Below are 144,179 nucleotides of genomic sequence, written 5' to 3'. Positions count from 1 at the left end.
GTGATCAAAGCATATGGTTTTATACAGACTTTTGGAGAAGCCTGTATTTACAAGAAAGTGAGTGGGAGCTCTGTAGCATTTCTAATATTATATGAGGATGACATATTGTTGATTGGAAACGATATAAAATTTCTGGATAGCATAAAAGGATACTTGAATAAGAGTTTTTCAATGAAAGACCTCAGAAAAGCTGCTTATATATTGGGCATCAAGATCTATAGAGATAGATCAAGACGCTTAATTGGAATTTCACAAAGCACATACCTTGATAAAGTTTTGAAGACGTTCAAAATGGATCAAGCAAAGAAAGGGTTCTTGCCTGTGTTACAAGGTGTGAAGTTGAGTAAGACTCAATGCAAGACCACTGCAGAAGATAGAGAGAAAAATGAAAAATGTTCCCTATGATTCAGCCATTGGCTCTATCATGTACGCAATGATGTGTACCAGACCTGATGTGTGCCTTGCTATTAGTTTAGCAGGGAGGTACCAAAGTAATCCAGGAGTGGATCACTGGACAACAATCAAGAGCATCCTGAAATACCTGAAAAGGACTAAGGCTATGTTTCTCGTTTATGGAGGTGACAAAGAGCTCGTCATAAATGGTTATGTCAATGCAGGCTTTGACACTGATATGAATGATTCTAAATCACAAACCGGATACGTGTTTATATTGAACGGTGGAGCTGCTAGTTGGAGTAGTTCTAAACAAAGCCTCGTGGCGGGATCAGATAACCCACAAGTATAGGGGATCGCAATAGTTTTCGATAAGTAAGAGTGTAGAACCCAACGAGGAGCTAAAGGCAGAACAAATATTCCCTCAAGTTCTATCGACCACCGATACAACTCTATGCACGCTTGATGTTCGCTTTACCTAGAACAAGTATGAAACTAGAAGTACTTTGTAGGTGTTCTTGGATAGGTTTGCAAGATAATAAAGAGAGCGTAAATAAAAAGTAGGGGATGTTTAGATAAATACACAACTAAGTTAGTTTTAGTAGAGAGCTTGTTGTTACGAGAAAGTTATTTGTCCCTAGGCAATCGATAACTAGACCAGTAATCATTATTGCAATTTTATATGAAGGAGAGGCATAAGCTAACATACTTTCTCTACTTGGATCATATGCACTTATGATTGGAACTCTAGCAAGCATCTGCAACTACTAAAGATCATTAAGGTAAAACCCAACCATAGCATTAAAGCATCAAGTCCTCTTTATCCCATACGCAACAACTCCCTTACTCGGGTTTGTGTTTCAGTCACTCACGCAACCCACTATAAGCGAATCATGAACGTATTGCAACACCCTACAGCGGTGATCCCTCACGATTGCGCGACACGGAGAGCACCATAGGACAGCACCAATAACAAAATATGCAACTCAAACCAATGACGATCATCAAATAGCCCATAGGACAAAATGGATCTACTCAAACATCATAGGATAACCATACATCATTGGGAAATAATATATAGCATTGAGCACCATGTTTAAGTAGATATTACAGCGGGTAAGAGAGAGGTTACACCGCTGCATAGAGGGGGAAGAGTTGGTGATGATGGCGGTGAAGATTGCAGTGATGATGATGGCCCCCGGTGGCACTCCGGTGCCACCGGAAGCGAGGGGGAGAGAGCCCCCCTCCTTGTTCTTCTTCCTTGACCTCCTCCCTAGATGGGAGAAGGGTTTCCCCTCTGGTCCATGGTCTCCATGGCATGGGAGGGGCGAGAGCCCCTCCGAGATTGGATATGTCTCTCTATCTCTCTCTGTCTCTATGTTCCCAGATTCTTCCCTTTCACCGTTTCTTATATTCCCGGAGATCTGTAACTCTGATTGGGCTGAAATTTTAACATGATCTCTATCCGGATATTAGCTTTCTTGCGTCGAAAGAAGGGCATCAACTGCCTTACGAGTGGCCCACGAGGGTCAGGGGCGCGCCCCCCTGCCTCGTGGCCACCTCGGGCACCGTCTTGCGTGGATTTTTCTTCCCAAAAATCATATATACTCCAAAAAAAATCGTCGTCAATTTTTATCCCGTTTGGACTCCGTTTGATATGGATATTCTGTGAAACAAAAAACATGCAACAAACAGGAACTGGCACTGGGCACTGGATCAATATGTTAGTCCCAAAAATAGTATAAAAAGTTGCCAAAAGTATATGAAAGTTGTAGAATATTGGCATGGAACAATCAAAAATTATAGATACGACGGAGACGTATCAGCATTGCCAAGCTTAATTCCTGTTCATCCTCAAGTAGGTAAACGATAAAAAAAAGATAATTTTTGATGTGCAATGCTACCTAGCATAATCTTGATCATGTAATCTAATCATGGCATGAATATTAAGATACGAGTGATTCAAAGCAATAGTCTATCATTTGACATAAAAACAATAATACTTCAAGCCTACTAATAAAGCAAGCATGTCTTTTCAAAATAACATGGCCAAAGAAAGTTATCCCTACAAAATCATATAGTCTGGCTATGCTCCATCTTCACCACACAAAATATTCACATCATGGACAACCCCGATGACAAGCCAAGCAATTGTTTCATACTTTTGACGTTCTCAAAGCTTTTCAACTTTCACGCAATACATGAGCGTGAGCCATGGGCATAGCACTATAGGTGGAATAGAATATGATGGTGGAGAAGACAAAAAGGAGAAGATAGTCTCACATCAACTAGGCGTATCAACGGGCTATGGAGATGCCCATCAATAGATATCAATGTGAGTGAGCAGGGATTGCCATGCAACGGATGCACTAGAGCTATAAGTGTATGAAAGCTCCAACTGAAACTAAGTGGGTGTGCATGCAACTTGCTTGCTCATGAAGACCTTGGGCATTTGAGGAATCCCATCATCGGAATATACAAGCCAAGTTCTATAACGAAAATTCCCACTAGTTTATGAAAGTGATAACTCAAGAGACTCTCTATATGAAGAACATGGTGCTACTTTGAAGCACAAGTGTGGAAAAAGGATAGTAGCACTGCCCCTTCTCTCTGTTTCTCTCATTTTTTTGTTTTTTTTGTTTTTTTGGTGGGCTTCTTTGGCCTCTTTTTTTATTTGGGCTTCTTTGGCCTCTTTTATTTTTTTGTAAAGTCCGGAGTATCATCCCGACTTATGGGGGAATCATAGTCTCCATCATCCTTTCCTCAGTGGGGCAATGCTCTAATAATGATGATCATCACACTTTTATTTAATTACAACTCAATATTACAACTCAATGTCTAGAAAAAAGTATGACTCTATATGGATGCCTCCGGCGGTGTACCGGGATGTGCAATGATCTAGTGTAACAATGACATCAAAAAACGAACAATCCATGAAAACATCATGCTAGCTATCTTACGATCATGCAAAGCAATATGACAATGAATGCTCAAGTCATGTATATGATGATGATGGAAGTTGCATGGCAATATATCTCGGAATGGCTATGTAAATGCCATGATAAGTAGGTATGGTGGCTGTTTTGCAGAAGGTATATGGTGGGTTTATGGTACCAGCGAAAGTTGCGCGGTACTAGAGAGGCTAGCAATGGTGGAAGGGTGAGAGTGCGTATAATCCATGGACTCAACATTAGTTATAAAGAACTCACATACTTATTGCAAAAGTTTATTAGCCCTCGAAGCAAAGTATTACTACGCATGCCCCTAGGGGGATAGATTGGTAGGAAAAGACCATCGCTCGTCCCCGACTGCCACTCATAAGGAAGACAATCAATAAATAAATCATGCTCCGACTTCATCACATAACGGTTCACCATACGTGCATGCTACGGGAATCACAAACCTCAACACAAGTATTTCTACTAGTCCACAACTACCCACTAGCATGACTCTAATATCACCATCTTTATATCGCAAAACTATTGCAAGAAATCAAACATATCATATTCAGTGATCTACAAGTTTTATGTAGAATTTTATGACTAACCATGTGAATGACCAATTCATGTCATCTCCCTAAATAGATATAAGTGAAGCAAGAGAGTTTAATTCTTTCTACAAAAGATATGCCCATGCTCTAACAAATCTAATTGAAGCAAAAGAGCATTCTACAAATGGCGGTTTCTATGTAAAGAGAAACACGCAATCCAAACTTCAAATGATATAAGTGAAGCACATGAAGCATTCTATAAAACCATACTCAAAAGATATAAGTGAAGTGCATAGAGAATTCTATAAATCAACCAAGGACTATCTCATACCAGCATGGTGCATAAAATAAAAATGAAAACTAATGCAAAAAGACGCTCCAAGATTGCACATATCGCATGAACGAAACGAATCCGAGAACATACCGATACTTGTTGAAGAAAGAGGGGATGCCTTCCGGGGAATCCCCAAGCTTAGACGCTTGAGTCTCCTTGAATATTTACTTGGGGTGCCTCGGGCATCCCCAATATTGAGCTCTTGCCTCTCTTCCTTCTTCTCACATCGAGACCTTCTCGATCATCGAACACTTCATCCACACAAAACTTCAACAGAAAACTCGGTAAGATCACTTAGTATAATAAATAAAATCACTACTCTAAGTACTGTTGCAAACCAATTCATATTTTTTTTGCATTGTCTACTGTAATATAACTTTTTCATGGCTTAATACACTGATATGAATCGATAGTTTCATCAAAACAAGCAAATTATGCATCAAAAACAGAATCTGTCTAAAATAGAATAGTTTGTAATAATCTGAACATTCACCATACTTCTGATACTTGAAAAATTCTACCAAAATTAGGAAAAATAAAAAATTTGTATATGAAGCAGTGCAAAAATAATCATAACCATTTGACGTTCCAGCAAAAAACGTAAAATTGCGCACTTTATCCAAAGTTTCTGTTCTGCACCGTACAAACCATCAAGCAAATGTAAACATCCTAAAGGCAAACCTTGGCACATTATTTTTATAATACAATGGAATTGTACAAGGGGATGATTATTTTTATTGAAAAGTTTCTGTAATCAAGATTCACAAAGTATCCATGAGCATGAACAAAGTTCAAGGAGCTCTCCCACTTCAACAATGCTTGTCTTTCTCACTTTCACTTTCCTTTTTGAAAAAGTTTTGGGTTCCCCTCATTATTTTTGTTGTTTTTAAACTATATAAAAGCACTCAACAGAAATAAATGACTCTCTAAAACGTCCGGATTGTCTCCTTGGCAGCGCTTTCTTTAAAGCCATTAAGCTAGGCATATAGTGCTCAAGTAATGAATCCACCCGGATCCCAAGGTATATCAAAGCCAATTTTAATTAACAATGATTTGTAATTTAGTAGTGAGCACAAAGTAACATATATCATGCAACAACAAAGTCTAACTCTCATCCTATGCATCGGCATGTCATAAAAGAACAATTGATGCACACAAAGTAAAGGCCAATGCATAGTATAAACAGTTTCTTGCAATTTTATCGTGTGGGAAACGTAGAGAGGTGGAGATATAGTTCCTCTCTCATAATAATTGCAAGTAGGAGCAGCAAGCACATGCATATTATATTCATCAAAATCATCATGTGCAACGGTAAAAGGCAACCCATCGATATAATCATTAATAAGGGCAAACTTCTCCGATATAGTGTAGTCGGGAGAATTCAAAAAGATAATAGGACTATCATGTGTGGGTGCAATAGCAACAATTTCATGTTTAACATAAGGAACTATAGCAAGTTCATCTCCATAAGCATAATTCATATTGGCCTCTTGGCCACAAGCATAGCAAGCATCATCAAAAAGGGATATTTCAAGAGAATCGACGGGATCATAACAGTCATCATAGCAGTCATCCTTCGGTAAGCACGAAGGGAAATTAAACAATGTATGAGTTGAAGAGTTACTCTCATTAGGAGGTGGGCACGGGTAGCTAATCCGCTCTTCCTCCTTTTGTTCTTCGCTCTCCTCATCATCTTTTTCATCTAATGAGCTCACAGTTTCATCAATTTCTTCTTCCATAGACTCCTGCAAAATGTTAATCTCTTCTTGGACAGCGGAGGAGACCTCGATATATGGTTTAACATAGGCATTAGAAGCATAATTCTCATAACAATATTCAAATATGGCAAGATTTTCATATTTGTAAAGAGTTGCATCATACTTTTCAATCAAAGAAGTAATTTCGTAAGCACCCTTAAAAGCAACAAATTCTTCAATTTTTTGAACATCATAGTAATTATAAACACCCTTAGCATACGAAGATATGATTCCATTATCACTAAACTCACATTGATAGGGAAGGTGTTTCTTAGGGTTTTCAAAACAACAAGTAATATCATATATTTCGCATAAATTCCATGCATAGCATTGCAAACGATGAATTTGACCCAGTAATATTTTCTCCGTTTCAGATATTCGGTGTCGCACATAACAAGCATGCTCATCTAAAGATTTTCACTCAACTAAGCTAGTTGGGGTTTCAGCACAAGCACATAGGGATCGAAGATGATCCAAGTAATAAGCTTCAGCAGTGTGATAGATTTTGAGTGGTTCTTCAACCATTGGTTTAGTAGGTACAACTATTTTTTTGCTATTTTGCGTTTCCTACCCATAAATAAAGATAGAAAACAACTAAGAACAACAGATAAAAATTACATAGTGATAAAGCAAACAAGCACACACGAGAATATTCACCCCACGCTATTGCTCCCCGGCAACGGCGCTAGAAAAAAGGTCTTGATAACCCACAAGTATAGGGGATCGCAACAGTTTTCGATAAGTAAGAGTGTCGAACCCAACGAGGAGCTAAAGGCAGAACAAATATTCCCTGAAGTTCTATCAACCACCGATACAACTCTACGCACGCTTGATGTTCGCTTTACCTAGAACAAGTATGAAACTAGAAGTACTTTGTAGGTGTTGTTGGATAGGTTTGCAAGATAATAAAGAGAGCGTAAATAAAAAGTAGGGGCTGTTTAGATAAAGACACAACTAAGTTAGTTTTAGTAGAGAGCTTGTTGTTACGGGAAAGTTATTTGTCCCTAGGCAATCGATAACTAGACCGGTAATCATTATTGCAATTTTATATGCGGGAGAGGCATAAGCTAACATACTTTCTCTACTGGATCATATGCATTTATGATTGGAACTCTAGCAAGCATCCGCAACTACTAAAGATCATTAAGGTAAAACCCAACCATAGCATTAAAGCATCAAGTCCTCCTTATCCCATAAGCAACAACCCCCTTACTCGGGTTTGTGTTTCAGTCACTCATGCAACCCACTATAAGCGATTCATGAACATATTGCAACACCCTACAGCGGGGATCCCTCACACTTGCGCGACACGGAGAGCACCATAGGACAACACCAATAATAAAATATGCAACTCAAACCAATCACGATCATCAAATAGCCCATAGGACAAAATGGATCTACTCAAACATCATAGGATAGCCATACATCCTTGGGAAATAATATATAGAGTTGAGCACCATGTTTAAGTAGAGATTACAGCGGGTAAGAGAGAGGTTACACCGCTGCATAGAGGGGGGAAGAGTTGGTGATGACGGCGGTGAAGATTGCGGTGATGATGATGGCCCCCGGTGGCACTCCGGTGCCACCGGAAGCGAGGAGGAGAGAGCCCCCCTCCTTCTTCTTATTCCTAGACCTCCTCCCTAGATGGGAGAAGGGTTTCCCCTCTAGTCCATGGCCTCCATGGCATGGGAGGGGCGAGAGCCCCTCCGAGATTGGATCTGTCTCTCTGTCTCTCTCTGTTTCTGTGTTCCCAGATTCTTCCCTTTCACCGTTTCTTATATTCCCGGAGATCCGTAACTCCGATTGGGCTGAAATTTTAACACGATCTCTATCCGTATATTAGCTTTCTTGTGGCGAAAGAAGGGCATCAACCGCCTTATGGGTGGCCCACGAGGGCCAGGGGCGCGCCCAGGGGGGCAGGCGCACCCCCCTGCCTCGTGGCCACCTCGGGCACCGTCTCACGTGGATTTTTCTTCCCAAAAATCATATATATTCCAAAAAAATCTCCATCAGTTTTTATCCCGTGTGGACTCCGTTTGATATGGATATTCTGCGAAACAAAAAACATGCAACAAACAGGAACTGGCACTGGGCACTAGGCACTGGATCAATATGTTAGTCCCAAAAATAGTATAAAAAGTTTCCAAAAGTATATGAAAGTTGTAGAATATTGGCATTGAACAATCAAAAATTATAGATACGACGGAGACGTATCAGGATCTACGTGTGAAGCGGAGTACATAGCTGCTTCGGAAGCAGCAAATGAAGGAGTTCATATCCGATCTAGGTGTCATACCTAGTGCATTGGGTCCAATGAAAATCTTTTGTGACAATACTGGTGCAATTGCCTTGGCAAAGGAATCCATATTTCACAAGAGAACCAAGCACATCAAGAGATGCTTCAACTCCATCCGGGATCAAGTCCAGATGGGAGAGATAGAGATTTGCAAGATACATACGGATCTGAATGTGGCAGACCCGTTGACTAAGCCTCTTCCACGAGCAAAACATGATCAGCACTAAGACTCCATGGGTGTTAGAATCATTACTGTGTAATCTAGATTATTGACTCTAGTGCAAGTGGGAGACTGAAGGAAATATGCCCTAGAAGCAATAATAAAGTTATTATTTATTTCCTCATATCATGATAAGTGTTTATTATTCATGCTAGAATTGTATTAACCGGAAACATAATACATATGTGAATACATAGACAAACATAGTGTCACTAGTATGCCTCTACTTGACTAACTCGTTGATCAATGATGGTTGAGTTTCCTAGCCATGGACATGAGTTGTCATTTCATTAATGGGATCACATCATTAGGAGAATGATGTGATTGACATGACCCATTTCGTTAGCTTAGCACTTGATCGTTTAGTTTACTACTATTGCTTTCTTCATGACTTATACATGTTCCTATGACTATGAGATTATGCAACTCCCGATTACCGGAGGAACACTTTGTGTGCTACCAAACGTCACAACGTAATTGGGTGATTATAAAGGTGCTCTATAGGTGTCTGTAATGGTGTTCGTTGAGTTGGCATGGATCGAGAATAGGATTTGTCACTCTGATTGTCGGAGAGGTATCTCTGGCCCCTCTCAGTAATGCACATCACTATAAGCCTTGCAAGCACTGTGACTAATGAGTTAGTTACGGGATGATGCATTACGGAACGAGTAAAGAGGCTTGCCGGTAACGAAATTGCACTAGGTATTGAGATACCAACGATCGAACCTCGGGCAAGTAACATACCGATGACAAAGGGAACAATGTATGTTGTTATGCGGTTTGATCGATAAAGATCTTCATAGAATATGTAGGAACCAATATGAGCATCCAGGTTACGCTATTTGTTATTGATCGGAGACGTGTCTTGGTCATGTCAACATCGGTATTATGAGTTTTTGTGTTTTGATGTACCAAAGGTAGTTTGAAGTCCTAGATATGATCACGGACATGAAGAGGAGTCTCGAAATGGTCGAGACGTAAAGATCGATATATTGGACGACTATGTTCGGACACCGGAAGTGTTTCGGGAAGTTTTGGACATATACCGGAGTACCGAGGGGTTACCGGAACCCCTCGGGGAGTATGTTGGGCCTAATGGGCCTTAGTGGGAGAAGAGGAGGGGCGGCTAGGGCAGCCGCGCGCCCCCTCCCATCTAGTCCGAATTGGACAAGGAGGAGGCCCGGCGCCCCCCTTTCCTTCTTTCCTTCTCTCCCTTCCTTCTCCTCTCCTACTCCTACTTGGAAGGGGGGAGTCCTACTCCCGGTGGGAGTAGGACTCCTCATGGGGCGCGCCATAGGAGGCCGGACCCCTCCCCTCATCCACTCCTTTATATACGGGGAGGGGGCACCCCTTGGAGACACAACAATTGATCATTGATCTTTTAGCCGTGTGCGGTGCCCCCCTCCACCATAATCCACCTCGGTCATATTGTAGCGGTGCTTAGGTGAAGCCCTGCGTCGGTAGCTTCATCAACACCGTCACCATGCCATCGTGCTAACGAAGCTCTTCCCAGAAGCTCTACTGGATCGTGAGTTCGCGGGACGTCACCGAGCTGAACGTGTGCTGAACGCGAAGGTGTCGTATGTTCGGTACTGAGGATCGCTCGATCGTGAAGACGTACGACTACATCAATCGCGTTGCCATAACGCTTCCGCTTACGGTCTACGAGGGTACGTAGACGACACTCTGCCCTCTCATTGCTATGCATAACCATGATCTTGCGTGTGCGCAAGATTTTTTTTGAAATTACTATGTTCCCCAACACCAGACCGGCATCGAGACTGGCAAAGACGGTATAGAACCAAAACCGAAGAGGAGACCTCGACGCCCAAACTACCTCATCACTACTAGAGTGGTGGTCATTGATACGTCTCCGTCGTATCTACTTTTCCAAACACGTTTGCCCTTGTTTTGCACTCTAACTTGCATGATTTGAATGGAACTAACCCGGAATGACGCTTTTTTCAGTAGAATTACCATGGTGTTATTTATGTGCAGAAACAAAAGTTCTCAGAATGACCTGAAACTTCACGGAACATCTTTTCGGAAATAATAAAAAATCCTTGCAAAAGACGAAGTCCAGGGGCCCACACCCTAGCCACGAGGGTGGGGGGCGCGCCTGCCCCCCTAGGGCGTGCCCCACTACCTCGTGGGCCCCCTGGAGCTCCTCCGACCTCAACTCCAACTCTATATATTTGGTTTCGGAGAGAAAAACTCAGGGAGAAGGATTCATCGCGTTTTACGATACGGAGCCGCCGCCAAGCCCTAAAACCTCTCGGGAGGGCTGATCTGGAGTCCGTTCGGGGCTCCAGAGAGGGGAATCCATCGCCATCGTCATCATCAACCTTCCTCCATCACCAATTTCATGATGCTCACCGCCGTGCGTGAGTAATTCCATCGTAGGCTTGCTGGACGATGATGGGTTGGATGAGATTTATCATGTAATCGAGTTAGTTTTGTTAGGTTTTGATCCCTAGTGTCCACTATGTTCTGAGATTGATGTTGCTATGACTTTGCTATGCTTAATGCTTGTCACTAGGGCCCGAGTGCCATGATTTCAGATCTGAACCTATTATGTTTCCATCAATATATGAGAGTTCTTGATCCTATCTTGCAAGTCTATAGTCACCTACTATGTGTTATGATCCGTTAACCCTGAAGTGACAATAATTGGGATACTTACCAGTGATGACCGTAGTTTGAGGACTTCATGTATTCACTATGTGTTAATGCTTTGGTCCGGTACTCTATTAAAAGGAGGCCTTAATATCCCTTAGTTTCCGCTAGGACCCTGCTGCCACGGGAGGGTAGGACAAAAGATGTCATGCAAGTTCTTTTCCATAAGCATGTATGACTATATTCGGAATATATGCCTACATTACATTGATGAATTAGAGCTAGTTATGTGTCACCCTAGGTTATGACTGTTACATGATGAACCGCATCCGGCATAATTCTCTATCACCGATCCATTGCCTATGAGCTTTCCATATATTGTTCTTCGCTTATTTACTTTTCCGTTGCTATTGCTATCATCACTACAAAATACCAAAAAGATTACTTTTTCTATCGTTACCTTTTGCTACCGTTACCACTACTATCATATTACTTTGCTACTAAATACTTTGTTGCAGATATTAAGTTTCCAGGTGTGGTTGAATTGACAACTCAGCTGCTAATAGTTGAGAATATTCTTTGGCTCCCCTTGTGTCAAATCAATAAATTTGGGCTGAATACTCTACCCTCGAAAACTGTTGCGATCCCCTATACTTGTGGGTTATCAAGACTATTTTCTGGCGCCGTTGCCGGGGAGCGTACCTCTATTCTTTGAGTCACTTGGGATTTATATCTGCTTATCATTATGAAGAACTTGAGAGATCCAAAAACCAAGATTTATCCCTCAACTACAAGGGGAGGTAAGGAACTGCCATCTAGCTCTGCACTTGATTCACCTTTTGTTTTGAGTAAGCTTGCGACACCTAAACCTGCTTCTGCTATTCGTTCTGATACGTCACATGTTATTGATGATGCCACTACTGCTATGCATGATACTTATGATGAAACTACTTCTATGCTTGATACTACTGTGCCACTTGGTGAATTTCTTGATGAACAACTTGCTAGGGTTAGAGAGAATGAAAATATTGAATTTGATAATATTGATGAAAGTGATGATGAAGACTCTCACTAGTAGAAAAGGGGGCTTTGGTCCAGGCCGGGTAAGCCCATTAGTCCCGGTTCAGTCCAGAACTGGGACCAATGGGTGCATCTATCCCGGTTCGTGCGGCTAAGGCATTAGTCCCGGTTCACCTGGGCCCTTTAGTCTCGGTTCATGCCACGAACCGGGACTAAAGGGTGCGATGCCCATTGGTCCTGGTTGGTGGCACCAACCGGTACTAAGGGTTAGACCTTTAGTCCCGGTTGGTGCCACCAACCGGGACTAATGGGCTTTGAGGCATTAGTATCGGTTCATGGCACGAACCGGTACTAAAGGTCCCATTTTCAAACTCCCCCCCCCCCCTGTGGACCGCCTTTTCAGTTTTAGAAAAAACAAAAGAAAATGATGGAAATGTCAATAAAAATAAAATAAAATATATTTCCCATGTGATATGTGGTCTAGTTGTTGGGAAAATTTACAAATATGAATTTCGACTTTATTTACAAAATCTCTCTGGAATTTGTAAAATGGGCATAACTTTTGCATACAAACTCGGATTAAAAAGTTTTTTTATATGAAAAATCATCTACTCGAAAAGTTACATCCGATGGAGACCTCCTACGGCCTGTTTGCAAATTTGTAGAATCCTCAGATTCCAAAAGGAAAAAAAGTTATGCTCAAATTTCAGTTTTTTTAAATTTTCAGTAAATCTGGTCAAAATACTTATTCAAGAAGTATTAGTGTTACTAAATAATTATTCAAGAATATTAGTGTTATTAAATAATTATTTCACCTTTTTTGAATTTTGGTCAAATCTGGTCAAACTATGGTCAAACTGTGGTCAAACAATGGTCAAACTACTTATTCAACAAATATTAGTGTTACTAAAAAATTATTGTTTTTTAGAACAATAATTTCAAACTCAAACAGTGAAATATGTGACTTCATGCTCAAGCTAAATTCCTGAGGGTTAATAGGATTGACATCTTACTATTGTCAGGAAAACAACAAGTGCAGACTTGGAAACGAGGGAGAATAGAACCCGGAAGTTAAGCGTGCTCAGGCTGGAGTAGTGAGAGGATGGGTGACCGTTTGGGAAGTTAGATGATTTGGAATGATGAGGGGTGATTAGAGATTAAATTGAGCAGTGATGAGGGGTGATTAGAGATTAGAGGTTAAAATAATTCAGAAAATTGAAAATAAAAAAAAAATCAAAAAAAATTCAAAAAAAATCAGAAAATTTCCTTTAGTACCGGTTGGTGTTACCAACCGGGACTAAAGGTGGACCGGCCACGTGGAGGGCCTTTAGTCCCGGTTCTGGATTGAACCGGGACTAAAGGGTCAGGGCATTAGTACCGACCCTTTAGTCCCGGTTCCAGAACCGGGACTAAAGGCCCTTACGAACCGGGACTAAAGGCCCTTTTTCTACCAGTGTCTCCCTCTAATGAATATGAATCACTTGTTATTCCTAAGGGTTATGTTTTTGAAAAAGAAGCTGCTTTAGCTATTTTAGCTTGCAAAGATAGATACGAACTCAAAAGGTTATTAGCTAAATGGAAACAACAATCTCTTAATGCTAGAATGAAATCTGACCCTGCTTTTCCTACTTCACCTATCTGTGTTACTGATAAGGATTATGAATTCCCTATTGATCCTAATATAATTACTTTGGTTGAATCTGATCCTTTTCATGGCTATGAATCTGAAACTGGTGTGGCACATCTTACTAAATTAAATGATATAGCCACCCTGTTCACTAATGATGTGAGAACTCGTTACTTTTATATCGTTAAAATATTTCCGTTCTCATTAAAGGGTGATGCTAAGAAATGGTTTAATTCTCTGGATCCTGGTTGTGTGCATAGTCGCCAGGATATGATTTATTACTTCTCTGCTAAATATTTCCCTGCTCATAAGAAACAAGCTGCATTAAGGGATATATATAATTTTGTGCAAATTGAAGAAGAGAGTCTCCCACAAGCTTGGGGGAGGCTTCTCAAGTTACTTAATGCTTTGCCTGATCATCCTCTTAAGAAAATGAAATACTTGATATCTTCTATAATGGACTAACCGATGCTTCCAGAGATTACCTGGATAGTTGTGCTGGTTCTGTTTTCAGGGAAAGAACACCGGATGAAGCTAAAATTCTATTGAATAATATGTTGACAAATGAAAATAATTGGACACTTCCTGAGCCTATTCCTAAACCAACTCCGAAGAAGAGAGGTGTTCTATTTCTCAGTCCTGAAGATATGCAAGAGGCAAAGAAATCTATGAAAGAAAAAGGTATTAAAGCTGAAGATGTTAAGAATTTACCTCCTATTGAAGAAATACACGGTCTTAATTTACCTCCTGTTGAAGAAACATATGATCTTAATCCATTACCTATTGAAGAAACTCATGGTCTTGATAACCCGACACAGGTAGTAAAGGTAAATTCTCTCTATAGATATGATAAAGCAGAAATCCCATTTACTAAGTTTGCTAGCCCATGCTTAGATGAGTTTGACAAATTTATGGTTAAGCAAGAAGACTTCAATGCTTATTTTGGTAAACAATTGAAATACAATTCAAATATGCTTGAACACTTGGGTGATTATATGGCTAATGTCAAAGGTGAACTTAAACTTATTAGTAAACATTCTTCTATGGTTACCACTCAAGTAGAACAAGTACTTAAAGCTCAAACTGATTTGATCAATGAATTGAATAGTAAGAAAAATGATAATGTTGTTAGAGTTATGACTAGAGGTGGTAAAATGACTCAGGAACCTTTGTATCCTCAATGCCATCCTAAGAGAATTGAGCAAGATTCTCAGAGAAATATTATAGATGCACCTAGTCCTTCTGAAAGGAAGAAAAAGAAAAATGATAGGACTTTACATGCTTCTAGTGAACCTATTGTTGATACACTTGAGAATCCAAATGATATTTCTATTTCTGATGCTGAAACACAATCTAGTAATGAACCTGAAACTAGTGATAATGTTAATGATAATGTTCATGATGATTCTCAACCTAGTAATGATAATGATATAGAAATTGAACCTGCTGTTGATCTTGATAACCCACAATCAAAGAATCAACGTTATGATAAGAAAGACTTTGTTGCTAGGAAACATGGTAAAGAAAGAGAACCATGGGTTCAGAAACCCATGCCTTTTCCTCCCAAACCATCCAAGAAAAAGGATGATGAGGATTTTGAGCGCTTTGCTGAAATGATTAGACCTATCTTCTTGCGTATGCGATTAACTGATATGCTTAAACTGAATCCTTATGCTAAGTACATGAAAGAAATTGTTACTAATAAAAGAAGGATACCAGAAGCTGAAATTTCCACCATGCTTGCTAATTATACTTTTAAGGGTGGAATACCAAAGAAACTTGGAGATCCAGGAGTACCCACTATACCATGCTCCATTAAAAGAAACTATGTTAAAACTGCTTTATGTGATCTTGGAGACGGTGTTAGTGTTATGCCTCTTTCTTTATATCATAGACTTGATTTGAATAAGTTGACACCTACTGAAATATCTTTGCAAATGGCTGATAAATCAACTACTATACCTGTTGGTATTTGTGAGGATGTGCCTGTTGTAGTTGCAAACATTACTATTTTAACAGACTTTGTTATTCTTGATATTCCCTAGGATGATAGTATGTCTATTATTCATGGAAGACCCTTTTTGAATACTGCAGGGGCTGTTATTGATTGCACTAAAGGCAATGTCATTTTTCATGTTAATGGTAATGAGCACACGGTACACTTTCCGAGGAAACAACCTCAAGTTCACAGTATCAACTCTATTGGAAAAATTCCATTGATTATATTTGGAGGTTTTGAACTTCCTCTTCCTACTATCAAGAAGAAATATGATATTCTTATTATTGGGGATGTGCATATCCCCATTGAGGTAACATAGTGTTATTCGAAATTTCTCCGGTTTCATGTTATTCGGAATGAGTTCGTTAACAAGACTTGATCAACCTTGTTAGTGGATTCCTTTTGATGATCATGAGATGGATGAATTTAGAAAACACAACTCTCTGTACCCTCCTTTTACTTTCTGTTATTTACATTAAATAAAATAAAAAATAGTATTTTCTGTCTGTTATTTGAATTATCCGTGCAATATAAAAATACCCCGAAAATAAAAGTTCTCCAAATGCCCTGAAATTTAAATATGATTTTTTTTGGAATATTTGAGAATATTTGGCACCGAGAACACAGCACGGGGGGCATCCACCTGGCCACGAAGGTGGAGGACGCGCCCTACCCCCTGGGCACGCCCCCTACCTCGTGGGCCCATGGTGGCCTCCTCCACTTATTCCTGCACCCACACACTCCTTCTTCCTCCCACAAACAAGAATATCTAGCTCAAACCCGAGTCCAAGCTCATTTTGCTGCCATTTTTGATCTCCTTGCTCAAAGCACCTCTCACAAAACTGCTTGGGGACATTGTTCCTTGGTATGTGACTCCTCCATTGGTCCAATTAGTTTTTGTTCTAGTGCTTTATTCATTGCAAATTTTTGCTGCTTAGGTGACCCTGTTCTTGAGCTTGCATGCCAAATTTATATGGTCAAAAGTAGTTTTGATGCATGATATAGGCTCTAGGCACTTGTAGGAGTAGTTGCTATCAATTTTATTGAGTTTGGTTCACTTTTATTTTGAAGTTACTAAAAATTTTAGAATTTTTCAGAATATAATGAAGAGATTTTTGAGGGGCTCATCGAACCGAAGCTCGAAGGAAAAGCAAAATGAAAAAGCAGAGAAGCCCAAGTATAATCTGCCTTGCACCGCGGAGGTTCGGCCGTGTGAATGGTCTTTCGATGATTTCTTGAGAGCAGCCGGGATTTATGATGATTTTTATGAATTGGCTGAGAATGCAGGCCTCACCGCCTTCCTCCACGACCAACGTGACCAGTATCTCTTACTCACCAATATCTTTGTGCAAAACTTTCATTTCCATTCTAGGAGCTCATCACCCACGGTGGAGTTTTATTTATATGATGAGCATAAGGAGATGTCACTTTATGATTTTTGTCGGATTTGTTTGGTCCCTTTTGAGGGCACGACAGAGGAACCACATCGCGGCGATGTGGATGGGTTTATTGATACCATCACTGTAGGGGAAACGAGGAAGGTTTCCGATACATGAATCACTAGCATACATTTTCCTGTTTTACGCTACTTTGCAATATTTGCTAGTCGTTGCTTAATTGGTCATGGAAACTATGGGGACCTTAGTGTTCCTGATATTATTATTTTGTTCCGCGGTTTATTCAGTGATAACTCTGTTAGTATGGACGGTATTATTGCTAAACGGTTAAGTCTGAACCGTACAAAGGGCCCCATCTTTGGAGGCATCTATGCTTCATGCATAGCTGCACATTTTAACATACCTATTAGGCATTATGAGAAGGAAGAAAAATTGTTGCCCCATGTTTATTTAGATTATAAGAGTATGGTGGAACACGACTTGATTGTTAAGAATAGGGAAGGGGAGCTTAAATACAAAATGTTCTTTCATAAACATCATACTGAGACTATTACCCTGCCTGCTCCTTCCTTGTTTGATTTATCTGCAGGCCAGTACCTTGTTCTGTTAGAGGCTATTCACGCCTACCGGAACTCTACATCAGCAACAGAGCCAGAGTCTGAACCACAAGTTGATCCTCCACGACAGTCTAATTACCATTGGGATCCAGAGATGATTACCAACCTGTGGCATTCAGAGTCTTCGTCTTCGCAGTACGACCCCAACTATTACTATGGATATCCACCGGGCCAGCCGTGGCCATAGACCAACTTAGGCCAAATGCCTAAGCTTGGGGGAGTACGTACTTCCCACCGATATTACATTCATGTTCACACACTCATTGCTAGATGTCGGTGCTCATACTTTTTCATTGTAAACATCCATGCTAGTTTATTTTCCTTTTTATGCTTTCTTCTTGTGTGTTTAATAAACCTTAAGAAAAACCAAAAAAATTAGTTGTAGTTTTTAATTAGTTTACTTTCTATGCTTGTAGTAGTAATTAAAAAGAAAACCCAAAAAGATTTCATGTTCTTCTTTTGCTTCTTGGGAGCTTTCCCGTGAAAATAGTTTTATTTCTTTTCTTTTCTTTGGGGGTCGATAGGAGGAGACCATAATTAAATTCCTGAAGCGGCTCTTATATGCATTATTGTTGATCTGACAAAAGAGCCCATATTGCCTTGTCTTCTCCTGTTTATTGAATGCTTGCAGATTCCAGCTTAGTCCAATGCATGTGCACTATTATTATTATCCACATCGTTTGGTCGTGCAAGTGAAAGGCAATTATGACGATATATGATGGACTGACTGAGATGAGAAAAGCTGGTATGAACTCAACCTCTTTTGTTTTTGTAAATATGATTAGTTCATCGTTCCTGATTCAGCCTATTATGAATAAACATGTTTGCAATGACAACTAGAGATCATAGTTTCTTGTGCCATGCTTGATTAGCTAGGAGCCTATAATGGTTTACCTTGCGTGCCAACATGCTATTAAAATGGTTGTGATGTGGTATGATAGGGTGGTATCCTCCTCTGAATGATTTAAGTGACTTGACTTGGCACATGTTCACGCATGTAGTTGAAACAAAATCAACATATCCTTCACGATATTTATGTTCATGGTGGATTATATCCTACTCATGCTTGCATTCGTTGTTGATTAACTTTAATGCATGTTCATGACTGTTGGCGCTCTCTAGCTGGTCGCTTCCCAGTCTTTTGCTAGCCTTCACCTGTACTAAGCGAGAATACTGCTTGTGCATCCAACTCCATAAACCCCAAAGTTATGCCATATGAGTCCACCATACCTACCTATATATGGTACCTACCTGCCGTTCCAAGTAAATTTGTATGTGCCAAACTCTAAACCTTCAAATAAATATCCTGTTTTGTATGCTCGAATAGCTCATGTATCAACTAGGGTTGTCCGTATCTTCCATGTTAGGCGGGTTATTCTGAAGAGGAGTGGACTCCGCTCCTCACTCAAGAGAAAGTGGCTGGTCACTGCAATGCCCAGTCCCCCATGCTTTATGTAAACTAAATCAAAATAATTGCAAACAAAACTCCCCCTAGGACTCTTGTTAGTTGGAGGCACTCGTTGTTTCGAGCAAGCCATGGATTGATGCTTGTTGGTAGAGGGGGAGTATAAACTTTACCATTCTGTTTGGGAACCGCCTATAATGTGTGTAGCATGGAAGATATCGCCATCTCTTGGTTGTTATGTTGACAATGAAAGTATACCGCTCAAAATATTATTCACCTCTATTTCAAAACTAAGCTCTGGCACCTCTACAAATCCCTGCTTCCCTCTGCGAAGGGCCTATCTATTTACTTTCATGTTGAGTCATCATCCTCTTATTAAAAAGCACCAGTTGGAGAGCACCGCTGTCATTTGCATTCATTACTGTTAGTTTACATTGAGTATGACTTGACTGGATCTCTTTTACAATGAATTACAATGTCTAGTCAGTCCTTGATCTTTAAAGGTGCTCTGCATTTATGTTTTGCGTCTCAGAAAGGGCTAGCGAGATACCATCTTGTTATATCATATTCTGATTGTTTTGAGAAAGTGTTGTCATCCGAGATTTAATATTATTGCTCGGTAGTTGATTATGCCATTGATATAAGTAACCATGAGACCTATGCGTTATTGTGAATATGGTTAGTTCATAATCTTTGCTGAAAACTTGAATGCTGCCTTTACATATTTACAACAACAAGAGCAAACAAAGTTTGTAGAAGTTTTTATTTATCACTTTCAGTTTGTCAACTGAATTGCTTGAGGACAAGCAAAGGTTTAAGCTGGGGGAGTTGATACGTCTCCATTGTATCTACTTTTCCAAACACTTTTGCCCTTGTTTTGGACTCTAACTTGCATGGTTTGAATGGAACTAACCTAGGCTGACGCTATTTTCAGCAGAATTACCATGGTGTTATTTATGTGCAGAAACAAAAGCTCTCGGAATGACCTGAAACTTCACGGAACATCTTTTCGGAAATAATAAAAAATCCTTGCAAAAGATGAAGACCAGGGGGCCCACACCCTAGCCACGAGGGTGGGGGGCACGCCTGCCCCCCTAGGGCATGCCCCCTACCTCGTGGGCCCCTGGAGCTCCTCCGACCTCAACTCCAACTCTATATATTTGGTTTCGGAGAGAAAAAAATCAGGGAGAAGGATTCATCGCGTTTTACGATACGGAGCCACCGCCAAGCCCTAACACCTCTTGGAAGTGCTGATCTCGAGTCCGTTCGGGGCTCCGGAGAGGGGAATCCGTCGCCATCGTCATCATTAACCTTCCTCCATCACCAATTTCATTATGTTCACGGCCGTGCGTGAGTAATTCCATCGTAGGCTTGCTGGATGTTGATGGGTTGGATGAGATTTATCATGTAATCGAGTTAGTTTTGTTAGGGTTAGATCCCTAGTGTCCACTATGTTCTGAGATTCATGTTGCTATGACTTTGCTATGCTTAATGCTTGTCACTAGGGCCCAAGTGCCATGATTTCAGATCTGAAGCTATTATGTTTTCATCAATATATGAGAGTTCTTGATCCTATCTTGCAAGTCTATAGTCACCTATTATGTGTTATGATCCACTAACCCCGAAGTGAGAATAATCGGGATACTTAGCGGTGATGACCGTAGTTTGAGGAGTTCATGTATTCACTATGTGTTAATGCTTTGGTCCGGTACTCTATTAAAAGGAGGCCTTAATATCCCTTAGTTTCCACTAGGACCCCGCTGCCACAGGAGGTTAGGACAAAAGATGTCATGCAAGTTCTTTTCCATAAGCATGTATGACTATATTCGGAATACATGCCTACATTACATTGATGAATTGGAGCTAGTTCTGTGTCACCCGAGGTTATGACTGTTAAATGATGAACCGCATCCGGCATAATTCTCTATCACTGATCCATTGCCTATGAGCTTTCCATATATTGTTCTTCGCTTATTTACTTTTTCGTTGCTATTGTTATCATCACTAACAAATACCAAAAACATTACTTTTGCTATCATTACCTTTTGCTACTTTGCTACTAAACACTTTACTGCAGATATTAAGTTTCCAGGTGTGGTTGAATTTACAACTCAGCTGTCACAGAGGTGGACGACGGCAATTTTGAGCCAGAAGAGCCCGCGGAAGCGCGAGCGTGCTGTGGCAATCAAATAGGCTGCATCGTACGGACAACCGCCACCATCAATGATGAGAAACTAAAGAAGATAGAAAATATGAAGCACTCCCTCCTAACGAAGCTGCACTAGGTATTCTTGTTCCCGGGCCGGGATGAAAATAAATATACTGATCTAAAGACCCGGCAATGAAGAAGATAAACAAACGCGCCATGAGCAAGTCTAGCGACACGTTGGCTGCCTGGAAAGTAAGGGTGAAAGCAAGGATTATTGACAATAAGAAACCCTACTCCGAGATTGTAAAGGATAATCCGACAATTACGGAAGCGCAATTTGAAATATTCAAGGCGGCTTGCATTGCCGAAGCTACCAAAGAAAAGTCAAAGTACATGAAGGGGCTTCAAGAGAGGAACATGGGTTGCCACCACCTCGGAAGCCGTGGTTATGCGGGGAAGAGGTCTATATGGGCCAAGGAGGATGCGGAACGCAAAAGTATGGGCATCTTAGACCCCTTGGCGGAGTTCACTATCCCGCGGGAGCGTGACGTCCTCAGGGCTCGGTACCGTTGGGACCGAGTGAAGAAGGTTTTCGAGACGGACGCGGCCACGACGGAGTTCATGAGACTGCTGGTAATTTTAGCTTCTGATCAATTCGACTGCATGTTTAGTCATATTTGTAAACGATCATTGTTCCTTTTGCATAGAGAGCAGCATAGGATTGCGAAGGAAAGCGACTCGCCGTCTGAGGCGTTGGCGAGGCCCAGGTGGGACACCCCATTCAACCGGGCCTTGAACATATTGAAAGGACTCCCGGTGGACACTCAGTCATCGTATGGACGCTTGCACGGCGTCGGAGACGGCGCCATGTGGAAGAAGTACTACCGTGAGACCATGGAGGAGAGAAAGGAAAGACCGTGGTTAAATGAAGAAAAAAATCGACAAGATGGTTGAGATTCCGGTTGAGAATAAATCAACCGAGATAGTCGTAGCAGCGGTAGCTGTCGCAAAACAGGAGATTGCAGCTTCGTATGGTGTGTTGCTTCCGGCTATCATCAATTGGAGCAGGCAAAATCCAAATAAAGATGCAACGGACTTTCCCCTTGCCAAATTCTTCGGGAGCATCTCGACTAGCGTTCCACCAACACCTGCTCCTACACCGTCTCCTGCACCGGCTCCCGCACCTGCTCATAGCATCCCGTCCTCCGTCTCGGACGTGCTCGGTGATGCTTCGTCTTTGGCTGAGCTTGACGTCCTCATGGTACCTGTCACAGCGGGCCTTCTTCAATAAATATATAATATCCCATTTTTGTTGCATTTCGGATGTCTCACGTCGCAGACATGTCTTTGCAGGCCAACGTAACCCCGTGCACCATATTATACACCATCAGCGTCCAGATAGTGAAGTCGAAGGAACAATTGTTCCACAGCCGGCGGATCCCCCCTGACATCTTCCAGGTTTCCATGGCTAGTGTCAAACCGGTCCACGAAAATTTGGCTCCTCCGGTACTACTAGCGGGAGATGACGACGAGACCCTGCGGCGGCTTGGAGATTGCAAGATGTGGGTCCTGTTGTGGCCAAAGAGTCTGCTTCGTCTGGAGGCGGCCGGGAGCACACCCACGACCATGCAGCCTCAGCAAGGTATGAACATCAACACCCCACCTACCCAATTAGTGTCGCTTGTCGTGCCGGGTGATAGCGGGCGGGTGAGGAAGAGGCTCCATGAGTCGCTGATGACGTCGCCGCTGTCAAAGAAGGAATGCATGATATCGATGCCATCGATGAGGATGAGGATGACACTCTACAGTATCTCAATATTGGCGCCTATGATGACGGATGATTGATGGCTCAGCAGTATGAGTACTCGGGGGTTGAGCGTCATGAGTTGGTGCCTGAATTGCCGGTGGCTGAACGTATTACAGATGACCTTCTAGTAGCAAAGAAGCATAGGAAGAGAGCAAGGAAATGCAACAAAGTTGCTTCTATGATCTAGCGGCCCTAGCAGCCTCGGGTTCAAGACCGTATAGCTATCCCCGGTACGGCAAAATGTCAGATCACCGGTCATCCGTTCCTACCTAAGGCAATGGTAGAGGCCATATACGACGATATAAGGAGACTTCATGACGATGTGCTGCGGAGAGAGAAAAGCCTAATGGCCTCAGAAAATCTAGGATACCCACTCTACGTGGTTAACGTGCCGCGACAAAGGTTTTACGTCAACACATTCCCCGCAGAGAAGTTCTTCCTTCGATTCGATTACATCTTCGACATGTTTCACTTGAAAAAGTTGGATTTTATGGTTGTTGATAACCCACAAGTATAGGGGATCAATTGTATCCTCTTTCAATAAGTAAGAGTGTCAAACCTAGCGAGGAGCTAAAGGTAGAAAAAAAATATTCCCTCAAGTTCTATCGACCACCGATACAACTCTATGCGCGCTTAACGTTCGCTTTACCTAGAACAAGTATGAAACTATACATACTTTGTAGGTGTTGTTGGATAGGTTTGCAAGATAATAAAGAGCACGTAAATAAAAAGTAGGGCTGTTTAGATGCAGACACAACTAAGTTAGTTTTAGTAAAGAGCTTGTTGTCACACAAGAAAGTTATTTGTCCCTAGGCAATCGATAGCTAAACCGATAATCATCATTGCAATTTTATTTGAGGGAGAGGCATAAGCTAACATACTTTCTCTTCTTGGATCATATGCACTTATGATTGGAACTCTAGCAAGCATCCGCAACTACTAAAGATCATTAAGGTAAAACCCAACCATAGCATTATAAGGCATCAAGTCCTCTTTATTCCCATACGCAAACAACCTACTTACTCGGGTCTGTGTTTCTATCACTCACGCCACCCACCATAAGCAAATCATGATCATATTGCAAACCCTACAGCAGGGATCCCTCACGCTTGCGCGGCATGGAGAACACCATAGGACAGCACCAATAATAAAACATGCAACTCAAACCAATCACGATCATCAATTAACCCACAGGACAAAACGGATCTACTCAAACATCATAGGATAGCCATACATCATTGGGAAATAACATATAGCGTTGAGCACCATGTTTAAGTAGATATTACAGCGGGTAAAAGAGGGGTTACACAGCTTCATAGAGGGGGGAAGAGTTGGTGATGACGGCGGTGAAGTTGTTGGTGTAGATTGCGGTGACGGTGATGGCCCCGGTGGCGTTCCGGCGCCACCGGGAGAGAGGGGGGAGAGCTCCCCTTCTTATTCTTCTTCCTTGACCTTCCCCCTAGATGGGAGAAGGGTTTCCCCTCTGGTCCATGGCCTCCATGGTGGTGGAGGGGCGAGAGCCCCTTCGAGATTGGATATGTCTCTTTGTCTCTCTCTGTTTCTGCGTTTCAGATTCTGCCCTTTCACCGTTTCTTAAATTCCCGGAGATCCGTAACTCCGATTGGGCTGAATTTTGGACATGATTTTTATCCGGATATTGGCTCTCCTTCTGCGAAAGAAGGGCACCAACCGCCTTACGGGGTGGCCACGAGGGCCTAGGGTGCGCCTGACCCCCTGGGGCGTGCCCCCTGCCTCGTGGCCCCCTCGGGCATCGTCTCACATTGATTCTTCTTCCCAAAAATCACATATATTCCAAAAAAAATCTCCGTCAGTTTTTATCTCGTTTGGACTCCATTTGATATGGATTTTCTGGGAAACAAAAAACATGCAACAAACAAGAACATACACTGGGCACTGGATCAATATGTTAGTCCCAAAAATAGTATAAAAGGTTGCCAAAAGTATATAAAAGTTTTAGAATATTGGTATGGAACAATAAAAAATTATAGATACGACGGAGACGTATCAACATCCCCAAGCTTAATTCCTGCTCGTCCTCGAGTAGGTAAATGATAAAAAAGATAATTTTTGATGTGGAATGCTACCTAGCATAATCTTGATCATGTAGTCTAATCATGGCACAAATATTAAGACACGAGTGATTCAAAGCAGTAGTCTATCATTTGACATTAAGACAATAATATTTCAAGCATACTAATAAAGAAATCATGTCTTTTCAAAATAACATGGACAAATAAAGTTATTCCTACAAAATCATATGGTCTGGCTATGCTCCATCTTCACCACACAAAGTATTCACATCATGCACAACCCCGATGACAAGCCAAGCAATTGTTTCATACTTTTGATATTCTCAAACCTTTTCAACTTTCACGCAATACATGAGCATGAGCCATGGACATAGCACTATAGGTGGAATAGAATATGATGGTGGAGGTTGTGTGGAGAAGACAAAAAGGGATAAAGTCTCACATCGACGCGGCTAATCAACGGGCTATGGAGATGCCCATCAATTGATGTCAATGCGAGGAGTAGGGATTGCCATGCAACGGATGCACTAAGAGCTATAAGTGTATGAAAGCTCAAACTGGAAACTAAGTGGGTGTGCATCCAACTTGCTTTCTCATGAAGACCTCGGGCATTTGAGGAAGCCCGTCATCGGAATATACAAGCCAAGTTCTATAATGAAAATTCCCACTAGTATATGAAAGTGACAACATAGGAGACTCTCTCTATGAAGAACATGGTTCTACTCTGAAGCACAAGTGTGGTATAAGGATAGTAACATTGTCCCTTCTCTCTTTTCTCTCATTTTTTTCTTTTTTTTCTTTTTTTCTTTTTTTCTTTTTTTTGTAGGCTTCTTTGACCTCTCTCTTTTTTGGGGGGGCTTCTCTGGCCATTTTTATTTTTGATAACCTCACATGGGACAACGTTCTAATAATGATGATCATCACACTTTTATTTACTTACAACTCAATATTACAACTCGATACTAGAACAAAGATATGACTCTATATGAATGCCTCCCGCGGTGTACCGGGATGTGCAATGATCTAGCATAGCAATGACATCAAAAAACGGACAAGCCATGAAAACATCATGCTAGCTATCTTACGATCATGCAAAGCAATATGACAGTGAATGCTCAAGTCATGTATATGATGATGATGGAAAGTTGCATGGCAATATATCTCAGAATGGCTATGGAAATGCCATGATAGGTAGGTGTGGTGGCTGTCTTGAGGAAGATATAAGGAGGCTTATGTGTGATAGAGCGTATCGTATCACGGGGTTTGGATGCACCGGCGAAGTTTGCACCGACTCTCGAGGTGAGAAAGGGCAATGCACGGTACCGAAGAGGCTAGCAATGATGGAAGGGTGAGAGTGCGTATAATCCATGGACTCAACATTAGTCATAAAGACCTCACATACCTATCGCAAAAATTTATTAGTCAACGAAACAAAGTACTACACGCATGCTCCTAGGGGGATAGATTGGTGGTAAAAGACCATCGCTCGTCCCCGACCGCCACTCATAAGGAAGACAATCAATAAATACCTCATGCTCCAACTTCATTACATAACGGTTCACCATACGTGCATGCTATGGGAATCACGAACTTCAACACAAGTATTTATACAATCCACAACTACCCACTAGCATGACTCTAATATCACCATCTTTATATCACAAAACTATTGCAAGGAATCAAACATATCATATTGAGTGATCTACAAATTTATGTAGGATTTTATGACTAACCATGTGAATTGACTAGTTCCTGTCATCTCTCTAAATAGATATAAGTGAAGCAAGAGAGTTTAATCCTTTCTACAAAAGATATGCTCACGCTCTAACAAATATAAGTGAAGCAAAAGAGCATTCTACAAATGGCGGTCTTCTATGTGAAGAGAAACATGCAATCCAAACTTCAAATGATATAAGTGAAACATATGAAGCATTCTATAAAGCCATACTCAAAAAATATATGTGAAGTGCAATGAGCATTCTATAAATCAACCAAGGACTATCTCATACCAGCATGGTGCATAAAATAATAGTGAAAACTAAATGCAAAAGACGCTCCAAGATTTACGCATATCATGTGGCGAATAAAAAGATAGCTCCAAGTGAAATTACCGATGATCATTAGAAGAAAGAGGGGATGCCTTCCGGGGCATCCCCAAGCTTGGTTGCTTGGGAGTCCTTGAATATTTTCTTGAGGTGCCCCGTGCATCCCCAAGCTTAGGCTCTTGCCACTCCTTATTCCTTCATCCATCGTGATCTCTCCCAAAACTTGAAAACTTCAGTCACACAAAACTTAACAGAAAGTTCGGTAAGATCCGTTAGTATAATAAAGCAAATCACTACTCTAAGTATTGTTGCAAACCAATTCATATTTTGTTTTTGCATTGTAGCTACTGTAATATAACTTTTCCATGGCTAAATTCATTGATATAAATTGATAGTTTCATCAAAACAAGCAAACTATGCATCAAAAACGAAATCTATCTTAAACATGACAGTCTTTAGTAATCTAAACATTCACCATACCTCTGGTACTCCAAACATTCTGCCAAAAAATAGGAAAAATAAACAATTTGTATAGAAAGACAGTGCAAAAAGTTTCAGAACTGTTTGATGTTCCAGTAAAAAATGTAAAATCATGCACTACAGCCAAAGTTTCTGTTCTGCACCGCACAAACCAACAAGCAATGTAAACATTATAAAGGCAAATCTTGGCACATTATTTTTATAATACAATGGAATTGTACAAGGGGATAATTATTTTTGTTGAAAAGTTTCTGTAATCAAGATTCACAAAGTTTCCGTGAGCATGAACAAAGTTCAAGGAGCTCCCCCACTTCAACAATGCTTGTCTCTCTCACTTTCACTTTCCTTTTTGAAAAAGTTTTGGGTTCCCCTCTTTATTTTTTTTTGTTTTTAAACAATATAAAATCACTCAACAGAAACAAATGACTCTCTAAAACTTCCGGGTTGTCTCCCTGGTAGCGTTTTTTTTAAAACCATTAAGCTAGGCATATAGTGCTCAAGTAATGAATCCACCCGGATCCCAAGGTATATCAAAGACAATTTTAATTAACAATGATTTGTGATTTAGTAGTAAGCACAAAGCAACATATATCATGTAATGACGAAGTCTAACTCTCTTCCTATGCATCGGCATGTCATAAAAGAACAATTCATGCACACATAGTAAAGGCCAATGCATAGTATAAACAGTTTCTTGCAATTTTATCATATTGGAAACATGGAGAGGCAGAGATGTAGTTCCTATCTCATAATAATTGCAAGTAGGAGCAGCAAGAACATGCATATTATATCTATCAAAATCATCATGTGTAGTAGTAAAACGCAACCCATCAATATAATCCTTAAAAGGGGCAAACTTCTCCGATATAGTGTAGTCAGGAGAATTCAAATAGATAATAGGACTATCATGCGTGGGTGCAATAGCAACAATTTCATGTTTAACATAAGGAACTATAGCAAGTTCATCTTCATAAGCATAATTCATATTGACATCTTGGCCACAAGCATAGCAAGCATCATCAAAAAGGGATATTTCAAAAGAATCAACGGGATCGTAACAATCATCATAGCCATCATCCTTCGATAAGCACGAAGGGAAATTAGACAATGTATGAGTTGAAGAGTTACTCTCATTAGGAGGTGGGCACGGGTAGCTAATCCGCTCTTCCTCCTTTTGTTCTTCGCTCTCCTCATCATCTTTTTTATCCAATGAGCTCACAGTTTCATCAATCTCTTCTTCCATAGACTCCTGCAAAATATTAGTCTCTTCTCGGACAACAGAGACTTTCTCAATAAATTCATCAATATCGGTATTGAATTCATAATTACCATAGCAATATCTAAGTATAGCAAAATTTTCTGCTGCATCCATCAACCGAGTGGTACTCTTAGTGATGGATTCTGTGTCCTACACAAGATGCTGGAGTACAGATGGGATCAGCAGAACCTTCGCATGTCACCTACATCAGGCGATGCCCATATTCTGCAATGGGAAAAGAACCTAGGAGATATCCCAGATCACCGACTTCGAGATGAGTTCTATCGCATCCAGCGTGAACTTGCCCAATTCATCATGAAGGAGGTCCTCGAAAAAACACGGATGTTCTATGAAGAAGGGCAAATGTCGCGGGAAGATGTCCGACCACGCATAGCCGCTCAACGTCTCGACGTGAAGCCTTTCACTAAGCTCGGGGACTATCTCCCTGACTTGGATGGATGGCACGACATGTTGGAGTGATTGATGATATATGACAATGTGTTCGTTTAGTCCATACTTTCTGTATGATGAAACTTTGAGTTATGCACGATGAAACTTTATTTGTGATGTAATTAAACCGTCCTCCTCAACTAGCGAAGATCACTCTAGTTAGGGCATTTTGGGTACGATGTACTTTGTTATTTATGCTTATGATATGTTGCTTCTATTTTTGCCAAGTCTGTCTCTTTCTGTTGCTCAACTATATATGTTGCATATCATCGACTAATGTGATGATGTAGGTGCATAGATCATCGATGACGAAGAAGTGCTACACCAGGAGTATACGACGAGTGGCCGGAGTGTCAGGCCCAGGTGTACCGGTTTCCGGTTTCCGAGCGACAGCTAGTAGTTAGTTTAGGTTCACACTACTGTGAGAGAGGGATACGAGCCGACGCCTCAAGAAGTACTACATTATGTATGATAAGTGTTTGATGCATTTTTTTCTTGTCAAACAATGAGACATGTGTCTTGTAACTTGTATAGCTATATCGTGGTATTATGATGTGACAACATGATTTGTGTTGAATGATATGATGAGACTATTGTGTGTATGATATGATGAGCCTATTGCATATTTATGATATGATTAGAATACTATATGAAACATGTAAAAAACATCTCAAATACGTAACCAAAAACAAAACAAAAAACATAGTAGTAGCGCCCTTTAGCGCTCGACAGAAAAACGCTACTGCTAAAGCACTTAGCAGTAGCGCTGGTATGGAAAGCATTACTGCTAAGTAGGTATAGCAGTAGAGCATGTCAAGACGCGCTACTGCTGAACGTTAATTGTAGCGTCTTATCAATAGCGCGGGTACCCGCGCTACTACTAGGCTTTTCACTAATAATAGTGAGCCATTATTGGCCTGTCTCGTTATAATTGGATTGGGCCGCAGATACGTTCAGACAGTCGCAATCGCGAACTGTGGTACGATGTGACGTGATTGGACCACTGTGGATTCGGCTCTTAGAGAAGTCAGTGTCCAGAATGAGAAAGAACATTATAGTCACGAGGAAAAAAGTGATTCCCTGACGATGACTATTTGCTGGCTGTGGGGATTTTCTACAGATTCTGGTGACAAACTCGTGGAAAATATGTGGCTCCTGGCTAGGCTAGGCACCACCTCTTTGACATCGCACCAACAGGAAAAAATTACGTGTGGATGAAGTTGTGCGTCAATCAACTCGCGCCATGGTAAAACCTCCCAGGTAAGGAGGCAAAATGATTTAATCACAAGTTTCATGTATCGACGGTTCTTTAATACACGCCGGTATGGTATTGACTTTTATGCATGGACCGATTGTTCTAGCACATAGTGTCTAGGGTTCAATGCAAGGACTAGTCCACCGAGGATTTAGTCCGGCAAGCCAAAGCGCACGAGAGCATCGGGTCATTGTAGCTTTTCATCAATGGCTTCTTTCAGCTCGTCACCCTATCATCAACGATCATCATGTCGTCACATGTCCGTCATCCAAGATCTTATCTCCGACACAACTGGCATAGAGTTTCAACTTTCAAGAAAGACTTAGTTATTGTTTTCTAAACTAAAGTCCAAAGCCTTTGCGGTATTAAATTGGTAGGAAAGAGTATTCTAGCTAATTACAGAAAAAGGTGAAAATCCACATGATAAACACGCCCACGGACAAAGGGGGCACTAAGGCCGACGTGACCACCAACCTGGACTCGATACTACTATGAAACCGCTACCAAGGCCATCGAGAAACATCATTGGCATCACCCACCACTTCTGATAGTTCAACTTCATTATGGATAACCACCAACATTGAGCACCACAATAGGATGCACGCCTAGTCTTTACAATGTCATGGTGTTCATCCACACAAGCAAATATGGGCGGCTGGTTTTTTCGAGCGAAGTTCCCATACCAAATCGGAGAAAAAAATCCAACTCCAAAGCAATAATTTCTAGTGATCTGGTGAATTTCACATTCCATATCACGGAACAGAATCCCCAGGCCAAAACATGTCAACATGATCAACGCATGCGGGCAAACAAAAAAGACTTTCAAAGGGTAACTTCGGATATATGTCTAGTTAACTTTGCCATTCCTCCATCAAAATGTTTAAAAGTTCAGACAATTGCTAATAAGTTTTGAGATAGCTAACCATACATGCCACATGGTGTTCAAAGTCAGATAGGGCATTAACGTTTAATATGTTTGGGGAAAAAAATCTAGTCGACTAGATTATAGTCGTTCTCAGTTCCTTTGTTTAAGACTACTAGTCTAAATCGGTAGAAGAGAGTTCTCTGGCTAATTGCTGAAAAGGATGAAAATTTACACGATAAACAGGCACGGGGACGAATAAGCAAAACCACTGCAGGAGGGGGGGAGGGGGATATGGAACATAACCGGGAGCGCCTATCATGTATGATATGGCTACTTCAGCTTCATCATGGATAACTAGCAACATCGATCGCAACAACATGATGCACTCGTAGTTGCTAGAGCATCTTTAGCGGACCTTGTATAATGGCGACCCACAAAATTCGTTTACAGTTCACGGAAACCGGATTTACGGGCCGGCGCGGGCGGCGGCCGAGCAGACCCCGCAAAGCTCCGGCCCGCAAATCAGTAATTTGCATTTCAATTTCAGACATGAAAACACATTTCTTTGCTATTTTTTTTTCTTCAACGGCATTGGATACATAGTAATTCACCAAATTTTGCTAGAATAGTAAGACTAAAGAAAACAAGAACCATAATTAGGAATTTTAGAAGATATCCAACTTCCATAACTGCTTCCACTAGTTGACCAACATCTTCTCCATGCATTCGTTGATGATCTACGGATTCTTGATCTTGCATTCTTCATTCTTCTTCTTTGATTATAAAGAAGTAGACATTGCTTCCTCTCTAGTTTCTTCTCTAGTTACACATGCAGCCGCATCTTTAGCCTCAATTCTACTAAGGAGTGCACCAACATCTATTTAGTTTATTTCTATCAATAAATCAATGTATTCTTCTTCCCAAAACTAAAATGAGCATCCATCTTCCTACACACATGACGATCTCCATAAGCTATTGAATCGAATAGGTTGACAAAGCCGAATGAAAACAACAACATACCCTGTCGTTTTTGCATTTGAAGAATACCCATCCGAGGTGGTTCGGCTTGCTAGAAGTTAGCCGCAACACTGTCCGCGTGCAGATGTCGCACTGTATGAGCGGCATCGGCGAGCCGCTGCGTGAGCGTCGAGCCCGGGCGACGGCCAGCCGAATCCTTGCCGATGAACCGATGACGGTGGCTACAGGACGAACTAGTGCCTCCATGCAGCGTTGGGGCTTTGTCGGTGTTGCGCGGGGTGCTCCCCGACCAATCCATGTCTTGGCACAGCCACCGGTGGCCGGAAACGCCAAATCCGGCCGCCGCAGCGAACAACCGCCAATCTGCAACTTTCCGGCCCACCGACACAGGAGGAAGTGGCGGAGGGCAATCTCGGGCGTGTGGCGGCCCTCCGGCATGTTCCCGCCGGCTAGTTTGGTAGGAATCATGGACAGCGGCCTGGCGGCGGGGGTGGGGAAAAGCGCGGGGCGAGGGGGGAGGGGCGGCTGTGGGTGGGGAAAAGCGCGTGCTAAAATGTCACCCCCCCCCCCCGCCGCCGCCAACCGCTACCACTATATGCAGGCGCCGACGAGCGAGGGGGGAACCCGCGTTTTCGTGGGTTCGGATGTGAATTATGTCGTGCCCCGCAAAAAAAAATTACGGGTCGGACGCGTTTACAGGGTCTGATCGGTCAGTATTTTCCGCGCGAACCCGTATTTTGACGGTTATTTTATGGGCCGGGGCATTATACGGGGTCTGCTAGAGATGCTCTTACAACGTCGTATTGTCCATCCAGGCGAGCAAATATGGGCAGCTGGTTTTTTCCAGTGAAGTTCCCACACCAATTAGAGAACAATTCCAACTCGAAAACAAAAAAATTTAGTGACAGCGCGCTGGTTTCGCTTCCCTACCTGAAACTGAATCCTTATACCGCCGAAAAAATCGACTTGTTGACATGATGGATTTAAAAGAAAAAAAACTTTGGGTGCAAGTCTGGTTGACTCTGCCTATTCTGTTCAGAGTTTTTTTATCCTGAGAGAACCATTGTGTTCAGAGTTGGGATCAGGCTTTGACGTTTTTGGGCAGGTTTGAAAGAAAATTAACCAGAAGAGGCAGTAAGATGTTTGTTGATACTATTGTAATGGCGAAAAACGTCTTATATTATAGGACAAAGGGAGTATCTTATTATACGTATGTGACTTAACTTTTTTTTTTTTGAAACGGAGGCAAAAGATTTGCCTCTTCAATTAAATAAGGGAGAGAAGAGTTTAGAGTTTTACAACGCACTCCCAAATAAGTGGCATGACAATTACTCGTACAATATGATGTTTCCTAGCTTTCTTGCGCCAGCAGTAACCCAAAGTTTAGCATCTTCTAAAATGCTGGTTAGGAGGACCGGCGGTGGTGCGCTTTTTCGACGAAATACGCGGGCGTTTCTCTCATTCCAAATGGTCCAAGAAACGAGCATGGTGAGGGAAGCCATTGCGTGGCGGTGAGGGTTGCGGTCGTCGGTTCTTTTTTGCCACCACTCAGTGACGGTTGCTTCTAACTGCCAATCGGAGGTGTCCATGTGCGTGAGCCCAAGCTTCTCGATGATTGATCTCCAGAGCCTAAGTGTGTAGCGACACTTGACAAAGAGGTGTATCCCCGTTTCTTGTTCTCTTTTGCAAAGCGGGCAAGGGCCACAGTTTGGCCAACCACGCTTCTCCAAACGATCGGCAGTCCAAATCCTATCTTGCAAGGCCAGCCAAGCAAAGAATTTAACCTTTGGACGTGCCCAAGCCTTCCACACCATGCGGTCCATGGGGGACAGAGTCAGGCCTAAAAATTGCGCTTTGTAGGAGGTGCTCGCCGTGTAGATCCCATTGCTCGCGTGCTTCCAAATGATGTTGTCTTCGGCTTGATCATCAAGGTGGAAGTCATGCACAAGCATCCAAAGGTTAAAGAATTCCGAAATGTGGTTGACGGAGATGGCAGTGTCATGTTTGATCTTGAGGATCCAAGCGTTCCCCTTCAGAGCCTCACGCACCTTCCAAATCTTTCTCTTCGATGCCTCATAGATTAGTGGTGCAATGTCCTTGGGCTTGCGCCCCAAGAGCCAAGGGGAGTCCCAGAAAGGTGTTTTTGCGCCGTCGCCGATAGTGATAGTCGTAGATGCATAGAAGAACTGAGGTCCTCTTCAGTGCAGGGGTTGCCAGAGCCAACCCATAATCTGCGGGGCTCCTTCCATTCATACCATAGCCAACGAAGCCGCAACGCCCGTGCAAACTTGTCGGTATCGAGCACCCCAAGGCCACCATAATCTTTTGGTCTACACACCATTTTCCAGTTGACCTTGCATTTGGCTCCCGTGGTCTTCTCCGCACCCGACCAAAGGAAGGCCCTCTCAATCTTGTTGAGTGTATCCAGAATGCCCTGCGGCACAATGAGAGGTGTGATAGAGAAAACCGCTTGGGAGGAGATGACGGACTTGACGAGAGTCGTGCGTCCGATAGCAGTGATGTTTTGCCCATCCCAAGTGGTTAATTTTCCGGCTGCCTTGTCCACCAGGTATTGGAAATCCACCGTCTTTAGCTGCCAAACCGAGAGAGGTAAGCCTAGGTATTTCATCGGGAAGGAAGCACGGATCACCGGCATATTCCGAAGAATGCGCTCAAGGTCAAGATGGTTGCAACGAATTGGCACGATCGAGCTTTTTTGGAAGTTGGTGCAGAGGCCCGTCACATCACCAAAGCCTCGTAAGATCGCAGCTAGGTTGTCAATGTCCCTCTTGATGGGCGCCACAAAGACCACATCATCATCCGCATACAGGGAGGTTCTCATCACAGCTCCCCGGCCACGAAGCTTATGGAGGAGCCCTTTCCGCGTGGCGAGGTCCAAAATCTTATGTAAAGGGTTAATCGCAAGGACAAACAGGAGAGGGGAAAGGGGGTCCCCCTGCCTGAACCCGCTCCCGTGCTTGATCGGAGGGCCGGGCACCCCGTTTAGCATGATTCTCGATGAAGATGAGGAAAGAAGTGCCGCAATCCATGCCCGAAATTTAGGCAGGAGCTCAAGAAAATATCCCCACTTGACCGAATCAAAGGCCTTCTTTATGTCAAGCTTGAGAAGGAGGGCAGAGGTTCTTCTCTTGTGTAGGCGCCGGGCAAAATTCCGAACGTACATGAAATTGTCATGGATGCTTCTTCCCTTAATGAAGGCGCTTTGAGCATTGGAGACAAGTTCATCCATGTGGGGAGCAAGCCTGAGTGAGAGAACTTTGGCAATGATTTTGGCGATGGCATGAATAAGGCTAATGGGTCTGTAGTCAGGAATGCCTTCTGCACCATCCTTTTTCGGTAGGAGTATAACATTGGCGGAGTTGACCCACTGCAAATTGGAGGTGTGCAAAGAGTCAAAATGCTGCACAACCCTTATGACTGTATGCTTGATGATTCCCCAACATTTCGTACACACGTGCATCTCGTGATGCATGGAGTTATTCGAACGTCTTATGAGGCATGCTTCCGTGTTGAGTGCACACACGGAGGCCAACGCCTGTGGGTTTGTGTGTGTCACATTGCGGCACCGTGGAAGCTTTGGAGTTTGGATAGTGCTGCCTTTTTAGGCCTTTTTGGCCGGGCCGCTGGGGCAGCATTTTCCATTCGGTTCGGCAGGATAAAAAGTGACGAGTTGGCAGGATCAGGAATTTGCATCCAACACACAACCACGTGCACGTGCGCACCAAATCGAAAGTTTTTTTGTTGTCTATGAGCCTATTAGGAACCTCTCCAATCTCAAACTCTGCTCCGCACTGTAGAGGAAAGGAGGAGCTCGGTTTGAGCCACTCCCTCAAATTGTGCTGCCGCTCCCTTCACTCCGGGAGCTGCAGTTGTGGAGCGGAGAGAATCTGAACAGGTCCTATATATAGAATTTCATTGAGTTACGTATGTATGTACCTGCGTGCACGACCAACTACCTTTGTTCTATCCATAAAAACTAGCTTTACGAAGGAAGGTAAAGTTGTGCCAACCAATCTTTAGGGCACGTGGCGCCAACCGATCTTTATCTTCCTTTATTATCTGGCATCTTTTTCAACACGGTCAACCAGTGTGTCGATCTTGCTTCAGCATTGCGGCCAACACTTCCTCCAAAGCTATATAATAGGAAAGCTAGTTAAGGGAGACCCTTGCAACGATTTTCTTTTACAAATAATAACCCAAACTCATGTCCGTGAAGACTTGAACCTGGATGACTGGGTTGTACATCCACTCCCCTAACCAAGTGAGCTAGGCTCGCTTTCTCCAATGCTAGGTTGCAACTAGCATCGCAATTGCGAACCCTGAACTATTCCACACAATAAGAAACGAAAGTGAATCTGGTGGCTTAGGCTGAGCACGCGACCTGGTTGGGCTTAACCAACTGTCCTGGTTGATGCGTTAGATACAATCCTGAAGTAGGCGATACTGATTCGGCATGTAACTAGGTGCGCCACGTCGGACTAAGGAAGGGCCCACCAGACTTAACGATGAAAAGTTAAAACAACTGAATACTAAAATGAACTTGCTTAAATGGTATATTTTAGATAAATTTATGCTAAATAGGGTAGAAAGCGTCATAAGTTTATGCCACGTCGGACTAAGGAGGGGGGCCACCCAACTTAACCAGGAAAAGTTAAGATAGGTGAAAACTAAAATGAACTTGCTTAAATGGGATATTTTTAGAAAGAAAAAAAGCTAAATGAGGTAGAAAGCATCATTAATTTACTATTTGGCGGTAAAATAATTGAATTAACTATTTTTATATGGAACCATCATTTCAGAGTATAGATAAAGGACGATACGTATCATGTGGCTATGTAAGTACTCCCTACATTTCAAAACACTTTGCATATAAGTTCTATCTTAAGTCAAACATTATATTGTCTAGATTAACCAATATTATATTAAAATAATAACGAGATCTACAATACAAAATAACTGCAATATGGAAATATATTCCAGATGGTTCTAATAAAATTAGTTTGGCATTGTTCATGTTGATATTCTTATCTACAAACTTGGTCAAACTTCCCAAAGTTTGACTTAAGACAAAATAACTATGTACAGTACTCCATCCGTTTCATTTTACTCCGCGTATAAGATTTCTTTTAAGTCAAACTTCACAAAGTTTGATTAAACTTGTATTTAACAATATCAACATCTACCGAAGTTATACAATATAAAATTAATTTCATAATGCATATAATGATATTGATTTTGAATTGTGAGTGTTGATTTTTTTTGTAAAGTTGGTCAAACTTTATGAAGTTTGACTGCCGACAAACCTTATATACAGAGTTAAAAGAAACGGATGAAATATTTTTAAACAAAGGGAGTACAAATCTCTACGGCGAACTAACTTAATGACTAAGAAAAATATATGACATGTGAATTGGTTGTGGTATCTACGAGCACTAGCCAGTCGATCGCCGAGCCAGGGAGAAGATTGTGGTAAACCTTTTTTTTGCGAGAAAAGATTGTGGTGAACCTTCGTTAACTTGGTATACCATGCGAAAAGACGGCCGAAAACTATGAGCAGCCGCTGTCATGCTGAATTAGCCATGTGGAACCAGGGTTGGCTTTTTTTTTTGGAAATGGAGGTATGCCCCCGGCCTCTGCATCATGATGATGCATGCGGCCCTTTTATTAAAAATGCAGGAAGTATCATCATAAAGGTCTTACAGCTCGCAAACGGAGCAAAATCATAGAAAGGGCCTAAAAAACAACCGATACGGTGATAATAAGGACAAGCTCTCTAGCCCTCTATCCTGTTATGTAAACGCCATCTGAACCGGTTGAATATAGCCCGAGCCACCATCTCCCATTGGTTGCACCCAGAAACCAAAGGCTCCCTGGAGTCCATAGGAGTGAGTAAGGACCACGTACGGATCCAAGCTGTAGCTCTGAAGATAACCTGCAAAAAAGTTAAGTTGTGTTGTCTGTTAAAAATCATATCGTTTCTGCAGTTCCATATGGCCCATAGTAGCGCACATATTCCAATCCGAATACGAGCCGCCGTGATCTGTTCAACCCCAGCCAACCACGTCCCAAACAAAGACACAATATCTACTAGGGGATTAATATTAAAAGCTATATGAATCGTTCTCCATAGTAATTTGGCAAGTGAGCATTTAATGAATAAATGTTGTATTGTCTCATCTTGAGCACAAAAATAACACCGCGAGTTGCCTACACATCGCCTCTTAATTAAGTTGTCCTTAGTGAGTATAACTTGCTTGTGGACAAACCACATGAAACTTTTAATCCGGATTCCAACACTAGTTAGAGAATTAAGCATCGACCAAGACTAGTCCGGATTCCAACACTATAGTTGCATCATGACTCATGCATATGGGTTATCTCTAGCTAGATGTCATATGTTTAACGTTCTACCTACGCATACTATCAAACATTTGTCTTCTTTAATTCTCTTATTGAGCAGGTTGACTAGCTAGGTGTCCACTAATTCCCAATATATACATTTGCTTATGTGTACTAAAGTAGGAGTAGATCCCTTTGTGAACGCGAGAAATATATTACGCTGTGCGTACGTAGGCCGTAGCGTGGAACAAACACGGCATGCAGAAAGACAAAGGGTCCGTACGTAAGTAGACGAATGATCCCGAATTCCTTCCTGATCAATAATAAGTCTTCATGGTCGTTAAAGAAGTCGGCACCGTCTTTTGATTAGCACGATCATGACTGCAAACTATGGAGTACCTGATATTCAAAACACCATGCATTGACTTTAACCTCAACCACACTTTTAGCTGCTCCATTTGATTAGATTAGTCTTGCATATATGCACAAGTTGGCAAGACTAGTACACACATGTTTTGACGGTGTAGTACGTACACACATGTTCCTTCCTAGGCTGGCAAAGCTCATGGAATCTATTTTATTTTTTTGGCGGGGGATAGCTCATGGAATTAGCTAGTCTCATCGATTGTGATGGCCATGAATAGTAGATAGATAGACCCGGCCGCATTTTATACATATTTTTCATGTGGCTAGCGTGTGTGCAATGGAAACGTCGAATATTTTTTACGTACATGCATGCATGCGTAGGTAAGCGTTCCCGTACGTTACATCTGTATGGTGCACGTATATCTTACGTTCGAGTGGTTGAGCATTATGTTAGTGTTACGTTAGTTTACTGCAAATGAGCCATAATGCCCAGAGAACGTAATGAAGCATGCTCAAGACCGGCTACAGCAAATATACGTGATGGCCAGGGAGCCAGCGGCTACTTTCTAGTTGGAGTGCCCCTTTTGTTTTTGTGAGCCTGTGTGCTTTGCTTTCCAGGCCTATAGGCCTTGTATTTGCTCGCTGCCCGGCTTAGAATCCTCCTGACTTTGCCTGCCTTGTTTCGCCTAGGGCTTTTGGGTGTTGCTACATGTTCTATTATGTTATGTCACTCTGTCTGTTCTGTGGGCTTTATTAATTTAAAGACGGATGCCTCTAGTGTCTACATTCTAAAAAAAGTGGTTGAGCTTTGTCCAATTATCTTTGGAATGGTCTCAAGACTAAAGCTTAGTACTATACAATTCAGATCTCTTGCTTGGGTACGTGTAGCATGCGCAATGGAATTCAAACGGTCGTTCACTAGTGCAGAATCGGGTTTTAGCGCCGGTTCTTAATGGCCTTTAGTGCCGGTTCTACAACCGGCACTAAAGAATGGGGACTAAACCCCCCCCCCCCCCCTTAGTACCGGTTCGGCATGAACCGGCGCTAAAGTGCCACCACGTGGCACGAGCCAGGCCCGTGTGCAGGTAGACCATTAGTACTGGTTGATAACACCAACCGGTACTAAATATTTGGGGGGTTTTGGTTTTATTTTTTATTTTTCCTTTAATTTTGTATTTTCCATTTAATTCTTTTTTGTTTGCTGGTATTTTATGATATTACATATTGTACACGTTATGCATATATATAAATAGATTTTCTCGTAGAACTGACTATATATATATATATATATATATATATATATATATATATATATATATATATATATATATATATATATATATAGGATCGCGCTATTCGTCACCCTGGGTGAGAAATAGTTATTCTTCACCCCCCCTCTATTTTACCATCAATGCACCGTAATTTTACGTTCCGTAAGTTTTGTCTTATTTCCGACGCAAAAAGGGACCGTAAGAAAATATATAATCGTCGTAAAAAATATTTTATATTATGTAAAATTACAAACATAAAAACATAGTCTAAAATACACATTAACTGCAAATTTTCTTGTCTTATGACCTATATTTTTATTTTCTTATGTCAATTTTTACGTAGTGAATCAATAGGAATCTAACTATTTGAATTCGAAATGTAATTTAATTATGAAATGATCGTAAGATTATCTCGAATGAAGAATAACTTATTCTGCAGCCTGAGTGATGAATAGTAACACTATATATCCTTGGTGCCTTGGTGCCTTCGGAGTACGATGACAAGTGGTTCATGGGGCGGTAGCGGGTAATAGTATTCTCCTTTGGGATCTATGACATGGTCGAGCAAAAATCCCGTTATTTCCTCTTGAAGTGCTCGTATGCGCTCCATTGCTAGGAGCTTGTTTCGCACCTCTTTGAACTGTTAAGAAGGAGATCAATATGCATGTGTATTAGTTGTGTGACTAGATATCAATAATCATGTAAAAATTGTGAATAGTGTTCAGGCAAACGTACCCATTCCTGTCTTTGAGATTTGCTTCTTTCGGACGCCATCATGCGAATGTTCTCGAAAACGTAGTATGCACACACATCAGTCCCCGCCGCCTGCTTCAGTGCCTTTACAATAATGAAATTTAATCAGATAATAATTAATCAAACATGAAAATAAATTAATGGTATTGAAACAACAATTAAAGAGATGGTAGCTAGTTAGTACTACTTAATTACTGACTTGTGTCGATACCACAACAACTTTTTTTGCCATTTGCTTGGAGTCACCTTGATGAACTTTGCCCAAGCCCTGCCCGCCGGCAAACAAAATTAATAAAGGGGTTATTAAAGATAGTTGATATCAGGGAATGATGAACTAAATAGGCCGAGATATAGTTAATAATGATTGAAATTACCTGTCGAGTATCCCCTTCATGATGGTGAAGCCAGTTTCTTTCTTAAGTAGTGAGTCTAGTACTTCAACTTTTCCTTCTTCAATTTTAATGTCTAACAAGACCCAGTGGAAACTGCATGCGCACACGTTTGCATGTCTTAATTAAGCGGGCATGTGCATAACACTAATCAACTATCCTAAACCCTATACACTTAATTATTAACATCTAGCTAGCTAGTAAGCAAAAACAGAGTTTGTACTACAAGACAGTGTGACCACCTGAAGTTGTAAGGAAGTAGTATATCTTCATTGCTATTGAGGCGCTTCAACAACTCTAGCATATTATTCTCTACATCTTGTTTACAATAATCATATGTCCATGTCTGTTCATTAATGGTATTTGGGTCAATGAACCCAATGCCATAGCGTCCAGCTTTTTTCATTTCATACATCTTCATCCTGCATAATACCACAAAAAAGAATATAGTGAGGATAATTACAGGTAATGATCGATCAATGAGCACTAAATATAGCTTGAGACTTAAATTACAGAAAGAAATCACTTATAGACAATAGCAACTGACGAGAGATTTGTCGAGTGCATCTTCATTGAATAACTAAAATAGTTCTGAATACTGAACGCACAGAGCTAGCTTATGGAAGTAATGCTCTTCCTTGACCTTCACCATGAGGGACTCTCGATTGGAGCTCTTGGTAATTTTCATGTACCAATCATGCAATTCATACATTCTCGTTGGGAGGTTCTTGACCTCCTCGGGCTCGACCAAAGGTTGGCCGCGGACATATTTCCGTTTGATTTCCTCTTCTCTAAGCGGAGACATGGGCTCGATCTCGAGGAGTTGTCCAACAGTGATATTGAGCATTTGAGCCTCCATTATATGCTTCTCGGTTATTACCAGATTGCGCAGCTGGGAACGGTTTGCCCACATCTATATAGGGCGGTGGTACTCTCATGTGTTGTTGGCACAACAAGCGGGGCGGGGGGGGGGATCGACTGCGCCGCCTGTTCTCCCAGCTGGGGAACGGTTTTCCCGCATTTTTGCCAGCTGCTTGGCTCGAGCTCGAGCTCGACTCCTTCTGTAGTCGTGCTCGATGTGCCTTCCTGACTTGGCGCTCATAGTCCAAGTCAACAGGCTTGGGAGCTGGTGGTCTAGCCATTGAAGTGGTCAATCTTTTCCTCAGGCACTTTCTCCCTGGGCGGCAGTGCCGGTGTCGGTCCAAAATGGGCGTCCACTTGAGCCTTCACTATGGCTGCGTTTTGCTCCTCGGTCATGTAGTAAGGCCTCTCAGGAAGAGGATTGAGGCTTGGACCATATTTATATCGCTTGCCTCCGCCTGTACCTCCTGTACTACCTTGACTTGTAGCGCTATGCACCATAGCTGCGGCGGCTCTCTTCTGTGATTGTTGAGGCGGCGGAGACGGCTGACGTGGCTGAGTTGGAGTAGGAGGAGTGGCCTGACGCTGTGCCTCACTTGGAGGAGGAGGAGTGGCCTGACGCGTTGGTGGACTTGGAGGAGCAGGAGTCTGCTGCCACGGTGGCGGACTTCGAAGAGGAGTCTGCCGACGCTGTGCCGGACTTGAAGCAGGAGGAATGGCCTGGCGCTTTGCCAGACTTGGAGGAGGAGGAGTGGCCTGACGCTTTGCCGGATTTGGAAGAGGAGGAGTGGCCTGACGCGGTGGCGAACTTGGAGGAGCGGGAGTCTGCTGATGCGGTGGTGGACTTTAAGGAGGAGTCGGCTGACGCGGTGTCGGTGGCCTTGGAAAGATGATGCAATCCTTTCTCCATAGGATGATACGATGTTTGGCCTCTCCCAGTGTGTGCTCCTTGTCACCTCTAGAAATGTCAAGCTCTAGGCCCGAATATTGGTCCACCACTTCATTAACCTGGACACGAGCATAGCCGGCTGGAATCGGGTGGCCATGGAAGGTTGCATCGGGGGAATTTGTATAAGCAATGGCATCAACCACCTTCATGGATATGTTCTTCATTTTGAAGTGTAGCTCACAGTTAGTGCTCTCCATGATGTCATCCACGGGGTATCTATCCAGCAGTGCGTCGCTCGGGGCGGAACCAACGCTACTTCTCGGCATGGACGGGACGGTGCTATCCAATGCTGGATCATCTGCTAGCTGCTGCCGCTGCTGAGACCCCCTTTCCTGGCTAAGTGAGTTGATCTGCTGCTGCTGCCACTGGAATTTGAGTGCCAAGTCCGCGTGCGCTGATTCTAGGCCTTGAAGGCGTTCTGCTTCCTACTTCCTCTGCTCCTCCTCCAGCTTCCTCTTCTTCTCCTCCTCCATCTTCCTTCTTGTACGGGTTCTGTAGTCGGCGTTCCAGTCCGAAAATCCCTCATACCACGGAACAACGCCCTTGCCTCGTGTTCTTCCCGGGTGTTCAGGATTTCCCAGGGCGCGCATAAGCTTGTCGTTCTCTCTGTTGGCCGTGAAGAACCCCGTTCGAGCATCTTCTATTGCTTGAAGTAACTTATCTTCGGCTCATTTTAGACTTGCCTTCTTCGAAACCAGGCCTGTCTTCGGGTCCAACGCCCCCCATGCGCATAGAACCAAGTTCTACACCTGGGGGGCGAGCTCCTAGTAACTGGATCGACCCCTGCATCCTGCATCTCTTGCTCAGACTTATCCCACTTAGGCATTGCCACCGTGTAGCCACCTGGCCCAGCCTATGGAACTGCGTCTTTTTTGCGGCATTGGCCTTGTTTTTTTTCTCGACCGTTCCTTAGATAATTCTGATTCCTTGAATTTCAAGAAAGCGGGCCAGTGTTCTCTTTGCTTCTCCAGTGTTCCCTTGAATTCTAGAGTCTTCCTTCCTCCTTCGACGTACTTGGCCCATACAGTTTTCTTGTGGGTGTTGAATGCAATTGCCATCTTCCTAAGAGCGGCGTCCTTGACTTTCTGCACATTTGCATCAGTGAAATGATCTGGTAGGGTGAAATGTTCCATGAGAGATTCCCAAAGCATTTTTTTATCTGTCGTCGACCCAAGTAACATCTCGATATTTATTTTTTGGCTCATTCCATTCTTGAATGGAGATCGGGAGTTGGTCCTTCACAAGAACTCTGCACTGACAAACGAACTTGTTCGCAATGTTCTTAGGCGTGATTGGTTCGCCATTAGTTTTGATGGCATCGATGTTGTACTTTACACCATCCTTCAACTTTTTGCCCGGGCCTCGCTTTGTCATGCTGTCTATAGAAGCAGATTTGCTCGATACGGAGGGCTGAAAGAAGAAAGATCGATTCGTTAATATATCTTCAAATCAAAAAACATGTGATGATCACCACATGCCATCTTATATAAATATACCTCGCCGGTCTTTGTTATTTCAATATAAACATTGTCTGCTTCATCATAATCATAATCATAGTTCATGACTTCATCAAGTCGGTCGTCGACATCGAATATCTTATCATCACCCTCTCCGGTATTGTTCAGATATTCAGAGCCGTCATAATCTTCATTCTGATCATCTGGCCCGCGAGGGCTGCGTATGATCTCGAACATGGTCTCTTCTCCTTCTCTGCCGGTATTGTCCGCCATAGCTTTTATTTAACTAATCTAGAAGAAATATAAAACAATTTAGTATTCAAATTACAATGCATTGATGCAATCAATAAGGAAAAACTATATCATAGTACATAATATGCATCGTCTCGAATAATATATAATCTCGAATACATTGTCTCGAATAATATATAATCTCGAATACATCGTCTCTAATAATATATATAATCTTGAATACATCGTCTCGAATATTATATATCGAATACATCACTAGCTAGCTAGCTAATAAAGATCGAATACTATAGAAGAATCTAGGCCACTCGTAGTTCCTGAGGCGCGGGCGGTGGACACCCAAAGAGAAGGAACCATCACAGGATCATATCTCCGGTCATCTTCCCAAAGAACCTGCCAGGTATTGGAGAACCTGACGTCGATAGCAGCCATGTAGCGACGGACGTGCTCGTCCTCCTCCCTGACACGGCGACGCACCATCTCCGGCGGGGCCGGCTCCCTCTGCACCGAATGTGGCCCACGCGAACGCCACCAAAGGAGATCAGGGTCGACGACGGGATCCGGGGCCGGGTTCCTCACCAAGCGGCGTACCCCTAAAGGTAGCACCTCCCAGTGCCAGCCCGGAGGAGCCCAGTCCCGGACATGGGTCCTCTGAAGCAGGACGTCATCGTGAATGGGTCGACGGCGAGGATGCGGGCCGGGCATCGTCGAAAACAAATACTATATGCCCGCAAAAAGTAACATTTTTTAAATTATTGGATTGTGATAATAAAATCCTATATGCAAATTCTAAATTTTCGTATAACTAAATTATAATAAACTAAAAAAACATCGCTCATCGTCTAACAATTTGACATTAATCTAATTCATCTAGCTAAAACTAACATTTCTATATAACTAACATTTCTATAACATTTCTAATATTTCTATAACTAAAAAACAGAAAAATTCTAACATTTCTATAAATATTTCTATAACTAAAAGCATAAAAAATACTAACAATTTTACAACTAATTAACAATGTGTGTGTGTATGTGGACATGGCGGTCGGGGCAGGACCTCACCGGCGAGGCGAGGCGACGGGGACGGCGACGGGCGGCGACGACGGGGATGGCGACGACGGGGATGGGGACGGGGCGGCGACGACGGGGACGGGGACTACGAGACGACGGGGCGGGGCGTGGCGACGGGGACGATGGGGATGGGGACGGCCGGGTCGGTGACGACGCGGACGGGGACGAGGACAGGGCGGCGACGGGGGCGTCGACGATGGGTGGCGACGGGGGCGTCGACGGGGGCAGCGACGGGGGGCGGCGGGCGACGGGGCAGAGGAGAAGAAGCAGATGAGGAGCCACCAACCGGTACTAAAGGTCAATTTTGGCCGGGCCAAGCGGCGGGAAGCGCGCCCCTTTAGTACCGGGTGGTGGCTCCAACCGGTACTAAAGACCCGCCCCCTTAGTACCGGTTGGAGCCATGACCCGATACTAAAGGGGGTGCGATGGCGCAGGTGCGGTGCGGCAAGTTTAGTCCCACCTCGCTAGCCGAGGGGCGTTCGCACTGGTTTATAAGCCCGAGTGCGGTAGCTCTCTCAAGCTCCTCTCCAAAGCAGGCCTACTAGGCCTACCTGTTCTGTGCTGCCCTGTGGGCCTACTGGGCCTTTGCGGGCCTGCATCCTGCCCCGACAGCAGGTTGGGTTTCTAGTCGTATGCAGGCCGCAGTGGCATAGTAGGCGGGCTTTTTATTTTCTTATTTTTTTTGCTTTATTTTTTTTGTTTTATTTATTTTTGAGTTGTTTTTTGCTGTATTTAGAGTTTCTTTGTGAATATTTTTGCTTTAAGTACAAAAAATTACAAACTTTCTGTTACTGCCGGTAGTTTTCAAATTTGAATAGTTTAAATTTTGAATTATTTGAAATTTGTGTGAATCACTAGTTTCTGAATAACTTAACTTTGAAAATAGATTTTTCGGTGATTCTTTTTTCTTATGTTTAATATTAGTGTGTTTTATCATTATATTCAATTTGATAATGCTTAGGTTATTTAAAAAATGAAATGCCTTTGTAACAGATGAGTTTTCGTCCGAAACCCTGATACTTCGAAAGAGATTGTCCATTTTGTACACAAAGTGCATCCAGTTTTTGCCGTAACCTCTCTACTTTTTGCACATGCTATGTGGGTGAAATTATGATACCATGCCAACTTTCAACCTTTTCTGAGTTGATTTGAAGTGCTTTTCAATTTCAAGGTCATTTAGCTGAAAAAATCAGTAAATGCATGAAAAAAATTGTTTGCACATAAAATTTCTTCGCGTTTCAAATGCCAAAACACATAACTACCCTAACTATTACAGAGATTCCCTCCTGGGTGTGAAACACAGAAGAAAGTGATGATAATGAAGCCGATCACATCGCAGATCTTTGGGTGTGAAACTTTTTCTTCGCGTGTGTCCCTTTGCGTTGTAACCATGGAAAATCTTCACCATTTAACTAGATGCTCGGGTCAATATTCACTGTGAATGGAGCAATTGCATCAAACTTTTCATAATCTTCTGACATGTCCGTCTTGTCATCCACTGCCACGATGTTTCTCTTCCCAGAAAGAACTATGTGGCGCTTTGGCTCATCATATGATGCATTCTCTTCCTTATCTTTTCTTTTTCTCGGCTTGGTAGACAAGTCCTTCACATAGGAAACTTGTGCCACATCATTGGCTAGGACGAATGGTTCGTCTGCATATGCAAGATTGTTGAGATCCACTGTTGTCATTCCGTACTGCGGGTCTTCCGTTACCCCGCCTCGTGTCATATTGACCCATTTGCACCTCACAAAGGGACCTTCAAACCACGTCCATAGTCAAGTTCCCATATGTCCTCTATGTAACTATAATATGTTTCCTTTCCCGTCTTGGTTGCTACATCAAAGCGGATAGCACTGTTTTGGTTGGTGCTCTTCTTATCTTGGGCGATCGTGTAAAATGTATTCCCATTTATCTCGTACACTCTGAAAGTCATTATATTTGAAGATGGTAATGGGGACAACGAGTAAATGTCATCTTCAATAGAGGCATCATGCATGGTACGTGTCTGCAACCAACCGGCGAAAGTCCTCGTTTATTCAGTCATCAGAACGCTCCGGGTGTTTGGAGCATAGAAAATTCTTGTGTTCATCCATATACGGAGCCACCAAGGAGGAATTCTGTAGAACTGTGTAGTGTGCTTCAGTGATATTTGACCCCCTCTTAGCGTGCCTTTTCCATCCAGTCTGCCCTTATGTCGCGATTCAGGAACACCAATCGGCTCAAGGTTAGGAATAAAGTCAATACAAAATTCAATGACCTCCTCATTTTCATGGCCCTTGGAGATGCTTCCTTCTGGCCTAGCACGGTTATGAACATATTTCTTTAATACTCCCATGAACCTCTCAAAGGGGAACATATTGTGTAGAAATACAGGACCCAAAATGTTAATCTCTTCGCATAGGTGAACTAGGACGTGCGTCATGATGTTGAAGAAGTATGGTGGGAACGCCAAGTAGAAACTGACAAGACATTGCACCAAATCATTCTCTAACCTTGGTATGATTTCTGGATCGATTACCTTCTGAGAGATTGCATTGAGGAATGCACATAGGTTCACAATGGCTAATCGAACGTTTTCCGGTAGAAGCCCCCTCAATGCAACCGGAAGCAGTTGCGTCATAATCACGTGGCAGTCATGAGACTTTAGGTTCTTGAAATTTTTCTCCGCCATATTTATTATTCCCTTTATATTCGACGAGAAGCCAGGTGGTACCTTAATACTGAGCAGGCATTCAAAAAAGATTTCCTTCTCTTCTTTGGTAAGAGCGTAGCTGGCATGACCCTGATGTATGCCGTCTTTTCTATGTATATGTTGCTGGTCCTCCCGTGCCTCAGGTGTATCTTTTGTCTTCCCATACACGCCCAAGAAGCCAAGCAGGGTCACGCAAAGATTCTTCGTCACGTGCATCATGTTGATTGCGGAGCGGACCTTTAGGTCTTTCCAATAGGGCAGGTCCCAAAATATAGATTTCTTCTTCCACATGGGTGCGTGTCCGCCGGCGTCATCCGGAACAGGTTGTCCGCCAAGACCCTTTCCAAATACTATCTTCAAATCCTTGACCATATCATCTACATCCGCACCAGTACGGTAGTGAGGCTTCGTCCGGTGATCCGCCTCACCTTTGAAATGCTTGCCTTTCTTTCTTACAGGATGCCTGCTCGGAAGAAATCAACAATGTCCCAGGTACACATTCTTCCCACAATTATCCAAATATATATTGTCGGTATCATCCAAACAGTGCGTGCATGCTCGGCATCCCTTGTTTGTCTGTCCTGAAAGGTTACTGAGAGCGGGCCAATCATTGATGGTCATGAACAGCAATGCCTTTAGGTCAAATTTTCCCCCCATGTGCTCATCCCACGCACGTACACCTGTTCCATTCCACAGCTCTAAGAGTTCTTCAACTAATGGCCTTAGGTACACATCAATGTCGTTGTCGGTTTTCTTAGGGCCTTGAATGAGCACTGGCATCATAATGAACTTCCGCTTCATGCACAACCAAGGAGGAACGTTATACAAACATAGAGTCACAGGCCAGGTGCTATGGTTGCTGCTTTGCTCCCCAAAAGGATTAATGCCATCTTCGCTTAGACCAAACCATACGTTCCTTGCGTCACCTGCAAACTCCTTCCTATACTTTCTCTCGATTTTTCTCCACTGCGACCCGTCAGCGGGTACTCTCAACTTTCCGTCTTTGTTACGGTCTTCTCTGTGCCATCGCATCGCCTTGGAATGCTCTTTGTTTTGGAACAAACGTTTCAACCGTGGTATTATAGGAGCATACCACATCACCTTGGCAGGAATCTTCTTCCTGGGGCGCTCTCCCTCGACATCACCAGGGTCATCGCGGCTGATCTTATAGCGTGATGCACCGCATACCGGGCAAGTGTTCAAATCCTCGCATTGATCACCGCGGTAGAGGATGTAGTCATTAGGGCATGCATGTATCTTCTACACCTCTAACCCTAGAGGGCAGATAGCCTTCTTCGCTTCGTACATACTCTCGGGCAATTCGTTGTCCTTTGGAAGCATATTCTTTATCATTACCAGCAACTTTCCAAATCCCTTGTCAGATACATCATTCTCTGCCTTCCATTGCAGCAATTCTAGTGTGGTGCCCAACTTTTTCTTGTCAGCTTCGCAATTCGGGTACAACAATTTCTTGTGATCTTCTAACATGCGCTGGAGCTTCTTCTTCTCCAAATCACTTGTGCAGTTTCTCTTTGCATCGGCAATGGCCCGACCTAGATCATCAGCGGGCTCATCTGATGCCTCTTCTTTAGCTTCTTCCCGCATTGCCGGCTCAGCTTCTTCCCCCATGGTTGTATCATCGTATTCAGGGAACCCATGGCCAGGATAGCTGTCATCGTCCTCTTCTTCCTCATTGTCTTCCATCATAACCCATGTTTCTTCGTGCTTGGTCCAAACATTATAGTGGGGCATGAAACCGGACTCAAACAGGTGGACGTGAATGGTTCTTGACTTAGAGTAATTGTGATCATTCTTACAGTCAGCACATGGACAAGGCATAAAACCATCCGCCCGCTTGTTTGCCTCAGCTGCAAGCAGAAAAGTTTGCACGCCATTAATGAACTCGGGAGAGCATCGGTCATCATACATCCATTGTCGGCTCATCTTCATTACACAACACCGAAAAGACCAAATTAATACAAGTTCATACATATATAAAGTTCATACAACACTTAAATGCAACAAACAAATAACTCTTTAAATAAAGCGTATAATTAATGCAACAACAAATGTGATCAAGATCGCAACTAAGGTAACAATTGATCCAACAGCATAATGTTACCAAGCCTCACTATGAATGACATATTTTCTAATCTTTCTAATCTTCAAGCGCATTTTCTCCATCTTGATCTTGTGATCATCGATGACATCGGCAACATGCAACTCCAATTCCATCTTCTCCCCCTGAATTCTTTTCAATTTTTCTTTCAAATCCTCATTTTCTCTTTCAACTAAATTTAACCTCTTGACAATAGGAAGGGTCGGGTCATCCCCATGATGATTTATAATTATGAAGCCCAAGATCGCACGATGGTTCATAGATAGGCTTAGTAGCGGGCCCAGACCTGAAGGCGGCTTAAGGCCCATAAGCATAAACTGCCATGTATGTAAAACTTGTAATGTCATGCATGTAAGATATGTCACCGAGCCGGACATGTTCTACGAGCCGGTCGGGAATCTATAGGCCGCAGGGCGTCAACCCGTGTATATAAGGGGACGACCCGACGGCGGCTTAGGATAAGAAACAACATATTCGAGAGCAGGTCAAGCGTATTCGCTCCCCGCTCATCAAAACCCTAGCAATTCCACATACAACTGGACTAGGATTTTACCTTCACCGCAAGGGGCCGAACCAGTATAAACTCCTCGTGTCCTTTTGATGGAAATATGCCCTAGAGGCAATAATAAATTGGTTATTATTATATTTCCTTGTTCATGATAATCGTTTATTATCCATGCTAGAATTGTATTAATAGGAAACTCAGATACATGTGTGGATAAATAGACAACACCATGTCCCTAGTAAGCCTCTAGTTGACTAGCTCGTTGATCAATAGATGGTTACGGTTTCCTGACCATGGACATTGGATGTTGTTGATAACGGGATCACATCATTAGGAGAATGATGTGATGGACAAGACCCAATCATAAGCCTAGCACAAGATCGTGTAGTTCGTTTGCTAAAGCTTTTCTAATGTCAAGTATCATTTCCTTAGACCATGAGATTGTGCAACTCCCGGATACCGTAGGAGTGCTTTGGCTGTGCAAAACGTCACAACGTAACTGGGTGGCTATAAAGGTACACTACAGGTATCTCCTAAAGTGTCTGTTGGGTTGGCATGAATCGAGACTGGGATTTGTCACTCCGTGTAAACGGAGAGGTATCTCTGGGCCCACTCGGTAAGACATCATCATAATGTGCACAATGTGATCAAGGAGTTGATCACGGGATGATGTGTTACGGAACGAGTAAAGAGACTTGCCGGTAACGAGATTGAACAAGGTATCGGGATACCGACGATCGAATCTCAGGCAAGTATCGTACCGCTAGACAAAGGGAATTGTATACGGGATTGATTAAATACTTGACATCGTGGTTCATCCGATGAGATCATCGTGGAGCATGTGGGAGCCAACATGGGTATCCAGATCCCACTGTTGGTTATTGACCGGAGAGTTGTCCCGGCCATGTCTGCATGACTCCCGAACCCGTAGGGTCTACACACTTAGGTTCGATGACGCTAGGGTTATAGGGAAAGTATGTACGCGGTTACCGAATGTTGTTCGGAGTCCCGGATGAGATCCCGGATGTCACGAGGAGTTCCGGAATGATCCGGAGGTAAATATTAATATATAGGAAGTATGGTTTTGGCCACCGGAAGTGTTCCGGGCATCACCGGTAGTGTACCGGGACCACCGGAGGGGTCCGGGGGTCCACCAGGTGGGGCCACCAGCCCCGGAGGCCTACATGGGCCAATAGTGGGAAGGGACCAGCCCCTAGGTGGGCTGGGGTGCCTCCCACCAAGGCCCAAGGCGCCTCCAAGAGGGGAGGGGGGCAAACCCTAGGGCTGATGGGCCCTAAGGCCCACCTCAGGTGCGCCTCCCCCTCTCCCCCTTGTGGCCGCCACCCTAGATGGGATCTAGGGCTGCCGCCACCCCTAGGGAGGAAACCCTAGGTGGGGGCGCAGCCCTCCCTCTTCCCCTATATATAGTGGAGGCAAAGGGGCAGCCCAACACATGAAGTTCCTCCCCTATTGGCGCAACCCTACCCCTCTCCCTCCTCGTCTCTTGTAGTGCTTGGCGAAGCCCTGCTGGAGTCCCGCGCTCCTCCACCACCACCACGCCGTCGTGCTGCCGCTGGATAGAGTCTTCCCCAACCTATCCTTCTCCCCTTGCTGGATCAAGGCGTAGGAGACGTCACCGGGCTGTACGTGTGTTGAACACGGAGGTGCCGTCCGTTCGGCACTAGGATCATCGGTGATTTGGATCAGGACGAGTACGACTCCATCAACCCCGTTCACTTGAACGCTTCCGCTTAGAGATCTACAAGGGTATGTGGATGCACTCTCCTTCCCCTCGTTGCTAGATTACTCCATAGATTGATCTTGGTGATGCATAGAAAATTTTAAATTTCTGCTACGATCCCCAACAGTGGCATCATGAGCTAGGTCTATGCATAGTTTCTATGCACGAGTAGAACACAAAGCCGTTGTGGGCTTCGATATTGTCAATTTACTTGCCGTTACTAGTCTTATCTTGATTTGGCGGCATCATGGGATGAAGCGGCCCGGACCGACCTTACACGTACTCTTACGTGAGACTGGTTCCACCGACTGACATGCACTAGTTGCATAAGGTGGCTAGCGGGTGTCTGTCTCTCCCACTTTAGTCGGATCGGATTCGATGAAAAGGGTCCTTATGAAGGGTAAATAGAAATTGGCATATCACGTTGTGGTTTTCGCATAGGTAAGGAACGTTCTTGCTAAAAACCTATAGCAGCCACGTAAAAACTTGGAACAACAATTAGAGGACGTCTAACTTGTTTTTGCAGCATATGCCTTGTGATGTGATATGGCCAAAAGGATGTGATGAATGATATATGTGATGTATGAGATTGATCATGTTCTTGTAATAGGAATCACGACTTGCATGTCGATGAGTATGACAACCGGCAGGAGCCATAGGAGTTGTCTTAATTTATTTATGACCTGCGTGTCAACATAAACGTCATGTAATTACTTTACTTTATTGCTAAAGCGTTAGCCATAGTAGTAGAAGTAATAGATGACGAGACAACTTCAAGAAGACACGATGATGGAGATCATGGTGTCATGCCGGTGACAACGATGATCATGGAGCCCCGAAGATGGAGATCAAAAGGAGCAAAATGATATTGGCCATATCATGTCACTATTTGATTGCATGTGATGTTTATCATGTTTTACATCTTATTTGCTTAGAACGACGGTAGCTTAAATAAGATGATCCCTCGTAATAATTTCAAGAAAGTGTTCCCCCTAACTGTGCACCGTTGCGAAGGTTCGTTGTTTCGAAGCACCACGTGATGATCGGGTGTGATAGATTCTAACGTTCGAATACAACGGGTGTAAGCCAGATTTACACACGCAATACACTTAGGTTGACTTGACGAGCCTAGCATGTACAGACATGGCCTCGGAACACGGAAGACCGAAAGGTCGAGCATGAGTCGTATAGAAGATACGATCAACATGAAGATGTTCACCGATGTTGACTAGTCCGTCTCACGTGATGATCGGACACGGCCTAGTTGACTCGGATCATGTTTCACTTAGATGACTAGAGGGATGTCTATCTGAGTGGGAGTTCATAATAATTGATTAGATGAACTCAATTATCATGAACATAGTCTAAATTGTCTTTGCAAATATGTTGTAGATGAATAGCTCATGTTGTAGCTCCCTGTTTGAATACATTCCTAGAGAAAGATTAAGTTGAAAGATATTGTAAGAAATGATGCAGACTAGGTCCGTAGTCCGAGGAGTGTCCTCACTGCTACACAGAAGGCTTATGTCTTTGATGCACCGCTCGATGTGCAAACCCCTACAACATCGTCTGTGGATGTTGTGAACACCTGACAGACACATCCTGATGACTACTTGATAGTTTAGTGCACCATACTTTACGGCTTAGAATCGGATTCCAATGACGTTTTGAACGCCATAGAACATATGAGATGTTCCAAGAGCTGAAATTGGGATTTCAGGCTCATGCCCGTGTTGAGAGGTGTGAGACCTCTGACAAGTTCTTTTGCCAACAAGATGGAGGAGAATAGCTCAGCTAGTGAGCATGTGCTCAGAATGTCTGGGTGCTACAATCACTTAAATCAAGTGGGAGTTAAACTTCCAGATAAGATAGTGATTGATAGAGTTCTCTAGCCACTATCACTAAGCTACTAGATCTTCGTGATGAACTATGACATGCAAGGGATGGAGTTGATCCCGGAGCTGTTCGCGGTGCTTAAGACCGCAAAAGGTAGAAATCAAGAAGGAGCATCAAGTGTTGATGGTTTAACAAGACCACTGGTTTCAAGAAGGGCAAGGGCTAAAAGGGAAACTTCATGGATGGCAAACCAGTTGCCGCTCCAGTGAAGGAACCCAAGGTTGAACCCAAACCCGAGACTAAGTGCTTCTATTGTAAGGGGAACGGTCACTGGTAGCGGAATTACCCCAAATGCATGGTAGATAAGAAGGCTGGCAACTTCAACAAAGTATATACATGTTATTAATGTGTACCTCACTAGTACTCCTGGTAGCACCTGGGTATTGGATACCGGTTCAGTTACTATTATTGGTGACTTGAAGCAAAAGCTACGGACTAAACGGAGACTGGCTAAGGGCGAGGTGACGATGTGTGTTGGAAGTGTTTCCAAAGTTGATGAGATCACCATCGCACGCTCCATCTGCCTTCGGGATTAGTATTGAACCTAGATAAATGTTATCAGGTGTCTATGTTGAGCATGAATATGATTAGATCATGTTCATTGCAATACGGTCATTCATTTAAGTTAGAGAATAATGGTTATTCTGTTTACATGAATGATACCTTTCATGGTCATGCACCCTATGTGAATGGTTCATTGAATCTCGGTCGTGGTAATACACATGTTCACGCCAAAAGATGTAGAGTTAATAATGATAGTACCACTTTCTCGTGGCACTGCCGCTTAGGTCATATTGGCGTAAGATGCATGAAGAAACTCCATGTCGATGGATGTTTGGAGTCACTTGATTTTGAATCACTTGACACATGCGAGCCATGCCTCATGGGCAGGATGACTAAGACCCCGTTTTCAGGTACAATGAAACGGGCAAGTGACTTGTTGGAAATCATGCATACCGATGCGTGTGATCCAATGAGAATTGAAGCGTGCGGTGGATATCGCTATTTTCTCATCTTCACTGACGATTTCAGTAGATATAGGTATATTTGCTTAATGAAGCACAAGTCTAAAACGTTTGAAAAGTTCAAGCGATTTCAGAGTGAAGTTAAGAACCATCATAACAAGAAGATCAAATTCCTATGATCTGATCGATGAGAATTTCTGAGTTATGAGTTTGGCAATCACTTAAGACATTGTGGAATTGTTTCACAGTTGAAGCCACCTGGAACACCACGGGATAATGGTGTGTCCGGACGTCGTAATCGAACCTTATGAGATATGGTGTGATCTATGATGTCTCTTACCGATCTACCGTTTTCATTTTGAGGTTATGCATTAGAGACAGCTGCATTCACTTTAGATAGGACACCATCTAAGTCCGTTGAGACGACGCCGTATGAACATTGGTTTGGCAAGAAACCAAAGTTGTCGTTTCGTAATGTTTGGGGCTGCGATGCTTAAGGCTTCAGCCGGAGAAGCTCGAACCCAAAGCGGATAAACACATCTTCATAGGATACCCAAAGGTGACAGTTGGGTACACCTTCTATCTCAGATCTGAGGGCAAATTGTTTGTCGCTAACAACGGGTCCTTTCTCGAGAAGGAGTTTCTCACGAAAGAATTGAGTGGGAGGAAGATAGAACTTGATGAGGTTGTCGAACCTTTACTTCAACCAGAGAGTGATGCAACACAGAAGGATGTTTTCTGTGGCACCTGCGTCTGTTGAATAGGAAGTTAATGATAGTGATCATGAAGCTTCAGATCAAGTTGCTATCGAACCTCGTAGGTTGACAAGGATATGTACTACTCCTGAGTGGTACGGTAATCCTGTCTTAGATATCATGTTGTTAGACAACAATGAACCTACGAGCTATGGAGAAGCGATGGTGGGCCCGTATTCCGACAAATGGTTAGAAGCCATGAAATCCAAGATAGGATCCATGTATCAGAACAAAGTATGGACTTTGGTGGACTTGCCCGATGATCGGCAAGCCATTGAGATAAATGGATCTTTAAGAAGAAGACGGACGTGGGCGGTAATGTTACCGTCTATGAAGCTCGACTTGTGGGAAAGAGTCTTTTCACAAGTTCAAGGAGTTGACTACGATGAGAATTTCTCACCCGTAGCGATGCTTAAGTCCGTCGGAATCATGTTAGCATTAGCTGTATTTTTCGATTATGAAATCTTACAGATGGATGTCAAAACAAGTTTTCTTACCAGTTTTCGTAAGAAAAGTTGTATGTGATACAATAAAAGGTTTTGTCGATCCTAAGGATGCTAAAAGGTATGCTGGCTCCAGCAATCCTTCTATGGACTAGAGCAAGCATCTCGGAAGTCGGAATATATGCTTTGATGGAGTGATCAAAGCTTTTAGGTTTATACAATGTTTGCTAGAAACTTGTATTTACAAGAAAGTGAGTGGGAGCACTACAACATTTCTGATAAGTATATGTGGATGACATATTGTTGATCCGAAATAATGTAGAATTTCTGGAAAGCATAAACGGTTGTTTGAAGAGTGATTTTCAAAGGAAGACCTGGATAAAGCTGCTTACATATTGGGCATCAAGATCTATAGAGATAGATCAAGACGCCTGATGATACTTTCAAAGAACGCACACCTTGACATGTTTTTGAAGGAGTTCAAAATAGATCAGTCAAAGAAGGGGTTCTTACCTGAGTTGTAAGGTGTGAAGTTGAGTAAGACTCAAAGATTGACCACGGCAGAAGAAAGAGGAAGGACGAAGGTCGTCCCCTATGCTTTTGTCATAGGCTCTATACGGTATGCCATGCTGAGTACCGCACCTGATGTGTGCCTTGCCACATGTCTGGCAAGAGGGTACAAAGGTGATCTAGGACTGGATCACCAGATAGCGGTCAAAATTATCCTTAGAGGAATAAGGAAATGTTTCTCGGTTATGGAGGTGATAAAGAGTTCGACATAAAGAGTTACGTCGATGCAAGCTTAACACCTATCCGGATAGCTCTGAGTAGAGATACTGGATACGTATAATGGAGCAACAATTTGGAATAGCTCCAAGTGGAACGTGGTAGCAGCATCTACGATATAAAAGTTTTGCGAAATACATAGGGATCTGAATATGGCAAGACCCGTTGACTACAACCTCTCTCACAAGCATAACATGATCAAACCCAGAACTCATTGAGTGTTAATCACATAGTGATGTGAACTAGATTATTTAGTCTAGTAAACTCTTTGGATGTTGGTCACATGGCGATGTGACCTGTGAGTGTTAATCACATGGCGATGTGAACTAGATTATTGACTCTAGTGCAAGTGGGAGACTATTGGAAATATGCCCTAGAGGCAATAATAAATTGGTTATTATTATATTTCCTTGTTCATGATAATCGTTTATTATCCATGCTAGAATTGTATTGATAGGAAACTCAGATACATGTGTGGATACATAGACAACACCATGTCCCTAGTAAGCCTCTAGTTGACTAGCTCGTTGATCAATAGATGGTTACGGTTTCCTGACCATGGACATTGGATGTCGTTGATAACGGGATCACATCATTAGGAGAATGATGTGATGGACAAGACCCAATCCTAAGCCTAGCACAAGATCGTGTAGTTCGTTTGCTAAAGCTTTTCTAATGTCAAGTATCATTTCCTTAGACCATGAGATTGTGCAACTCCCGGATACCGTAGGAGTGCTTTGGGTGTGCCAAACGTCACAACGTAACTGGGTGGCTATAAAGGTACACTACAGGTATCTCCGAAAGTGTCTGTTGGGTTGGCACGAATCGAGACTGGGATTTGTCACTCCGTGTAAACGGAGAGGTATCTCTGGGCCCACTCGGTAGGACATCATCATAATGTGCACAATGTGATCAAGGAGTTGATCACGGGATGATGTGTTACGGAACGAGTAAAGAGACTTGCCGGTAACGAGATTGAACAAGGTATCGGGATACCGACGATCGAATCTCGGGCAAGTATCGTACCGCTAGACAAAGGGAATTGTATACGGGATTGATTAGTCCTTGACATCGTGGTTCATCCGATGAGATCATCGTGGAGCATGTGGGAGCCAACATGGGTATCCAGATCCCGCTGTTGGTTATTGACCGGAGAGTTGTCTCGGCCATGTCTGCATGACTCCCGAACCCGTAGGGTCTACACACTTAAGGTTCGATGACGCTAGGGTTATAGGAAAGTATGTACGCGGTTACCGAATGTTGTTCGGAGTCCCGGATGAGATCCCGGATGTCACGAGGAGTTCCGGAATGGTCCGAAGGTAAATATTAATATATAGGAAGTATGGTTTTGGCCACCGGAAGTGTTCTGGGCATCACCGGTAGTGTACCGGGACCACCGGAGGGGTCCGGGGGTCCACCAGGTGGGGCCACCAGCCCCGGAGGCCTACATGGGCCAATAGTGGGAAGGGACCAGCCCCTTGGTGGGCTGGGGCGCCTCCCACCAAGGCCCAAGGCGCCTCCAAGAGGGGAGGGGGGCAAACCCTAGGGCTGATGGGCCCTAAGGCCCACCTCAGGTGCGCCTCCCCCTCTCCCCCTTGTGGCCGCCACCCTAGATGGGATCTAGGGCTGCCACCACCCCTAGGGAGGAAACCCTAGGTGGGGGCGCAGCCCTCCCTCTTCCCCTATATATAGTGGAGGCAAAGGGGCAGCCCAACACATGAAGTTCCTCCCCTGTTGGCGCAGCCCTACCCCTCTCCCTCCTCGTCTCTCGTAGTGCTTGGCGAAGCCCTGCTGGAGTCCCCCGCTCCTCCACCACCACCACGCCGTCGTGCTGCTGCTGGATGGAGTCTTCCCCAATCACTCCTTCTCCCCTTGCTGGATCAAGGCGTAGGAGACGTCACCAGGCTGTACGTGTGTTGAACACGGAGGTGTCGTCCGTTCGGCACTAGGATCATCGGTGATTTGGATCACGACGAGTACGACTCCATCAACCCCGTTCACGTGAACGCTTCCGCTTAGCAATCTACAAGGGTATGTAGATGCACTCTCCTTCCCCTCGTTGCTAGATTACTCCATAGATTGATCTTGGTGATGCGTAGAAAATTTTAAATTTCTGCTACGATCCCCAACACCTTTGTCCTGATTAACCACATTAAGCTAACCTCAACGCGATGGCTCCACGACTAAGTCCTCTCTCTAGGACATCTGACATGATATTTCCATGATAGTTGGCACCCACCATGGGGCTATCGCAAGATGGTTTTGAGTTCTTGAAGGGCAACTTCAAAGGGATCAAGTGATACGCCATGGGCCGGATGACCAAGAGTCATCGCGGCAGGCTCTACATCGATGATGCAGGCTAGGGCCCCGAAGCCGGCTCAATTGAGTACGGTGTTGGGGAACGTTGCAGAAAACAAAAAATTTCCTACTCGTTTCACCAAGATCATCTAGGAGTTCATCTAGCAACGAGTGATTAGATGCATCTACATACCTTTGTAGATCGCGAGCGGAAGCGTTCAAAAGAACGGTGATGATGTAGTCGTACTCGACGTGATCCAAATCACCGATGACCAGCGCCGAACGGACGGCACCTCCGTGTTCAACACACGTACGGAACAGCCACGTCTCCTCTTCTTGATCCAGCAAGGGAGGGAGGAGAGTTTGAGGGAGATGGCACCAGCAGCAGCATGACGGCGTGGTGTTGATGGAGCTGCAGTACTCCGGCAGAGCTTCGCTAAGCACTATGGAGGTGGAGGAGGTGTTGGAGAGGGAGAAGGAGGCAACCAAAGGCCAAGGCGTTCAGGTATGAAGTCCCTCCTCTCCCCCACTATATATAGGGGTGCCAAGGGGGGGTGGCCGGCCCTAGGAGATCCAATCTCCTAGGGGGTGCGGCGGCCAAGGGGGGTTTCCCTCCCCCCCAAGGCACCTAGGAGGTGCCTTACCCTCCTAGGACTCTTGCCCCCTTGAACCCTAGGCGCATGGGCCTATGTGGGGCTGGTGCCCTTGGCCCATTAGGCCAAGGCGCACCCCCTTACAGCCCATGTGCCCCCCCGGGACAGGTGGACCCACCCGGTGGACCCCCGGGACCCTTCCGGTGGTCCCGGTACAATACCGATAACCCCGAAACTTGTCCCGATGCCCGAAACAGGACTTCCCATATATAAATCTTTACCTCCGGACCATTCCGGAACTCCTCGTGACGTCCGGGATCTCATCCGGGACTCCGAACAACATTCGGGTTACTGCATATACATATCCCTACAACCCTAGCGTAACCGAACCTTAAGTGTGTAGACCCTACGGGTTCGGGAGACAAGCAGACATGACCGAGACGACTCTCCGGTCAATAACCAACAGCGGGATCTGGATACCCATGTTGGCTCCCACATGCTCCACGATGATCTCATCGGATGAACCACGATGTCGAGGATTCAATCAACCCCGTACGCTATTCCCTTTGTCTATCGATATGTTACTTGCCCGAGATTCGATCGTCGGTATCCCAATACCTCGTTCAATCTCGTTACCGGCAAGTCACTTTACTCGTACCGTAATGCATGATCCCGTGACCAGACACTTGGTCACTCTGAGCTCATTATGATGATGCATTACCGAGTGGGCCCAGTGATACCTCTCCGTCATACGGAGTGACAAATCCCAGTCTTGATCCATGTCACCCAACAGACACTTTCGGAGATACCCGTAGTCTACCTTTATAGTCACCCAGTTACGTTGTGACGTTTGGCATACCCAAAGCACTCCTACGGTATCCGGGAGTTACACGATCTCATGGTCTAAGGAAAAGATACTTGACATTGGAAAACTCTAGCAAACGAACTATACGATCTTGTGCTATGTTTAGGATTGGGTCTTGTCCATCACATCATTCTCCTAATGATGTGATCTCGTTATCAATGACATCCAGTGTCCATAGTCAGGAAACCATGACTATCTGTTGATCAACGAGCTAGTCAACTAGAGGCTCACTAGGGACATGTTGGTGTCTGTTATTCACACATGTATTACGATTTCCGGATAACACAATTATAGCATGAATAAAGACAATTATCATGAACAAGGAAATATAATAATAATGCTTTTATTATTGCCTCTAGGGCATATTTCCAACAGTCTCCCACTTGCACTAGAGTCAATAATCTAGTTACATTGTGATGAATCGAACACCCATGGAATTCTGGTGTTGATCATGTTTTGCTCTAGGGAGAGGTTTAGTCAACGGATCTGCTACATTCAGGTCCGTATGTACTTTACAAATCTCTATGTCTCCATCTTGAACATTTTCACGAATGGAGTTGAAGCGACGCTTGATGTGCCTTGTCTTCTTGTGAAACCTGGGCTCCTTGGCAAGTGCAATAGCTCCAGTGTTGTCACAGAAGAGCTTGATCGGCCCCGACGCATTGGGTATGACTCCTAGGTCGGTGATGAACTCCTTCACCCATATTGCTTCATGTGCTGCCTCCGAGGCTGCCATGTACTCCGCTTCACATGTAGATCCCGCCACGACGCTTTGCTTGCAACTGCACCAGCTTACTGCCCCACCATTCAAAATATACACGTATCCGGTTTGTGACTTAGAGTCATCCAGATCTGTGTCGAAGCTAGCGTCGACGTAACCCTTTACGACGAGCTCTTCGTCACCTCCATAAACGAGAAACATTTCCTTAGTCCTTTTCAGGTACTTAGGATATTCTTGACCGCTGTCCAGTGTTCCTTGCCGGGATTACTTTGGTACCTTCCTACCAAACTTACGGCAAGGTTTACATCAGGTCTGGTACACAGCATGGCATACATAATAGAACCTATGGCTGAGGCATAGGGGATGACGCTCATCTCTTCTATATCTTCTGCCGTGGTCGGACATTGAGCTGAGCTCAATTTCACACCTTGTAACACAGGCAAGAACCCCTTCTTGGATTGATCCATATTGAACTTCTTCAATATCTTATCAAGGTATGTGCTTTGTGAAAGACCTATGAGGCGTCTTGATCTATCTCTATAGATTTTGATGCCTAATATATAAGCAGCTTCTCCAAGGTCCTTCATTGAAAAACTTTTATTCAAGTAGGCCTTGATGCTGTCCAAGAGTTCTATATCATTTCCCATCAAAGTATGTCATCTACATATAATATGAGAAATGCTACAGAGCTCCCACTCACTTTCTTGTAAACGCAGGCTTCTCCATAAGTCTGTGTAAACCCAAACGCTTTGATCATCTCATCAAAGCGAATGTTCCAACTCCGAGATGCTTGCACCAGCCCATAAATCGAGCGTTGGAGCTTGCACACTTTGTCAGCATTCTTAGGATCGACAAAACCTTCCGGCTGCATCATATACAATTCTTCCTTAAGGAAACCATTAAGGAATGCCGTTTTGACGTCCATTTGCCATATTTCTAATCATAGAATGCGGCAATTGCTAACATGATTCGGACGGACTTCAGCTTCGCTACCGGTGAGAAAGTCTCATCGTAGTCAACCCCTTGAACTTGTCGATAACCCTTAGCGACAAGCCGAGCTTTATAGATGGTCACATTACCATCCGCGTCTGTCTTCTTCTTAAAGATCCATTTATTTTCTATGGCTCGCCGCTCAACGGGCAAGTCAGTCAAAGTCCATACTTCGTTTTCATACATGGATCCTATCTCGGATTTCATGGCTTCTAGCCATTTGTCGGAATCCGGTCCCGCCATCGCTTCTTCATAGTTCGAAGGTTCACCGTTGTCTAACAACATGATTTCCAAGACAGGGTTGCCGTACCACTCTGGTGCGGAACGTGTCCTTGTGGACCTTCGAATTTCAGTAGGAGCTTGATCAGAAGTATCTTGATCATTATCATTAACTTCCTCTCTAGTCGGTGCAGGCACCTCAGGAACATTTTCTTGAGTTGCGCCATTTTCTGGTTCAAGAGGTAATACTTCATCAAGCTCTACTTTCCTCCCACTTACTTCTTTCGAGAGAAACTCTTTCTCCAGAAAGGACCCATTCTTGGCAACAAAGATCTTGCCTTCGGATCTGAGGTAGAAGGTGTACCCAATAGTTTCTTTTGGGTATCCTATGAAGACGCATTTTTCCGATTTGGGTTCGAGCTTTTCAGGTTGAAGTTTCTTGACATAAGCATCGCATCCCCAAACTTTTAGAAACAATAGCTTAGGTTTCTTCCCAAACCATAATTCATACGGTGTCGTCTCAACGGATTTCGATGGAGCCCTATTTAAAGTGAATGCGGCAGTCTCTAAAGCATAGCCCCAAAAAGAAAGCGGTAAATCGGTAAGAGACATCATAGATCGCACCATATCTAACAGAGTGCGATTACGACGTTCGGACACACCATTACGCTGAGGTGTTCCAGGCGGCGTGAGTTGTGAAACTATTCCACATTTTCTTAAGTGTGCCCCAAACTCGTGACTCAAGTATTCTCCTCCACGATCTGATCGTAGAAACTTGATTTTCCTGTCACGTTGATTTTCAACCTCACTCTGAAATTCCTTGAACTTTTCAAAGGTTTCAGACTTGTGTTTCATTAAGTAGATATACCCATACCTACTTAAATCATCAGTGAGGGTGAGAACATAACGATAGCCACCGCGAGCCTCAACACTCATTGGACCGCACACATCGGTATGTATGATTTCCAATAAGTCGGTTGCTCGCTCCATTGTTCCTGAGAACGGAGTCTTGGTCATTTTACCCATAAGGCATGGTTCGCACGTGTCAAATGATTCATAATCAAGAGACTCTAAAAGTCCATCAGCATGGAGCTTCTTCATGCGTTTGACACCTATGTGACCAAGGCGGCAGTGCCACAAGTATGTGGGACTATCATTATCAACCTTACTTCTTTTGGTACTCACATTATGAATATGTGTAGCATCACGTTCGAGATTCATAAGAATAAACCATTCACCATAGGAGCATGACCATAAAACATATCTCTCATAAAAATGGAACAACCATTATTCTCAGATTTAAAAGAGTAGCCATCTCGAATTAAACGAGATCCTGATACAATGTTCATGCTCAAAGCTGGCACTAAATAACAATTATTAAGGTTTAAAACTAATCCCGAAGGGAGATGCAGAGGTAGCGTGCCGACGGCGATCACATTGACCTTGGAACCATTCCCGACGCGCATCGTCACCTCGTCCTTTGCCAGTTTCCGCTTATTCCGCAGCCCCTGCTTTGAGTTACAAATGTGAGCAACTGCACCGGTATCAAATACCCAGGAGCTACTACGGGCACTAGTAAGGTACACATCAATTACATGTATATCACATATACCTTTTGTTTTGCCGGCCTTCTTATCCGCTAAGTACTTAGGGCAGTTCCGCTTCCAGTGACCGCTTCCCTTGCAATAAAAGCACTCAGTCTCGGGCTTGGGTCCATTCTTTGGCTTCTTCCCGGCAGCTTGCTTGCCGGGCGCGGCAACCTCCTTGCCGTCCTTCTTGAAGTTCTTTTTACCCTTGCCTTTCTTGAACTTAGTGGTTTTATTGACCATCAACACTTGATGTTCCTTCCTGACTTCTACCTCTGCTGATTTCAGCATAGCAAATACTTCAGGAATGGTCTTTTCCATCCCCTGCATATTGAAGTTCATCACAAAGCTCTTGTAGCTTGGTGGAAGCGACTGGAGGATTCTGTCAATGACCGCATCATCCGGGAGATTAACTCCCAGCTGAGTCAAGCGGTTATGCAACCCAGACATAGTGAGTATGTGCTCACTGACAGAACTGTTTTCCTCCATCTTACAGCTGAAGAATTTGTCGGAGACTTCATATCTCTCGACCCGGGCATGAGCTTGGAAAACCATTTTCAGCTCTTCGAACATCTCATATGCTCCATGTCTCTCAAAACGCTTTTGGAGCCCCGGCTCTAGGCTGTAAAGCATGCCGCACTGAACGAGGGAGTAGTCATCGAACGTGCCTGCCAAGCGTTCATAACGTCTTGTTCTGCAGGGAGAACGGGTGCGTCACCAAGCGGTGCTTGTAGGACATAATCTTTCTTGGCAGCTATGAGGATGATCCTCAGGTTCCGGACCCAGTCCGTATAGTTGCTGCCATCGTCTTTCAGCTTAGTTTTCTCTAGGAACGCGTTGAAGTTGAGGACTACGTTGGCCATTTGATCTACAAGACATATTGCAAAGATTTTAGACTAAGTTCATGATAATTAAGTTCAACTAATCAAATTATTAGTGAACTCCCACTTAGATTAGACATCCCTCTAGTCATCTAAGTATTACATGATCCGAGTTAAACTAGACCGTGTCCGATCATCACGTGAGACGGACTAGTCAACATCGGTGAACATCTTCATGTTGATCGTATCTTCTATACGACTCATGCTCGACCTTTCGGTCTTCTGTGTTCCGAGGCCATGCCTGTACATGCTAGGCTCGTCAAGTCAACCTAAGTGTTTGCATGTGTAAATCTGTCTTACACCCGTTGTATGTGAACGTCTGAATAAAACACCCGATCATCACGTGGTGTTTTGAAACAGCAAACTGTCGCAACGGTGCACAGTTAGGGGAACACTTCTTGAATTTATTGTGAGGGATCATCTTATTTACTACCGTCGTTCTAAGTAAACAAGATGCAAAACATGATAAACATCACATGCAATCAAATAATAAACGTGACATGATATGGCCAATATCACACAGCTCCTTTGATCTCCATCTTGGGGCTCCATGATCATCTTGTCACCGGCTTGACACCATGATCTCCATCATCATGATCTCCATCATCGTGTCTCCATGAAGTTGCTCACCAACTATTACTTCTACTACTATGGCTAACGCGTTTAGCAATAAAGTAAAGTAATTTACATGGCGTTTCTTGATGACACGCAGGTCATATAAAAGAATAAAGACAACTCCTATGGCTCCTGCCGGTTGTCATACTCATCGACATGCAAGTCGTGAATCCTATTATAATAGCATGAACATCTCATACATCACATATAGATCATTCATCATTCATCACAACTTTGGCCATATCATATCACAAACCACTTGCTGCAAAAACAAGTTAGACGTCCTCTAATTGTTGTTGCAAGTTTTACGTGGCTGAATTAGGGTTCTAGCAAGAACGTTTTCTTACCTACGTTAAAGCCACAACGTGATTTGTCAACTTCTATTTACCCTTCATAAGGACCCTGTTCATCGATTCCGCTCCAACTAAAGTAGGAGAGACAGACACCCGCCAGCCACCTTATGCAACTAGTGCATGTTAGTCGGTGGAACCGGTCTCACGTAAGCGTACGTGTAAGGTTGGTCCGGGCCGCTTCATCCCACAATACCGCTGAAGCAAGAAAGGACTAGTAACGGCAAGAAAGTTGACAAATCTACGCCCACAACAAATTGTGTTCTACTCGCGCAAGAAGAACTACGCATAGACCTAGCTCATGATGCCACTGTTGGGGAACGTTGCAGAAAACAAAAATTTTCCTACTCGTTTCACCAAGATCATCTAGGAGTTCATCTAGCAACGAGTGATTAGATGCATCTACATACCTTTGTAGATCGCGAGCGGAAGCGTTCAAAAGAACGGTGATGATGTAGTCGTACTCGACGTGATCCAAATCACCGATGACCAGCGCCGAACGGACGGCACCTCCGTGTTCAACACACGTATGGAACAGCCACGTCTCCTCTTCTTGATCCAGCAAGGGAGGGAGGAGAGTTTGCGGGAGATGGCACCAGCAGCAGCACGACGGCGTGGTGTTGATGGAGCTGCAGTACTCCGGCAGAGCTTCGCTAAGCACTATGGAGGTGGAGGAGGTGTTGGAGAGGGAGAAGGAGGCAACCAAAGGCCAAGGCGTTCAGGTATGAAGTCCCTCCTCTCCCCCACTATATATAGGGGTGCCAAGGGGGGGTGGCCGGCCCTAGGAGATCCAATCTCCTAGGGGGTGCGGCGGCCAAGGGGGGTTTCCCTCCCCCCCAAGGCACCTAGGAGGTGCCTTACCCTCCTAGGACTCTTGCCCCCTTGAACCCTAGGCGCATGGGCCTATGTGGGGCTGGTGCCCTTGGCCCATTTGGCCAAGGCGCACCCCCTTACAGCCCATGTGGCCCCCCGGGACAGGTGGACCCACCCGGTGGACCCCCGGGACCCTTCCGGTGGTCCCGGTACAATACCGATAACCCCGAAACTTGTCCCGATGCCCGAAACAGGACTTCCCATATATAAATCTTTATCTCCGGACCATTCCAGAACTCCTCGTGACGTCTGGGATCTCATCCGGGACTCCGAACAACATTCGGGTTACTGCATATACATATCCCTACAACCCTAGCGTAACCGAACCTTAAGTGTGTAGACCCTACGGGTTCGGGAGACAAGCAGACATGACCGAGACGACTCTCCGGTCAATAACCAACAGCGGGATCTGGATACCCATGTTGGCTCCCACATGCTCCACGATGATCTCATCGGATGAACCACAATGTCGAGGATTCAATCAACCCCGTACGCTATTCCCTTTGTCTATCGATATGTTACTTGCCCGAGATTCGATCGTCGGTATCCCAATACCTCGTTCAATCTCGTTACCGGCAAGTCACTTTACTCGTACCGTAATGCATGATCCCGTGACCAGACACTTGGTCACTCTGAGCTCATTATGATGATGCATTACCGAGTGGGCCCAGTGATACCTCTCCGTCATACGGAGTGACAAATCCCAGTCTTGATCCATGTCACCCAACAGACACTTTCGGAGATACCCGTAGTCTACCTTTATAGTCACCCAGTTACGTTGTGACGTTTGGCATACCCAAAGCACTCCTACGGTATCCGGGAGTTACACGATCTCATGGTCTAAGGAAAAGATACTTGACATTGGAAAACTCTAGCAAACGAACTATACGATCTTGTGCTATGTTTAGGATTGGGTCTTGTCCATCACATCATTCTCCTAATGATGTGATCTCGTTATCAATGACATCCAGTGTCCATAGTCAGGAAACCATGACTATCTGTTGATCAACGAGCTAGTCAACTAGAGGCTCACTAGGGACATGTTGGTGTCTGTTATTCACACATGTATTACGATTTCCAGATAACACAATTATAGCATGAATAAAGACAATTATCATGAACAAGGAAATATAATAATAATGCTTTTATTATTGCCTCTAGGGCATATTTCCAACATACGGGTACCGGGTCCCCTTCGGCGGAATTCACGTCTTCATCGGCAAGATCGGCGAACCGGGCCCTGAGCCGAACATCTGCACCGACATCGTCGAGACGGCTCACCGTGTGAGACCCACCTGGGTTTGGCCGGCCATGAAACATGCCTTTGTGGGATATATCCATGGTGAGGGATCTGAGGACAGATCAACATCAGGTGACGAGATCGTCGTCTATTTTGATGGCGGGTCATCCACTCGTGAGACAGAGTCATTGTACCAATTGCAAGACGGCCGGCTTCGGGGTTGTTTCGATGGCGACAGTATTCCAGCCGCTGTGAGCCGCCGAACCGGGTTGCAATCTTCATGGACGGTACACAGCCTATACAGCACTCATCAACGGTAGCGGAGCTGGTTTCCGGGTCAGGAGCGGCGGCGGCCGCCGAGACAGGAGTCCCTGAGCGCCCGTCGGCTCAGGTTTTAACTTGTTTATTGGACAAGCTGACTGTGCTGATTACGGCAGTTGTTAACCCGGCGGATCAAGATCAGCATAATGCAGTGATTACAAAGGTGTGTGACGATATAACACAGGCTAGGGAGGCGCTGAACGCTGAAAATACCAGGATGGCCGAGGAGCGAGCTGCTTTGGATGCACAAGCACAGCGAGTCCACTCGGAATCTTACCAGCTCATGCTAGATCAGAACGCCTAAAATGAAGTGATGAGAAGGAGGTATCTGATACGTCTCGAACGTATCAATAATTTTTGATTGCTCCATGCTATATTATCTACTGTTTTGGATGTTTATGGGCTTTATTATACACTTTTATATCATTTTTGGGACTAACCTATTAACCCAGAGCCTAGTGCCACTTTCTGTTTTTACCTTGTTTTAGGGTTTCGAAGAAAAGGAAAACCAAACGGAGTCCAATTGACCTGAAACTTCACGGAACCCATTTTTGGAAGGAAAGAAGCGCAGAAGACTTGGAGTGCACGTCAAGGGACCTCCGAGGAGGCCACGAGGTAGGGGGGCGCGCCCACCCCCCTAGGGTGCGCCCTCCACCCTCGTGGGCCCCTCGTGGTCCCCCCTAACGTACTTCTTCCGCCTATATATCTCCATATACCCTAAAAACATCCAGGAGCACAATAGATTAGGAGTTCCGTCGCCAGAAGCCTCCGTAGCCACCGAAAGCCAATCTAGACCCGTTCCGGCACCCTGCCGGAGGGGGCAATCCCTCTCCAGTGGCCATCCTCATCATCCCGGTGCTCTCCATGACGAAGAGGGAGTAGTTCTCCCTCAGGGCTGAGGGTATGTACCAGTAGCTATGTGTTTGATATCTCTCTCTCTCTCGTGTTCTTGATTTGGCACGATCTTGATGTATCGCGAGCTTTGCTATTATAGTTGGATCTTATGTTTCTCCTCCCCCACTACTCTCTTGTAATGGATTGAGTTTTCCCTTTGAAGTTATCTTATCGGATTGAGTCTTTAAAGATTTGAGAACACTTGATGTATGTTTTGCCGTGCGTATCTGTGGTGACAATGGGATATCACGTGATTAACTTGATGTATGTTTTGGTGATCAACTTGCGGGTTCCGCCCATGAACCTATGCATAGGGGCTGGCACACGTTTTCGTCGTGATTCTTCGGTAGAAACTTTGGGGAACTCTTTGAGGTTCTATGTGTTGGTTGAATAGATGAATCTGAGATTGTGTGATGCATATCATATAATCATACCCACGGATACTTGAGGTGACATTGGAGTATCTAGGTGATATTAGCGTTTTGATTGATTTGTGTCTGAAGGTGTTATTCTAGTACGAACTCTAGGGCTATTTGTGAAACTTATATGAATAGCCCAACGGATTGATTGGAAAGAATAACTTTGAGGTGGTTTCATACCCTACCATAATCTCTTCGTTTGTTCTCCGCTATTAGTGACTTTGGAGTGACTCTTTGTTGCATGTTGAGGGATAGTTATATGATCCAATTATGTTATTATTGTTGAGGGAACTTACACTAGTGAAAGTATGAACCCTAGGCCTTGTTTCAACGCATTGCAATACCGTTTGTGCTCACTTTTATCATTCATTACCTTGCTGTTTTTATATTTTTCATATTACAAAAACCATTATCTACTATCTATGTTGCACTTGTATCACCATCTCTTCGCCGAACTAGTGCACCTATACAATTTACCATTGTATTGGGTGTGTTGGGGACACAAGAGACTCTTTGTTATTTGGTTGCAGGGTTGCTTCAGAGAGACCATCTTCATCCTATGCCTCCTACGGATTGATAAACCTTAGGTCATCCACTTGAGGGAAATTTGCTATTGTCCTACAAACCTCTGCACTTGGAGGCCCAACAACGTCTACAAGAAGAAGGTTGTGTAGTAGACATCAAGCTCTTTTCTGGTGTCGTTGCCGGGGAGGTGAGTGCTTAAGGTATTTCTTTAGATCTTGCAATCGAGTCTTTTAGTTTCGTGTTTTATCACTAGTTTAGTTTATAAAATAAAACTATAAAAAAATGGAATTGAGTTTGTCTCATATGCTTCACCTTTTTAATATCTTTCGTGAGTATGATGGAAAGGATAATTGTGCTCAAGTGCTAGAAGCAGAAATCTATAAAATGTTTGGCACGAAATATTTGAATGATAGGCATGATTGCAATGTTGTTAGTACGAATTCCTTGAATATCCATGATGCTAATGATATTCAAAGCCACAAGTTTGGGGAAGCTATGTTTGATGAAGATGATATTTTTTGTCCCCCAAGTTTTGATGAGCAAATTTATTATGATGAAAGCATGCCTCCTATCTATGATGATTATTGTGATGACACATATGCTTTAAATAATAATGATAACCATGAAACTTGTCATCTCGATCTTAATTTTGAACCACATGATAGTTATTTTGTTGAGTTTGCTCCCACTAGTATTAATGAGAAGAACCTTGCTTATGTGGAGAGTAGTAAATTTTCTATGCTTGTATATCATGAAAAGAATGCTTTAGGTGCTGGTTATATTGTTGAATTCATTCATGATGCTACTGAAAATTATTATGAGGGAGGAATATATGCTTGTAGGAATTGCAATAATATCAAGTTTCCTCTCTATGTGCTTAAAGTTTTGAAGTTATGCATGTTTTCCTTTCCTATGCAAGTTGATTCTTGTTCCCATAAGTTGTTTTCTCACAAAATCCCTATGCATAGGAAGTGGGTTAGGCTTAAATGTGCTAGTCATATTCTTCATGATGCTCTCTTTATGTTCCAATTCTTATCATTTATGTGAGCATCATTGAAATCATCATGCCTACCTAGGGGCGTTAAACGATAGCGCTTGTTGGGAGGCAACCCAACTTTATTATAGTTGCTTGCTTTTTGTTCCTGTTTAGTAATAAATAAGTCATCTAGCCTCTGTTTAGATGTGGTTTTATGCTTTTAATTAGTGTTTGTGCCAAGTAGAACCTTTGGGAAGACTTGGGGAAAGTCGTGTTGATCATGCTGTAAAAAACAGAAACTTTAGCGCTCACGAGAATTGCTGCCATTTTTATTTGGAGAGTGCTATTTAGATAATTATTTTTTGCAGATGATTAATAGATAAATTTCTCAGGTCCAGAAATTTATTTGAGAATTTTATGAGTTCAAGAAGTATACGTTTGATCCAGATTACTACAGACTGTTCTGTTTTTGAAAGATTCTGTTTTCTATGTGTTGTTTGCAAATTTTGATGAATCTATGAGTAGTATCGGAGGGTATGAACCATAGAGAAGTTGGAATACAGTAGGTTTAACACCAATATAATTAAAGAATGTGTTCATTACAGTACTTTGAAGTGGTGATTTATTTTCTTATACTAACGGAGCTTACGAGTTTTCTGTTAAGTTTTGTGTTGTGAAGTTTTCAAGTTTTGGGTAAGGATTCGATGGACTATGGGATAAGGAGTGGCAAGAGCCTAAGATTGGGGATTCCCAATCCACCCCAAGGTAATATTCAAGTATATCCAAGAGCCTAAGCTTGGGGATTCCCCGGAAGGCATCCCCTCTTTCGTCTTCGTTCATCGGTAACTTTACTTGGAGCTATATTTTTATTCACCACATTATATGTGTTTTGCTTGGAGCGTCATTTTATTTTATTTAGTTTTGCTTACTGTTTGAATAAAATATCAAGATCTGAAATTATTAAATGTTAGAGAGTCTTCACATAGTTGCATAATTATTCGACTACTCATTGATCTTCACTTATATCTTTCGGAGTAGTTTGTTGTGTGCTCTAGTGCTTCACTTATATCTTTTAGAGCACGGTGGTAGTTTTATTTTGAAGAAATAGATGAACTCTCATAATTCACTTAGATTATTTTTTAGAGTCTTAAATAGCATGGTAATTTTCTTAAAATCCTAATATGCTAGGTATTCGAGATTAGTAAAATTTTCTTATGAGTGTTTTGAATACTAAGAGAAGTTTGATGCTTGATGATTGTTTTGAGACATGGAGGTAATAATACCAAAGTCGTGCTAGTTGAGTAGTTGTGAATTTGAGAAATGCTTGTGTTGAAGTTTGCAAGTCCCGTAGCATGCACGTATGGTAAACGTTATGCAACAAATTTGAAACATGAGGTGTTATTTGATTGTCTTCCTTATGAGTGGCGGTCGGGGACGAGCGATGGTCTTTTCCTACAAATCTATCCCCCTAGGAGCATGCACATAGTATTGAGGTTTTTGATGACTTGTAGATTTTTGCAATAAGTATGTGAGTTCTTTATGACTAATGTTGAGTCCATGGATTATACGCACTCTCACCCTTCCATCCTTGCTAGCCTCTTCGGTACCGTGCATTGCCCTTTCTCACAATTAGAGTTGGCGCAAACTTCGCCGGTGCATCCAAACCCCGTGATACGATACACTCTGTCACACATAAACCTCCTTATATCTTCCTCAAAACAGGCACCATACCTACATATTATGTCATTTCCAAAGGCATTCTGAGATATATTGCCATGCAACTTTCCACCATTCAGTTTATCATGACACATTCATCATTGTCATATTGCTTTGCATGATCATGTAGTTGACATCGTATTTGTGGCAAAGCCACCGTTCATAATTTTTCATACATGTCACACTTGACTCATCGCAATCCCGGTACACCGCCGGAGGCATTCATATAGAGTCATATCTTGTTCTAGTATCGAGTTGTAATCATTGAGTTGTAAATAAATAGAAGTGTGATGATCATCATTTTCTAGAGCATTGTCCCAAGTGAGGAATAAAAAAAGAGAAAGGGCATAAAAAAGAGAAGGCCCAAAAAAAAGAAAAGAAAAAGGCCATAAAAAAGAGAAGGCCCAAAAAATGAAAAAAAAATTAAAATGAAAGAAAAAGAGAGAAGGGACAATGCTACTATCCTTTGCCACACTTGTGCTTCAAAGTAGCACCATAATCCTCATGATAGAGAGTCTCTTGTTTTGTCACTTTCATATACTAGTGGGAATTTTTCATTATAGAACTTGGCTTGTATATTCCAACAATGGGCCTCCTCAAGTGCCCTAGGTCTCCGTGAGCAAGCAAGTTGGATGCACACCCACTTAGTTTCTTTTGTTGAGCTTTCATACATTTATAGCTCTAGTGCATCCGTTGCATGGCAATACCTACTCCTTGCATTGACATCATTCGATGGGCATCTCCAAAGCCCATTGATTAGCCTCTTTGATGTGAGACTTTCTCCTTTTTGTCTTCTCCACATAACCCCCTCATTATATTCTATTCCACCCATAGTGCTATGTCCATGGCTCGCGCTCATATATTGTGTGAAAGTTTATAGGTTTGAGATTACTAAAGTATGAAACAATTGCTTGGCTTGTCATCGAGGTTTTGCATGATGAGAGCATTCTTGTGTGACGAAAATAAAATATGACTAAACCATATGATTTTGTAGGGATGAACTTTCTTTGGCCATGTTATTTTGAGAAGACATAATTGCTTAGTTAGTATGCTTGAAGTATTATCATTTTTTATGTCAATGAACTTTTGTCTTGAATCTTTCAGATCTGAATATTCATACCACAATTAAGAAGAATTGCATTGAAATTATGCCAAGTAGCACTCCGCATCAAAAATTCTGTTTTTATCATTTACCTACTCGAGGACAAGCAAGAATTAAGCATGGGGATGCTGATACGTCTCCAACGTATCTATAATTTTTGATTGCTCCATGCTATATTATCTACTATTTTGGATGTTTATGGGCTTTATTATACACTTTTATATCATTTTTTGGGACTTACCTATTAACCCAGATCCCAGTGCCAGTTTCTGTTTTTACCTTGTTTTAGGGTTTCAAAGAAAAGGAAAACCAAACAGATTCCAATTGACCTAAAACTTCACGGAACCCATTTTTGGAAGGAAAGAAACCCAGAAGACTTGGAGTGCACGTCAGGGGACCTTCGAGGAGGCCACGAGGTAGGGGGCGCGCCCACCCCCATAGGGCGCGCCCTCCATCCTTGTGGGCCCCTCATGGCCCCCCTGACGTACTTCTTCCGCCTATATATCTCCATATACCCTAAAAACATCCGGGAGCACAAGAGATCGGGAGTTTCGCCGCCAGAAGCATCCGTAGCCACCGAAAGCCAATCTAGACCCGTTCCGGCACCCTGCCGGAGGGGGCAATTCCTCTCTTGTGGCCATCTTCATCATCCCGGTGCTCTCCATGACAAGGAGGGAGTAGTTCTCCCTCGGGGCTGAGGGTATGTACCAGTAGCTATGTGTTTGATCTCTCTCTCTCTCTCGTGTTCTTGATTTGGCACGATCTTGATGTATCGCGAGCTTTGCTATTATAGTTGGATCTTATGTTTCTCCTCCCCCTCTACTCTCTTGTAATGGATTGAGGTTTCCCTTTGAAGTTATCTTATCGGATTGAGTCTTTAAAGATTTGAGAACACTTGATGTATGTCTTGCCGTGCGTATCTGTGGTGACAATGGGATATCACGTGATTCACTTGATGTATGTTTTGGTGATCAACTTGCGGGTTCCGCCCATGAACCTATGCATAGGGGTTGGCACACGTTTTCATCATGATTCTCTGGTAAAAACTTTGGGGCACTCTTCGAGGTTCTATCTGTTGGTTGAATAGATGAATCTGAGATTGTGTGATGCATATCGTATAATCATACCCACGGATACTTGAGGTGACATTAGGGTTTTGATTGATCTGTGTCTTAAGGTGTTATTCTAGTACGAACTCTAGGGCTATTTGTGACACTTATAGGAATAGCCCAATGGATTGATTGGAAAGAATAACTTTGAGGTGGTTTCATACCCTACCATAATCTCTTTGTTTGTTCTCTGCTATTAGTGACTTTGGAGTGACTCTTTGTTGCATGTTGTGGGATTGTTATATGATCCAATTATGTTATTATTGTTGAGGGAACTTATACTAGTGAAAGTATGAACCCTAGGCCTTGTTTCAACGCATTGCAATACCGTTTGTGCTCACTTTTATCATTCGTTACCTTGTTGTTTTTATATTTTCAGATTACAAAAACCATTATCTACTATCTATATTGCACTTGTATCACCATCTCTTCGCCGAACTAGTGCACCTATACAATTTACCATTGTATTGGGTGTGTTGGGGACACAAGAGACTCTTTGTTATTTGGTTGCAGGGTTGCTTGAGAGAGACCATCTTCATCCTACGCCTCCTACAGATTGATAAACCTTAGGTCATCCACTTGAGGGAAATTTGCTACTGTCCTACAAACCTCTGCACTTGGAGGCCCAACAACGTCTACAAGAAGAAGGTTGTGTAGTAGACATTAGTATCAGAGTCGTCTGCCGGTGACTTGTGAAGCAAGGAATCTTTTTAACACGCCAGGGGCAGGAACCAGTAACCTGACAGCAGTAAACTGGGCCGGAGCGCCTGGGACAGGAACATCGGCTCAGCCACGTGTAATGGATCTGCCTCGACAGAACAGTAACCCGCCACAACATATATCGACGCCACCGGGTCATTACTCCAACCCTATGGATAATATGGTTGTTGCGGCGTCCCGACTAGCGGCTATCCCTGTGGAAGTTGACTCGCCAACAGCAGTTGAAACACGGAGGGCTAGAGAGTTTCTTCAGACAGCATTAGTGCAGCAGCAGGCTTACTCTTACAGCCGTGATACCATTCATTCCACACCTGCCCGCGCCGAAGCTACAACAGACATTTAGATGAGCCGACAGTCTCAAGCAGTGGACGGAATCATAAACCGTCACGTGGTAATGACCCGGCGGGCGGTGGTGCTAATGCTTAGAACATGGTGGATCAAGGAAGAGCCCGTCGAGAGGCCGAGCTAGCGGCTCAGTATGCGGCTCATGAACCAACTCCGATTCATCCAACCACCTCGGTGGAGCCGGGTCTGACCTTTAGAAACTTGGGGGTGCCGTGTTTAGTGCCGGATCTGTGGAACGAGCGTCTGCCCAAGGATTTCGAAGGGCCTCGTAAGGTGCCCAATTACACCGTGATTTAAGTCCTGAAACGTGGGTTGACAGTTATGAGATGGCCATGGAGTTGTTGGATGTCAGTGAAGCAACTTGTGCTAAATACTTTCCTTTGATGTTGGAAGGAACGGCCCGTACTTGGTTAAAGGGGCTCCCAGCTAATTCCATCGGGTCATGGGCTGAGTTAAAGGCCCGGCTCATCTAGAACTTTAAGGATACATTAGTAGAAAAGGGGGCAACGGTCCAGGTCGGATCAGCCCATTAGTCCCGGTTCAGTCCAGAACCGGGACCAATGGGGGCATTGGACCCGGTTCGTGAGCCCAGGGGGCCGGCCGGGCCACGTTGGCCATTGGTCCCTGTTCATCTGGACCTTTTGGTCCCGGTTGGTGGGACGAACCGGGACCAGTGGGCCTCGCGCCTGGCCCACCACCATTGGTCCCGGTTGGTGGCTTGAACCAGGAACAAAGGCTCCCCTTTAGTGCCAGTTCATGCCACCAACCGGGACCAATGAGGTGCCTATATATACCCCCTCGCGTAAGAGCAGAGCACACTGCTCTGTTTTTTTCTGGCCGAGGGGGAGAGGGCTTGGTGGTGCTCTATCTCACCTCCTATGCACACAAGGTGTTCGATGGAATGCCCGAGCCACACTACTTAAGCTTTCTCCTCTACAAGCTCGACCTCCAAGCTCCATTTTCCTCAATATTTGTCTAGGTTTAGCGGTCCGTCACGCCCCGTCCCCGTCTTCACCGCCATCGATCACCCGCGTCGAGCTCATCGCCGACACCACTGTGGTGAGCCTCTTGTTCTTATCTTCTTTCTGAAAGGAAAAATATTCTTACTTGTATGTTTACATAGATACTTGTATTATTTTCTTACTTTTATTATTGCATCTTATATAGTGCGATGGTTTTGGTATCCGCCCCCGTCGGCCCTCGTCCTATCTATGATTCGGATGTGGTATATATATATATATTACCTTTATAACTATTGGTTCATTTATTGTTTATGAAAATTATGCCGACCAACGTGACATAGATTTTCTTTATGTAGGATGTATGTGAATCGGAAATTCCAACCGAACCTATTGTCGAGAGGTTAAATTTAGTTGAGGAAGAAAACAATTTGTTGAAGGAAAAAATAAAAAAAATTGAGGAGGAGAAGATGATATTGGAGTTGCATGTTGCGGATGTCGTCGATGATCACAAGATCAAGATGGATGCAATGAGCTTGAAGATTAGAAAGATTAGAAAATATGCCATTCATACCGAGGCTTGGTATCATTATGCTGTTGGATCAATTGTTACATTGGTTGCGATTATGATCACATTTGTTTTCGCATTGAAATGTTTTGCATACTTTCAATGTATGGTTTAATTAATTAGATGCTCTGGAGAGCTATATGTTGTTAGATGAGAACTATGTATGTACTTTGGTTTTAATGTGATGATGAACTTCTATTAATTTGGACACTTAATTATATATAATTCACGCAGATGAACCGGCAATGGATGTACGGTGACAGACACACCTCCGGGTACATTAAGGGCGTGCATGAGTTTCTCGATGAGGCTGAGGCAAACAAGCAGAATGATTTTATGTGTTGTCCATGCACTGAATGTGGGAATACGAGGTCTTACTCTAACCGGAAAATCCTTCACTCCCACCTGCTTTACAATGGTTTCATGCCACACTATAATGTTTGGACGAGGCACGGAGAAATAGGGGTTATGATGGAAGACGGCGAAGAAGAAGAGTACGATGACAACTATGTGCCCCCTGAATACGGTGATGTTGCAACGGGGGGGGGGGGGGGCTGGTGAAGATCAAGAGGAACCAGACGATGTGCCCAATGATGCTGCAACGGGTGAAGCTGCTGAAGATCAAGAGGAACTAGACGATGTGCCCGATGATGATGATCTCCGTCGGGTCATTGTCGATGCAAGGACGCAATGCGAAAGTCAAAAGGAGAAGCTGAAGTTCGATCGCATGTTAGAGGATCACAAAAAAGGGTTGTGCCCCAATTGCGAAGATGGCAAGAAAAAGCTCGGTACTGTACTGTAATTGATGCAGTGGAAGGCAGAGAATGTTGTGGCTGACAAAGGATTTGAGAAGCTTCTGAAAATATTGAAGAAGCTTCCAAAGGATAACGAATTGCCCGACAGTACATACACAGCAAAGAAGGTCGTATGCCCTCTAGGATTGGAGGTGGAGAAGATACATGCATGCCCTAATGACTGCATCCTCTACCATGGTGCATACAAGGATCTGAACGCATGCCCGGTATGCGGTGCATTGCGGTATAAGATCAAACGAGATGACCCTGGTGATGTTGATGGCGAGCCCCCCAGGAAGAGGGTTCCTGCGAAGGCGATGTGGTATGCTCCTATAATACCACGGTTGAAACGTCTGTTCAGAAACGAAGAGCATGCCAAGTTGATGTGATGGCACAGTGAGGACCGGAAGAAAGACGGGAAGTTGAGAGCACCCGCTGACGGGTCACAGTGGAGAAAAATCGAGAGAAAGTACTGGGATGAGTTTGCAAAGGACCCAAGGAATGTATGGTTTGCTTTAAGCGCGGATGGCATTAATCCTTTCGGGGAGCAGAGCAGCAATCACAACACCTTGCCCGTGACTCTATGTATGTATAACCTTCCTCCTTGGATGTGCATGAAGCGGAAGTTCATTATGATGCCAGTTCTCATCCAAGGCCCTAAGCAACCCGGGAACGACATTCATGTGTACCTAAGGCCATTATTTGAAGAACTTTGTGGTATGAGCACAGACAGGAGGAATTTAACCTAAAGGCGTTGCTGTTCGTGACCATCAACGATTGGCCCGCTCTCAGTAACCTTTTAGGACAGACAAACAAAGGATACCACGCATGCACGCACTGTTTAGATGACACTGAAAGTATATACCTGGACAAATGCAGGAAGAATGTGTACCTGGGACATCGTCGATTTCTTCTGACCAACCATCAATGTCGAAAAATGGCAAGCATTTCAAAGGCGAGGCAGATCACCGGAAGAAGCCCACCATGCGTACCGGTGATCACGTACTTGCTATTGTCAATGATTTACACGTAATCTTTGGAAAGGGTCCCGGCGGACTAGCTGTTCCGAATGACGCTGAGGGACACGCACCCATGTGGAAGAAGAAATATATATTTTGGGACCTACCCTACTGGAAAGACCTAGAGGTCCACTCTTCAATCGATGTGATGCACATGACGAAGAACCTTTGCGTGAACCTACTAGGCTTCTTGGGCGTGTATGGGAAGACAAAAGATACACTTGAGGCACGGGAGGACCTGCAATGTTTGCACGAAAAAGACGGCATGCCTCCGAAGCAGTATAAAGGTCCTGCCAGCTACGCTCTTACGAAAGAAGAGATAGAAATATTCTTTGAATGCCTGCTCAGTATGAAGGTCACGACTAGCTTCTCGTCGAATATAAAGGGAATAATAAATATGCCAGAGAAAAGTTTCAGAACCTAAAGTCTCATGACTGTCACGTGATTATGACGCAACTTCTTCCGGTTGCATTGAGGGGGCTTCTACCGGAAAACGTCCGATTAGCCATTGTGAAGCTATGTGCATTCCTCAATGCAATCTCTCAGAAGGTGATCGATCCAGAAATAGTACCAAGGATAAGGAGTGATGTGGCGCAATGTCTTGTCAGTTTCGAGCTGCTGTTCTCACCATCTTTCTTCAATATCATGACACACGTCCTAGTTCATCTAGTTGACGAGATTGTCATACTGGGCCCATATTTCTACACAATAGGTTCCCCTTTGAGAGGTTCATGGGAGTCCTAAAGTAATATGTCCGTAACCGCGCTAGGCCAGAAGGAAGCATCTCCATGGGCCATCAAACAAAGGATGTTATCGGGTTTTGTGTTAACTTCATTCCTAGCCTTAAGAAGATAGGTCTCCCTAAATCGCGGTATGAGGGGAGACTGACTGGAAAAGGCACTCTTGGAAGTGACTCAATAATATGTAGGGACGGATATTCTTGGTCTCAAGCACACTACATAGTTCTACAGAACTCTACCTTGGTGACCCCGTATGTCGATTAACACAAGAACAGTCTGCGCTCCAAACACCCGGAGCAGTGCGACGACTGGATTACATGTGAACACATCAGGACTTTCAGCAGTTGGTTGGAAACACGTCTCAGAGGTGACAACACTGTTTGTGATGAGCTGTACTTGTTGTCCAGGGGACCATCTTTGACTGTATTGACTTACAAAGGATATGAGATAAATGGGAATACATTTTACACAATCTCCCAAGATCAAAAGAGCACCAACCAAAACAGCGGTGTCCGCTTTGATGCAGCAACCGAGAGCGGAAAGGACACATATTATGGTTACATAGTGGACATATGGGAACTTGACTACGGACATGATTTTAAGGTCCCTTTGTTTAAGTGCAAATGGGTCAATCTGTCAGGCGGCGGGGTACAGGTAGACCCACAGTATGGAATGACAACAGTGGATCTGAAAAATCTTGGGTACACTGACGAACCGTTCGTCCTAGCCAATGATGTGGCACAGGTTATCTATATGAAGGACATGTCTACCAAACCGAGAAAAAGAAAAGATAAGGAAGCGAATACATCATACGATGAGCCAAAGCGCCACATAGTTCTTTTAGGAAAAAGGGATATCCTGGGAGTGGAGGGCAAGACAGACATGTCTGAAGATTATCCATGGTTACGACACAATAAGCAAATGACACAAGCGAAGAAAAAGTGAAGACTTTCTCCCGCAACTATTATGATGATACCATGCCAACTTTGTAACACACGAGTATGCTATGCCAACTTTTTCGGAGTTCATTTAAAAACTATGAATTTAGGTCGAATTTTTTCTATAGGTGCATCTATGTTCATTTTTTTAGTAAAGTTAATCACAAACTTGTGATTCACAAAAATTTCAAAGAATTCAAATTTGAAAACTAATGGCACTAACAGAAAGTTTATAATTTTTCTAAAACTAATGGCACTAACAGAAAGTTTATTATTTTGTTGACCTTAAAGAAAAAAGAATTAATAAATAAAGCAAAAAACAAAAGAAAATAAATAATACAGAAAAAAAAACAAAAAAACTGAAAAAAAAATAAAAATAGCAACAATAAGTATTTTGTTGTAAGTAGAAACAAAATAAAATAAATAAAGCAACAGAGAAAACAAAAAAACTAAAAAAGTGTTTTCAAATTTGAAAACTAATGGCACTAACAGAAAGTTTATAATTTTTCTAAAACTAAAAGCAAAAAGAATTAGAAAAATAAAGCAAAAAACAAAAGAAAATAAATAATGTAGAAAGTTTATAATTTTTGTGACCTAAAAGAAAAAATAAATCACTAAGAAACTATAAGAATTTTGTTCTAAGTAGAAATGAAAAAGTAAATAGTAAAAAAATGCCTATAATATTTGTTATGACTAACTAAAATTACCGAATTGAGTATAATGATAAATCACAGTAATATTAAATAGCAGGAAAAAGAATGACTCAAAAATCAATTTTTATAGTAAAGTTATTCATAAACTAGTGATTCACACAAATTTTAAAAAATTCAAATTTAAACTATTCAAATTTTAAAACTAATGGAACTAACAGAAAGTTTATAATTTTTGTGACCTAAAAGAAAAAAATCACTAAAAAACTATAAGTATTTGTTGGGGAACGTTGCAGAAAACAAAAAAATTTCCTACGTTTTCACCAAGATCCATCTATGAGTTCATCTAGCAACGAGTGATTGGATGCATGTACATACCTTTGTAGATCGCGAGCGGAAGCATTCAAAGAACGGGGATGAGGGAGTCGTACTCGTCGTGATCCAAATCACCGGAGATCCTAGCGCCGAACGGACGACACCTCCGCGTTCAACACACGTACGGCCAGCGTGACGTCTCCTCCTTCTTGATCCAGCAAGGGGAAAGGAGAGGTTGATGAAGATCCAGCAGCACGATGGCGTGGTGGTGGATGCAGCAGTCACCGCAGCAGGGCTTCGCCGAGCTTCTGCGAGAGGGAGAGGTGTAGCAGGGGAGAGGGAGGCGCCAAGGCTTGAGGTGTGGCTGCCCTCCCTCCCCCCTTTATATAGGCCCCCTAGGGGGGTGCACCGACCCTAGGAGATGGGATCTCCTAGGGGGGGCGGCGGCCAAGGGGGTGGAGTACCCCCCAAGGCAAGTGGAGGCGCCCCCTCCCCTAGGGTTCCCAACCCTAGGCACATGGGGGGGCCCAAGGGGGGGGCGCACCAGCCCACTAAGGGCTGGTTCCCCTCCCCACTTCAGCCCTTGGGGCCCTCCGGGATGGGTGGCCCCACCCGGTGGACCCCCGGGACCCATCCGGTGGACCCGGTACTTTACCGGTGACCCCAAAACTTTCCCGATGGCCGAAATAACACTCCCTATATATAATTCTTCACCTCCGGAACTTCTCGTGACGTCCAGGATCTCATCCGGGACTCCGAACAACTTTCGGATTACTGCATACTCATATCTATACAACCCTAGCATCACCGAACCTTAAGTGTGTAGACCCTACGGGTTCGGGAGACAAGCAGACATGACCGAGACGACTCTCTGGTCAATAACCAACAGCGGGATCTGGATACCCATGTTGGCTCCCACATGCTCCTCGATGATCTCATCGGATGAACCACGATGTCGAGGACCTAATCAATCCCGTACTCAATTCCCTTTGTCAATCGGTACGTTACTTGCCCAAGACTTGATCGTTGGTATCCCAATACCTCGTTCAGTCTCGTTACCGGCAAGTCACTTTACTCGTACCATAATGCATGATCCCGTGATCAACCACTTGATCACATTGAGCTCATTATGATGGTGCATTATCGATTGGGCCCAGAGATACCTCTCCGTCATACAGAGTGACAAATCCCAGTCTCGATTCGTGCCAACCCAACAGACACTTTCGGAGATACCTGTAATGTACCTTTATAGTCACCCAGTTACGTTGTGACGTTTGGCACACCCAAGGCACTCCTACGGCATCCGGGAGTTGCACAATCTCATCGTCTAAGGAAATGATACTTAACATCCAGAAAAGCTACAGCAAACGAACTACACGATCTTTGTGCTATGCTTAGGTTTGGGTCTTGTCCATCACATCATTATCCTAATGATGTGATCCCGTTATCAATGACATCCCCATGTCCATAGCCAGGAAACCATGACTATCTGTTGATCAACGAGCTAGTCAACTAGAGGCTCACTAGGGACACATTATGGTCTATGTATTCACACATGTATTACGATTTCCGGATAATACAATTATAGCATGAATAATAGACAATTATCATGAACAAGGAAATATAATAATCATTTTATTATTGCCTCTAGGGCATATTTCCAACAGTCTCCCACTTGCACTAGAGTCAATCATCTAGTTACATTGTGATGAATCGAACACCCATGGAATTCTGGTGTTGATCATGTTTTGCTCTAGGGAGAGGTTTAATCAACGGATCTGCTACATTCAGGTCCGTATGTACTTTACAAATCTCTATGTCTCCATTTTAACACTTTCACGAATGGAGTTGAAGTGACGCTTGATATGCCTGGTCTTCCTGTGAAACCTGGGCTCCTTGGCAAGGGCAATAGCTCCAGTGTTGTCACAGAAGAGAGTCATCGGGCCCGACGCATTGGGTATGACTCCTAGGTCGGTAATGAACTCCTTCACCCAGACTGCTTGGTGTGCTGCCTCCGAGGCTGCCATGTACTCCGCTTCACATGTAGATCCCGCCACAACGCTTTGCTTGCAACTGCACCAGCTTACTACCCCACCATTCAAAATATACACGCATCCGGTTTGTGACTTAGGGTCATCCAGATCTGTGTCGAAGCTAGCGTCGACGTAACCCTTTACAACGAGCTCTTCGTCACCTCCATAAACGAGAAACATTTCCTTAGTCCCTTTCAGGTACTTCAGGATATTCTTGACCGCTGTCCAGTGTTCCTTGCCGGGATTACTTTGGTACCTACCTACCAAACTTATGGCAAGGTTTACATCAGGTCTGGTACACAGCATGGCATACATAATAGACCCTATGGCTGAGGTATAGGGGATGACACTCATCTCTTCTATATCTTCTGCCGTGGTTGGACATTGAGCTGAGCTCAATTTCACACCTTGCAACACAGGCAAGAACCCCTTCTTAGACTGATCGATATTGAACTTCTTCAATATCTTATCAAGGTATATGCTTTGTGAAAGACCTATGAGGCGTCTTGATCTATCTCTATAGATCTTGATGCCTAATATATAAGCAGCTTCTCCAAGGTCCTTCATTGAAAAACTCTTATTCAAGTAGGCCTTAATGCTGTCCAAAAGCTCTATATCATTTCCCATCAAAAGTATGGCATCTACATATAATATGAGAAATTCTACAGAGCTCCCACTCACTTTCTTGTAATGCAGGCTTCTCCATAAGTCTGCATAAACCCAAACGCTTTGATCATCTCATCAAAGCGAATGTTCCAACTCCGAGATGCTTGCACCAGCCCATAAATCGAGCGTTGGAGCTTGGACACCTTGTCAGCATTCTTAGGATCGACAAAACCTTCTGGCTGCATCATATACAATTCTTCCTTAAGGAAACCATTAAGGAATGCCGTTTTGACGTCCATTTGACATATCTCATAATCATAGAATGCGGCAATTGCTAACATGATTCGGACGGACTTCAGCTTCGCTACCGGTGAGAAAGTCTCATCATAGTCAACCCCTTGAACTTGTCGATAACCCTTAGCGACAAGCCAAGCTTTCTAGATGGTCACATTACCATCCGCGTCTGTCTTCTTCTTAAAGATCCATTTATTTTCTATGGCTCGCCAATCATTGGGCAAGTCAGTCGAAGTCCATAATTCGTTTTCATACATGGATCCTATCTCAGATATCATGGCTTCCAGCCATTTGTCGGAATCCGGGCCCGCCATTGCTTCTTCATAGTTCGAAGGTTCACCGTTCTCTAACAACATGATTTCCAAGACAGGGTTGTCGTACCACTCTGGTGCGGAACGTGTCCTTGTGGACCTTCGAAGTTCAGTAGGAGCTTGATCAGAAGTATCTTGATCATCATTATTAACTTCCTCTCTAATTGGTGCAGGCACCACAGGAACATTTTCCTGAGCTGCGCTACTCTCTGCTTCAAGAGGCAGTACTTCATCAAGCTCTACTTTCCTCCCACTTACTTCTTTCGAGAGAAACTCCTTCTCTAGAAAGGATCCATTCTTGGCAACAAAGATCTTGCCTTCGGATCTGAGGTAGAAGGTATACCCAATAGTTTCTTTCGGGTATCCTATGAAGACGCATTTTTCCGACTTGGGATCAAGCTTTTGAGGTTGAAGTTTCTTGACATAAGCATCGCATCCCCAAACTTTTAGAAACGACAGCTTAGGTTTCTTCCCAAACTATAATTCATACGATGTCGTCTCAACGGATTTGGACGGTGCCCTATTTAAAGTGAATGCGGTAGTCTCTAAAGCATAGCCCCAAAATGATAGCGGTAAATCGGTAAGAGACATCATAGATCGCACCATATCTAATAGAGTGCGATTACGACGTTCGGACACACCATTACGCTGTGGTGTTCTAGGCGGCATCAGTTGTGAAACTATTCCACATTTCCTTAAGTGTGTGCCAAATTCGTGACTCAAGTATTCTCCCCCATGATCTGATCGCAAGAACTTGATTTTCCTGTCATGTTGATTCTCAACCTCACTCTGAAATTCCTTGAACTTTTCAAAGGTCTCAGACTTATGTTCCATTAAGTAGACATACCCATATCTACTCAAGTCATCAGTGAGGGTGAGAACATAACGATAGCCACCGCGAACCTCAACACTCATTGGACCGCACACATCAGTATGTATGATTTCCAATAAGTTGGTTGCTCGCTCCATTGTTCCTGAGAACGGAGTCTTGGTCATTTTACCCATGAGGCATGGTTCGCACGTGTCAAATGATTCGTAATCAAGAGACTCTAAAAGTCCATCTGCATGGAGCTTCTTCATGCATTTGACACCTATGTGACCAAGGAGGCAGTGCCACAAGTATGTGGGACTATCATTATTAACCTTACATCTTTTGGTATTCACACTATGAATATGTGTAGCATTACGCTCGAGATTCATTAAGAATAAACCATTCACCATCGGAGCATGACCATAAAACATATCTCTCATATAAATAGAACAACCATTATTCTCGGATTTAAATGAGTAGCCATCTCGTATTAAACGAGATCCTGATACAATGTTCATGCTCAAAGCTGGCACTAAATAACAATTATTGAGGTTTAAAACTAATCCCGTAGGTAAATGTAGAGGTAGCGTGCCGACGGCGATCACATCGACCTTGGAACCATTCCCGACGCGCATCGTCACTTCGTCCTTCGCCAGTCTCCGCTTATTCCGTAGCTCCTACTTTGAGTTACAAATGTGAGCAACCGCACCGGTATCAAATACCCAGGAGCTACTACGAGTACTGGTAAGGTACACATCAATTACTTGTATATCACATATACCTTTCGTGATGCCGGCCTTCTTGTCCGCTAAGTATTTGGGGCAGTTCCGCTTCCAGTGACCACTTCCCTTTGCAATAAAAACACTCAGTCTCGGGCTTGGGTCCATTCTTTGGCTTCTTCCCGGCAGCTTGCTTACCGGGCGCGGCAACTCCTTTGCCGTCCTTCTTGAAGTTCTTCTTACCCTTGCCTTTCTTGAACTTAGTGGTTTTATTCACCATCAACACTTGATGTTCCTTTTTGACTTCTACCTCTGCTGATTTCAGCATTGCAAATACTTCAGGAATGGTCTTTTCCATCCCCTGCATATTGAAGTTCATCACAAAGCTCTTGTAGCTTGGTGGAAGCGACTGGAGGATTCTGTCAATGACCGCGTCATCCGGGAGATTAACTCCCAGCTGAGTCAAGCGGTTATGTAACCCAGACATTGTGAGTATGTGCTCACTGACAGAACTATTTTCCTCCATCTTACAGCTGAAGAACTTGTCGGAGACTTCATATCTCTCGACCCGGGCATGAGCTTGAAAAACCATTTTCAGCTCTTCGAACATCTCATATGCTCCGTGTCTCTCAAAACGCTTTTGGAGCCCCGGTTCTAAGCTGTAAAGCATGCCGCACTGAACGAGGGAGTAATCATCAGTACGTGTCTGCCAAGCATTCATAACGTCTTGTTCTGCAGGGAGAGCGGGTGCTTCACCTAGCGGTGCTTGTAGGACATAATCTTTCTTGGCAGCTACAAGGATGATCCTCAGGTTCCGGACCCAGTCCGTATAGTTGCTGCCATCGTCTTTCAGCATGGTTTTCTCTAGGAACGCGTTGAAGTTGAGGACAACGTTGGCCATTTGATCTACAAAACATATTGTAAAGATTTTAGACTAAGTTCATCATAATTAAGTTCATCTAATCAAATTATTCAATGAACTCCCACTTAGATAGACATCCCTCCAGTCATGTAAGTATAACATGATCCGAGTTGACTAGGCCGTGTCCGATCATCACGTGAGACGGACTAGTCAACATCGGTGAACATCTTCATGTTGATCGTATCTTCTATACGACTCATGCTCGACCTTTCGGTCTTCTGTGTTCCGAGGCCATGTCTGTACATGCTAGGCTCGTCAAGTCAACCTAAGTGTTTGCATGTGTAAATTTGTCTTACACCCGTTGTATGTGAACGTTGGAATCTATCACACCCGATCATCACGTGGTGCTTCGAAACAACGAACTGTCACAACGGCGCATAGTTAGGGGAAACACTTTCTTGAAATTATTATGAGGGATCATCTTATTTACTACCGTCGTTCTAAGTAAACAAGATGCAAAAACATGATAATCATCTCATGCAATCAAATAATAGTGACATGATATGGCCAATATCATATAGCTCCTGTGATCTCCATCTTGGGGCTCCATGATCATCTTGTCACCGGCATGACACCATGATCTCCATCATCGTGTCTTCATGAAGTTGCTCGCCAACTATTACTTCTACTACTATGGCTAACACGTTTACATGGCGTTTCTCAATGACACGCAGGTCATACAAAAAATAAAGACAACTCCTATGGCTCCTGCCGGTTGTCATACTCATCAACATGCAAGTCGTGATTCCTATTACAAGAACATGATCTCATACATCACATATATCATTCATCATTCATCACAACTTTGGCCATATCACATCACAAAACACTTGCTGCAAAAACAAGTTAGACGTCCTCTGATTGTTGTTGCAAGTTTTACGTGGCTGCAAGAGGGTTCTAGCAAGAACGTTTTCTTACCTACGTTAAAGCCACAACGTGATTTGTCAACTTCTATTTACCCTTCATAAGGACCCTTTTCATCGAATCCGCTCCAACTAAAGTGGGAGAGACAGACACCCGCCAGCCACCTTATGCAACTAGTGCATGTCAGTCGGTGGAACCGGTCTCACGTAAGCGTACGTGTAAGGTTGGCCCGGGCCGCTTCATCCCACAATACTGCTGAAGCAAAATAAGACTAGTAGCGGCAAGAAAGTTGACAACATCTACGCCCACAACAGATTGTGTTCTACTCGTGCAAAGAGAACTACGGATAGACCTAGCTCATGATGCCACTATTGGGGAACGTTGCAGAAAACAAAAAAAGTTCCTACGTTTTCACCAAGATCCATCTATGAGTTCATTTAGCAACGAGTGATCGGATGCTTCTACATACCTTTGTAGCTCGCGAGCGGAAGCGTTCAAAGAACGAGGATGAGGGAGTCGTACTCGTCGTGATCCAAATCACCGGAGATCCTAGCGCCGAACGGACGTCACCTCCGTGTTCAACACACGTACGGTCAGCGTGACGTCTCCTCCTTCTTGATCCAGCAAGGGGGAAGGAGAGGTTGATGAAGATCCAGCAGCACGACAGCGTGGTGGTGGATGTAGCAGTCACCGCAGCAGGGCTTCGCCGAGCTTCTGCGAGAGGGAGAGGTGTAGCAGGGGAGAGGGAGGCGCCAAGGCTTGAGGTGTGGCTGCCCTCCCTCCCCCCTTTATATAGGCCCCCTAGGGGGGGTGCGCCGGCCCAAGGAGATGGGATCTCCTAGGGGGGCGGTGGCCAAGGGGGTGGAGTACCCCCCAAGGCAAGTGGAGGCGCCCCCTCCCCTAGGGTTCCCAACCCTAGGCGCATGGGGGGCCCAAGGGGGGGCGCACCAGCCCACTAAGGGCTGGTTCCCCTCCCCACTTCAGTCCTTGGGGCTCTCCGGGATGGGTGGCCCCAACCGGTGGACCCCCGGGACCCATCCGGTGGTCCTGGTACAATACCGGTGACCCCGAAACTTTCCCGATGGCCGAAATAACACTTCCTATATATAATTCTTCACCTCCGGACCATTCCGGAACTTCTCGTGATGTCCAGTATCTCATCCAGTACTCCGAACAACTTTTGGATTACTGCATACTCATATCTATACAACCCTAGCGTCACCGAACCTTAAGTGTGTAGACCCTACGGGTTCGGGAGACAAGCAGACATGACCGAGACGACTCTCTGGTCAATAACCAACAACGGGATCTGGATACCCATGTTGACTCCCACATGCTCCTCGATGATCTCATCGGATGAACCACGATGTCGAGGACCTAATCAATTTTGTACTCAATTCCCTTTGTCAATCGGTACGTTACTTGCCCGAGACTTGATCGTCGGTATCCCAATACCTCGTTCAGTCTTGTTACTGGCAAGTCAATTTACTCGTACCGTAATGCATGATCTCGTGATCAACCACTTGATCACATTGAGCTCATTATGATTATGCATTACCGAGTGGGCCCGGGGATACCTCTCCGTCATACGGAGTGACAAATCCCAGTCTCGATTCGTGCCAACCCAACAGACACTTTCGGAGATACCTGTAATGTACCTTTATAGTCACCCAGTTACGTTGTGACGCTTGGCACACCCAAGGCACTCCTACGGCATCTGGGAGTTGCACAATCTCATGGTCTAAGGAAATGATACTTGACATCCAGAAAAGCTACAGCAAACGAACTACATGATCTTTGTGCTATGCTTAGGTTTGGGTCTTGTCCATCACATCATTCTCCTAATGATGTGATCCCGTTATCAATGACATCCCCATGTCCATAGGCAGGAAACCATGACTATCTGTTGATCAACAAGCTAGTCAACTAGAGGCTCACTAGGGACACATTATGGTCTATGTATTCACACATGTATTACTATTTCCGGATAATACAATTATAGCATGAATAATAGACAATTATCATGAACAAGGAAATATAATAATCATTTTATTATTGCCTCTGTGGCATATTTCCAACAGTATTTATTTCTAAGTAGAAATGAAAAAACAAATAGTAAAAAAATGCCACCTACTTGTCCACCACGGCCTGAATACGACTAGAAGCCCATCCATGGGCCAGGATTCAGGCCTGGAGAAGGCCCAGCAGGCCCACAGGCATAGCGGTGTGAGATTAGGCCCAAAGGCCTGCAGTTCTGAGGAGTTCGATGGAGAGGGAGGGGCAGCGCTTATAAACAGGTGCGGCCGCTCCTCAGCTAGCGAGGTGGGACTAAACATCCCACCGCACCGTGGCTTTGGCAGGCGCAGGCCTTTGGTCCCGGTTGATGGCACCAACCGGGACTAAAGGGCGCATTGGTCACGGTTCATGGCACAAACCGTGACCAATGCCCCCCTTTAGTCCCGGTTGGTGCCACCAACCGGGACCAAAGGCCGCCGCTTCCCGCTCTTTGGGCTGCTGAAAAGAGGCCTTTGGTCTCGGTTGGTGGCACCAAGTGGGACTAAAGATGGCATTGGTCCCGGTTGGTGCCACGAACCGGGACCAATGCTTCGTCTATATAACTAGCACTTGTGAAAATTTCCATTCAGTTCGTCTTCCCCGCCCGACGCCGCCAGGCTGCCCCTCTGCGCCTCGCCGTCGCCGTCGTCGCCCTGCCTCCGACGCCACCCCGCGACGCCCCGACTCTGTCGCCGCGCGCCACCCCGCGCCGTCGCGGTCACCTCCCCGCACCGCCCCAACGCCGTCGCCGCCCCGCGTCGCGCCCCTATGCCGTCGCCGCCCCGCGTCGCCACCCCGACGCCGTCGCCGCCCCGCCTCTGCCTCGCCGTCGCCACCCCGCGCCGCCGTCGCCTCTCGCTTTGGTCAAGGCCGGCACCGCCCCCCTCTCCCCCCCTGTTTTTTTTGCAAATTCATATATGTTTTTCCTGATTATATGTATAGGTATAGTATATGTATGTGTGTATATGTATGCAAAAGATAGATTAACAGAAAAAATAGTATTTTTTCTGTTCATAGATTTTTTGGTGATATTGATTATGGTAAATATGCAAATGTTTGCATATTCATATGAACAATGAATTAGGCAAAATCTTTACTTTTTTCTAAAATTTCTATTTGAACATTATTTTAAAAAAACAAGCAATACTACTTCATGTATTTTTAAGAAGGAAGAAGAAGAAAAAGAATGAGAGGAAAAAGGAAATAAGAAGAGGAAGAAAGGAGAAGAAGAGGGGAGAGGAAGACGGGAGAAATAAATAAGAAGAAGAAAAAAGAAGAAAAAGAAGAGGAGAAGAAGAGAAAAATAGAATATATATATTCTATTTTCTCTTTTCTCCTCTATTCCTTTCTTCTTCTCCTCTTTTTTTTCTTCGACACGTGTGGGGGGGGTCGATATACCCCCTCCTGATAACTTCAACACGAGGGGGGGTCGATTTACCCCCTCCCTGATAATATTATTTGCCCATGTACGTATGTCGTGTCGATATAAACTCCCGATAACTTCAACATGAGGGGGTGGTCGATATATATACCCCCTCCCCGATAATATTATTTTCCCGCATGTACGTATGTCATGTCGATATAAACTCCTGATAACTTTGACACGTGGGGTGGGGTCGATATACCCCCTCCTGATAACTTCAACACGTGAGGGGGTCGATATACTCCCTCCCGATAACTTCAACACGAGGGGGGGTCGAACATGAGAGGAAGAAGAGGATAAAAAAAAGAAGAGGAAGAAGAAAAAAAGAGGAGAAGAAAGAATAGAGGAAACCCTAAATAGCAAGTATCGTCGGTGTGAGATACATGTGGCCGTCAGTGTCGGACAATACATCCACGTCCCACAAGTGACGCGGGCGTCGACCCGCGTCACTTGTGGGACGTGGATGTAGTGTCCGACACCGACGGCCACATGTATCTTTCTTCTCCTCTTTTTTTCTTCTTCTTCCTATTTTTTTTATCAGGAACGAGGGTCGTCGAGGGTCAGGGTCGCCGAGCAGTAGAGGAAACCCTAAATAGCAAGTATCGTCGATGTGAGATACATGTGGCCGTTGGTGTCGGACACTACATCCACGTCCCACAAGTGACGCAGGCTTCGACGCCCACGTCACTTGTGGGACGTGGATGTAGTGTCCGACACCGACGGCCACATGTATCTCATACCCACGATACTTGCTATTTAGGGTTTCCTCTACCGCTCGGTGACCCTCGACGACCCTCGTTCCCGATAAAAAAAAGAGGAAGAAGAAGAAATAAAAAGAGGAGAAGAAAGAATAGAGGAGTTCTTACTCTATTCTTTCTTCTCCTCTTTTGTTTTCTTCTTCCTCTTCTTTTTTTATCCTTGAAGCATTGTCGAGGCCACCCCAAACCCTAGAGAAGCAGCATCGAGGCCACCCCAAACCCTAGAGAAGCAACATCGAGGCCACTAATTAATATTAGTTCTACGTTTGCCACTAATATATCCATCTGTCATGTTTGAATAATAATTGCCATGTTGTAAATATTTGAAGAAACTATGGACACCGCCCGATACAAAGTACAAGAAGAGTTGTTGGGGGACATAATCGCATGAGGAAGTGATGCCGTCTGCTCGTTGTTTCTCAACGACACCGATGGTCTAGAAGCAGCTGGCTATGATTATGATGGCTCCGGTGACCTAATGCTGGTGCAAGAAGGAGACCGTGAGGACGGCTCCGGTGACACAATGCCAGTGCAAGAAGGAGACCGTGATGACGTCTCCGGTGACCGAACCGAGTCCGACCAGGTATATATATTAGTTAAGCTTCTGCTGACTAGCTAATTGATGCATTCATTGTTTTGGTATGTACACATATTAATTAAGTCTTTGTTCTTTTTTCTAGCCCTCCGGATCGAGCACAACTTCCGTAAAGAGATGAAGCCCGAAGAGAAAGTTGAGCTCGGATGAAAAGTTTGAGATCATAGCAATCGCGCCCGACGGCCAACCGATTGAACCCCTCCGGACAAAGAGCGCATTTGTTTCTCATTGCGGGGTTTTGGTTAGGGACAAGATCCCGATCAGCATCCAGCAATGGTTAAAGCCGGCTACAGAAGACCCTGAGGTGTCTTATGTCAATGATATGCAGAAAAATGATCTTTGGACTGAGTTGAAGTCAAATTTCACCCTACCGCCAGAGGATGATCCGAAGAAGCCAGTTAAAGAGCAATTAATCATGTCTTTTGCTCTTAAGAGGATGGCAGAACTATTCAGGAGGTGGAAGAAAGAGCTGAATAAGTTTGTCGAAAATAAAGAGACACCAGAATTCAAGGGCAGATATGAGAAGATTAGAGATCACTGGCCCGCATTTGTGGCCCACAAGACATCGGAAAAGAGTAAGAAGATGTCGGCGACAAACAAGCAAAATGCTGCAAAGAAGAAGCATCACCATCGCATGGGGTCAGGTGGCTACCTCGCAGCCCGGCCTAAGTGGGCCAAGATTGAGAATGATCTGGTTGATAAAGGGATCGAACCAGAGACAATTAACTTGCCAGACCGTTGCCGGACTTGGTTCTTCGGGGCTGGCGGAACCTTGGATCCTGTATCAGGGAAGTGCATTTGGACGGACGAGCAAATGGAAATACCAGTCAAGAGGCTTAAGCACTATATCGAAGCAGCACAACAAGGGACGTTCGTTCCAGATAGAGAGAACGACGAGCTCATAATGGCCCTCGGGAATCCTGAGCACCCTGGACGGACACGAGGCACGCCAGGCTCCATTCCGTGGAAGGCTGGGTTTCCGGACGCAAGCGGTTACAAATGCCACGATAGGAGGAAGAAAGTGGAGCAGACCCAACTGGAGGCGCTGCATGCTAGGGTACAAGCGATAGATGAACGAGAAGCAAATCGCAGCAAACGAACTGCCGAAGCTTCCTCCGAAGCAACCCCGCCATCTCAGCGTAGAAGTAGTGTGGCTTCCACCAAGCTGCTTCAGCCGAAGCATGTCTTGACGGCTCCTGCCAGCTATCCCGTGGATGCTATCACGGAGTCTCAAAATTGCCACCTTAGGACATAATGGATTAATATGAAGGTCAAGGCGGCTGTTGGCTCTGTTTTTCCTACTGAACCCAGCGCAACTTTTCACTGCCGACCGATTCCAGAAGGATATGCTAGGGTGATGGTGGATGAAATAACGGAGGGATTTGAGGACCTCCAGCTTGACCACCCTACCGGTGAAGGGGAGACTCGGCTGGGTTCTGCTCTGAAGACTATATGTCTATGCCGGAAGGAGCTCATCAACCTTCCGAACTGGACGCCTCCTCCTCCTCCTCCTCCGGCGAGTTAGGGCACTCCGTCTCCTCCTCCGGCGAGTGACGATCAGGGCACTCAGCCGGCTCCTTCTCCGGCGTGTGGTGGCACTCCGCCTCCTTCTCCGCCTGCGTCGGCGCGCCCGAGCAGCCAGCCTCCTCCTTCTCCGCCTCGTCAGCATGGGCGGAAGAGACCTGCCGCCACTCCGGCTGCTCCGGCGTGTCGTAGTCCTTCTCCTCCTCCTCGTAAGCAAGTAAAGAAGAGAACCGCTCCGTCTGCTCTGCCGGCATCTAGCAGTACAGCCAGAGGCGGGAGGACATACAGATTTGGTCCTTCTCTGAAGACTCCAGAGAAGTTACCATATGAGAGGACCCCAGAGGAGAATGCCGAGATCGCGCTAGAAGAAGTGAGGAACTTCTTTGAAGGGGTGAAAGCAAAGAAACATCCACCTCCGAAGGAGAAGGTATATCCGGTGAAAGCGAAGCGCACTCTGGCTGCCCTGACAAAACCGCCCAAGTCTCCGCCGAAAGGAAACTATGAGTGCATTATTGGAAAGGAATTTGCCGAAGCGGAGCGGTCGGGAAGTACTGTCAGTGATCAAAGGCTGAAAGAACGATGAGCTGGGAAACAAATTGCCCAGCTCGGCGAACAAGCGAAGCAATCGTGCCCCCCGCTCAAGGTGCCTAGCGACATCGTCGCTAATGATCCGAGGATGGTGCCCGGTTATAGCAATCTTGGAGATTACATGCCCGACGATGTACATTATGATTTCATGGAGGTGCAGATACAAAGATACGAGTACGGGAAGCCTCTCGTCAAATATGAAAGATCTCTATCAACGATGATGCGAAGATTGCATGATTGGTACTTGAAAATCTGCAGAGAGTCTGGGGGGAGGACTACTTTGCATGTGAGAGTTAAAAAGGAGCATGACCTCGTTGGAATTGATCTGTTGCCTGTTCCATTTGAGGAGTTCTTTCAGTTTTTCAATCAATTGGCCCTCGATAAAGCAACGGTCACCTGCTACTGTCTATAAGTAGTACTACTTCTGTCATTAAGTCTCTCTATATAGCTCAGCTCTTTCATTGCATGTATTTATAATTATCCTCACTATATTATGCAGATTGAAGATCGTCGAATTGAAGAAAAGACAAATCGGTGATATTGGGTTCATTAACACAAATATCATAGATGCAACTCAGGTTAAATTTCATGCCGCAGATACCGAGGCCAACTTGCTACGATCGTTGGTAATAAATGAAAACAAAGATATAATACTCTTTCCTTACAACTTCAAGTGAGTGTTACTGTCTTGTGCGTATTCGGTTTCTCTTATATATTAGTCAAGGTTATAGTAATGTAATTGATGAGTTATGCTTGCGTGTGCAGTTTCCACTATATTCTCCTAGAGATTAAGCTTGAGCAGGGACTAGTAACCGTCTTAGACTCAAGACGAAAAGATCCCCAGGACTATGCGGACATGACTCAAATGCTCAAGAAGTAAGTTAAATCGATCATTATCCACCATATCATCAACTTTGTTCATTTCCTGATATATCAAGTAATTGTTTTCTTTGTCTGGCAGGGTTTGGAAAAAATTCACCAAAAAAGCTCCGGGACTTCCGAAGAAGCTGCAATTTAGACACCCGAGAGTAAATACTATAGTAGCATGTTCCACACATCTCCTATTGATTCAAGCGCTAGTTTCATCAATACCATTTGGCATTCTTGCTTATCAGTTTGATTGACCTCTATTTCTTGTAAAGTGGTTGTGGCAGGAACAAGGGAATGATTTCTGTGGATACTACGTTTGTGAGTCCATACGCCACACGACCTATGAGCGGGGCTACTCTGACGAACAATATGAAGTACGCAAATAACAACATTCAAAATTTTATTTTATTACCATCATTTGTGTTGAGTTTCATTCGTTCATATATATATGTATTGACCCCCTTCTTCAAATTAGATGTTTCGGAAGCGGGATAAACTCCTAGCACCAGCTCGCATGCGAGTAATTCAAGAGGAATTGGCGGCATTCTTTCTTGACCACTTGATCGCTGAAGACGGAGAATACTATGTGGACCATGAGTCCGTATGTTAGGAGATTATATTTGTAAGAGATAATTATTGTATATATGCAGCCGGTAGTGTCAGATAGATATACGAGAACTTGTTGTTCGACCAATCTCTCGGAGAAGGAGAGGTGTTCGATATCACTTCTCTCTGTATGCATATATGTTCATGACGATCTTTTGTTTCCTCCGTTTGCTTACTAGCTAGCTAGCGTGTCTAGTCCTCTCTATACGTATGTATAGTATGTAGTGTCGACCAAGCACGGACATAAGATAAGACACTTCTCTCTATTAATTATAGCTAGCTAACACAATATATGAAACACCTAAATTAACCCCCCAAAACCCCCAACCCCCCCCCTTTCAAAAAAACAAAAACCCCAGCCACAGAAATGCTGACGCATAGATGCCTATTGGTCCCGGTTGGTGCCACCAACCGGGACCAAAGGCCCTCCTGCCTAGGCTCCACGCACAGGCCATGTGGAGGCCCATCTGTCCTGGTTCTGGATTGAACTGGGACTAAAGGGACATGGCATTAGTACCGACCCTTTAGTCCCGGTTTAGGAACCGGGACAAAAGGCCCTTATGAACCGGGACAACAGGCCCTTTTTCTACTAGTGATACATGTAAACAGCCCATGTCCATTGTGGATCTGGCCTCCTGTGTCCAAGAGGAACGCGAGTCAACAACCCATTGGGTGCGCCGGGTCTCAACAATCTTACATTCTTCAGATCGTATTAACGCCGACTTAGCAGGGTTGATGTTGGAGAACAATTGCCATTTTCTGCCTCTGAAGCAGAAGTTAGGGCGGCTCAAGCGTCACTTCAATGACATGGGGATGCCCATGGCGGCTCTGTTTAAATATGCTGACTCTAATAGTACCCAAGATCCCGAGTCTAATGACGATAAAGCAGGGAAGGGAAAGACGAGCGGCAACGTTAAAGGCTGGCAGTATAACCCGGGAGGCAACGGTAAGTGCAAAGCTGATAATAGTTTCGACTTTGTGGCTAACACCAATGCACAGGATAATGGACAGCGTCGTAAGGGCAGACCGCTGATAACCCACAAGTATAGGGGATCAATTGTAGCCTCTTTCGATAAGTAAGAGTGTCGAACCCAACGAGGAGCTAAAGGTAGAACAAATATTCCCTCAAGTTCTATCGACCACCGATACAACTCTACACACGCTTGACGTTCGCTTTACCTAGAACAAGTATGAAAATAGAAGTATTTTGTAGGTGTTTTTGCATAGGTTTGCAAGATAATAAAGAGCGAGTAAATAAAAAGTAGGGGCTGTTTAGATAAAGACACAACTAAGTTAGTTTTAGTAAAGAGCTTTTTGTTATGAGAAAGTTATTTGTCCCTAGGCAATCGATAACTAGACCGGTAATCATTATTGCAATTTTATTTGAGGAAGAGGCATAAGCTAAGATACTTTCTCTACTTGGATCATATGCACTTATGATTGGAACTCTAGCAAGCATCTGCAACTACTAAAGATCATTAAGGTAAAACCCAACCATAGCATTAAAGTATCAACTCCTCTTTATCCCATATGCAAACAACCTACTTACTCGGGTCTGTGCTTCTGTCACTCACGCCACCCACCATAAGCAAATCATGAACATATTGCAAACCCTACAGCGGGCATCCCTCACGCTTGTGCGACACGGAGAGCACCATAGGATATCACCAATAATAAAACATGCAACTCAAAACAATCACGATCATCAATTAACCCATAGGGCAAAACGGATCTACTCAAACATCATAGGATAGCCATACATCATTGGGAAATAATATATAGCGTTGAGCACCATGTTTAAGTATAGATTACAGCGAGTAAAAGAGGGGTTACACCGCTTCATAGAGGGGGGAAGAGTTGGTGATGATGGCGGTGAAGTTGTTGGTGAAGATTGTGGTGATGATGATGGCCCCCGTTGGCACTCCGGCGCCACCGGAAGCGAGGGGGAGAGAGCCCCCATCCTTCTTCTTCCTCCTTGACCTCCTCCCTAGATGGGATAAGGGTTTCCCCTCTACTTGTTGGTCTCCATGGCATGGGAGGGGCGAAAGCCCCTCTGAGATTGGATCTGTCTCTGTCTCTCTCTCTGTTTCTGCGTTCTCTCTAGCTGCCCTTTCACCATTTCGTATACATATATATGGAGATTCGTAACTCCGATTGGACTGAAATCTTCGCCGAGATTTTTTCCTGAAAATTAGCTTTCTTGCGGCAAAAGAATAGCATTAACCACCGTACTGGGGGCCCACGAGGGTCAGGGGCGTGCCCAGGGGGTGGGGCGCGCCACCCTGCCTCGTGCCCCCTCGAGAACCGTCTCGCATGGATTTTTCTTCCCATATTCTCCAAATATTCCAAAAATATTCTCCATCCGTTTTTATCCCTTTTGGATTCCGTTTGATATGGGGTTTCTGCGAAACATAAAACATGCAACAAACAGGAACTGGCACTGCGCACTAGATCAATATGTTAGTCCCAAAAATAGTATAAAAAGTTGCCAAAAGTATATGAAAGTTGTAGAATATTGGCATGGAACAATCAAAAATTATAGATACGACGGAGACGTACCAACCGCCGCTAAGAGCCGGCGGATCTATTGTCAATCTTGAGCGAATGTTGAATGAGCCCTGCCCACGACATGGTACGAATGAAAGACCATCTAGGCACCTGTGGAGGGATTGTAACATCATGAGGGAGTTCAAGAATTCAAACTTTTTTCATAACAGTCACTGGTTGCGGTCCTGGGTCCGGTTTTCAGGGAAATTAGAATAATCATGGCAGCCAGGGTGGCTACAACCAGCAAGGTAATCAGGGGGGTCAGCGGCAGCAGCTGTCTGGTTATCAGAGCAACCCAAAACAGTTGAATAGTGGGCAGTATCATGTATATACCACTAGCTTATGTAAACGTGACCAGAAGCTTCATAAGAGGGCAGTCAATGCTATTGAGTCGGTGGTTCCCCGTTACTTGCATTGGTCTGAGCAGCCCATTGTGTGGAGCCAGGAGGATCACCCACCCCGAGTTGATAATCCAGGTCACTTAGCGTTGGTGGTGGCACCTCAGGTTGGAGGGTATAAGTTCACCAAGGTACTCATGGACGGAGGAAGCAACATTAATATTCTCTATTATGAGACCTTCCGTCGCATGGGATTAACAGACAAAAATCTTAAGCCGTCAAACACCGTTTTTCATGGTGTGGTGCCTGGTAAGTTGGCATATCAAGTGGGTAAGATAGCTCTGGAGGTTGCTTTTGGAGATGACCATGATTCCAGGTCGAAGACATTGACCTTTGAAGTGGTGAAAATCAAAAGCCCATATCATGCTTTGTTTGGACGGTCGGCTTATGCTAAGTTCATGGCCAGGCCCTTCTATGTTTATCTACAGCTCAAGATGCCGGGTCACAAGGGGACCATCACAGTACATGCAAGCCGGAAGATAGCTTTGGAGTGTGAAGAGGGTGATGCAGCTTACGCCGAGTCAGTTTGTGCGACAGAAGAGTTAAATTTCTACAAGGACAATGTTGACCCAGCAGATATGACGTCCCTGAAGAAGCCCACGACAGAGCATAATCCGGTTTTGAAGTTTAAATCAGCAGACGATACCAAGATGGTTGATTTTGTTCCTGGCAACTCGTCCAGGCAGTTCACAATCAGTGCCAATCTGGATCCAAAATAGGAAAGCGTGATACATCTCCAACATATCTATAATTTTTTATTGCTCCATGCTATTATATTATCTATTTTGGATGTTAATGCGCTTTATTTTACACTTTTATATCATTTTTGGGACTAACTTACTAACCGGAGGCCCAGCCCAAATTGTTGTTTTTTGCCTATCTTAGGGTTTCGAAGAAAAGGAATATCAAACGGAGTCCAAACAGAATGAAACCTTCGGGAACATGATCTTCTCAACAAACATGATCCAGGAGACTTGGAGTGGCCATCAATAAACAAGGGAGATGGCATGAGGCAGGGGGCGCGCCTACCCCTTGGGCACGCCCTCCACCCTCGTGGGCCCTCCGTTTCTCCACCGACGTACTTCTTCCTCCTATATATACCCACGTACCCCCCCCCCAAACATCCAAGAGTACCATGAAAACCTAATTCCACCGTTGCAACCTTCTGTACTCAAGAGATCCCATCTCGGGGCCTTTTCTGGAGCTCCACCAGAGGAGGCATTGATCACAGAGGGCCTCTACATCAACTCCATAGCCTCTCCGATGATGTGTGAGTAGTTTAGTTCAGACCTATGGGTCCATTGTTATTAGCTAGATGGCTTCTTCTCTCTCTTTGGAACTCAATACAAAGTTCTCCTTTATTTTCTTGGAGATCTATTCGATGTAATCTTCTTTTGCGGTGTGTTTATCGAGATCCGATGAATTGTGGGTTTATGATCCAGATTATCTATGAACAATATTTGATTCTCCTCTGAATTCTTTTATGTATGATTGGTTTATCTTTGCAAGTCTCTTCGAATTATTAGTTTGGTTTGGCCTACTAGATTGATCTTTCTTGCAATGGGAGAAGTGATTAGCTTTGGGTTCAATCTTGCGGTGTTCGATATCAGTGACAGAAAGGGAACCGATACGTATTGCATTGTTGCCATCGAGGATAAAAAGATGGGGTTTATATCATATTGCATGAGTTTATCCATATACATCATGTCATCTTCCTTAAAGCATTACTCTGTTCTCTCGAACTTAATACTCTAGATGCATGTTGGATAGCAGTTTATGTGTGGAGTAATAGTAGTAGATGTAGAATCATTTCGGTCTACTTGTCTCGGACGTGATGCCTATATACATGATCATACATAGATATTCTCATTACTATGCTCAATTCTATCAATTGCTCGGCAGTAATTCGTTTACCCACCATAATACTTATGCTCTTAAGAGAAGCCACTAGTGAAACCTATGGCCCCCGGGTCTATATTCCATCATATTAATCTTCCAATAATTAGTTATTTCCTTTGCCATTTATTTTACTTTGCATCTTTATTTCTCTTTATCATAAAAATACCAAAAATATTATCTTATCATATCTATTAGATCTCACTCTTGTAAGTGACCGAGAAGGGCTTGACAACACCTTTATCGCGTTGGTTGTGAGGTTCTTATTTGTTTGTGTAGGTGTGTGGGACTTGAGCGTGATCTCCTACTGGATTGATACCTTGGTTCTCAAAAACTGAGGGAAATACTTACGCTACTCTGCTGCATCACCCTGTCCTCTTCAAGGGAAAACCAACGCAATGCTCAAGAGGTAGCAAGAAGGATTTCTGGCACCATTGCCGGCGAGATTCGCGCCAAGTCAACTCAAGATTTGACTCCCACAATGAGTCATTTCTGGCGCCATTACCAAGTCAAAATATACCAAGTACCCATCACAAACTCTTATCCCTCGCATTACATTATTTGCCATTTGCCTCTCGGTTTCCTCTCACCCACTTCACCCTTGCTGTTTTATTCGCCCTTCTTCCGTTCGTCTTTCCATTTGCTTTGATGTCTTCCTTGGCTCGTTTAATCGTTTGGTTGGATTATTTGTTTATTTATTGCTAAACAGAGAACCTAAGATCTATGGATCCTCATCCTCTTGCTAATCTTTTTAAGAGATCCAATTATGATGAAGCAACTGCTAGTGATTTTTGTGCACTAGATTATCTTTATGAAGTTTTGCTTGAAATTTGTGAATCTGAAAATTGTGATGAAGTACTTTATGGAGTGATTCACGATGGATCTTTGAATAGAAAGCATGATTGTAATGATGATAGTATAAATTCTATTAATGTCAATTGTGCTTATAATATGCAAAACCCTAAGCCTGGGGATGCTAGTTTTGCTATGTCCTCTACTTGTTGCAATGATCATGATTGGGGTGATTCTTCTTTTGATCTTGAAAATTTATTTAAGCCCCATGATGCATATGAGATTGATAATAATGTTTGCAATAATATTGAAAGTGGGTTTGGAAGAGTGTCAACTTTAGATCCCACATATTTGGAGAATGTTCAATCTTATGAAATTTTTGATAAAAGTGGGTTTGGAGAGGTCATGACTTTAGTTAATGTTAATCCCACTATTTTGGAAGAGTGAAAACTTTGCATGCATGTGGATCGTGTTGAAAATATTTTTTGTGATAGCTATTTTGTTGAATTTGCTTATGATCCCACATGCAGTTATTATGAGAGAGGAAAATATGGTGGTAGAAATTTTCATGTTACTAAATTACCTCTCGTTATGTTGAGATTGCTATTGTTTCTTTCCGCTTCCTTGCATATGCTAGTTTATGCTTGCCTTGATAATTTGTTTGCCTATAATATGCCTATGCATAGGAAGTATGTTATACTTAGATGTGTTTGTAACGTGTCTTATGATGCTCTCTTTGAGCTTCAATTCTGGTCTTTCGTGTGAGCATCGTTGAAATCTTATGCCTAGCTATAAGGCTTGAAAGAAAAACGCTTGTTGGGAGACAACCCAACATTTTTCCTTGCTGTTATTCAATAAATAATTTACCTAGACTCTGTTTTGGTTGTGTTTTTTTGTGTTTAATTAGTGTTTGTGCTAAGTAGAACCGTTGGGAAGACTTGGGGAAAGTCTTTTTGATCTTGCTGTAAAAAACAGAAACGTTAGCGCTCAGGAGAATTGCTTCCATTTCTTTTTGGAAGGTGATATTTAGTTAATTCTTTTTGAAGATTATTAAAAGATAAATTACTCATGTCAAGCAATTTAATTTAGAATTTTTGGGGTTCCATAACTTGCATTAGATACAGATTACTACAGACTCTTCTATTTTTGACAGATTCTGCTTTTCTTGTGTTGTTTGCTTATTTTGATGAATCTATGGCTAGTAAAAGAGTTTATAAACAATAGAGAAGTTGGAATACAGTAGTTTTAACAACAATATAAATAAATAATGACTTCACTACAGTACCTTTAAGTGGTGTTTGTTTTCTTTCTCTAACGGAGCTCATGAGATTTTCTATTTTGAGTTTTGTGTTGTAAAGTTTTCAAGTTTTGGGTAAATATTTGATGGATTATGGAACAAAGAGTGGCAAGATCCTAAGATTTGGTATGCCCATGGAACCCCAAGGTAAAATTCAAGGGCACCAAAAATCCTAAGCTTGGGTATGCCCTGGAAGGCATCCCCTCTTTCGTCTTCGTCTATCGGTAACTTTACTTGGAGCTATATTTTTATTCACCACATGATATGTGTTTTGCTTGGAGCGTCTTGTATGATTTGAGTCTTTGCTTTTTAGTTTACCACAATCATCCTTGTTGTACACACCTTTTTAGAGAGACTCACATGATTTGAAAATTATTGGAATACTCTATGTGCTTCACTTATATCTTTTGAGCTATATAGTTTTTGCTCTAGTGCTTCACTTATATCTTTTAGAGCATGGTGGTGGATTTGTTTTATAGAAACTATTGTTCTCTCATGCTTCACTTATATTATTTTGAGAGTCCTTTAGAACAATATGGCAATAATAAAAACTTTCATACAAGTGCATTGAATATTATGAGAAGTTTGATACTTGATAATCGTTTTGAGATATGGAGACGGTGATATTAGAGTCATGCTAGTTGAGTAGTTGTGAATTTGAGAAATACTTGTGTTGAAGTTTGTGATTCCTGTAGCATGCACGTATGGTGAACCGTTATGTGATGAAGTCAGAGCATGATTTATTTATTGATTGTCTTCCTTATGAGTGGCAGCCGGGGACGAGCGATGGTCTTTTCCTACCAATCTATCCCCCCTAGGAGCATGCATGTAATACTTTGCTTTGATAACTTGTAGATTTTTGCAATAAGTATGTGAGTTCTTTATGACTAATGTTGAGTCCATGGATTATATGCACTCTCACCCTTCCACCATTGCTAGCCTCTCTAGTATCGCGCACCTTTCTCCGGTACCATAAACCCACCATATACCTTCCTCAAAACAGCCACCATACCTACCTATTATGGCATTTCCATAGACATTCCGAGATATATTGCCATGAAACTTTCCATCGTTCCGTTATTATGACACGCTTCATCATTGTCATATTGCTTGCATGATCATGTAGTTGACATCGTATTTGTTACAAAGCCACCGTTCATAATTCTTCATACATGTCACTCATGCATCAATGCACATCCCGGTACGCCGCCGGAGGCATTCACATAGAGTCCTATTTTGTTCTAAGTATTGAGTTGTAATTCTTGAGTTGTAAGTAAATAAAGTGTGATGATCATCATTCTTAGAGGGTTGTCCCAGTGAGGAAAGGATGATGGAGACTATGATTCCCCAACAAGTCGGGATGAGACTCCGGACAAAAAATAAAAAAGAGAAAGAAGCCTAAAAAAAGAGAAGGCCCAAATAAAAAAATGAGAGAAAAAGAGAGAAAAGACAATGTTACTATCCTTTTTCCACACTTGTGCTTCAAAGTAGCACCATGTTCTTCATATAGAGAGTCTCCTATGATATCACTTTCATATACTAGTGGGAATTTTTCATTATATAACTTGGCTTGTATATTCCAATGATGGGCTTCCTCAAAATGCCCTAGGTCTTCATGAGCAAGCAAGTTGGATGCACGCCACTTAGTTTCTTTTTTTGAGCTTTCATATACTTATAGCTCTAGTGCATCCGTTGCATGGCAATCCCTACTCACTCACATTGATATTTATTGATGGGCATCTCCATAGCCCGTTGATACGCCTAGTCGATGTGATACTATCTTCTCCTTTTTTGTCTTCCCCGCAACCACCATTCTATTCCACCATAGTGCTATATTCATGGCTCACGCTCATATATTGTGTGAAGATTGAAAAAGTTTGAGAACATCAAAAGTATGAAACAATTGCTTGGCTTGTCATCGGGGTTGTGCATGATTTAAATATTTTGTGTGGTGAAGATAGAGCATAGCCAGACTATATGATTTTGTAGGGATAACTTTCTTTGGCCATGTTATTTTGAGAAGAGATAATTGCTTAGTTAGTATGCTTGAAGTACTATTATTTTTATGTCAATATTAAACTTTTAGCTTGAATCTTATGGATTTGAACATTCATGACACAATAAAGAAAAATTACATTGAGAAATATGTTAGAAAGCATTCCACATCAAAAATTCTTCTTTTATCATTTACCTACTCGAGGACGAGCAGTAATTAAGCTTGGGGATGCTTGGTACGTCTCCAACATATCTATAATTTTTGATTGCTCCATGATATTATATTATCTATTTTGGATGTTAATGGGCTTTATTTTACACTTTTATATCATTTTTGGGACTAACCTACTAACCGGAGACCCAGTCCAAATTGCTATTTTTTTGCCTATTTTAGGGTTACGAAGAACAGGAATATCAAACGGAGTCCAAATGGAATGATACCTTCGGGAACGTGATTTTCTCAACAAACGTGATCCAGGAGACTTGGAGTGGTCGTCAAGAAACAAGGGAGGAAGGCACGAGGCAGGGGCGCGCCTACCCCCCTAGGCGCACCCTCCACCCTCGTGGGCCCTCCGTTGCTCCACCGATGTACTTCTTCCTCCTATATATATCCATGTACCCCCAAACATCCAGGAGCACCACGAAAACCTAATTCCACCGCCGCAACCTTCTGTACTCGAGAGATCCCATCTCAGGGCCTTTTCCGGAGCTCCACTGGAGGGGGCATTGATCACGAAGGACCTCTACATCAACTCCATGGCCTCTCCGGTGATGTGTGAGTAGTTTACTTCAGACCTACGGGTCCATTGTTATTAGCTAGATGGCTTCTTCTCTCTCTTTGGATCTCAATACAAAGTTCTGATACATCTTAGTCATATCTATAATTTTTTATTGTTCCATGCCAATATTCTACAACTTTCATACACTTCTGGCAACTTTTTATACCATTTTTGGGACTAACATATTAATCCAGTGCCCAGTGCCAGTTCCTGTTTGTTGCATGTTTTTTGTTTCGCAGAATATCCATATCAAACGGAGTCCAAACGGGATAAAAACTGACAGAGATTTTTTTTGGAATATATATGATTTTTGGGAAGAAAAATCCATGTGAGACAATGCCCGAGGGGGCTACGAGGCAGGGGGCGCGCCCCAGGGGGCAGCCGCGCCCCTGACCCTCGTGGCCACCCCGTAAGGCGGTTGATGCCCTTCTTTCGCAGCAGGAAACCTAATGTCCAGATATAGATCATGTTAAAATTCCAGCCCAATTGGAGTTACGGATCTCCGGGAGTATAAGAAACGATGAAAGGGCAGAATCGGAGAACGCAGAAACAGAGAGATACATATCCAATCTCAGAGGGGCTTTCGCCCCTCCCATGCCATGGAGGCCATGGACCAGAGGGGAAACCCTTCTCCCATCTTGGGAGGAGGTCAAGGAAGAAGAAGAAGGAGGGGGGCTCTCTCCCCCTCGCTTCCGGTGGCGCCGGAGTGCCACCAGGGGCCATCATCATCACTGCAATCTTCACCAACTACTTCACCGCCATCACCACCAACTCTTTCCCCCTCTATGCAGCGGTGTAACCTCTCTCTTACCCACTTTAATCTCTACTTAAACATGGTGCTCAACGCTATATATTATTTCCCAATGATGTATGGCTATCCTATGATGTTTGAGTAGATCTGTTTTGTCCTATGGGTTATTTGATGATCAAGATTGGTTTGAGTTGCATGTTTTATTATTGGTGCTGTCCTATGGTGCTCTTCGTGTCGCGCAAGCATGAGGGATCCCTGTTGTAGGGTGTTGCAATACGTTCATGATTCGCTTATAGTGGGTTGCGTGATTGACTGAAACACAAACCCGAGTAAGGGGTTTGTTGCGTATGGGATAAAGAGGACTTGATGCTTTAATGCTATGGTTGGGTTTTACCTTAATGATCTTTAGTAGTTGCGGATGCTTGCTAGAGTTCCAATCATAAGTGCATATGATCCAAGTAGAGATAGTATGTTAGCTTATGCCTCTCCCTCATATAAAATTGCAATAATGATTATCGGTCTAGTTATCTATTGCCTAGGGACAAATAACTTTCTCGTGACAAAAAGCTCTTTACTAAAACTAACTTAGTTGTGTCGTTATCTAAACAGCCCCTACATTTTATTTATGTGCTCTTTATTATCATGCAAACCTATGCAACAACACCTACGAAGTACTTCTAGTTTCATACTTGTTCTAGGTAAAGCGAACGTCAAGCATGGGTAGAGTTGTATCGGTGGTCTCTTTTTCTCTCATTTTTTTATTTGGGCCTTCTCTTTTTTTAGGCCTCTTTCTCTTTTTTATTTTTTGTCCGGAGTCTCATCCCGACTTGTGGGGGAATCATAGTCTCCATCATCCTTTCCTCACTGGGACAACCCTCTAAGAATGATGATCATCACACTTTATTTACTTACAACTCAAGAACTACAACTCAATACTTAGAACAAAATAGGACTCTATGTGAATGCCTCCGGTGGCGTACCAGGATGTGCATTGATGCATGAGTGACATGTGTGAAGAATTATGAACGGTGGCTTTGTAACAAATACGATGTCAACTACATGATCATGCAAGCAATATGACAATGATGAAGCGTTTCATAATAACGGAACGATGGAAAGTTTCATGGCAATATATCTCGGAATGGCTATGGAAATGCCATAATAGGTAGGTATGGTGGCTGTTTTGAGGAAGGTATATGGTGGGTTTATGGTACCGGAGAAAGGTTCGCGATACTAGAGAGGCTAGCAATGGTGGAAGGGTGAGAGTGCATATAATCCATGGACTCAACATTAGTCATAAAGAACTCACATACTTATTGCAAAAATCTACAAGTTATCAAAGAAAAGTATTACATGCATGCTCCTAGGGGGGATAGATTAGTAGGAAAAGACCATCGCTCGTCCCCGGCTGCCACTCATAAGGAAGACAATCAGTAAATAAATCATGCTCTAACTTCATCACATAACGGTTCACCACACGTGCATGCTACAGGAATCACAAACTTCAACACAAGTATTTCTCAAATTCACAACTACTCAACTAGCATGACTCTAATATCGCCATCTCCATATCTCAAAACGATTATCAAGTATCAAACTTCTCATAATATTCAATGCACTTGTATGAAGTTTTTATTATTGCCATATTGTTCTAAAGGACTCTCAAAATAATATAAGTGAAGCATGAGAGAACAATAGTTTCTATAAAACAAATCCACCACCGTGCTCTAAAAGATATAAGTGAAGCACTAGAGCAAAAACTATATAGCTCAAAAGATATAAGTGAAGCACATAGAGTATTCCAATAATTTTCAAATCATGTGAGTCTCTCTAAAAAGGTGTGTACAACAAGGATGATTGTGGTAAACTAAAAATCAAAGACTCAAATCATACAAGACGCTCCAAGCAAAACACATATCATGTGGTGAATAAAAATATAGCTCCAAGTAAAGTTACCGATAGACGAAGACGAAAGAGGGGATGCCTTCTAGGGCATACCCAAGCTTAGGATTTTTGGTGCCCTTGAATTTTACCTTGGGGTTCCATGGGCATACCAAATCTTAGGCTCTTGCCACTCTTTGTTCCATAATCCATCAAATCTTTACCCAAAACTTGCAAACTTCACAACACAAAACTCAAAATAGAAAATCTCATGAGCTTCGTTAGCGAAAGAAAACAAACACCACTTCAAGGTACTGTAGTGAAGTCATTCTTTATTTATATTGTTGTTAAAACTAATGTATTCCAACTTCTCTATTGTTTATAAACTCTTTTACTAGCCATAGATTCATCAAAATAAGCAAACAACACAAGAAAAGCAGAATCTATCAAAAATAGAACAGTCTGTAGTAATCTGTATCTAATGCAAGTTATGGAACCCCAAAAATTCTAAATTAAATTGCTTTACATGAGTAATTTATCTATTAATAATCTTCAAAAAGAATTAACTAAATATCACCTTCCAAAAAGAAATGGAAGCAATTCTCCTGAGCGCTAAGGTTTCTGTTTTTTACAGCAAGATCAAAAAGACTTTCCCCAAGTCTTCCCAACGGTTCTACTTAGCACAAACACTAATTAAACACAAAAAAACACAACCAAAACAGAGGCTAGGTAAATTATTTATTGAATAACAGCAAGGAAAAATGTTGGGTTGTCTCCCAACAAGCGCTTTTCTTTCAAGCCTTATAGCTAGGCATAAGATTTCAACGATGCTCACACGAAAGACCGGAATTGAAGCTCAAAGAGAGCATCATAAGACACGTTACAAACACATCTAAGTATAACATACTTCCTATGCATAGGCATCTTATAGGCAAACAAATTATCAAGGCAAGCATAAACTAGCATATGCAAGGAAGCGGAAAGAAACAATAGCAATCTCAACATAATGAGAGGTAATTTAGTAACATGAAAATTCCTACCACCATATTTTCCTCTCTCATAATAACTGCATGTGGGATCATAAGCAAATTCAACAAAATAGCTATCACAAAAAATATTTTCAACACGATCCACATGCATGCAAAGTTTTCACTCTTCCAAAATAGTGGGATTAACATTAACTAAAGTCATGACCTCTCCAAACCCACTTTTATCAAAAATTTCATAAGATTGAACATTCTCCAAATATGTGGGATCTAAAGTTGACACTCTTCCAAACCCACTTTCAATATTATTGCAAACATTATTATCAATCTCATATGCATCATGGGGCTTAAATAAATTTTCAAGATCAAAAGAAGAATCACCCCAATCACGATCATTCCAACAAGTAGAGGACATAGCAAAACTAGCATCCCCAAGCTTAGGGTTTTGCATATTATAAGCACAATTGACATTAATAGAATTTATACTATCATCATTGCAATCATGCTTTCTATTCAAAGATCCATCGTGAATCACTCCATAAAGTACTTCATCACAATTTTCAGATTCACAAATTTCAAGCAAAACTTCATAAAGATAATCTAGTGCACAAAACTCACTAGCAGTTGCTTCATCATAATTGGATCTCTTAAAAAGATTAGCAAGAGGATGAGGATCCATAGATCTTAGGTTCTCTTTTTAGCAATAAATAAACAAATAATCCAACCAAACGAGCAAACGAGCCAAGGAAGACATCAAAGCAAATGGAAAGACGAACAGAAGAAGGGCGAATAAAACAGCAAGGGTGAAGTGGGTGAGAGGAAACCGAGAGGCAAATGGCAAATAATGTAATGCGAGGGATAAGAGTTTGTGATGGGTACTTGGTATATTTTGACTTGGTAATGGCGCCAGAAATGACTCATTGTGGGAGTCAAATCTTGAGTTGACTTGGCGTGAATCTCCCCGGCAATGGCGCCAGAAATCCTTCTTGCTACCTCTTGAGCACTGCGTTGGTTTTCCCTTGAAGAGGACAGGGTGATGCAGCAGAGTAGCGTAAGTATTTCCCTCAGTTTTTGAGAACCAAGGTATCAATCCAGTAGGAGATCACGCTCAAGTCCCACACACCTACACAAACAAATAAGAACCTCACAACCAACGCGATAAAGGTGTTGTCAAGCCCTTCTCGGTCACTTACAAGAGTGAGATCTAATAGATATGATAAGATAATATTTTTGGTATTTTTATGATAAAGAGAAATAAAGATGCAAAGTAAAATAAATGGAAAAGGAAATAACTAATTATTGGAAGATTAATATGATGGAATATAGACCCGGGGGCCATAGGTTTCACTAGTGGCTTCTCTTAAGAGCATAAGTATTATGGTGGGTAAACGAATTACTGCCGAGCAATTGATAGAATTGAGCATAGTAATGAGAATATCTATGTATGATCATGTATATAGGCATCACGTCCGAGACAAGTAGACCGAAATGATTCTACATCTACTACTATTACTCCACACATCGACTGCTATCAAACATGCATCTAGAGTATTAAGTTCGAGAGAACAGAGTAATGCTTTAAGGAAGATGACATGATGTAGATGGATAAACTCATGCAATATGATATAAACCCCATCTTTTTATCCTCGATGGCAACAATGCAATATGTATCGGTTCCCTTTCTGTCACTGATATCGAACACCGCAAGATTGAACCCAAAGCTAATCACTTCTCCCATTGCAAGAAAGATCAATCTAGTAGGCCAAACCAAACTGATAATTCGAAGAGACTTGCAAAGATAAACCAATCATATATAAAAGAATTCAGAGGAGAATCAAATATTGTTCATAGATAATCTGGATCATAAACCCACAATTCATCGGATCTCGATAAACACACCACAAAAGAAGATTACATCGAATAGATATCCAAGAAAATAAAGGAGAACTTTGTATTGAGTTCCAAAGAGAGAGAAGAAGCCATCTAGCTAATAACAATGGACCCATAGGTCTGAACTAAACTACTCACACATCAACGGAGAGGCTATGGAGTTGATGTAGAGGCCCTCTGTGATCAATGCCTCCTCTGGTGGAGCTCCGGAAAAGGCCCCGAGATGGGATCTCTTGAGTACAAAAGGTTGCGGCGGTGGAATTAGGTTTTCATGGTACTCCTGGATGTTTGGGGGGTACGTGGATATATATAGGAGGAAGAAGTACGTCGGTGGAGCAACGGAGGGCCCACGAGGGTGGAGGGCGTGCCCAGGGGGGTAGGCGCGCCCCCTGCCTCATGCCTTCCTCCCTTGTTTATTGATGGCCACTCCAAGTCTCCTGGATCATGTTTGTTGAGAAGATCACGTTCCCAAAGGTTTCATTCTGTTTGGACTCCGTTTGATATTCCTTTTCTTCGAAACCCTAAGATAGGCAAAAAACAGCAATTTGGGCTGGGCCTCCGGTTAGTAAGTTAGTCCCAAAAATGATATAAAAGTGTAAAATAAAGCCCATTAACATCCAAAATAGATAATATAATAGCATGGAGCACTAAAAAATTATAGATATGTTGGAGATGTATCACGCTTTCCTATTTTGGATCCAGATTGGCACTGATTGTGAACTGCCTGGACGAGTTACCAGGAACAAAATCAACCATCTTGGTATCGTCTGCCGATTTAAACTTCAAAACCGGATCATGCTCTGTTGTGGGCTTCTTCAGGGACGTCATATCTGCTGGGTCAACATTGTCCTTGTAGAAATTTAACTCTTCTGTCGCACAAACTGACTCGGCGTAAGCTGCATCACCCTCTTCACACTCCAAAGCTATCTTCCGCCTTGCATGTACTGTGATGGTCCCCTTGTGACCCGGCATCTTGAGCTGTAGATAAACATAGAAGGGCCTGGCCATGAACTTAGCATAAGCCGGCCGTCCAAACAAAGCATGATATGGGCTTTTGATTTTCACCACTTCGAAGGTCAATGTCTTCGACCTGGAATCATGGTCATCTCCAAAAGCAACCTCCAGAGCTATCTTACCCACTTGATATGCCAACTTACCAGGCACCACACCATGAAAAACGGTGTTTGACGGCTTAAGATTTTTGTCTGTTAATCCCATGCGACGGAGGGTCTCATAATAGAGAATATTAATGTTGCTTCCTCCGTCCATGAGTACCTTGGTGAACTTATACCCTCCAACCTGAGGTGCCACCACCAACGCTAAGTGACCTGGATTATCAACTCGGGGTGGGTGATCCTCCTGGCTCCACACAATGGGTTGCTCAGACCAACGCAAGTAACGGGGAACCACCGACTCAATAGCATTGAGTGCCCTCTTATGAAGCTTCTGGTCACGTTTACATAAGCTAGTGGTATATACATGATACTGCCCACTATTCAACTGTTTTGGGTTGCTCTGATAACCAGACTGATGCTGCCGCTGACCCTCCTGATTACCTTGCTGGTTGTAGCCACCCTGGCTGCCATGATTATTCTGATTTCCCTGAAACCCGGAATTAGAGCCACCACCGCCGTGACCCGGACCATGAGAGCCGGACCCAGGACCGCAACCAGTGACTGTTATGAAAAAAGTTTGAATTCTTGAACTCCCTCATGATGTTACAATCCTTCCACAGGTGCCTAGATGGTCTTTCATTCGTACCATGTCGTGGGCAGGGCTCATTCAACATTCGCTCAAGATTGACAATAGATCCGCCGGCTCTTAGCGGCGGTTGATACGTCTCCGTCGTATCTATAATTTTTGATTGTTCCATGCCAATATTCTACAACTTTCATATACTTTTGGCAACTTTTTATACTATTTTTGGGACTAAGATATTGATCCAGTGCCCAATGCCAGTTCCTGTTTGTTGCATGTTTTATGTTTCGCAGAAACCCCATATCAAACGGAATCCAAATGGGATAAAAACGGATGGAGAATATTTTTGGAATATTTGGAGAATATGGGAAGAAAAATCCATGCGAGACGGTTCCCGAGAGGGGCACGAGGCAGGGTGGCGCGCCCCACCCCCTGGGCACGCCCCTGACCCTCGTGGGCCCCTAGTACGGTGGTTAATGCTATTCTTTTTCCGCAAGAAAGCTAATTTTCAGGAAAAAAATCTCGGTGAAGATTTCAGTCCAATCGGAGTTACGAAACTCCATATATATGTATACGAAATGGTGAAAGGGCAGCCAGAGAGAACGCAGAAACAGAGAGAGAGACAGAGACAGATCCAATCTCACAGGGGCTTTCGCCCCTCCCATGCCATGGAGACCAAGGACCAGAGGGGAAACCCTTATCCCATCTAGGGAGGAGGTCAAGGAGGAAGAAGAAGGAGGGGGGCTCTCTCCCCCTCGCTTCCGGTGGCGCCGGAGTGCCAACGGGGGCCATCATCATCACCACAATCTTCACCAACAACTTCACCGCCATCATCACCAACTCTTCCCCCCTCTATGAAGCAGTGTAACCCCTCTTTTACCCGCTGTAATCTATACTTAAACATGGTGCTCAACGCTATATATTATTTCCCAATGATGTATGGCTATCCTATGATGTTTGAGTAGATCCATTTTGCCCTATGGGTTAATTGATGATCATGATTGTTTTGAGTTGCATGTTTTATTATTGGTGCTATCCTATGGTGCTCTCCGTGTCGCACAAGCGTGAGGGATTCCCGCTGTAGGGTTTGCAATATGTTCATGATTTGCTTATGGTGGGTGGCGTGAGTGACAGAAGCACAGACCCGAGTAAGTAGGTTGTTTGCATATGGGATAAAGAGGACTTGATACTTTAATGCTATGGTTGGGTTTTACCTTAATGATCTTTAGTAGTTGCAGATGCTTGCTAGAGTTCCAATCATAAGTGCATATGATCCAAGTAGAGAAAGTATGTTAGCTTATGCCTCTTCCTCAAATAAAATTGCAATAATGATTACCGGTCTAGTTATCGATTGCCTAGGGACAAATAACTTTCTCGTAACAAAAAGCTCTTTACTAAAACTAACTTAGTTGTGTCTTTATCTAAACAGCCCCTACTTTTTATTTACTCGCTCTTTATTATCTTGCAAACCTATGCAAAAACACCTACAAAATACTTCTAGTTTCATACTTGTTCTAGGTAAAGCGAACGTCAAGCGTGTGTAGAGTTGTATTGGTGGTCGATAGAACTTGAGGGAATATTTGTTCTACCTTTAGCTCCTCGTTGGGTTCGACACTCTTACTTATCGAAAGAGGCTACAATTGATCCCCTATACTTGTGGGTTATCAGCGGTCTGCCCTTACGACGCTGTCCATTATCCTGTGCATTGGTGTTAGCCACAAAGTCGAAACTATTATCAGCTTTGCACTTACCGTTGCCTCCCGGGTTATACTGCCAGCCTTTAACGTTGCCGCTCGTCTTTCCCTTCCCTGCTTTATCGTCATTAGACTCGGGATCTTGGGTACTATTAGAGTCAGCATATTTAAACAGAGCCGCCATGAGCGTCCCCATGTCATTGAAGTGACGCTTGAGCCGCCCTAACTTCTACTTCAGAGGCAGGAAATGGCAATTTTCTCCAACATCAACCCTGCTAAGTCAGTGTTAATATGGTCTGATGAATGTAAGATTGTTGATACCCGGCGCACCCAATGGGTTGTTGACTCGCGTTCCTCTTGGACACAGGAGGCCAGATCCACAATGGACATGGGCTGTTTACATGTATCACTAGTAGAAAAAGGGCCTGTTGTCCCGGTTCGTAAGGGCCTTTTGTCCCGGTTCCTGAACCGGGACTAAAGGGTCGGTACTAATGCCATGTCCCTTTAGTCCCAGTTCAATCCAGATACGGGACAGATGGGCCTCCACGTGGCCTGTGCGTGGAGCCCAGGCAGGAGGGCCTTTGGTCCCGGTTGGTGGCACCAACCGGGACCAATAGGCATCCACGCGTCAGCATTTCTGTGGCTGGGTTTTTTGTTTTTTTGAAAGGGGGGGTTGGGGGTTTTGGGGGGTTAATTTAGGTGTTTCATATATTGTGTTAGCTAGCTATAATTAATAGAGAGAAGTGTCTTATCTTATGTCCGTGATTGGTCGACGCTACGTACTATACATACGTATAGAGAGGACTAGACACGCTAGCTAGCTAGTAAGCAAACGGAGGAAACAAAAGATCATCATGAACATATATGCATACAGAGAGAAGTGATATCGACCACCTCTCCTTCTCCGAGAGATTGGTCGAACAACAAGTTCTCGTATATCTATCCGACACTACCGGCTGCATATATACAATAATTATCTCTTACAAATATAATCTCCTAACATACGGACTCATGGTCCACATAGTATTCTCCGTCTTCAGCGATCAAGTGGTCAAGAAAGAATGCCGCCAATTCCTCTTGAATTACTCGCATGCGAGCTGGTGCTAGGAGTTTATCCCGCTTCCGAAACATCTAATTTGAAGAAGGGGGTCAATACATATATATATATGAATGAATGAAACTCAACACAAATGATGGTAATAAAATAAAATTGTGAATGTTGTTATTTACGTACTTCATATTGTTCATCAGAGTAGCCCCGCTCATAGGTCGTGTGGCGTATGGACTCGCAAACGTAGTATCCACAAAAATCATTCCCTTGTTCCTGCCACAACCACTTTACAAGAAATAGAGGTCAATCAAACTGATAAGCAAGAATGCCAAATGGTATTGATGAAACTAGCGCTTGAATCAATAGGAGATGTGCGGAACATGCTACTATAGTACTTACTTTCGGGTGTCTAAATTGCAGCTTCTTCGGAAGGCCCGGAGCTTTTTTGGTGAATTTTTTCCAAACCCTGCCAGACAAAGAAAACAATTACTTGATATATCAGGAAATGAACAAAGTTGATGATATGGTGGATAATGATCGATTTAACTTACTTCTCGAGCATTTGAGTCATGTCTGCATAGTCCTGGGGATCTTTTCGTCTTGAGTCTAAGACGGTTACTAGTTCCTGCTCAAGCTTAATCTCTAGGATAATATAGTGGAAACTGCACACGCAAGCATAACTCATCAATTACATTACTATAACCTTGACTAATATATAAGAGAAACCGAATACGCACAAGACAGTAACACTCACTTGAAGTTGTAAGGAAAGAGTATTATATCTTTGTTTTCATTTATTACCAACGATCGTAGCAAGTTGGCCTCGGTATCTGCGACATGAAATTTAACCTGAGTTGCATCTATGATATTTGTGTTAATGAACCCAATATCACCGATTTGTCTTTTCTTCAATTCGACGATCTTCAATCTGCATAATATAGTGAGGATAATTATAAATACATGCAATGAAAGAGCTGAGCTATATAGAGAGACTTAATGACAGAAGTAGTACTACTTACAGACAGTAGCAGGTGACCGTTGCTTTCTCGAGGGCCAATTGATTGAAAAACTGAAAGAACTCCTCAAATGGAACAGGCAACAGATCAATTCCAACGAGGTCATGCTCCTTTTTAACTCTCGCATACAAAGTAGTCCTCCCCCCAGACTCTCTGCAGATTTTCAAGTACCAATCATGCAATCTTCGCATCATCGTTGATAGAGATCTTTCATCTTTGACGAGAGGCTTCCCGTACTCGTATCTTTGTATCTGCACCTCCATGAAATCATAATGTACATCGTCGGGCATGTAATCTCCAAGATTGCTAAAACCGGGCACCATCCTCGGATCATTAGCGACGATGTCGCTAGGCACCTTGAGCGGGGGGCACGATTGCTTCGCTTGTTTGCCGAGCTGGGCAATTTGTTTCCCAGCTCGTCGTTCTTTCAGCCTTTGATCACTGATAGTACTTCCCGACCTCTCCGCTTCGGCAAATTCCTTTCCAATAATGCACTCATAGTTTCCTTTCGGCGGAGACTTGGGTGGTTTTGTCAGGGCAGCCAGAGTGCGCTTCGCTTTCACCGGATCTACCTTCTCCTTCGGAGGTGGATGTTTCTTTGCTTTCACCCCTTCAAAGAAGTTCCTCACTTCTTCTAGCGTGATCTCGGCGTTCTCCTCTGGGGTCCTCTTGTATGGTAAATTCTCTGGAGTCTTCAGAGAAGGACCAAATCTGTATGTCCTCCCGCCTCTGGCTGTACTGCTAGATGCCGGCAGAGCAGACGGAGCGGTTTTCTTCTTTACTTGCTTACGAGGAGGAGGAGAAGGACTACGACGCGCCGGAGCAGCCGGAGTGGCAGCAGGTCTCTTCCGCCCATGCTAACGAGGCGGAGAAGGAGGAGGCTGGCTGCTCGGGCGCGCCAACACAGGCGGAGAAGGAGGTGGAGTGCCGCCACGCGCCGGAGAAGGAGCCGGCTGAGTGCCTTGATCGTCACTCGCCGGAGGAGGAGGCGGAGTGCCCTAACTCGCCGGAGGAGGAGGAGGAGGAGGCGTCCAGTTCGGAAGGTTGGTGAGCTCCTTCCGCCATAGACATGGAGTCTTCAGAGCAGAACCCAGCCGAGTCTCCCCTTCACCGGTAGGGTGGTCAAGCTGGAGGTCCTCAAATCCCTCTGTTATTTCATCCACCATCACCCTAGCATATCCTTCTGGAATCGGCCGGCAGTGAAAAGTTGCGCCGGGTTCAGTAGGAAAAACAGAGCCAACAGCCGCCTTGACCTTCATATTAATCCATTATGTCCTAAGGTGGCAATTTTGAGACTCCGTGATAGCATCCACGGGATAGCTAGAAGGAGCCGTCAAGACATGCTTCGGCTGAAGCAGCTCGGTGGAAGCCACACTACTTCTACGCTGAGATGGCGGGGTTGCTTCGGGGGAAGCTTCGGCAGTTCGTTTGCTGCGATTTGCTTCTCGTTCATCTATCGCTTGTACCCTAGCATGCAGCGCCTCTAGTTGGGTCTGCTCCACTTTCTTCCTCCTCTCGTGGCATTTGTAACCGCTTGCGTCCGGAAACCCAGCCTTCCACGGAATGGAGCCTGGTGTGCCTCGTGTCCGTCCAGGGTGCTCAGGATTCCCGAGGGCCATTATGAGCTCGTCGTTCTCTCTATCTGGAACGAATGTCCCTTGTTGCGCTGCTTCGATATAGTGCTTAAGCCTCTTGACTGGTATTTCCATTTGCTCGTTCGTCCAAATGCACTTCCCTGATACAGGATCCAAGGTTCCGCCAGCCCCGAAGAACCAAGTCCGGCAACGGTCTGGCCAGTTAATTGTCTCTGGTTCGATCCCTTTATCAACCAGATCATTCTCAATCTTGGCCCACTTAGGCCGGGCTGCGAGGTAGCCACCTGACCCCATGCGATGGTGATGCTTCTTCTTCGCAGCATTTTGCTTGTTTGTCGCCGACATCTTCTTACTCTTTTCCGATGTCTTGTGGGCCACAAATGCGGGCCAGTGATCTCTGATCTTCTCATATCTGCCCTTGAATTCTGGTGTCTCTTTATTTTCGACAAACTTATTCAGCTCTTTCTTCCACCTCCTGAATAGTTCTGCCATCCTCTTAAGAGCAAAAGACATGATTAATTGCTCTTTAACTGGCTTCTTCGGATCATCCTCTGGCGGTAGGGTGAAATTTGACTTCAACTCAGTCCAAAGATCATTTTTCTGCATATCATTGACATAAGACACCTCAGGGTCTTCTGTAGTCGGCTTTAACCATTGTTGGATGCTGATCGGGATCTTGTCCCTAACCAAAACCCCGCACTAAGAAACAAATGCGCTCTTTGTCCGGAGGGGTTCAATCGGTTGGCCATCGGGCGCGATTGCTATGATCTCAAACTTTTCATCCGAGCTCAACTTTCTCTTCGGGCCTCATCTCTTTACAGAAGTTGTGCTTGATCCGGAGGTCTAGAAAAAAGAACAAAGACTTAATTAATATGTATACATACCAAAACAATGAATGCATCAATTAGCTAGTCAGCAGAAGCTTAACTAATATATATACCTGGTCGGACTCGGTTCGGTCACCGGAGACGTCATCACGGTCTCCTTCTTGCACCGGCATTGTGTCACCGGAGCCGTCCTCACGGTCTCCTTCTTGCACCAGCATTAGGTCACCGGAGCCATCATAATCATAGCCAGCTGCTTCCAGACCATCGGTGTCGTTGAGAAACAACGAGCAGACGGCATCACTTCCTCATGCGATTATGTCCCCCAACAACTCTTCTTGTACTTCGTCTCGGGCGGTGTCCATAGTTCCAATCATAAGTGCATATGATCCAAGTAGAGAAAGTATGTTAGCTTATGCCTCTTCCTCAAATAAAATTGCAATAATGATTACCGGTCTAGTTATCGATTGCCTAGGGACAAATAACTTTCTCGTAACAAAAAGCTCTTTACTAAAACTAACTTAGTTGTGTCTTTATCTAAACAGCCCCTACTTTTTATTTACTCGCTCTTTATTATCTTGCAAACCTATGCAAAAACACCTACAAAATACTTCTAGTTTCATACTTGTTCTAGGTAAAGCGAACGTCAAGCGTGTGTAGAGTTGTATCGGTGGTCGATAGAACTTGAGGGAATATTTGTTCTACCTTTAGCTCCTCGTTGGGTTCGACACTCTTACTTATCGAAAGAGGCTACAATTGATCCCCTATACTTGTGGGTTATCAGCGGTCTGCCTTACGACGCTGTCCATTATCCTGTGCATTGGTGTTAGCCACAAAGTCGAAACTATTATCAGCTTTGCACTTACCGTTGCCTCCCGGGTTATACTGCCAGCCTTTAACGTTGCCGCTCGTCTTTCCCTTCCCTGCTTTATCGTCATTAGACTCGGGATCTTGGGTACTATCAGAGTCAGCATATTACGAAGGCTCCACACCTTCCCTTTTTATGCAAATTTAATGATAATGAAACTTTGGCTTATTATGCTAGAGGTATATATGACAATTATGATGTGGAACAAATAGAAGAATTTGTTGCTTTTATGGGTGCTTATGAAATTGAATCTATGTTCAAATAATATGAAAATCTTTATGATGATGTTTACAGACCTGAAAATTTAGCTATCCTTAAATATTGTTATGAGAATTATGAATACAATTCCAATATTGATGCGTTTATTGAGAAAGTCTCCGCTGTCCCAGAAGAGATTAATATTTTGCAGGAATCTATGGAAGAAGAAATTGATGAAACTGTGAGCTCATTGGATGAAAAAGATGAGGAGGAGAGCGAAGAACAAAAGGAGGAAGAGCGTATTAATCACCCATGCCCACCTTCTAATGCGAGTAACTCTTTAACTCATACATTGTTTAATTTCCCTTCATGCTTACCGAAGGATGAATGCTATGATAATTGCTATGATCCCGTTGATTCTTTTGAAATATCCCTTTTTGATGATGCTTGCTATGCTTGTGGCCAAGATGCCAATATGAATTATGCTTATGGAGATGAACTTGCTATAGTTCCTTATGTTAAACATGAAATTATTGCTATTGCACCCATGCATGATAGTCCTATTATCTTTTTGAATTCTCCCGACAACACTATATCGGAGAAGTTTGCACTTATTAAGGATTATATTGATGGGTTGTGTTTTACTATTACACATGATGATTTTGATGAATATAATATGCATGTGCTTGCTGCTCCTACTTGCAATTATTATGAGAGAGGAACTATATCTCCACCTCTCTATGTTTCCAATACGATAAAATTGCAAGAAAGTGTTTATACTATGCATTGGCCTTTACTTTGTGTGCATGAATTGTTCTTTTATGACATGCTGATGCATAGGAAGAGAGTTAGACTTCGTTGTTGCATGGTATATGTTACTTTGTGCTCACTACTAAATTACAAATCATTGTTAATTAAAATTGGCATTGATATACCTTGGGATCCGGGTGGATTCACTACTTGACCACTATATGCCTAGTTTAATGGCTTTAAAGAAAGCGCTGCCAGGGAGACAACGAGTCATTTATTTATGTTGAGTGCTTTCATATACTTTAAAAATAACAAAAATAAAGAGGAGAACCCAAAACTTTTTCAAAAAGGAAAGTGAAAGTGAGAGAGACAAGCATTGTTGAAGTGGGAGCTAGCCTTGAACTTTGTTCATGCTCACGGAAACTTTGTGAATCTCGATTACAGAAACTTTTCAATAAAAATAATTATCCCCCTATACAATTCCATTGTATTATAAAAATAATGTGCCAAGGTTTGCCTTTAGGATGTTTACTTTGCTTGTTGGTTTGTGCGGTGCCGGACAGAAACTTTGGCTGTAGTGCGTGATTTTACTTTTTTTTCTGGGAGGTCAAACGGTGCTGATTCCTTTTGCACTGTCTTTATATGCAAAAAATTTATTTTGTCTAATTTTTGCACAATTTTTCAAGTATCATAAGTATGGTTAATGTTTTGATTATTACAGACTGTTCTGTTTTAGACAGATTCTGTTTTTGATGCATAGTTTGCTTGTTTTGATGAAACTATCAATTCCTATCAGTGGATTAAGCCATGGAAAAGCTATATTATAGTAGACACAATGAAAAAACAAAATATGAATTGGTTTGCAACAGTACTTAGAGTAGTGATTCGCTTTATTATACTAACGGATCTTACCGAGTTTTCTGTTGAAGTTTTGTGCGGATGAAGTGTTCGATGATCGAGAAGGTCTCAATGTGAGAAGAAGGAAGATAGGAAAGAGCTCAAGCTTGGGGATGCCCGAGGCACCCCAAGTAAATATTCAAGGAGACTCAAGCGTCTAAGCTTGGGGATGCCCCGGAAGGCATCCCCTCTTTCTTCAACAAATATCGGTATGTTTTCGGATTCGGTTCGTTCATGCGATATGTGCAATCTTGGAGCGTATTTTGCAATTAATTTTCATTTTTCTTTTATGCACCATTGTCGGTTTCAAAACCGGCGGATCTCGGGTAGGGGGTCCCGAACTGTACGTCTAGGCCGGATGGTAACAGGAGGCAAGGGACACGAAGTTTTACCCAGGTTCGGGCCCTCTTGATGGAGGTAAAACCCTACGTCCTGCTTGATTAATATTGATGATATGGGTGTTACAAGAGTCGAGATCAGAGAGGCTAAACCCTAGAAGCTAGCCTACGGTATGATTGTATGTTGTGATTGTTGTCCTACGGACTAAAACCCTTCAGTTTATATAGACGCCGAAGAGGGTTACACTACTAGGGAAAAGCCTATACACAGAATTTTACCAGTAGCGCTGTACAAAATCAAGCGCTGCTGCTACTTAGTAGCAGCACGCATAAATAAACCGCGCTACTGCTATGACTTTAGTAGTAGCGGGTACTAGCGAAAAGCGCTGCTGCTACGTTTGAACTGGGCGCACATGGCTAGCCCAACCTAGCAATAGCGCGTATAATGGCCCAGCGCTACTGCTAATCGCTATAGCTGCAGCGTGTATTCCAGAACGCGCTGTAGCTAACGTAGCAGCAGCGCCCTTTCTGGAACGCGCTACTGGTACTTCTGACTTAACCACGCGGTTTGTCCTTCCCCACGGCCACTTCATCCCCCAAATCAACTCCACTCTCGCCGCCGCCGCCGCCCCTCGGCCGCCGCGCACTCTCCCCACGCTGCCCCCGACCCTAGATTCAACGCCGGCCCCACCGCCGACCTCAACGCCGCCCGAGACGCCGCCCCCGACCCCTACCTCAACGCCGCCCCGGACGCCGCCCCCGCCCCCGACCTCAACGCCGCCTCGGAGCCCCGACCACGACCTCGACGCCGCCTGCCCCTCCCTCGTCGCAGGCACCTGAGGTGAGCACGCCTACTCCACCCTCTCCCCTACCTCTGCTTAGGGTTTCTACCTCCATCAAATTAGTTAGGGTGGAAACGAATCGGATGCGGATGCAGCTCAAATGAGTTAGGGTTCATGTAAGGGTGGAAACGAATCAAATTTCTAAGATGAATCATAAAATGAGTAAAATTTGACCACTTATTTCACTTTATAGTTGGAACTAGTTAGTAAGAACTAGGTACTAATTAGGTACTAGAATATTTTTATTTATAGTAAGTTTATTTTTAGTAAGAACTAGTTGAATTAATAGAACTAGTTAGTAAGAACTTGTTGCTATTTTTTAGTTAAAGCAATTTTCCCACATCGACGTGGACGATGCCTATCCCGCATCCTCGTCGTCGAGTCGGCGGAGGACGACACCTACTTGACCAGATGGGCCATGTCCGGGACTGGGCTCCACCGAGGTGGTACTGGGAGGCGTTACCTACCGGGGGGCGCAGGTTGGTGAGGAGCCAGCCTGTCGTTGACCCGAACCTTCTTTGGTGGCGGTCGCGTGGGCCAGTAACGGTCCAGAGGCTCGAGGACTCCGCGGAGGTGGTGCGTCACCGTGTCAGTGAGGAGGACGCGCACGTCCGTCGCTACTTGTTTGGGTTGGAGCATAGGTTCTCCAATACCTGGCAGGTTCTCCAGGGATCTCACTGGAGCTATGATCCCGTGATGGTTCCTTCTCTGTGGGTGTCCACCGCCCGCGCTGATACCCGTCGTGTGCTAGGGTTTTAGTTGTACTAGTGATGTTATATGTATGACACTATTCGGGATGTATTAGTGATAATATTCGACGATGTACGGACGCATGAGATGATTTACTTTTGCTTATTGAATGCATGCTAATTTCAGTCTTATAAGATATTTTGAAATGTATATCTTGTGTTGCTCAATATCCAAGTGGCCGGTCATGTTTGCAGGTTACACCTCCGAGTGGCCTATGTTTTGCCGGAGTGTTGATTCATTTCCGTTCCGGCAAATTTCAGGCGCTCGATATATCCTATTTTAGCAAAGGTCATGCCGGATTTTTCCATGAATTTTGGCATGACTTTTGCCAGAATATGTAGGAAATATCGAGTGCCCCGGATTTGTGTGCTGAGTATCCTGGTAGTTGTCTTCTATCGATTTTCAATTAATGTTTTAACTATGAACATAGGAAATGTCTGATGACAAAAAGGATTTCGGTATTTGCAAATACTGCGAAGACGAGCGCGGCCTGTGCGACGGAATCTTCCTAGATGATGATAGGCGCTTCAGCATCAATCTGGACGAGAACTTCGAAGTGGATACAGTAAGTCACAACGACAAGTCTTTTTTCGTAATTAAGCATGACATCTGCTTCATTTTCTTGAACTTATATTTTTTACTATTATAGTAGCGTATCCGCTACCATGCAAGAGTTTTTGTATTGGATAAGATAGGTTTCAGTCATACTACGGAGGTAAAGAAAGTTTATTTGAAGACCGAGCATGGTTATATTTTCCACGCAAAATTATACAATTCAGACGACTACACCTATTTTGGATGCAAAACATGGCGAGCACTATGCAAGACTTATGCATTTCAGCCTGATATGGTTATCACCTTTGATATTCGTCCGGAAGATGATATTGAAGGTAATACCGACATCTGGGTCGATGTGCAGACGCCTCCAGTTACACCAAAATGTAAGTTTCTCAACCATATTTATGTCTTTGATATTGTTTATTCAAAAATAGTTGACAACTAATTTGTATTGTCAGCTTATTTCGGTGCAAGCAAACATGTCCAGCGCTTGGTAGACAGGACCTATTATTGTCCCGGGGCTGAACTAAACTGCGAGGAGCTAAGTCATTATGTTTCATGGCTTGAGGATCTTGATACCGTCAAGACAAATTTTCTTCCTGGACTTAGAAATCTTAGTACTGAAAACGTGCGACCAATATTGTTCGTCATGAACTACGGTCACATCTATTTAGGAAGGATGGTAAGATTTTTACTATTTGTCCTTAGTGCATCTTCTCCATACATTATTTGTGAAGCTAAACTTCATTGCTAAGTATGTGACCATACGATGTTCTTCAACAGGGACTCCCGATGAATGTTGTGCCTTATGGGATCGAGACTAAAGGTACCATGAGTATTATTAGCTTACGGCCAAGATATCCTACATGTTACTTTAGTGCATTCAAGATCAGCGATGAATGCTTAATAGTGCAAGACTAGACCAGATATGTGATGGGGGAGCACAAACAAGTACTAGGGGGCAGCAAACAGATGTGCTACCCAAAATTAGGAGACAGGTTCATCTGCATGCTCCAACTTGATCAAGGAGGAGAACTACACATGTTTTATGTTGTTTTACCTAAGAGAGAGCAGTAGGAGTGATTAGCTAGAAATGAGTTTGAGGATGATGATGTGCTACACTATTACTATGATGATAAAATAGCTAGTGTTGGTGGTAATGTCTGATGATTATTATTAGCTAGTGTTAGTGGTGATTAAATAAATATTGTTGGTGCTAATGATTATGATGATGATTAAATAGCTTGTGCTGGCGGATTAGATTCAAGTGGAGGCAACATGTGGTGCACATCGAAAGTACTACTAGTCCAAACTAGATCAAGTTTGGATTAGTAGTATACTTTTGACATGCACCACATATTGCCTCCACTTGAACCTAATCCACCTTCATTTGACACACTGTTATGGACATAATGATGTAAACCTCATAACTGGTATTGTACCAATATTTGTACGATGGCGCATAAATACACTAAAATTAAAAAATTAAAAAAACAATACTAGTAGCGATGGAAAGAAAACACGCTGCCAGTAGTTACATTAGCAGCGGCGTGGGAGTGAACAAGCGCTGCAGCTATTTGTCCTAGCAGTAGCGCGTGCGGCACGCGTTACTGCTAAGCAATAGCTGTAGCGCCTTATTAGTAGCGCGCCTACCCGCGCTACTAGTGAGCACAAAACCAGCGCTACTGCTAGGGTTTTCCCTAGTAGTATTAGGGTTACACAAAGTCGGTTACAAAGGAGGAGATATCCATATACGTATTGCCTAGCTTGCCTTCCACACCAAGTAGAGTCCCATCCGGACACGAGACGAAGTCTTCAATCTTGTATCTTCATAGTCTATCAGTCCGGCCAATGCAGATAGTCCGGCTGTCCGGAGACCACCTAATCCAGGACTCCCTCAGTAGCCCCCGAACTAGGCTTCAATGACGATGAGTCCGGCGCGTAGTTGTCTTCGGCATTGCAAGGCGGGTTCCTTCTCCAAATTCTGTGTACCTGTCGAAATAATCTCCGGTTCCTTGTGACCGTTTGTACTCCTTGGCTTCTACGCCCAATAATGGCCACTTTCCACGTGTCGAGCGAATGTGAAGAGCCAGGGTGTTTTCACATTTACCCCCCTAGCTATGTAAATGAGCCGCCTATTTAAAAAGATGAGGATTCAGATCCAAATCACATCATCCTCCCTTGCCGAGTCTTCATCGGAGCGTGCCCGATAGAGATCCATTCCACCATGGCCGGTCGACGCAGCTCCTCCTCTCGCACCCCTAGTTCCAAGCCAGGATATTGGGAGAGATGTTCCATCCCGCACAGCAAATTGGTGATGCTTCAGTCCAAGGGATTTCTTCCCCCAGCGTACTTGGTCCCGTTCCGAGCCGGGCTTGCCACCTATAATGGCGGAGAGCAAGCGGAGAGCCGTCCCAATCCCTCCAAGGGAGAGCGGGTATGCCTTGTCCCTTATCTGGTAAGGGGGCTCGGATTCCCAATTCATCCGTTTCTCCGGGGGCTTCTGGAGTTCTATGGCCTCCAGCTGCACAACCTTACGCATGCCTCCCTGCTGCATATCGCGGGATTCGTAGCCCTTTGCGAGTTATTTTTGGGCTGTGAGGCTCATTTCGCTTTGTGGAATAAGTTGTTCTGCCTTGTGCCCCGTTCTAAGAAGGGATCAATATACCAAGTGGGTGGAGCCGAAGTGTGGCGTATTGCTGGGACCGGATACCTTTCCGGGTCCCCGAAGAAGATGTCCGAGGACTAGCCTTCAGAATAGTTTTATATAGAATATGTCCCCCTTACGGACCCTATTCGGATCGGCCTTCCTGAGTTTGACAACGCCCCTTTGAAGAAGCGCCAGAGCTGGCGTCCACGGAGCCCCCTGGAGGAAGACGACTGGGACATTCTTTATCTGATGAGCCGGATAAGCTCTTTAGCTCGATCCAGATTGACCATGATCAAGGTCATGGCTATATGCATTATGAGGGGGGTGCAGCCGCTCCAGTATAGAGGCCACCCCATGTTGGACTTCAACATGGAGGACGACGCCACCCGCCACGGTCACAAAGGGCCGGAATTCCTCCGTGTCAACCCGCAGGGCGGATTCTCTATGTACAATCCTCCGAGCTGGGTAAGCGGAGACTTTTTCTCGCCCATCCATTTCGTATTCCCGTAGCTTAAGTATTCATTCTGGCGATTTCATCGCAGGAGCTGCGCCAGGCCGTAAAGAAGATAAACAGCCCTCCTCCACAGCCCGAGGACCCTGGACGGTCCCTTGACCCGGCCTCCCAGGAGGATCCGGACATATCCGTGGAGCTGATCGACGGGTTTTTTTACCAAGGGAGTAATGACAATACCTTGGTGGCCATTACGGCCGATTACCCTAGGCTAGTTCCAGCCTCACAGGTGACTGAGACTGAAATCCCAGCACTTAAAAAGGGATCCGTCCTTGTGCTCTCTTTTTTTCTATTGCCGTATAACAGCCGTGTCTTGCAGGGGAGGTCCTCGGGGAAGAAGGCCGAGCCTGTGGCAACTAGCCAACAAGGGGCCGCTAGGCCAGGCAGGCTGAAAAGATCCGCAGTCCGGATTGAGGCACCAGCGCAGCGGAATGTGATACGTCTCCAACGTATCTATAATTTTTGATTGCTCCATGCTACTTTATCTATTGTTTTGGACTATATTGGGCTTTATTTTCCACTTTTATATTATTTTTGGGACTAACCTATTAACCGGAGGCCCAGCCCAGAATTGTTGTTTTTTGGCTATTTCAGTATTTCGAGGAAACAGAATATCAAATGGAGTCCAAATGGAATGAAACCTTCGGGAACGTGATCTTCTCACCGAACGTGATCCAGGAGACTTGGACCCTACTCCAAGAAGTTTCCGGGGAGGTCACGAGGGTGGAGAGCGCGCCCCCCACCCTGGGCGCGCCCCCCTGCCTCGTGGGCCCCTCGGAGCTCCTCCAACGTGCTCCTTCCTCCTATACATACCTACGTACCACCAATAGACCAAAGACGGAGCCAAAAACCTAATGCCACCGCCCCAACTTCCTGTATCCACGAGATCCCATCTTGGGGCCTGTTCCGGAGCTCCGCCGGAGAGGGCATCCATCACGGAGGGCTTCTACATCAACACCATAGCCCTTCGGATGAAGTGTGAGTAGTTTACTTCAGACCTTCGGGTCCGTAGCTAGTAGGTAGATGGCTTCTTCTCTCTTTTTGGATCTCAATACAATGTTCTCCCCCTCTCTCGTGGAGATCTATTCGATGTAATCTTCTTTTTGCGGTGTGTTTGTTGAGACCAATGAATTGTGGGTTTACGATCCAACTTATCTATGAATAATATTTGAATCTTCTCTGAATTCTTTTATGTATGATTGAGTTATCTTTGCAAGTATCTTTGAATTATCCGTTTGGTTTGGCCAACTAGATTTGTAGTTCTTGCAATGGGAGAAGTGCTTAGCTTTGGGTTCAATCTTGCGGTGTCCTTACTCAGTGACAGAAAGAGTTGCAAGGCACGTATTGTATTATTGCCATCGAGGATAACAAGATGGGGTATTTATCATATTGCTTGAATTTATTCCTCTACATCATGTCATCTTGCTTAAGGCGTTACTCTGTTTTAACTTAATACTCTAGATGCATGCTGGATAGCGGTCGATGAGTGGTGTAATAGTAGTGGATGCAGGCAGGAGTCGGTCTACTTGTCACGGACGTGATGCCTATATACATGATCATACCTAGATAACCTCATAACCTTGCTAAATTCTATCAATTGCTCAACAGTAATTTGTTCACCCACCGTAGAATATCTATGCTCTTGAGAGAAGCCACTAGTGAAACCTATGGCCCCCGGGTCTATTCTCATCATATCAATCTCCATTACTTTATTTTACTTGTTTTGCTTTTACTTTTCACTTTGCATCTTTATACCAAAAATACCAAAAATATTATCTCTATCAGATCTCACTCTCGTAAGTGACCGTGAAGGGATTGACAACCCCTAAGCGTTGGTTGCGAGTTGCTACCGTTTTGTGCAGGTACGAGGGACTTGCGTGTGACCTCCTACTGGATTGATACCTTGGCTCTCAAAAACTGAGGGAAATACTTACGCTACTGTGCTGCATCACCCACTCCTCTTCGGGGAAAACCAACTCTAGCTCGAGACGTAGCAAGAAGGATTTCTGGCGCCGTTGCCGGGGAGGCCTACACCAAGTCAAGTCAAGATTTACTCTCCCATCAATGAGCCATTTCTGGCGCCGTTGCCGGGGAGGCCTACGCCATGTCAAGTCAAGATTTACTCTCCCGTCAACGAGCCATTTCTGGCGCCGTTGCCAGGGAAGCCTACGCAAAAGTCAACATACCAAGTACCTATCACAATCTCTATCTCTCGCATTACATTATTTGCCATTTCCCTCTCGTTTTCCTCTCCCCCACTTCACCCTTGCCGTTTTCTTCACCCTCTCTTTCCCTTTGCCTTTTGTTTGCTCGTGTGTTAGTTTTCTTACCTGTCGCTATGTCGAATTCCTTATCCGCTCCTATGTCTCCCGAGTTTGAAGTTCTTCACTTCAAGCAACGGCAAGGAGAAAACTTAAAAGATGCTTGGTATAGGATGATGTAATCTTATCGTAAGTGCACCCTAGAGGTGAACTTTAGAATTCTTCTTCGCAATTTTTATGTTGGGTTAAACATGACGCATAGACAACTCTTGGATTGCATGGCCAAGGGAAATTTCATTAATATTGATCCCGGTATTGTGCATGAGATTATAGAGGTAATAGTGGGAACACCACCCCAAAAGGGAGGATCTCATCCTACCCAGGAAGAAACCCAAGTGTTTGAGAAGATTTGCGAAGTAACAAAGATTTTACAAAAGTCTCTTGAGCCTCTTAGAAATATTAGCGGAAATCTTAACCGTATGAATATGTTGATTACTCTTTGCAATAAACGGTTGGATTCTTTAGATCTAAAATTTTCCGAATATGAAGGGAAGCAGGAAGAACCCCCCGTATTCGAGCATGACTCCTCTAAAAAGTTGAAAATTAAAGATGGCAATACCTAGATCTATCCTTGCTTTTATGCCTAGCTAGGGGCGTTAAACGATAGCGCTTGTTGGGAGGCAACCCAATTTTATTTTGTGTTTTTTGTTTTTGGTTCTATTTAGGAATAAATAATCCATCTAGATTCTGTTTAGATGTGGTTTTATCTTTTAATTAGTGTTTGTGCCAAGTTAAACCTATTAGATCTTCTTGGAAGATAGTTATTTGATCTTGCTGTAATTTCCAGAATCTTTGCGCTCAGTGCCCGAATTGTAAAAAATCACCAGAACCAGATAAAATAGTGATTCCAATTGCTTCTGATCAATAAACAAATTTCCCAGGTCCTCTAATTTTGGTAGAATTTTTTGGGTTCCAGAAGTTTGCGTTAGTAACAGATTACTACAGACTGTTCTGTTTTTGACAGATTCTGTTTTGCGTGTGTTGTTTGCTTATTTTGATGAATTTATGGCTAGTAAAATAGTTTATAAACCATAGAGAAGTTGGAATACAGTAGGTTTAACACCAATAAAAATAAAGAACAAGTTCACTACAGTACCTTAAAGTAGTCTTTTGTTTTCTTACTCTAACGGAGCTCACGATATTTCTATTGAGTTTTGTGTTGTGAAGTTTTCAAGTTTTGGGTGAATTCTTTTGATGGATTATGGAACAAGGAGTGGCAAGAGCCTAAGCTTGGGGATGCCCATGGAACCCCCAAGATAATCCAAGGACACCAAAAAGTCAAAGCTTGGGGATGCCCCGGAAGGCATCCCCTCTTTCGTCCACTTCCATAGGTAATTTACTTGGAGCTATATTTTTATTCACCACATGATATGTGTTTTGCTTGGAGCGTCTTGTATTATTTGTGTCTTTGCTTGTTAGTCTACCACAATCATCCTTGATGTACACACCTTTTGAGAGAGCCATGTATGAATTGAAATTTTTTAGAATACTCTATGTGCTTCACTTATATCTTTTGAGCTTGATAGTTTACTCTATGTGCTTCACTTATATCTTTTTTAGCGTGATAATTTTTGCTCTAGTGCTTCACTTAGATCTTTTAGAGCACGGTGGTGGTTTGTTTTAAAGAAACTTGATCTCTCATGCTTCACTTAGATTATTTTGAGAGTCGTTAATAGCATGGTAATTTGCTTAATGTTAATATACTTGGTATTCAAGATATGTGAAACTTTCTTTTTAGTGGGTTGAATACTAAGATAAGTTTGATGCTTGATAATTGTTTTGAGATATGGAGGTGATAATATCATAGTCGTGCTAGTTGAGTAGTTGTGAATTGAGAAATACTTGTGTTGAAGTTAGCAAATCCCATAGCATGCACGTATGGTTAAAGTTGTGTAACAAATTTGAAGCATGAAGTGTACCTGGCTTGTGCATCCTTATGAGTGGCGGTCGGGGACGAGCGATGGTCTTTTCCTACCAATCTATCACCTAGGAGCATGCACGTAGTACTTGATTTTTGATGACTTCTAAATTTTTGCAATAAGTATATGAGTTCTTTTGACTAATGTTGAGTCCATGGATTATACGCACTTTTACCTTTCCGCCATTTGCTAGCCTCTTCGGTACCGTGCATTGCCCTTTCTCACATTGAGAGTTGGTGCAAACTTCGTTGGTGCATCCAAACCCCGTGATATGATACGCTCTTTCACACATAAACCTCCCTATATCTTCCTCAAAACAGCCACCATACCTACCTATCATGGCATTTCCATAGCCATTCCGAGATATATTGCCATGCAACTTCCACCACCATCATCATCATCATGACATGCTTTACTTTTGTCATATTGCCATTGCATGATCTTGTAGTTGACATCGTATTTGTGGCAAAGCCACCATGCATTATTTTTCATACATGTCACTCTTTATTCATTGCACCATCCCGGTACACCGCCGGAGGCATTCATATAGAGTCATATCTTGTTCTAGTATCGAGTTGTAATCATTATGTTGTAATCAATAGAAGTGTGATGATCATAATTATTAGAGCATTGCCCAAAAAAAGAGAAAGGCCAAAAAGAAAAAAAGAAAGGCCCAAAAAAAAGAGAAAATAAAAAGGGCAATGCTACTATCTCTTTTTCCACACTTGTGCTTCAAAGTAGCACCTTGTTCTTGATGTAGCGAGTCTCATATATTGTGCTTCAAAGTAGCACCATGATTTCATATAGTGAGTCTCATAAGTTGTCTTGTTCATACTAGTGAGAATTTTTCATTATAGAACTTGGCTTGTATATTCCAACGATGGGCTTCCTCAAAATGCCCTAGGTCTTCATGAGCAAGCAAGTTGGATGCACACCCACTAGTTTTCTTTTGTTGAGCATTCTTAGCTCTAGTGCATCCGTTGCATGGCAATCCCTACTCCTTGCATTAACATCAATTGACGGGCATCTCCATAGCTCATTGATTAGCCTCGTAGATGTGAGACTTTCTCCTTTTTTGTCTTCTCCACACAATCCCCATCATCATATTCTATACCACCCATAGTGCTATGTCCATGGTTTGCGCTCATGTATTGCGTGAAGGTTGAAAAAGTTTGAGATTATTTGAGTATGAAACAATTGCTTGGCTTGTCATTGGGGGTATAGAAGTTGGGAACATCTTTGTGTGACGAAAATGAAGCATAGCCTAACTATATGATTTTGTAGGGATGAACTTCCTTTGGCCATGTTATTTTGAGATGACATAATTGTTTGATTAGTATGCTTGAAGTATTATCATTTTTTATGTCAATATGAACTTTTGTCTTGAACCTTTCGGATCTGGATATTCATACCATGATTAAGAAGATTTACATTGAAATTATGCCAAAGTATCACTCCGCATCAAAAATTCTCTTTTTATCATTTACCACTCAAGGACGAGCAGGAATTAAGCTTGGGGATGCCTGATACGTCTCCAACGTATCTATAATTTTTGATTGCTCCATGCTACTTTATCTACTGTTTTGGACTATATTGGGCTTTATTTTCCACTTTTATATTATTTTTGGGACTAACCTATTAACCGAAGGCCCAGCCTAGAATTGCTGTTTTTTGCCTATTTCAGTATTTCAAGGAAACAGAATATCAAACGGAGTCCAAACGGAATGAAACCTTCGGGAACATGATCTTCTCACCGAACGTGATCCAGGAGACTTGGAGCCTACTCCAAGAAGTTTCCGGGGAGGTCACGAGGGTGGAGGGCGCGCCCCCCCACCCTGGGCGCGCCCCCCTGCCTCGTGGGCCCCTCGGAGCTCCACCGACATGCTCCTCCCTCCTATATATACCTACGTACCCCCAATAGACCAAAGACGGAGCCAAAAACCTAATTCCACCACCGCAACTTCCTGTATCCACGAGATCCCATCTTGGGGCCTGTTCCGGAGCTCCGCCGGAGAGGGCATCCATCACGGAGGGCTTCTACATCAACACCATAGCCCTTCGGATGAAGTGTGAGTAGTTTACTTCAGACCTTCGGGTCCATAGCTAGTACCTAGATGGCTTCTTCTCTCTTTTTGGATCTCAATACAATGTTCTCCCCCTCTCTCGTGGAGATCTATTCGATGTAATCTTCTTTTTGCGGTGTGTTTGTTGAGACCGATGAATTGTGGGTTTATGATCCAACTTATCTATGAATAATATTTGAATCTTCTCTGAATTCTTTTATGTATGATTGAGTTATCTTTGCAAGTCTCTTCGAATTATCCGTTTGGTTTGGCCAACTAGATTGGTAGTTCTTGCAATGGGAGAAGTGCTTAGCTTTGGGTTCAATCTTGCGGTGTCCTTACTCAGTGACAGAAAGAGTTGCAAGGCAAGTATTGTATTATTGCCATCGAGGATAACAAGATGGGGTATTTATCATATTGCATGAATTTATTCCTCTACATCATGTCATCTTGCTTAAGGCGTTACTTTGTTTTTAACTTAATACTCAAGATGCATGCTGCATAGCGGTCGATGAGTGGTGTAATAGTAGTAGATGCAGGCAGGAGTCGTTCTACTTGTCACGGACGTGATGCCTATATACATGATCATACCTAGATAACCTCATAACTATGCTAAATTCTATCAATTGCTCAACAGTAATTTGTTCACCCACCGTAGAATATCTATGCTCTTGAGAGAAGCCACTAGTGAAACCTATGGCCCCCGGGTCTATTCTCATCATATCAATCTCCATTACTTTATTTTACTTGTTTTGCTTTTACTTTTCACTTTGCATCTTTATACCAAAAATACCAAAAATATTATCTCTATCAGATCTCACTCTCGTAAGTGACCGTGAAGGGATTGACAACCCCTAAGCGTTGGTTGCGAGTTGCTACCATTTTGTGCAGGTACAAGGGACTTGCGCGTGACCTCCTACTGGATTGATACCTTGGTTCTCAAAAACTGAGGGAAATACTTACGCTACTGTGTTGCATCACCCCTCCTCTTCGGGGAAAACCAATGCAAGCTCGAGACATAGCAGTATGGCGCGCCGTCTTTATTGCAAGACATTAGTTACAGAGGCATATTAACACCCATGCCTTCTTTTCAGGAAAAAGGGCGCTCGCCGGACTATGCCCGGAGAGGCTACCAATCGCGCCTCCACAAGCCAGGCTCCAAGGCCGGACTCAGAGCTGGGAACGAGTACAAGGCATGCGCCGGGTGCTCCTCCGACAGAGGATACGGATAGACTGTCCGCCACCCATTCCGAGGTGGAAAGTGCCATGAACCACAGGCGTCGCCGGACTATTCTTTGTGACGCTTGTTTCTCCCAACAGGCATTGGATGCCTTCAACTCAGGAGACGCGCACCTCTGTGCCGCTCAAAATGGTCTAGCCAGAGCCACGGAGCAGTATGTAAAAGACATACGGGTGAGAAAATTTGATGATTATATATATCAGTAGCCCCTGAGACTTGAAACAGTTAGGATAACTGATTTAAGGATCATTTGTTATGTAGGTTCTTACAGAAAAGAATACTCAACTGTCCCAGGAGTTGGAAGAGTGCAAAGCCCAACTTCAGGCCGCAATGGCCGCAGCAGGGGAGCCCAAAGAGACCCCCTCTGGTATCATATCCGTCAAATGATAAGTATCATATTAGAGTGCTGCTTTATATGCAGATCTGATGGTAAAATTGCAGATGACGCTGGAGTGAATCCGGATAAGCAACAGCTCATATGCCAGCTGAAGGCCGGTGAGAGCGTGCTTACAAGGGTGAGGCAGGAGAAGAATGATCTCCAAGATGCCAACACCAAGCTGGGCGTGGAACTAAAAGATGTTCGTGCCCAACTGTCGGACTCTGTTAAGGAGAATCGGCGGCTTCGACGCGGCATATTTAGTATGTGCTTGAATAAACTTTGAAAAAGAGTTCGGCGAGGAAGCTGGCTGACAAAGTTATGTCTGTAGGTATGCTAACAGGTCGTCCTGCCGAGGAGATGCCTAGTTCAACGGGTGATCTTCTTCCCGAGCTCGCACAGTTGCACGAACGAGTTCGGCAGGTGATGCAAGGCATTGCCCAGGCCTTGTGGTCGTCTGTCTCCATACCCGAAGGCCTTGGAGAGCTTGCAGAAAAGATGAAGGGAGCACGGCGGCGTTTCCCATTATGGAAGATATCGGCCTGCCTTCAGGGCACCAGGCAAGCTTGGGCAATGGTGACGACACGGTACACGAAGGCTGACCCGAACCACATGGCCGAAGTTGGACCTGTGGGGCCTGATGGCAAGGAGATCCCTGTGAATTTAGTATACGGCCAGGTAGAATTGGACGCAAAGTATTCCCAACAGGACTGTAGACTAGACAGCCTATTGGAGGGCATTGAAGAGGAATTCAACCAGTCAAATTGACTATGTAATTTTAAAGTGACATATATGATGTCTTCTAGCCGGATTGTAGATCGTTTGTCGTGGCGGACCTTTTTGCTTCAACCTCGGGACCCGATAGTCCGGAGTGTATCCGAATATCCTCTCGGTTATATAAGAACCGGGGCATGCGTGGAGACCAGGCGTAGGGGTCATTAGTGCTTTATCAGACAAGTGCCCAACTAGTTATGTTATATTACATGGGTAGTAAGAAACATCTTCTAGAGAGAATAGTTCCGTTAAGGGTTCCTTTCCCTGGGTAGGCATGCCCTAAAGTGCATGTCCGAACTGCGACAAGAAGCACAGTGAAAACATCTGGGGGCAGATATGGATAATAAATAAAAGTCATCTTTTGTTCACCGACCGAATATTCTCTTAAGAACGCTAGCTTTCGGCTTCACCCAGTCTGAGGTACATGTCCGGCTGACCCGGCGGTAACAATCGCAGAGGTGCTCCCCCTATGCCCTAGCCGAATTAACGGGAATGTAGGGCATAAATACAAGAGCCAGGCAACCCACCTTGGCCAAAACATAAGTCATATCGATGCATATAATGGTGAAAAAAGGTACATGCGGAAGTATAACACATGTGTTGGGCGTTGGGCCCAGGTAAATAATTTAAGCTTCTGTGAGAGAAGCCCACAGGTATGAAGAGTGCGGCTAGCGCATCTATGATGTATGGGTGAGGCACAAGGTGATCCTTGAAGGCCTAGGAAAATAAAAAGAAAGAAAGGGAAACAAGACAGATGATGCATATGCAGAAAATAGACGAAGGGAGGGGACTAACGTAAAGTCCGGAGCTAGGCGTAGAATCTTCGGAGCCTGGCTGCATTCCATGGGTTCGGCTCGAGTCGACTGGTCGATGCATCCCGTAGTCGGTACGCTCCACCGGTCAAAACTTGGTCGATAATGAAGGGACCTTCCCATTTGGGCTCGAGCTTGTTCTTTTTCTTGTCCGGCAGCCGTAGAACTAGTTCGCCAACGTTATAAGTTTTGGCCCGTACTTCTCTGCTTTGGTATCTGCGAGTCTGCTGCTGGTAAAATGCGGAACAGGCTTTGGCTACGTTGCGCTCTTCCTCCAATGTGTCCAGACCGTCGCGCCGATCGAGCTCGGCTTCTCTTTCTTCGTACATGCGCACCTGAGGTGAGTCATGAATTATGTCACAGGCAGGACTGCCTCTGCGCCGTACACCATAAAAAATGGTGTATATCCGGTACTACGATTCGGCGTGGTCCGCAGTCCCCAGAGTACGGAGTCGAGCTCCTCTACCCAGTGCATAACGGACTCCATTAGGGAGCACACTAATCGGGGTTTAATGCCGCTCATTATAAGACCATATGCTCGTTTGACTTGACCGTTGGTTTGTGGGTGATAGACTGAAGCGTAATCGAGCTTAATGCCCATTTTGCTGCACCAGAGTTTTACCTCGTCGGCCGTGAAGTTCGTGCCGTTATCAGTGATGATGCTGTGGGGGTGCCGTAACGGTGTACAACCCCGGATATCAAATCTATCACCGGTCCGGATTCGGCTGTTTTTACCGGTTTAGCCTCTATCCATTTGGTGAATTTATCCACCATGACCAATAAGTATTTTTTCTTGTGGGTTCCCCCTTTAAGGGGTCCGACCATGTCAAGCCCCCAGACCGCGAAGGGCCATGTAATGGGGATCGTTTGGAGGGCGGTGGGTGGCATGTGGCTTTGATTTGCAAAGAGCTGGCAACCGGTGCAGCGTTGGACCAAGTCCTGTGCATCTGCCCGGGCCGTTGGCCAATAAAATCATGTGCGGAAGGCCTTGCTTACAAGAGCCCGGGCTGCGGCGTGATGGCCGTCGAGTCCGGCGTGAATTTCTGCCAAAAGATTCCTCCCTTCCTCTTTGGAGATGCACCTTTGAAGGACTCCGGTAGCGCTTTTTTATACAATTCTCCCTTGTGGACCCTGTAGGCTTTGGATCGCCGCACTATGCAGCGTGCCTCATTGTGGTCCTCTGGAACTTCCTGTCTAATTAGGTAGGCCAGGAATGGTTCCATCAACGGGGCAATAATGACAATTATTTCGTGGGATGATTGTGTTATTTCGGTGGCGGAGCCTCCGATTGTGTCATAGAGTTCGGTATCGGGTATTTTGGCCGGGTTCGGACTGTTGTTACCGGTGTCCCCTTCCCATGCTACGGATGGCTTGAAAAGCCTTTCCAGAAAAACATTGGGAGGGACCACGCCGCGTTTCGCGCCAATGCGGGCGAGGATATCCGCCGCCTAATTGTTTTCCCAAGCCACATGGTGAAATTCGAGCCCCTCGAACCGAGCTGACATTTTTAGGACTGCATTGCGATAAGCGGCCATTTTTGTATCCTTGGCATCAAAGTCTCCATTTATTTGGGATATCGCGAGGTTTGAATCCCCGCGCACCTCTAGGCGTTGAATGCCCATGGATACTGCCATCCGGAGACCATGTAGAAGGGCCTCATATTCGGCTGCGTTGTTGGAGTCCGTATACGTTATATGTAGTACGTATTGAACGGTGTCTCCTGTTGGGGATGTCAAAACGACGCCAGCCCCCAGAACAACCAACATTTTGGAGCCGTCGAAGTGCATGATCCAATTTGAATATGTGCCGTACTCTTTAGGGAGTTCGGCTTCCGTCCATTCAGCGACGAAGTCAGCCAAAACTTGCGATTTAATAGCTCACCGTGGCCTGTAAGTTATGTCGAACGGGAGGAGCTCAATGGCCCATTTGGCAATCCGGCCCGTCGCGTTGCGGTTGTTTATAATATCGTTAAGTAGTACTTCCGAGGCTACCATTATCGAACACTCTTGAAAGTAGTGTCGCAGCTTCCGGGATACCATGAATACCGCGTACGCTATCTTTTGATAATGCGGGTACCGTGATTTGCATGGAGTAAGGACAGTGGACACGTAGTAAACCGGCTTTTGAAGGGGAAATTTGTGTCCGTCCACTTCTCACTCGACAACAAGCACTGCGCTTACTACTTGATGAGTTGCCGCAATGTATAATAGCATTGGTTCGCCAATGTTTGGCGCGGCCAGGACTGGGTTTGTTGCCAATATGGCCTTTATTTTGTTGAGTCCGGCCGTGCTAGCGTCCGTCCACTCGAAGTGTTCGGTGCGCCGGAGGAGGCGATAAAGGGGTAATGCCTTTTCTCCCAAGCGGGAGATAAAGCGGCTTAGAGCCGCCACGCATCCAGTTAATTTTTGTATTTGTTTGAGGTCTGTTGGGGTAGCCAATTGTGACAACGCTCGAATTTTGGCCGGATTAGCTTCAATACCTTTACTGGAGACAATGAATCCCAGGAGCTTTCCTGCTGGTACGCCAAAAACGCATTTTTCCGGATTGAGCTTGATGTCATATGTTCGGAGGTTGTCGAATGTGAGCCTCAAGTCGTCTACTAGAGTTTCGACATGCTTGGTTTTAACGACCACGTCATCCACGTATGCCTCCACTATTTTGCCGATCTGGTTTGCCAGGCATGTCTGAATCATGCGCTGATATGTTGCACCGGCGTTTTTTAGCCCGAAGGGCATTGTGTTGAAGCAGAATGGGCCGTATGGTGTGATGAATGCCGTTGCGGCTTGGTCTGGCTCCGCCATTTTGATTTGATGGTAGCCGGAGTATGCGTCGAGGAAACACAATGAATCGTGTCCTGCGGTAGCATCGATGATTTGATCGATGCGGGGGAGGGGGAAGGGATCCTTTGGGCAGGCCTTGTTAAGGTCCTTAAAATCGACGCACAAGCGCCAGGATTTGTCCTTCTTTGGTACCATCACCAGGTTTGCTAGCCAGTCCGGATGTTTTATGTCTCTGATGAATCCGGCCTCCAATAGTTTGGCTAGTTCCTATCCCATGGCTTGTCTTTTAGGTTCGGAGAAACGTCGAAGAGCCTGCTTGACTGGCTTGAATCCTTTTAGGATATTTAGGCTGTGTTCAGCCAGCCTGCGTGGGATTCCTGGCATGTCTGAAGGGTGCCAGGCAAAAATGTCCCAGTTCTCGCGTAGGAACTCTCGTAGTGCGGCGTCGACATCAGGGTTTAATTGTGCCCCGATGGAAGCTGTTTTTGTAGGGTCCGTTGGATGGACTTGGAATTTGACTATTTCGTCTGCCGGCTTAAAGGAGGTGGACTTGGATCTTTTATCGAGTATAATGTCGTCCCTGTTCACCATGGAGCGCAGCGCAGTTAGTTCTTCGGCCGCTAGGGCTTCGGATAGTGCCTCAAGGGCCAGTGCGGCTATCTTATTTTCGGCGCGGAGTGCTATGTCCGGATCACTAACAAGAGTGATGATTCCGTTGGGCCCAGGCATTTTGAGCTTCATGTACCCGTAATGGGGTATGGCTTGGAAGATTGTAAACGCCTCCCTCCCTAGTAGAGCGTGGTATCCGCTGCTGAACAGGGCCACTTGGAATGTAATTTCTTCGGACCTGTAGTTAACCGGCGTGCCGAATACCACGTCTAGTGTGATTTTTCCAGCGTAGTGTGCTTCCTGACTGGGGATTTCCTCTAAAGGTTGTGCTGCTTTGCTTAATGCGGCTCTAGTCTATTTCCATCTTTTGAAGAGTTTCCTCATAGATGAGGTTTAATCCGCTGCCGCCGTCCATGAGTACCTTGGTGAGTCGAAAGCTGTCCATAATTGGACTGAGGACCAGTGCGGCTGGCACTCGGGCTGTTCCGAATTTAGGTTCGTCACTGGCATTGAAGGTAATTGCCGTGGTCGCTCCAAGGATTTGTTTCTGCTATGTGGCAGATTTCGGACATGCTGCGGAGTGTTCGCTTCCGTCTATTATTTGACGCGAAGGTCTCAAAGACCGTTAAGACCGTACTGTTGTCCTCGGGGTGGTGCTCTGTGGTTTTTGGGAGGAGTAGATCCTCGCCACTTTTGGCCACCTGTGGAGTATCCGGCATGCTCTAAGGTTGTGTGTTGGTATTGCATCCGCTGTACTATGAATTTTGCAGGGTCCGTTGAGCCATCCCTCCAGTACGGTTCCTTGCCCCGTAGAGGGCTTTTGCTTTTTGGTAGTTAACCCAGGTGTATTGTGATAATACACCCTTTTATTTCGGACTGGGTTTGTATTCAGGGCCGGATTATCCCAAAATTTTATTTCAGTTTTCCAGGCGCTTTCCATCGCACAGTACTTTCGTACTATGGACACCAAGTCGGCAAAGCGTGTAATTTCGCGACGACTTATGGCGTTGAGGATTCCCTTGTCCGTGCAATTATTGCAGAAGAATGAAATTGCGTCTTCCTCGCGGCAGTCCTTTATCCTGTTCTTGACCAGGAGGAATCTGGCCCAGTAATGGTGTACTGTTTCTTCGGGCTCTTGCCTAATTTGGGATAGATCGCGTATGTTTGGGTGGGTGGGTGGAATTGAATCCGAATCCTCACCCAATCTGAGGCTCAGTGGCCAAGGAGTTTCCGAACTCGAAAGTTTGGATTCTTGGATGTTTTCCGGTAAATCTAGCCCGCTGCCTGATTCTGGGTTCGGGCTTTGAGTGACATCCTCCCCTCCGCGGGTATCCGGCTTGGAGGGATCGGGAATCCGGACATAGCTAGTCC

Source organism: Triticum aestivum, chromosome 7A (genome assembly GCF_018294505.1).
Source record: "Triticum aestivum cultivar Chinese Spring chromosome 7A, IWGSC CS RefSeq v2.1, whole genome shotgun sequence".
Lineage (NCBI taxonomy): Eukaryota > Viridiplantae > Streptophyta > Magnoliopsida > Poales > Poaceae > Triticum > Triticum aestivum.
Note: the sequence above shows the minus strand (reverse complement) of the source record.